Raw genomic sequence first — 144,179 nt, forward strand, 5'->3', positions numbered from 1 at the left:
TACTCAAAAACTTGTCAGGATTCCCGTTCAAGGCTCTTGAGAAATCCTTCCCACGCCAAGAGCATCTACAGTTGTAAGGGTTCCCTTGTTTGCTCTGTCTTCACAAGGACCAGCGTTTGCACAAGTGCCTGGAAGGTGGTGATAGGTTCATTTCTTCAACTGACTCTAGAAACAGCCTTATGGTAATGGAATTCCTGGAGTTTATAGAAGTCCTGATGCGCCTGAGGGCTTGTCTGTTTTACCAGGGAGCTATTTTGATGACCTGTGTGACTTGGCCCCATCTCTCCTAGTACTTGTAATTGTTAGTGCTGTGTGCTGGTTTTGTTGTTCGTGTGTTTCTTGTTCTATTTGTTTTATTGATTTTCCCATTTATTTTAGTTTTTTGTTCCTACCTATTTGCTATTTTGCCACCTTTTTTTTTTTTTGCAGTTCTTTTTATTTCTTTTTTCTCCCATTTTTAGTCGATAGTGTGGTTAGTTTGATCGATGTCAATGTAGTTTTACAGATTGTGTTTTATATCTGTGTGGTTTTCCTGTTTGTTGTTTTCAGTTTTGGTTAGATATCCCTTAGTTTTGCTATTCCACATCCTTAGTGTAGTTAGATTAAATAACAATGTGTCTTAGTTAACTGAGCAGCTAGTTTCCTTGTTTTTTTTTTTTTTTTTTCTTAGCATAATTAGGGTTTTGGGTTAGTTACTGTTTGTTGATCCCTTACGGAGAGCAGTTGAGAGACAGAATAGTTACGGAACTCCTGATGGAAGGCCTGGAGGACTTCTTGGACAATGCCAGCTCCCCGCCTCAGCTGGACTCCTTGTCCCTCCTGGACCACGGCAACTTTGGTGTAGTGATACTGGCCGCCAGAGGATGTCCGGGAGGCAGGTGGCTGTGAAGGTGGTCCTGCATGAACAGATCAGCCCCAGCAGCTCGAGGGAGCTGATGCAGGAAGCAGGCATCCGTCACCACCTGCAGCATGGACACATCATCCAGCTGCTGCAGGTGGGCTGCTTGGGTCACCTTCTGTGCCTGGTGATGGAGCTGGCGGAGGGCAGTGACCTGTGCAGTCATGTGATCAGACAGGCTGGCTTGGAGGAGGATGAGGCCCGGGGCCCGCTGGGCCGGCTGCTGTCAGTGGTGGAGTACTGCTACGGGCAGTGTGTGGCACACAGGGATCTCAAGCTGGCCAACAGCCTGTTGGACTCCAGCCTATATGCTAAGCTGGCTGACTTCAGGGTGAGCTGCCAGCTGCCCAAGGAAGAGACGATGTGCAGTTTGTGCGAGAGCCCTGACTACAGTGCCCTAGAGGAGTTCCTGCAGCTGCACTTTGAGCCCTTTGGGAGACATCTGCAGTGTCGGGGTCATCCTCTTCATGATGGTGGCAGCAGAGCTGCTCTTCAATGAGTTGGACCTGGTGGAGCTGAGACACTGCATCCTTCTTGGGCACTATGAGCTACCATGCGAGGTCAGCTGGGCTCTGGAGGAATTCCTGGGTGAGATCAGCTGGGCTCTGGAGTGGCTGCTCACCTGGTAGGCCCATGGCGGCACTGGCCACGGGAGCACTCCTTTTTTGAGCCATGTCCAGAAGAAGACAAGGGACTTTTGATGATCCCTACATAGTTGATTAAGGCTCAAAGGGTCAAGGGCTACAGGAAAGTGGGTGAGACTATTGCTTCCACATTCTCTTTTTTCCTTCCTGTATCTGGGAGAAGGGAAGGGAAGAGACAAAGGGAGAAGCCACACCAACCCTCCCAACCATCCCAGGGTCCCCATTGTGAGGCATGCTTCGAGGGCACTGCTCAAGTGGTTTCAATAATTCAACTGTTCTGAGTTGCTGCTGATCTCACCATTCCAAGCACGATGAAGTCTCTTCAGAACCCACTAGCTGATGCAGTCCACCTTAGCACCTCCGTTGATCCAAATTTTCACTGCCGACAGTTGATCAACTGTTCTGTTCTCTATTGTGGCACCAGGTGTCCTGTGTAGGCTCCAATGTACTGCCATATCCTCCATGTATACCTCCATGTCCACTGCTGTGTCTGAGCCACTGAGGCAGCTCAGCTTTGACACATGGACTCCATGGTCAGACCATGGAACCTGCACTTCTCTTCAGGGTTGGGATTCTGAATCTGGTACTTCGATTGGGGGAATCTCCAAAGAAACTTTGTCTGAAGTGATCTCAGACCAGATTCTTGGTGTGCTTGCCAGTACAGGGTCTGACACAGTCCGTCGCCCCTATCAGCCTATGCATATGCTGATGGTTGCAATTGTTGGGTCAGTTCTGTTTCCAGCCCTGTCTTCTACAAAAACCAATGGGGGTTGGAGTCCATCCCAATTTTGTGCACCACACACTTGGCCACATAAAACAGTGGAAACTACAACCTAATTGGGGAGACTCCCAATAACCCTCACCAGGCCTGCCTCCTGCCCTGATTCCCATGCTTGTCAGTATGTACAGCATACTGGTCTAGTCTGTCCCACAACCCATTCAGCTCTCCTACATGTCAATGGGTATTGAAGCCCAGTTCAACCCAACCAGCTCTACTATCCAGTCCACACACCTGCCAATGGTTGCCACTTTCTGTCTAGCCATGGTTGCCCTAGCCCTGGTTCTCATGCTCACTAGATGGAGTGACAACCCAGGAGGGAGGTGCCCCCTATTTCCCCACTGGGCCCATTCCCACTTCTGGAACATGTACTCTCCAGGTGGTTCTTCAGTTTGGCTTGACAGAATTAGCCTCCCGTGCTATCATCTGCTAGCTGATGCAGTGGCAGAGCTCAACCAGCCCATACCCACTTTGACTTATACTTGCACCAGTAGGAACAGTCAACCCAGTGTGGCTTTTCCCTGGTCCACCTCACAAGAGGCCAACAGGTGTTGTAGCTCTGCCAGTCTGGTCTGCCCCATCCTACCTCACGCTCTCCAGTGGGAATGGTGATCCTGGAGGGGAGCCCTCCACATCCCCTTATCAGCTTTCCTCCTTCCTCCCCACCCCAGGTCTTATATGTGCTCATTGGGCACTGCAGCCCGGTCTGGCATGGTGCACCTAACCTCGGCATTTGCCAGTGGAAGCTGTAGCCTGGCCTGGCCTGCCCGCCCCCCTGCATTTCCAGGTCAGGTTGGTGGGGGCTAGGTGCCAGCCCAGCTGGCATCCAGTCCAAGCCCTCATGTGTACTGGTGTGTGTCGCAACTGAACCCAGCCCAACCCACACTCCATTCTGGTGCTCAGATTAGCTGGTAGGTGATGCGAACGGGCCCTACATGGTTCACCCCCAACCTGTGCCATATGTATGCTACTGGGTACCATTCCCTGGCCTGGTCTGACATGCTCCCTATCGTGGTTCTTGTGCTCACCTGCATGGACTATGTCCTTACAGAGAAGTTTCCCAGGTTCCTCCATCAGAACCTCTCCCAATGCCAGATCTTGCACACACGGGTGGGTCTATGGGCCAGCTATACTCATTCCACCTCCTGACCTAGTAGGAACAATGACCTTTCCTGACTGTCCTTCAACCCCTTTCCGGTTATTATTTTTGGGAGTTACAGTCCAGTCTAGCCTGGTCCGCACACAAGTACAGCTCACATATGGCTCAGCATGGGCAAAAACCTAACCTAGTCCATCCTACAGTTACCCTGGTCCTCACGAGCACCAGTGGGTCCTGGGGTCTAGCCCAGTCTGGTGCACTCAGCCCCAGTCCACACTTGTGCCAATGTATGCTGCAGCCATGTCCAGACCAGAGTGAGGCTCCCATTTCAGCCCCTTACTTACCAATGGGAGCCACAACCCAACCAGGGAGTCCCCTTAGCTCCCCAACCAGGTATGTTCCCAGCTATAGATCTTGCATGTAGCAGTGGTTGCTCTGAACTAGCATGGCCTAGTCCCTCACTTGCCATGAACTTTGCCTTTGGATGCTGTAATCTGGCCTGACCCAGCCTACCCCAAGACCCACCACTCGCTGGTGGGCGCTGGAACCTGGCCTTGCTCTGTCTGTTCCCATTCTAGTCTCATGCAATCTGGTAGGGGTGACAGCCTAGCAGAGCTTGACCTGTGCTCCAGCCTGGTTTCTGCTCTTGTCAGTGAAGTAAGGTTGGCTTGGCCCTGCCTGACCCAACATCCTCCAAAACCAACCCACACATTAGCCAACAGTTGTAGTTACCCTACTCAGACTACCCAACACCCAGGCCTGGAACACGTGTTCACCAGCAGGAGCTGTGACCCCAATAGGGGAGCTTCCCAGGTTCCCCCACTTGGCCCACTGCCTGATCCAGATCTCACATGTTCCAGCAGGTGCTAGGCCCTTGCCTGGCATAGCCTGCTCCTCCATCTTTGCCTTTGTATGAACTAGAGAGATATTGTGGCCCGACCTGCTTCACACCCTGTTTTAGGATGCACATGCATGTGCTACTGCCTGGACCTGCCCAGCCTGTTTTGAGCCCCAGCACCTGTGATTGTCGGTGGGTTCCATGGTCACCCCTAGCTTAGCCCTTCGCTACCCCAACTCTTAAGCTAACCAGCAGGACTCGTATTTGCAGAAGGTTGGACCCACTTATCCCCTGCAGACTCTTCCCCAGGGCCTTGTTCTCTCATGGACTGGTTAGTTTCATGACCCTGCCTAACGTGACCCTTCCCCTGTTCCGACACTCAATTAGGTACTCTGATCTAGTCGTGCCATACAGGCCCTCAGCCATAGCTTTCGTTTGGACTGGCATGAGGCAGTTAGTGATGATCTGCATTAACAGCCATCCCAAGACTCCCATGTGGGCTGGTGAATCAGTCTGACCCAAACAGATCTTATGGACTCTCCCCTCCAAACCACCAAGTCTCATTCCCCACGCTTACCTGCAAATTCCATGACCCCATCACTGGGAGTCACACAGGATTCATTCCTCACCTACACACACATTGGCCTTATCCATGGATGTCCCCAGGCAGCAATTACATACCCCACAAACCCTAGAAGGTCAGAAGGTGGAGCCTAGCATCACCGGGTATGCTGCCCATCCAGAATCCAGGACTTGATTGAGTTCAACCTGGCTAGGCTTCTGAGGGTCCCTTCACCCAAGCCCCCTGACTGAACACCCCCTAGGCTCCTCCCACCACAAAGTGGTGGTGGCAGGGCAGAACCAAGAACCTAACTCAGTTCCTGAGATTGCCTCATGGTGTACTTACCCTGCAGGAGAAATCTGTCAGGCCTGGGCTGGCCCAGGACTCACTCACCACATGGCAGCAATGGCTGTGGCCAGAGTCCCAAGCATTGAGTCTGACCTGGTTCAGGTGCCCCCATAGCTGCCATGCTGCTGAGGGCTCTCTTCACCCAAGCCCACAGCCAAACACCTAAAGATTCTAACCTGTGCCTGGAATTCGTCCTTTGTGATGTATGAGTCTTTGTGTGCATCTTGGCAACAGTCGCACAAGTCGATCATCATGCCTCCCATGTCGTGCCTCTCATGGTAAGAATACTGCTGCCCCATGTCATGGTTATGGATATTTCACAATGGCTTATCCAATAGCAAAAGAAAACAGAGGGGTGGTTCTGAAAGGCTGGGGATGGGGAGAGAAGAGAGAAGAGAAGAAAGGAGGGTCGGAGGAAAGGGAGGAGGTGGGGAGAATAAGATAGTGAATGAGAGAATGAGGGAGGAAGAAAAAGCGGGAAAGCAGAGGGAAAGAGTGAGGAAGATAATGGAGGATGATGGAATGGGGGAAGGAGGGAGAGCAGGGTGGAGAGGAAAGAAGGAAAGGGTGAAGGAGGAAAGTGTTAAGGAAGGAAGGAGAGGGAAGAAGAGGGAAGCAGGAGAGGAAGAAGCAGGAGGAAGGAGGAAAGAAGGAGACGGGGAGGGCAGAGGAAGGGGAAGAGATGGAGGGAGAGGCTCAGAGTGTGTGCAGTTGCACCGACACTGAAAGGATGCATCTGAGAATCCCAGCACAGCAGGGAGACCCCAGCCCACAGTTACGTGTGCTACAGTAGGGCTCAGTGTGTCCGTGTCCTGCATTGACAACAGAGAACACTACCACTGCCCCAAGAGCCATGGACACTCACAGTGTGGGCGACATGCCAGGTGTGGACTCAAACAGCTCCAGGTGAGAGCAGGGCAGGAAGGCCCGTTGTGGCTTGAGTCAGCAGAGGACAGGGTGGGCCTGACGCTCTGCCTGGTGTTCAGGTGCACAGGACCCCTGTTTGCTCCATGGCCCTCCAAGCCACTTGTGCAAAGCACTAGTGAGCAGTGAGCACAGGTCACCTGAGGGGTCCACTCCAGCCTCAGCTGGGCAGTCTGTGGGGATGGGGCCTTGCCCACCTACGTTCATCATCTATGTTTCTGGGGGAGGGGACATGGCACTTAGTGAATGACTCTTTCTTCCAATTTTGACCATAAAATGGATGCTCCTAAAAGATGTCCACAGTTCCTTTATTGTTCTGAATCCTTCCGGGCATGGATCTGTGGGAATTCAGGCTCTAGATTGACTAGGCAGCTATGTCATCCTTGGGGGTGCTTCTGAGAAGTTATACAGTGACTGCTGAGGGTTATCATGGTTACCCTCAGCAGTGACAAATGATGCACAGTGATCCTGAAGGGATGAGGCTACGAGCCCCGTGCAGGGCAGACATGGTACATGTCCTGCTGACACGTTGGTTTCTTGGATGCTCTAGTGAGAAGGCACAGCAAGAACACAGGTCTTGCTGGTGTTGTGCACCTGCCCCAAGTCCACAGCGCAGTGACAGAGTTGGCAGTCACAGAGGTACCTGGATGGAGTTTGCAGAAGCCATGTGTCACTTGAGTTTGATCGGACATGCCCAATGTGCTGGAACTTTCCTGGTTGATGTTTATGTATTCTGGAAGCTGTTACATGGACAGTCCACCTGGGAGGTTTGGCCAGGTCCAGGCCTTCAGCTTGTCTACATCCTGGGAGTTAGATGGGAGACTGATGGAAAAAGTCACCTGAGGGGGTTGGTGGCCATGGACAGCAGGGGTCTTTGCCAAGTCAGGCTCTGGGACTCGAGTTACCAAGCATTTCCCTGGGAGCCAGTGAAGCTTGAATTTGGGAAGTGTGTCAGAGGCTACCTCTCTGGAAGCCTTTTCTGTGCAGTGATCAAAAGTGGTTATGGCCAGGTATGGCCCTGATGAAGATAAGATTGTCCTGCACCCCACAGCAGGATGGGGGAAGCACGAACCAGACTGAGGCCAGGGTGGTTGTCTTGCTGCGTCCACATGGTGCCCACTGTGGATTATCTTCATGTCCAGCAGCTCCATGCGGGCTCCCAGCATCGATGTGCTTCAAATTCATGTCTGGCCACATCCCCTTCAAGGCAGGACACAGTTCCTCCTCTGACATCTGCGACCTGTCCTCACCTGGCCCCCGCAGACTCTCCCTCTACACATTGAGCCCTGGATTTGCCACAAATCCTGGGCCAGCTCTGGCCCTTGTCTGTGCTTTTGCTCTCTGGGCACCCATGGGCCAGGTTCACCAAGCCAGGGGCTGGGATGCCATCTGGGGTTCCTGTGCTGAATGTCAGGGACCCTAGGATGTGAACCCTGGCCTGCTGCTTCTCAGAGTGAACCTCTTAGGGAGCTGGAATTGAGAGCAGGGCCAGAGCTGGAACCAGGCACCCTGGGTGGCAGGTGCATCCCATGTGGGATCTGAATACCCATTCCTAACTCCTGCACCTCTCTGTCTTGAACTATGTCTGAAAGTTTCCCAGGAATACACTGATTTTCCATTTTTGAATCAAATACTGCATGTTATATGTTACAAAGCCAGTAATAGCACACAGAAATTTTACATCAAGCCTTTTTTCAAAAATCATTCTGGCCTGAAGCATCCAAAAAAGAAAAAAGCAAGTTGTGTATACATGAATTATAATTTGAGGTTAGATTGCAAGTCCACATTAATTACGTAGACATAGATACAAAAAACATTCCTGCTGACTGAATGGTGTATTTGTCTAATCTTGAAAAATCAAAAATTTGGAAATATTTTCTTCAATTTATTTATGTGAGAGACAGGGGATGAGAGAGAGAGAGAGAGAGTGTGTGTGGTGTTTTTTATAGTTACTTGGATCAAGAAGACAGTCTCAGAATAGCTCAGCATTGTGGAAACTTTATCCTAAAAAGGTTTCATTGACTCATGTAGGGCTGATATCATGACTTATTGGGTTCTGCTGCTACCTCTGACATTGGCACCCAATATTGGCACTGGTTCGTATTTTAGGTTTTCCATTTCCAGTCCAGCTCCCTATTGATGTACTTGGGAAACAGAAAAATGTTCCGTGTCCTGGGGCTCTTATTTCTCACATGGGAGACCCAGATGACAGTTCCTGGCTCCTGGTTCCCTCTTGTCCAGCCCTGCTTGCTGTGACCACTTGAACAGTGCATCAATGGACTTCTAGAACAAGTCTCTGCCCTTCTCATATTCCACTTCTGTTTCCATCTATCCTTCTCAGTAACTGGCTTTTCAAAAAAAATCTTAAAAAAATCCAAATGAGTTAATTAATTAATAAAAAAGCATAGGAATTCTTTTTTAAAAAAGATTTATTCATTTTTTATTACAACCAGATATACACAGAGAGGAGAGACAGAGAGGAAGATCTTCCATCCGATGACTCACTCCCCAAGTGAGCCGCAACGGGCCGATGCGCGCCGATCCGATGCCGGGAACCAGGAACCTCTTCCGGGTCTCCCACGCGGGTGCAGTGTCCCAATGCATTGGGCCGTCCTCGACTGCTTTCCCAGGCCACAAGCAGGGAGCTGGATGGGAAGTGGAGCTGCCGGGATTAGAACCGGCACCCATATGGGATGCCGGGGCGTTCAAGGCAAGGACTTTGGCCGCTAGGCCACGCCGCCAGGCCCAGGAATTCTTTTAAATCAAATTTGTCAGTAAAAGCAGCTTGTTTCTAAGGTAACATGGGATTCTAACCAGAGTTAATTGTATAGCTTCCTGCTTGACAAAAACGTTAAGAACATACATTGGAGAAATTTTAGTTCCTTCCAGAAGTGCTGCTGGAAGAAGTAGATTGTCACACTCAGAGGAATGAAACTGGACCCATCCATCTCATGATTTACAAAATTAAACTCAAAATGGATGAAAGAGTCATGTACATCCTGAAACTATAAGAATGTCATGGGCACACAGCCGTAGCTTGTTGGCTAAAGTCCGCGCTTTGCATGTGCCGGGATCCCATATGGGTACCAGTTAGTGTCCTAGTGGCCCTGCATCCCATCCAGCTACCTGCCTGTGGCCTGGGAATGCAGTCGAGGATGGCCCAAGGCTCTGGGACCCTGCACCTGTGTGGGAGACCCGGAAGAGGCTCCTGGCTTCGGATGGACTCAGCTCCAGCAGTTGCGGCTCACTTGGGGAAGATCTTCCTCTCTGTCTCTCCTCCTCTCTGTATGCCCACCTTTCCAATAAAAATAAATAATACATCTTTTAAAAAGCAAATTAAAAAAAGAAAATGAGATTATATTAAAGTAAGATACTCTTAGGTTAGGAGGTGATAGAGAGAGGAAAAAGAGAGAGGGAAAGAGAGAGAGAGAGAGAGTGTGTGACTGAGAGAGATTTAGTTCAGGCAAAGGGTTTTATCAAACAGAGGAGAGTGACAGACTGTTCCCTGGCAGGAGACTGCACAAAACCACTTCCACATGACAGGTGACCAAGCCAGGAAAACGGCGGCCCAGGGAATTCAGCACTGGGCTTTTATACATCTTAGGTGCAGGGGATGAGGAAGGTGGCAGCTCCTCGGTTTGCACTTGTGTGTCCCCTGTAATGAAGGCACTCATCCTGAGTGGTTCCGGCAGGGCATCCCAGATATTCCTGAGATAACATCAGGATGACCCGCTGCAGATTCACTCCTCTCTGCTGCAGGCCAGCATCTTGTCCTGCCAACCTAGCAGAGCACTCTAAGCAACCTAGGAATAGTCAAAACAGTGAGGAGGCAGATCATCTAACGCAAGGAAATATTTTAAAACTACATGTAAGGAAAAGGGTCAATATCAAGGACATGGAAGAAACTCAACAATGCAATAGCAAAAGGCAATAATATAATTTTAGAACTGTTAATACAACCAAATAAACATATCTCAGAAGAAGACTTAAAGACAGCTGGCAGGTATATGAGAAAATGCACAAACCGATAGTCATGAAGGAGAGGAACATCAAAACCACAGCAAACATCATGTCTCTCCACTTAGAATGGCTGTATGCAAAAGACAAGAGGTGAGAGTGCGGCGAGGATGTGGAGAAAGGGAACCTCTACAGACGGCTTTGGAGAATGTGCATCAGTACAGTCCTTATAGAAAATAGTATGAGGAAACAATGATCCAAAGGTTCATCTGGAAGCACAAAAAACCACGAATAGCTAGAACCATCCTGAAGAACAGGAAGTTAGCAGGGGGAATCACAGTTCCGGACCTCTGGACATACTATAGGGCAGTGGTTATCAAAACAGCCTGGTACTGGCACAAAGATAGAGAGGAAGATCAATGGAGCAGAATAGAAACACCAGAAGGAAACCCACACAGATACAGCCAAATAATCTTTGACAAAAAGACAAACGACAATCCAGGCAAATGGGAAGGTCTGTTCAATAAATGCTGTTGGGACAACTGGTTGATAGCCTGCAGAAACAAAAAAATAGATCCACATCTCTCACCATACACTAAGATCAGATCTAAATGGATAACAGATCTAAACCTACATCCAGAAACCTTCAAACTTTTGGAAGAAAATGTTGGAAACACACTGGAACACTTAGGGGTAGGCCCTCACTTCCTAAAAAAGACTCCAAATGCAGTAGAAATCGAGTCCAAAATAAACAATTGGGACCTCATCAAACTAAGAAGCTTCTGTACAGCTAGAGAAACAATCAACAAAGTAAAAAGGCAACCCACAGAATGGGAGAAGATCTTCGCACACGACAAAGGTGATAGAGGGCTGATCTCCAGAATATACAAAGAGCTACAAAACAACCAAAATGTCAAAACAAACAAGCCACTCAAGAAATGGGCACGGGAAATGGGCAAACACTTCACAAAGGAACAAACCCAAATGGCAAATAAACATATGAAAAAATGCTCAAGTTCCCTGGCAATAAGGGAAATCCAAATTAAAACATCAATGAGGTACCACCTAACGCCAGTAAGACTGGCCCACATGAATAAAAGCACCAACAACACTGGTTGGCGAGGTTGCGGGGAAAAGGGAACCCTACTCCACTGCTGGTGGGGCTGCAGGCTGGTACAGCCTCTATGGAAATCAGTATGGAGAATATTCAAACAACTCAAATTAAACATACCGTATGATCCAGCAATAGCACTCCTAGGAATATATCCAGAACACTTGTTTTATGAGAAACCAACATGCACTCCTATGCTCATAGCAGCACAATCAGTAATTGCAAAAACATGGAAGCAACCAAAATGCCCATCAACAGAGGATTGGATAAGAAAGCTATGGTTCATCTACTCCATGGAATACTACTCAGCTATTAAAAAAAACAAAATGCAGTTCTTTGTGGCCAAATGGGCCAAACTGGAAACCATAATGCTAAGGGAAATGAGCCAATCCCCAAAGGTTAAATACCACATGTTTGCCTTAATTTAAGATGATATGATGTTATGTATAACATGTTATGTTTTGAATGTTATATGTTGTGTATAAACTAAAATTGAATTATAGGTGAGGTGGTCACAGAAGGTGACTGGGAACTCGCATTTACTTTTAACATATTGGTTACTCATTACTATGTCAATTAATTCCATAATGATGTAAATTTTTGCTGATGGTATGTTGGAGCTTTCAATTGACTGGGATGATACTCTGCTGGCTCTGTCTTCAGATCAGAGAGGGTATACCTAAGAAGCCGTTGAACTTGACTGGACAATAAGATGCTGGACTCTATGTTTGGTATAAGCTTGCAATGGGGGAATCTCAACTGAACTTGAGCTGTGGTTATGCAACAAGGTGGAGGAATCCACCATGGTGGGAGGGTTTGGGGAGGGGTGGGGAGAACCCAAGTATCTATGTAACTGTGTCACATAATACAATGTAATTACTGAAGTTAAATAATAAAAAAAAAAATGTTAGCATTAAATATTTTAAATTGGATAACACTGATATGTCAATAAACTGACAAATTCTATATAACAAATGCTATAATTATTAATGTAATGATGTATCAGCAAACTCTGTAACTACAATTCATTATATGACTAAGTATAAATTATATATTAATCCTTTATGATATCCCTCATTAATTACCTAAGTTAGATGAAATGCAAATAAAACTGTGTCTTCCTGAAAAAAAAAAAAAAGAAAAAAAAAGAAAATAGCATGAGGGTTCCTCAAATAATGAAAAGCACACTGTATAAACCAGAGATTGACTGATGGGCATACAGCAAAGGAAATATGGTTATATACACCTTGTGTGTACCATTCAAACCTGAAAGGGGATAAAATCTTGTCCTTCGTATCACAATCAATAGAACTGCCACACATTACATTGCATGACATAATCACACACAGAAAGACAAATACCACGTGATCTCACTTACATGTGGAATCTGTGAAAAGCTGCACCTCCTAGAAGCTGACAGTAGAGTGGTGACTACTAGAGGTTAGTGCTAATACGGGGAGGTGGGGAGAGGCTTGTCCACAGGTTCAAAGTTACAGCTGGCTAGCAGATAGATCTCCTGCACGGAACAGTGAGTACCATAGTGACAATATATTATACACTCGCAACTTAGGATGGGTATATCAAATGAATCCTAATTACAAGTCAAGAAATGCCTGTATTAGACATGATGAACACTGGACTGAGAAGTACAAGTAGAATCTAGTCTGGATCTATTTTATTGAATTAATGAAACTAATGTATCACAGCTTATGTTTTGTAATTTTTTTTTTATTGTAGTTGATGATGTGATCTGTATGCAGACATTGACCTAGGCATAGATAGCAGTAGCCAAAAATAATTTTTATAGTTTAAAAAATAAGATTCTCGGGCCCGGCGCCATGGCCTAGCAGCTGAAGTCCTCACCTTGAATGCCCCGGGATCCCATAAGGGTGCCAGTTCTAATCCCAGCAGCTCCGCTTCCCATCCAGCTCCCTGCTTGTGGCCTGGGAAAGCAGTCGAGGACAGCCCAAAGCCTTGGGACCCTGAACCCGTGTGGGAGACCTGGAGGAAGCTCCTGGCTCCTGGCTTTGGATTGGCGCAGCACCAGCCATTGCAGTCACTTGGGGAGTGAGTCGTCGGATGGAAGATCTTTTCTCTGTCTCTCCTCTCTGTATATATGACTTTGTAATGAAAATAAAATAAATCTATGTAACTGTGTCACATAATACAATGTAATTAATGAAGTTAAATAATAATTAAAAAAAAGAATTTCTAACTAGAGACAGAAAAAAAAAATAAGATTCTCAAAATTATAAAATAAAGACATGTCAATAGTGTTGGTTAACTAATTAATGAGGGAACTAGCAAGGTGTTAAGATCAGTTTATAGCAGATTTTGAGGAAAATCTATACATTGTATTCTGCCATTTGGCCTTTCAGATGGTGGTATTTCAGAAGCACATAATTTATTTGATCTCTTAACTATAGGGCGTTTCATGTCAGGACGAAAAATTACCTTGTGTCTCACGCACATATGATCCAGATGTCATTATTCTGGACTTTAAGGTTTGGAGTGATTCCATGTTGATTTTTTTAAGGGGGGACATTGGGATGGAATGAATATATTTTATGCATGAGGAGTATATGAATTTTGGAGGGCATTGGTGGAATTCTATGGTCTGAAAAATAGCTTTCCCCCAGATTTATTTTTTGAAACCTAGTCGCAAAGATGATGGTGTTAGGATGTGGGGTATTTGGGAATCGATTTGGCCTTTGGAACTTTGGTGTCAAGAATGGGATCAGTACTCTCACGAAAGAGGCCTCAAACAGCTTCCCTGTCCCTTTCGCAGGAAGTTACAGTTTCATGAGCCAGAAAGCAGTCCCTTACCAGACATTATGCGTGTTGGCACACTGACTGGACTCCTCAACCACTTGCAGCTTGGGATCTACTATTTGTCAAGGATCAGTTGAAGATTTATCATGCTATTTGTGGTCCACACAAAATTATCAACTTAAACATTACCTGCTGTGAAGGTTGAATTGCAAATTTCTCCTGCAATTGTATTGGCAGACAATTTCATAGGGTTTATACAGCTGGTTAGCAGTCCAACTTCAAGGCATGCAATTCTGTTGAAAGTTCCTCACCTAAAGTAGCTTGTTTCAACATACTGAACATGCGTAGATGCTGGGAATCTATTAATAATACTTGGTAGCTCTCGCATCAGAGCTAGAAGTGAACGTGACTAATAACATAACACTGGAAAAATGACTTTCCCCCTCTAATGCACTGTGGTTTGAGGCCACCTCTTACTTCGCTGTTATTTTTCCTAACTGCCAACATGCTCCACAAATTTACACCCATTTCTTCCACTATCCAGTGCAGACTTCTTATACTGGGTGAAACGGGGCATGAAAGAGTCTAGACTTGTGCAGGTGCACTACAATGCTGTTGGGCCAGCCTATTATTTCTAGTTCAGATAACGAGTAAGATTTTCTAAAGATTTATTTATTTTTATTGGAAAAGTAGATTTACATAGAAGAAGAAACAAAGAGAAACATTTTCCATCCACTGATTCACTCCTGCAAATGGCTGTAATGGCCGAAGCTGAGCTGACCCAAAGTAAGGAGCCAGGAGCTCCCTTGGGGTCTCCTATGTGGGTGCAGGGTCTCAAAGACATGAGCCATCCTTCACTGCTTTTTTAGGCCATAAGCAGGGAGCTGGATGGGAAGTGGAAAAGCCAGGAAACAAATTGGTGCCCACATGGAATCCTGGTGCCAGCAAAGGGGGGATTAGCTATTGAGCCATCATGCTGGGCCCAGTGTGCAAGAATGGATCCTGTATGTCTTACACAGTGAACATTATGATTATTGTTTCCCTGGCCACTTGTAAATGGTGTGAGAATATCAAAGGAGAAAACAGTACTTGAACCGTTTTTGACATAGTGCCTTAAAGTGGATGCTCTTGTTATTATTTTAAGGATTTATTTATGTATTTGAAAAAACAGAATTACACAGAAGAGCTGCAGATGCAAAAAGGGAGGGAAAGTGAGGGAGGGAGGGAGGAAAGAAGGGAGGGGGATAAGGGGAGAGTGAGAGAGAAAAACCTTGTGTCCACTAGTTCTCTCCTCAAATCCTTCCAATGGTCAGGGCTGGGCTTAGCTGAATCCAGGAACCAGGAACTTCATCTGAGTCTCTCACATGAGTGCAGGAACCCAAGGACTTGGGCCATCTTCCACTGATTTCCCAGGAACCTTAACAGGGAGGTGGATCAGAAGAGGGGCTGGCAGGACTCACATTATGGGATGCTGGCGTCGAAGGCGGTGTCTTCGCCTGTGAAAACAGTTGCAAACCCTTGGCTCTTGCTGGTGAAAACAGTAATCCATTACCTGTACTTGTCTGTGCTTTGATATTTATCATCTTTGAAGTCTCACATTACCATGTCAAGAAACTCGAATGGCCAAGCTGGAGCCTTCAGCTATTTTTCATAATCTGAGGCTGGAGTTAAGGACATTTTCCTCTGAATGAGTTTGGTTGAGTGTCCCCTGCAACACTCAGCCTCAAGGAGGGGGTATTGAACTTCTATATGTTACTTTTCATGTATATTACTGTTCTTGACCAGCTGGCTTGTATCTGTGAGCAGACAGAAGGCACAGAGTAGGACAAAGTGAGCTATTTCTTCTTTTCCTTTTAGCTTATTTCTCTTAATTTTTGGGGGGTTGTAAGCAACAGAAGCAAAAGTTAAACAAAATAATAATTAGTATACTGTAAGAATATGGGATAGTCTTTCTATCTGTAAGGTAAACTTGAAAGCTATGGGGAAAGTCTGAGTCCAGGATCAACACAGTTTTGGCAGGCTTGCAGTACTGGCAGGGCGTTAAGAGTACAAGGGGTGGGGATGGATCCTTTCTTGCAAATACAATACGAGGAAAGTGAAAGTAACGTGTTTAAGCGGAGTTCTCAGCTCTGTGACACGAGGCAGATAATTTCACTTCTCAGTGTTTCTTTCCATCTTGCTAGCCGAGAAACATTAGCAGTTGAGCAAAGTGGAAGAGGGGAGGATGATTATTGAACTTGGAGCGATTTGTTCTGCAAATACAGTATGGGTATCCATTCCTTGGGATCTAGAAGATCGTTGTGATGCTCAGTAACATCCCTGGCTTGGTTTAAAGGCAATTGAAAGAATCTCAGTGCAACGCAGTCTGGCACTTCACAATGCTACCTGCAGAAAATACATGTGGGCGCTGCCCTGGAAACGTACAGGATCATGGCTTCTGTGTTTCCTGTCTACGCTTGTGTCAGATTCCGTTCTCCTCCACTTAAAGTGGCTTGCACATTTCTGAAGAAGTACTAGCAAAACAAGTACTCTTCTGGTGCCCGTTTGTGGTGATGTGAGATAAGTAAGAGTGACACAGGGATCCCAGATGGATGCTGGTTCCAGTTCCGGCTGCTCCACTTGGATCCAGCTCCCTAATTATGGCCTGAGAAAGCAATGGAGAGTTGCTCAAGTCTGGGGCTCCTGCACTCCTGTGGTCGACCTGGAGGAAGCTCCTGGCTCCTGGCATCAGAACAGCTCAGCTCTGACCATTTGGAGAGTGAGCTGGTGGATGGAAGACATCTCTCTGTAGTTACCTTTCAAATAAAAATAAATCAATACAGTGACATGGAGAGCGAGATCTTTCAGACGCTGGCTCAAACCCCCAAATGATCCCAAGAAATAAATGAAATGTTTTTAAAATGTACTATTTTTATTTATAATATTGATTTCTTGATAATCAAATACTTGCACATGACAGACCATTTTTGATTACCACCACCCTATAGTATATCTTGAGAGTGCTTGCCATTCTTCTCTGTGTCTATACCAGTAAGGTGTAGAGATGGAGCTGGACCAGTGGGAGAGTCACTGGCCTTGTGGAGCTGAGTTCTGGCTTCTCCCCCACCGTCTGTCCCTTCTCCATTTCTTTCAGCCAACAGTGAAGATATCCTTGGTCTTAGGATTCATGGCTGCTTTAAGGGATCCAATCAGTCTTGAGCATCTCTCACGGGTATGTGAGCGCAATTGGTAGGTGCTATGTCACTTTTTAAAAAGGATTTATTTATTTTTATTGGAAAGTCAGATATACAGAGAGGAGGAGAGACAGAGAGGAAGATCTTCCATCTGATGATACACTCCCCAAGTGAGTGCAATGGCCGGTGCTGCGCCAATCCGAAGCTATGTCACTTTTAGCAGCACTGTACTTTCAGAACATTTTTAGATAACTGTGAAATTGTATATAATTGAATTTTGGTACAGAGTTAATCTCTAGAAATACTATTGTAATAAAATAAGGGAAATCATTGGGGGGCAAGGGGACCTGGGAAAGGGAGGAAGGGGAAGTCCTAGAGCCTTTGTAAATGTTATCATAAATTTAAAAAAATTGACCCTAACAAAAATATCCTTCCATCCTGTTCAGTTTTCACCAGTTCTTCAAGTACGTTTGTGTTCAGCCCTATCCAGTTTTCATCAGCTCTACATGTGTGTGTGTGTTTGACTATCTCTTTATGGATTGCATCCCTCATTTCATAATATGATGCCAGAAAATGGCACGTAAGAAGATATTTAAGGGAAAGAAAGTAGTAATAATGAGATGTACGCTTCTTAAGTGAATTAGAGAGATGGACACCAGTGTGTCTATCTGAATACTACCTGAATACCAGATTTGTAACGTGACTCAGCAATTCCACTCCTTGAAATGGAAAAGAACTTCAAAAATTCACGTGAAGTGAAATTCAACCAAAAGTATAAGACACATAAATTTTGTCAGCACAAGCTGCACCAAACTCAACACATGTTGAAAATGATATTACCAGCTATGAAGCTCTCTCCTAAACAACTGAGACACATAGGGATTCAGCCATATCCACGTAGCTGAATTTCAATGATTAACTCAAGAAAGTGGGTGGCCATTTAAAGATGTTTTAAGGGGTAGGTGTTTGGCACAGCAGTTAAGATGCTGTGTCCTGTCCCCTTTCAGTGTGTCCCATTCCCAATGCCATCATTCTTCTAAGATGCATGTGGAGGGGCCAGAAGATGATAGCGTCAGTAGCTGGGTCCCTGTCACTCATGTAGAGGACACAGGTCGCACCCAGGCCCGTTGTTTTGGCCTTGCCTTGCTCCAGATGTTATGCACATTTAGGACTGAGCCAGAGATCTGTCTCTGATTCTCTCTTTCTTCCCCTACAACTGCCTTTTAAATTCAATGAACACACATCTTTGTTATTTTTTTTAAAGTTTTTTTTATTGGAAAGGCAGATATACAGTGAGAAGGAGAGAAAGAGAGGGAGATCTTCTGTCTGATGCTTCACTCTCCAAGAGGCCACAATGGCTGGAGCTGAGCCCATCCGAAGCCAGGAGCCAGGAGCTTCCTCCAGGTCTCCCACACGAGTGCAGGGTCCCAAAACTTTGGGCTTTCCTCAGCTGCACTGCCGGCCACAAGCAGGGAGCTGGATGGGAAGTGGGGCCACAGGGATTAGAACCGGCACCCATGTGGGATCCTGGCATGTTCAAGGTGAAGACTTTAACCATTACAGTATCATGCCAGGCCCAGTTGTTAGTTTTTATATAAAAAAAAAATGGTTGCTCACCGATTGTAGTTTCTCTCCAGTTCATGCAAATTGAGCTCTCATCATTCACCAATCACTATTTTTGGTTTCTTACCTACATCCTAGTTTCAGCAGAGGCCTCTGCTCAGTTTAGCTGTGATTCTTTGCATGTGTCAACCATAGCAGTTTCTGGAGGAGTGTTTTTCTCATGGCCTCCATTCTCTGACGGATCAAGAAAGAGTTGTTGATTTTCAGTGTGTTCAGCTTTTTCTTTTGTTACAAGGCTGGGAGTGTTCACCACCACCTATTTGATCCGCAAACTGGAAGTCATTTAGATCTCTCTTTTTTTTTTTTGTAATAATGGAAATTTGACATTGCTTCCCTTGCAGATAAATCTCTCATTATCCTTTCCTGAATGAGAAAGAAGAGACATACTCAGACAGTCTTCACCTTTTTAAAAGCAGGGCACCACAATTCCCTCAGGAACTACTTATCCTAAAGCTGTAGCTGCTGTTGTCACTGAGCAGCTGTGAGGTTGCTTTCCATGTTCTGTCCTGTAAGCTTTGATGTCATGCCCGTCTTCTCTGGAACGACCTCATATGGCAAGTGAGTGATCCAACTGATTCCTTGCTCATAGTTGAGGTGACAAGTGACTTGTCTCACAACAAGGATAAATCTTCCTGTCTCTCTCCTGTGCTCATATGATCCTGGACTATCATTCCTTACATGCAAAACACATCTTTAGCAGTAAAATGTCATTCAGTAAAAGCATTCAGTTTTTCTGCTTAGCAGCCTATATTACCTGTGCCTGAACAAATTTTTCTCACAGATTCTGAGATGCCCTGTTAGGTCGCGTACAAAGGCTGCTTTCTGACACCTGATCTACAGAGCCCAGAGGGGAGAAACAACATAAAGGAATAAGGCTTGAAGACTAAATACTGGGACCTATTTTTGCAATGAAGTCAGAGACCATAAGATGAAGGGCTCACAAAAGGGACAAATGTACATGGGGTTGACCCCACCATCTGGCTAGCTGATGCAGAAGGGGACATAGGGATCATTGGTTGGGGAGGGTAGCTAAGAAGCTAACATAAAAGTTGACATACACAGAGATTGTGAGGTTGTTTATTGAGGTTAAGAGGAAGGGGGCAAATGCAGGCAGGCAGAAGTGTCTATGGGTATGACCCCACTGTAAGATGCTGCTTGCAGGATAGAAGAGATGCCTACAGCAGGTTCTGTGTGGTGAGATCCGAACTCCAGCGTAAAGAAAGGCCAGAGAGGCTGACAAGGAAGACAGGTATCTACTGGCATGACCTAAAAGTAGGATGGGTGAAAATGGAGGGGCCGGGCAGGTACAGAAGAAGCCTGGGAAGGCAGATGCGTCTGTGGTAGATGTTTCATGTGGCATGAAGCCCACAGGTGTCTCTAGGCTGCTCCTCCACTTCCTTCATGTCCTGTGTTGGCATAGCAGCAGTTCCTGCAGTGGGCATGGATAGAGCAAGGAAAGACTGCACCTCGCTGTATTCCTTGAAGATTGCAATGTGATTTTGCTGCACTGGAGCTCTGAAAGCCATTCCCAGTCCAGTTCTTTCCTAGCGATCCCATTATCTGGTGCCAACATATGTTCAGTATAGTAACTGGGTTGCAGAATATCTTGGTCAGTTTTGTCTGATGGAAAGACTTGCAAAGAATCCAGAAATGAATACAGGGTACTCATGGTGATGATTTGGTAGACCAACGGTGCTGCAGAAAGATCCTTTCAGGATGATCTTCCCATCAGCCTAAGAATGTGGGCAGGTGCACAGCCTCAACCCATCAAAGCAGTTCTGCAGGAAGAATGAGTGGGATTTACATAGATTAGCCTTTCTGGTCAACCATAAGCTCTGGGGCTTGTGGCATGCATGAGCATCATGGCTCCAGAGAGGCAGTGATGTGCACTGGAATGCTTCTAGTGATCACTCATCTCAGGGCCTTCATCTTTTGCTGAATTCCTCAAAACATTACTGTATGTCATCATGTCGAAACATGACTTAGGGGGGTGGAGCACAGAATGGTTAAGTATGCAGAGTGTCCTGACTGGGTATACAGAGCATGTGAGTGAGCTGCAGGTGTGCCTATGCCAGGAATGGCACATGTAAAAGATGCCCGAGGGTGGAGATGGATGCACAAATGCCATGAAAGGAAGTAGTGTCAGCATAAGCTACAGGTCTCCCTTGGATCCTTACATCTTGCCTATCTTCTCTTGTATTCGGCAATCCAAAGACCCCTTCACCTCTTGGCCAGTACCCAGAGCCGTTATGCTGCTGTGTAGGACCAGGTTCCTTGCATCGGAGAATTGTTGGGAAGCAGATGCCTGGAGGTCAGAGCCACTCAAAAGAACAATTATCAAACCAACAAAAAAATAGGGCTGAGGTGTGCATACACACTGTGCCCTGCCCAGCAGCAGAAGCAGGCATCCAAGGTGTTAGGGGAAGTCAAGTTCTTTCCTTGTGTGGCCCTAATCCTCCACATTTCAAAGCCTGTGTTGGGAGTCCCTTCTGAATAACAATGATTTGGATCATTTCTATTCTGGCCCCAGATTCAGCTCTGCCACATCTACCTCTCCACACCTCCGAATGGACTGCAGCTCTGCTTGTTTTGACTCTCCTCCAAGTGCCATACGAACCAGCTTCCCTACAGTGATCTTATTGATGCTTCGCTCCAGGCCACCAATTGTATGTTATGAATCTCAGAACACTGTCAGCAAGCCCATCAGCAGACATGACTCCCCAACAAGGGTCATGCCATGAACACCCTTTCTCCCTGGCTTTCAGCTGGCTCCATTCAGAGCCTCTTGTCCACTTCCTAGTGCCCTCCATTGCCCTCCTTTCCAGTGGCAGTTCACCAAGAGCCTTTCCATTCTCAAGGCTTGGGACGTCCCGCCAACCTTGAAATTTCCCAATATCCTTGTAACCACCACTAAATTCATACTGAAAGTCAATGGCTACACCACCAGATAGAGTACATATATTGGGAACCTTGATAACCTTACCCATAGCCTCTGTCCACTCAGTCCTGGCCATCCTGGCACATGCAGGCACTGGGTGTATGTTGCCTGCCATGGGCAGCCAGGTCAGAACCTGTCCTCATTTTCTTGCCATCCCACTCTGTTCCTCCCTGGAACATCCAGTGACTGGCTCTCTGGCTCTATCGTTTTTACAGACACACCTAGAACTGCAAAGTATCCTACAGCACACATTTTACAGCACTGATCAGCAGTTGGACACCTGATTCAAGCCTCCCTAAGGTTGAAAGTTTCAGTAGCAGATTGGAGGGGGACCCTGGAGATCACTTTGTGATGTGTGGAAACCTGTCTGCGCATGTGGGATAGTCATTGGCATTTGCACCAGCGCAGAATCTTGTCTCTACCAAAACACTGTTCTCAGATCTCACTTCATTTTCCCAAGTGTCATAAAAAGGTTTCAAAGGCTGAGACAGGGGAAGATGGGGCTCAGGGGTCAGGATGGGGGAGGAGTGGGCATGGAGGAATTGCTATGTTCCTGGAGGCCAGGCCAACCAATGCATGTTCTGACAGGTGTTGAAACTTTAGGTGTGGTGGGGGAGTTGGCGCGGAGGGGCGTGTGTGATGAAAGCTTTCACTGGAGCTTACTGGTTCATGGAATCTTGAGCAAGTTCTCCACTGTGAATGGCAGCCTGAGGAGGGCCAGAGCTTGTTTGGATGGGCCTGGGGCTGAGCTGTGCTTGTACCTGTGCAGAGGGCACTGGGTCTGCAGCATCCTCAGATACATTTCAGGTAAGGGTTTGCATTGTCCCTCTTGGTCTCCGTGGGGTCTTCTCCCCATTCTCACAGGGGATGCAGATAATAGATCTCACTGCTGGAAGAGGCTGCAAAGATGTGCATCTTGTGTTGCCTGGTGCTTGTGCACTGCTCTCCAACTTCCATCAGCTAGGATGTAGGGCACAGATCCATGCACACTGTGAGGTCATCTAACCCCTGATGCTGTCTTCTGCAACCTCACAGCAGTGACTGGAAAGCTGGCCTGTAACACCTGTTAGGTTTCCCACCTTAAAGCCAGATACATTTTTGATCAGGATACATGGCTGGGTCAGTTTAAACAAAAGCACATAGGCCCCAAGGATTGATGGCATCACAAAGCAGCCACACCTGAACTTTCTTGGGTTTTGCCCTGCTTGGGCCCTTTGGCTGCCGTATGCTACACTGTATTTCCCCATTCACATGTGTCCAAACAAGATTGAAAATTACACATGGAAAGTCACCCAGGGGTGAAAACAGATAGGCCTTCAGCCAGGTGTAAGCAGACTGGAGACTGGCTAGAGAGATTTTACTATTTTACCGGATCCTGTGCCAATGTTCAAATTCATGTGGAATAATAGAATACAGGTCTTTTTTTATTTTTCAGGATTTATTTTTTTTGGAAAGGAAGAACGATAGAGAGAATAGTAGAGTGTGAAAGAGATCTTTCATCTGCTGGTGCACTCTCCAAATAGCCACAATGGCTGGAGCTGGGTGAAACCAACATGAAGTTGCAGGAGGTTCATCTGGTCTCCACATGGGTTGGGGGACCCAAGGCCTTAGATAATCCTCTGGTGTTTTCTCTGGCCATGAACAGGCAGCAGCTAGGATTCCAACTGGCTCCCATATGGGATGCTGGCAAAGCAGATGGCTTTATCGACTGTGTCAGAGCATGGACAGAGCATGGACAAGACCTAAAAGACAGACCTTTGTGCTCTCGCACCCCTCAATAATAGTGAAAGTAAGAACGGGCTTTTATGTTCCCTGGCATGGCCTAATTACTTTTCTACCCCCAAATTAACATTGCTTAACTTTGAAAACTGGATTCCTTGCAGTCAACACTATGCCATCTGGCCAGAGGTGCCCAGACCATCATATAATATGGTTGTCAGAACAGTTTACAAAAAAAAAAAAAAAAAAAAAAAAAAAACCAACAACCTCCAACTTAATTGTAATCTAATTTGCATGCTAAATAACACTCTTTCTATCATCCAACTTTAAAAATTATGCCGTTCCTTTCACAGAAAATCAGAACAAATTGTTCCCCTTTTTTTCCTACTCTCTTGAATCCATGAGCTCAACCCCAGCATACTGAAAACTGATTTTCGGTCTCAGCTTTGGATTTCTCTTTTGCCAGTAAGAAGCTTGGGCACTCATGCTTGGCTTTGATTTCAGCCCTGCGTGAAGCAGGGTATCTCTCCAAAGGAGGAGAATTAGTGACGCTGCCGAAGGGGGTGAGGTAAGAATCCAAAGCATGGACAGAGATGGCAAGCCAGGATTTATTCACGGGGCAGCACACACTGTGACATGAGTGTAGGAAAACTTCATGGGTTGGCTGCTGCCAGCCAGGTCAAGGAGGTTAAGAATGATACCCTAACTGCACGCACCAAATGGAGTAGAGGTAGGAACATATCGTGGTGACTTGCACATGCTGTGGTCAATGAAGGTGCTGTGCCAAGTCCGCAGCCCTGGGTATCTGCTTGTAGGACGGTGGGGTTATTTCAAAGAGTTTGCTGATTGTCTTTCAGCTCATTTGCTCACTAACTCACTGCATAGTCCCCTAGTCCCCATTAATATGTTTTTAGATAGGCTGTGGGCAGTGTCACATTCATCTCAATCTTCCTTCTGTAGTTGGTAATAAAAATGGGATGAGTATTTTTAGCTTCCAAGTCTTTCCGTTCATTCACTTTTTAAAAAAAAAAATAGAATTAGAAAGTGGAATTAGCATCCTCTCCCCCCACCCAGGGTTCCTAACTGCTACTCTGCTCTCCAAATCTCCATGTGGTCACGGTCAGGAGCCAAGAGCCCAGTCCAGGTCACCCATGTTTGAGCCACCACTCCCACCAATAACCCCTTCCAGGTCTTGAACCACCATTTACTGTGTTCCATGCATACACAGGAGGACAACTGGGCCCAAACGAAGGCCCTTGTATTCCAACCAGCATCTCAACTTCTCAAAAGTAGCTACATTAGATGGGCATATTGTTATCCTAAAATAAGGATCCCAGTGTAAGGAAGAAGGAGATATGTGAGGTGCAAGCATCCAGAATCACTCCTATCACTCTGTTGTAGATCCTGTTTCTGCATATGAAAATTTCTCTACAGTGCAGTGTGAATGTGTCCATGGAGCCCTTATGGGAGGTACCATGATGGAAAATTAAAATCTGGTAGTAGATGGACATAAAAAATTTACACAGAAAAGTGTGGGACATGGTGTGCTCAGGGTGGTGACAATGCTGGGCAGCTCCTCAGCTTTGGTGTCCCCGGCCATGGCTGAACTCTGCCAGAACGCTCAAGACCTTTCGGGAGGCCTCCAAGCTGCTGCTCACCTATGCTGATAACATGCTCAGTGCAGCACAACCCCAAGGGGGATCTGACACTGTCACACTCATGCTCAAACCCTCACCTGTGCCCTCACCCTTACCCACACCTGTGTCCAAACCCTTGCCCTAACCCTCACCCACATCATGGGTATCCAGACCCAAACCCACCCACCCTAAATCCAAGGCAGTCAGCTTCCCAATTGCTCAAGTTGCTGCAACTGGACACAGAGACATGCTATGTGAAATTAGTGCCATTGGCAATGTGCAGCAGCTACAGAGGTTGCCTGGGAGCATTCATCTCCTGGGACTTGTTGAAAATGGAGAAGGAGAAGGAGAAGCCTTGAGGAAGAAAAAGTGATCCTCCAAAATAATTTTTTTGAGTTCTGATTTCTTAAAGAATTCCCAAGATCCGCACGCTCTGTGGGCTCCAGGAATCCTTCCTAAGTGTCTTGAGGACTCTCTGGAGGCTTGTCCAGGCAGTACTGCTCTCTGGGTGGGCCTGGTCCGTGAGGGAGCTCCTGAAGCAGTGGAGGAGCCTTTTGGGGCTATGGGGTAGACTCTGTCCAGGTCCTGATGCAGCTGGGCAGAGCTGTGTGATTTTGGCTTTGTGACTGATCAGTCTACTACCATGTACCACTGCTGAGAATTTTCATGATGTTTGAAATAGTTGCACATTTCAACTACAACTTCCTTACACTAAAAATGGATCTGCCTGCTTGGGGCAGACACCATTGAATGGGGAGTTTTAATAGGAGGCAGGTTGTATCATGATCTGCTCCAATCAGCAGTCAGAAGCTGATGGGAACTCAGCAGCTTTATCTGCTGTTCAACAAAGCCACATGAAAACACCCATGTCTCCCCAGTTGTCCCTGTCAACTGCTCAGTACAGGGTTGGCGAGTTCAAAAGACCACACACATTCATTGTATGCCATGTTTTGAGGTGATATGGAAAGGCTACATGGGCGGCGGCTGTCCACCAGCCACCTATCATCTCAACTGGGGTAGATAAGAATGTGTAGATTCTGGATAGGGCTGGAGGATAGAGGACAGAAGTCTCTGGTGTCACAACAAAGCTTCTGTTCAGAAACCCTGCAACGGATTACTTCAGACTGGAGGCTGTGCCAGAGATGCACGCTTCGCTAAGCTCCTCCACAATCCACCTGTAGAACATCTCTATCCCTGCTACAACTTTGGAGTAGAAATATTTCTGAAATGGACTGAGGGAAGCTCTTAGATCAGGAGTCTGGGGCATGATCCAGGGGACTCAGGTGTTCAGAGATCTCTGTTCACAGTGCACAACCACATCACCCATTTTGGATCCATCACGGCTTAGTGTATGACTGAGCAAATATCGAATCCTCCACATTTTAGTGCCCTTGACTCAAGGCCGTCAACCTGCTCTGCCCAGTTCCCATGGGAATGTGGAAACCCCAAGAGGGGCAAACAGATGCGGATTCATGCAAAGACAGAAAGTCCCTTCCCATCCTGTGTGATTCTCCAAGTGCCCTCTGGAGCAGCCAGCACACCTGGCTTACTCTTACACTATGTACGTAGTCAGTGCTGTGACTTCAGGAAGCTCCAGTTACTTTCCTTCAAGGTCTGTGTCCTTGTTTGTATGGAAGCTGCCTAACACATATTGATATTTTCCCCTTATCCCACAGGAGGGATAAAGACAGAAGAGAAAGAAGAGGAACTTAGTTCACTTTCACAAATCAAATTGCTTCTATGTGAGACTGATTCCTCAGCACTGTACCTAGCTGCCTTTCTGTGTGGGCACTCTGAATAGAGCAATCAGCCTGTCAGCAACATGTGCTAGGATTCCCTCTGTACAGTCCGCCACCCAGCTGGGTCCCCTCTGTGCACACCACCACCCAGCCGGATGCCCTCTGTGCACCCCACCACTCAGCCAGATCCACTCTGTGCACCCCACCACCCAGCTGGATCCCCTCTGTATACTCCACTGCCCAGCTAACAGTGACTCAACAACAGAAGCAGGACCTGAGATTACATTACAGACAACTCTACTTGTTCTTCTGACAACAACATTCCAAGAGTTGCCTTTGTTTCAAATTCAATGTATTTCCCAGGAGCATGATTCACAGATAGGAAAAGAAATAGGCACAAAGAAAGTGATCAGCTCAAGCAAACTTAGTGCCAGTGTATAGCAGGGCATTTCCATCAGTAGACCCCAGGAAGAGCCACAAATACCACCCTGCTTGCACTGCCACACAAGACTCTGTGACCACAGAAACTGCTAAATTTTTAGCAAGAGATGCAGTTGGCATACAAGGGCTCAGGCGTTGCAGGGAGAAGGCATGAGCAGAAAGGCGCACACTTCTAGTTGAGGTAGCCACATCCATTTCTTAGCCAAGATGTCATTTAGTTGTTCAAATTCCTAATCAGTGAGACTCTGAGGGCTTGTGGACTCCACTGAACCACACTAGCACCAGCCCCACAGGCCACTGTCATCCAGCTCTGGTCAGTTGAAACTGAAGACTCTTCTGAGCTCAACTGTCACAAAGGCAGTTGGTTTGGAATGTCCTGGGTTGTGACTGTTGGGAGTTGAGCCATACACTAGTCCCTTGTAATGGTCTCCTGATAACAAGCAAGTGAGTGGATTCAGTCAATGTGCTCTGGGGAGATGGACACTGATGTGACCCCACAACATTTCTGGTGGGGGTAGAGAGTGCACTTTACATGAGAGATTGAGAAGTACATGCAAGAACTAAGTCAGCATTTGGAGCCAGGTACCCCTTCAAAGTACATTAGCGGTGTCTATAAGGCCACCTTATCTTTGGGGAGGAGGTTGTATTTTGGAAATTTGTAGAAGAGTCCTCCATTCCTTCATACAATCTAGTGGTCTTGGTTGTTCTGGAGTCTGCATGGCCGGGGATCCAACCATAGTCCAACTCTGACATTCAGTATTCATCAGTGATGTGACTGGCAAACCAGTGATCTCAGTGTCTTGAAATCATAACACAGAGACATTGCTCCTACTCTTTTTTACCGTAAATCTCTAGTGATAGCAGACTGCTCTGAGCATTCAAGTATAGCTCCCATGCCAGTAAGGAAGAGGAAGCCCTTAGATCCATCACCTTCTAGGACCCTCTGCTCAACTAAATAGTGTTTATGAAAAATCATTTTTTCTCCAGGCTTTGACTCCTGAGTTTTAATTAGCAGGTCCTGTTGCCATGTCCACAGCACAGGGCAGGGCATTCCCAAGTACACATGACTTTGTTGTCAGTTTTTCAGCAAGCAGCGGCAATGACCTCACTCAGTGTGCTATGCTCACTTAATGTAGCAGTCATTTTCAGGCAATCAGATAGCTGTGGTATAACACACGTGCACTCAATGGACAGAGGTTTCCAAGTCCTATGACTCACATGGGTCTACCTGGCATCTGGCAGCAAAGAGATCAAAATTTGACCATGGTTTAGTAATTATTTTTGCCAAGAAGATGCCAATAGCCATCTTCAGTGAACAAATTCCTCAGAACTTGCCACAGGGATATGAACAAGAGATCACTTAGCTGTCCCTCTGTACGCTGAGGACATTGGCCCAGGACCCAACTGATATGGTCTAGCAGGCACAAGTCTGAAAGCTGCACTCCCAGCCTCCCCCACCTCCCCGCAACCTTGTAGAATTTTTCACCCACCCATGTGTCGGTTAGTGCATACCCATCATTACCTGGGACTTGGAGGGGGTGGGGCTGCGTGGTTACTGGCCACTCCCCTCTCAGGCCCTATAAAAGCTGAGGAGGAGCTTAACTTTTGGCCCTTTTGGGGTTGCTTTGGCACTTGGGCTTAGTCTCTTCATTTCCCCAGTCCTCAAACTCTCTTGTTTCCTTCAGGAAGACTTTAAGAACACAAGGTAGCAATCTCTTTCCCTTAAGAACAAAAGGTAGCCATTTCTCTCTCCCTTATCCCTTTTCTTTCTGACTCACTATCCAATTTAGTTTGTATTCCTCACCCTCTGAATAAACTTTATTACTTGTTTAAGCTGTGTTTAAAATGCTGTTTAAGTAAAAGGCAAGAACCTAGGAAATAAGTATTTGGCTCAAAACATAGACCATAGCACAATCCTTTGCCATAGATAATAAAGCTCTACATCTGCTCAAGTCTCTTATATAAAACTGGTTAGCCTTTACAAACCTCCTCCATATACCTTACATTATCTGCATTATGATGATTCCTAAGGTAGCATATGTACAGTGAAAAACTTGCTGGACTATATTGTTTAGGGAACAGTGGCCAGAAAAAGAAATCTGCATGGGTTTACTATTTTTCTACGAATATTTTCCATCTCAAAATGTTACGATCAGATGGAGAACTACTAGAAGTGGTTGATTCAACCAAATAAACTGGCATAGGCAAGGATCTTAGGGAAGGAAAGTGAGTTCCCTGGCCCACAGTCACTCACACAGAGTGGGCTCTGTCTAAAGACCAAGGTTAACCCTCCAACATCCTTCCACACAATCTACTCCATGGGAGTGACTGTGGGAACTAAGTTATTAGGGTAATTTGGGAATGATTGTGATTTATTCAGAGCTCCATAGTGAAAGACAAGTTATAAATGTATCTTCTTATTCCTCCACTTTTTTTTCCTGCTCAGATACAGTTCTTATTTTATGGATTCCAGTTTTACAGTGTACAACTCAAACATTTTGAGTGTGTTCAGATTGTCCAATGTAATCCAGTATTTCTTACCGTGAACCTTCTCTCCACCTGCCATGACTTGGTATCCTGAGGCCTGCTCTGATTTCAGTCTCTGTGGACTGTTTTGTTTTCCTGGACATTCCATAGAAATAGAGCCATACGCTATTTCATTTCTTTTGTGTGTTGGACTTCTTTCAGAAAACTATATGTAGAGCTCATCCATATTGTAGCGTGTGTCAACTCTGTATCTTGATTTAGATTTGTTTTTATCCTAAAGGCAGAACTATACAGAGACAGAGAGAGGGGCCTTCCATCTGCTAGTTCCCTCACCAAATGACCTCAATAGCTGGAGCTGAATCTATCCGAAGCCAGGAGCCATGAGCTTCTTCTGGGTCGCCTGGTCTCCCATGTCAGTACAGGGGCCAGAGGACTTGAGCCATCCTCTGTTGCTTTCCCAATCCATGGGCAGGGAGATGGATGGCAAGCAAAGTGACTGGGATACAAATCAGTGTCCACATCACAGGGAAAGGCTTAGCCTATTATGCCATGGTTCCTAGGGCGCACATTTTTTTTGTTTGTTTTTAGGATTTATTTTATTTGAGAGATGAAAGCAGAAGAGAGATGGATACTTCTATGCACTGGTCCACTATCCAGTTGATGGCAACGTCCAGGGCTGAGCCAGCTTGAAGCTAGGTTGAACTTTGGTTGGAGCCAGGTACTTCATCTAGTTTTCCCACGCAGGTGTCAGGGACCCACACATTCATACCATCCTCTCCTGCTTTTCCTATATCATTATCAGAGAGTTGGATCAGCAGAGGAACATCAGGGCCTCACAATGGCATCCATATGCAATGCCAATAAGAAAGTTTCACTCATTACGCCACAGCACCAGATCCAAAGCTTTGCCTATTTATGGCAGAATAATATCCAGTGAGTGTGTGAATGTAACATACTATTTTTTCCTTTATCTCTTTCACTGTGAACAATTCACCCATATACACTCATGCTCAGGTATCTGTATGAATGAATGATTCCTATTTCTTCTAAGTATATACCAAGAAGCAAAACTGCTGGACCACACAGTATCTCTTTTTACCTTTTTGCAAAAGGGGAAAATTCTGTCTGATCAGATTTGTACAAGTGGTGTGTAACATTTTCAATTTCTCAACGTAACGGCAGATGGATATAACGTTTTTGTTATATCCAGGATCCAGGAGCCTCCTCTGGGTCTCCCGTGTGGGTTCTGGGTCCCAAGGCTTTGGGCCGTCCTCGACTGTTTTCCCAGGCCACAAGCAGGGAGCTGGATGGGAAGTGGGGCTGCTGGGATTAGAACTGGCACTTTTATGTGATCCAGCTGCATGCAAGGTTAGGATTTTGGCCTGTAGGCTACTGCACCTGGCCCTTTCTTGCATTTTTAAAATAAGAATATGTTCATTTTAAAGGTAGAGTTACAGAAGGAGGCAGAAACAGAGAGAAGGAACTTCCATCTGCTGATTGAATCCCCAAATGGCTGCACTAGCTAAGTCTGAGCCATGCTAAAACCAGGAACTTGTAACTCCATTGAGTAAGCATACTCTGCTGTCCCAGGCACATTGTCACGGGACTGGACAGGAAGTGGAATAGTCTTGACTCAAACAAAATGCTTATGTGGATACTGATTTTGCAAGCAGTGACTTAAGCAGCTGTGCCACGTGTGGGTCCAAACTTCTTGCAGTTTTTAAAATTGAGTGATACAAGGCAGCATGAAAGAGAGCTCCTATCTGCTGGTTTTCTTATGGAATACATGCCAAGGCGACACAGGGCTGAAGTCGATTGCAGGAAAATCAATTGAGATTTCCAGTTTGGGTGGCAGGATCCCAACTGCTTGAGCCATCACTGCTGCTTTCATGGGTACAATTAGCAGGAACCGGCAACCAGGAGTTAGAGAAGTGAATCAGACATTCCAATTTGGGACATGGATGTCCTAGCCAGCAGGTTGATGGCTCAGCAAATACCCATCCTTGAATATCATGTGTAACATGTTAAAAAAAATTGGGGAGAGTTTTTAAAATTCGTGTATTTTTGTTTTCCCTCTCCCTCTCTGAAAATTATGGAGATCCTTTACAAATATGTGATATGCCTCATTTTGTCCCCCTGGCCTGCTAGTCTGTTTCTAAATGACTATTCATCAGATTATTAATCCTAATTGACCAGTAGGCAAGTGTTCTGTTTGTTCCTTGTCTATTCCAACCCCACTCTCAGCAGCTCTCTTATGGGGTGAGTTATGTTCTAGCCTCAGCCCTCAGTACCTGTATGTGACTTGATTTAGAAATAGGGTTTTTGCAGATAGTCAAAGAAGATAAGATCCTCACACACCAGGATGGGTGGGCCCCAGTCCGCTTGCTTTCACTTTTTTACTGGTAGGGGTTCACACAAAATAAGGCTCTGGAAGGACAGAGGCAGAGACTGGAGCAAAGTGGCTGCAACATGAGAAACCCAAGGACTTCCTCAAGCTGCCAGAAGCTGGCAGGTGGCTAAGTGAGTCTTTTAGATAGAGCAGGAGCAGCTGGCACTTGATGTCAGACTGTGCCTTCCAGAGCTGTGGGGAAAACCCCAAGTGTTTTGCTTTGAAGCCTTTCAGACTGTGTAGTACTTACAGGGTCCTTTGGAACAGACTGGTTCATCCAGTGGGTTTTCAGTTGTTCTCTTTTTAATTCCACAAGCTGTTACTAGGTTCTGTTTTTTTTTTTAAAGATTTATTGATTTTTATTGCAAAGTCAGCTATACAGAGAGGAGGAGAGACAGACAAGAAGATCTTCGGTTCGATGATTCACTCCCCAGGTGACCACAACGGCCGGAGTTGAGCTGATCCGAAACCAGGAGCTAGGAGCTCCTCCAGGTCTCCCACGCTGGTGAAGTGTTCCAAGGCTTTGGGCCATCCCTGACTGCCTTCCCAGGCCACAAACTAGGAGCTGGATGGGCAGTAGGGCTGCTGGAATTAGAACCGGTGCCTTTTGGGATTCCAGCATGTTCAAGGTGAGGACTTTAGCTGCTAGGCCACAATGCATATAATTTTTCATTTCTGTTGCTTTCTATTTGGCTGAACATAATTTTTAGGCTTCCAATTCTTTAAATGTAGTTTCCTAATTTGCATATATTTTGAGAACCTAAGGTCTTCGCCTGGTCTGGAATTCTTCAGGGACATTTACCTGGCTGCTGCTCTCTGTGTGAATCAGCCTGGGAGGGAACACCTGAAGAACGTCTCCAGGGTTGGTGATCTTGCTTTGGAGAAGTCACTGGCCAGCAAGCTGTGACCACAGGTGTGAAATGTCTGCCAGATGCTCCCTAAGGCTGATTGTCTAAGGTTTTCAGTAGGGAGTGGGCATTGGGTGTTGTGTTCTAGTCCATGTGTCTACACTACTATCCCATAAATAATCATTCTTGGTATGAGTAATTGTGTTTCTGAGAACAGCTCAGGCACCAGGAACCTTTCTTATCAGAAAGATACATTTTCTAGATACCAAGAGATACGTCAGAGCTTTCCAAAGCTCCTATAGACACTTCAGGACCCGGATATCCATGCATGCTTTTGTTGCTTGACTAGGAGATGTTACCAACAACTTCAAGTGTCCACAAAGTTGAATAGTTGCCTGTGATTATTTCTGACGCTTGTACAAGGGACAGTTGTAATTTTTCCTTGGACAAGCTCAAGGTCAGGCCAGATGCAGCCTAGCAAGATACAGCTCTAGGGAGAACCAGCAGACACTTGGAAGATGATCCTCCTCTGGGAATAAGGTTTTTGGGGAGTTTGAGCTGATTTGCCTCCTTGGCTGACAAATTGCTGGTTTTCTCCGTGAGCTTGTGTTGCAATTGTCTGTGTTCCTGTGGAGCCATAGAGCCTCAGGTCTACAAAGCAGAGGGAAACTGACCCCACACACTCTTTCCTGAGACTCAACTTTTCCTTCTTTCTCTCTTTTCCCTTTTCTTTTCTTTTCTTTTTCTAGGATATTTTCTTGGAAATATCCTAGAGCCATGATTGAATGTGTTCAGAAGTTTGTGATAGCCACAATTCAGTATAAATAGTATCATAATTATAAGTTCTCTGTTCATATCGTGAGCTCATATATGACACTCAATCTTAGGATGGAAGAGATTTTTTTAACAGAATTTTCTTTTTTTGCAGAGATTTATTTATTTTTATTAGTCAGATCTCCACACAGAATGAGAGACAGAGAGAAAGATCGTCTGTCCACTGGTTCACTCCCTAAGTGGCTGCAATGGCCGCAGCTAAGCTGTTCCGAAGCCAAGAGCCTGAAGCTTCCTCTGGGTCTCCTATGAGGGTGTAGGTCCCAAGGTCTGGGGTCATCCTACACTGCTCTTCCAGGCCACAAGCAGGGAGCTAGAAGGGAAGTGGAGCAGCTGGGACACCAACTGGCAACTGCATGGGATCAGGGTGCAGTCAAGGTGATGACATCAGCCTTTAACTGTCATGCTGCATCTTTTATTTATTTTGAAAGATTTACTTATTTTTATTGCAAAGTCATATATATAGAGAGGAAGATCTTTTGTCCATTGATTCCCTCCCAAAGCAGCTGCAATGGCCAGAGCTGAGACATTTCGAAGCCAGGAGCCCGAAGCCTCTTCCAGGTCTCCCACAAGGGTGCAGGAACTCAAGGCTTTGGGGGTATCCTCTATTGCTTTCCCAGGCCACAAGCATGGAGCTGGATGGGAAGTGGGGCTATCAGGGTTAGAACTGGTGCCCGTATGGGATCCCGGGGCACATTCAAGGTGAGGACATTTGCCTCTAGGCTACTGTGCTGGGCTCCACACTGCATCTTAATCCCTGGCTTCTCTACACCTTACAAGGTTAAGTTTGCGTATTGGCTAGAAACTGATGTATGTCTTCCTCCCACGTGGAACCAATTAAGACTGTTACATGCACAAGTTGTGACAGAGCTGAGACATCCATTTGTACTTTACTGTGCTTGTTTAAAATATCCTCTCAGAGAAAGTTAGAACTGAGTTACGTAATATCAGATACTTTTTATCCGTGCACTCTTTGTCAAATAATATGTTTGACAAAGAATGTAATTTTGGGGAAGCAAGCTAGAAATATTCTGAGATTCCTACATAGTCCATAATAATTTAACCCACTGAAAATCCATATTGGATATTTAATAATTTTTGTGACATCTCTCAAGTCCCCTGTATAGAAGTAATGAACTCACAGATAATTTTTGTTATTAACCATAGACTACAATAAAAATGTGTGATGGGATTTGTGTCTGTGTTGTGTGTGGAGGAGACAGGGGGCGGTCTTAATGCTGTGCTCATGGATGGACACATGAGCCTCCAAATACACTGTGTGGCTTTGGAGTGACTCCCTGCCCGCCCTGAACTATGTTTTCATACCTATGTGAATCCTTTAGTTTTCTAGGTTTGCTACTTCCTGTAGCAAATCATGCACTGCATAGGATTTGGAGTCCATTTTGCTTGTAAAGCATTTTTGAACTACTTCCATGATACATACAACAATGATTTTCAATATTGCGTAGTCCTCCACTCTAGACACACCACACTTGATTTTGTTTATCTTTTTCTGGATACTTGAGGGTTTTTTTTGTTTGTTTTTATATATTTATTTGAAAATCAGTAACAAAAGGAGTGTGAGAGAGAAGTAAAGAGATTATCTATTTGCTAGTTCATTCTCCAATTGGCTGCAACAGCTAAGGCTAGGCCAGGTCAAAACCAGGAGGCTGGAAACCATCCTGGCCTCCCACATGAGTGGCGGAGGTCCAAGTACTTGCATAGCCATCCACTGCTTTGTCAGGTGGATTAGCAGTGAGCTGCATCGGAAGAGTAGCTGGCAACAAGGGGCAATTGCTCCATCGCGCCACAATATTGTCCCTATATTTTATGTCTTAGGAATATTTGTGCAAAGCATCACATAAAACCATTTGGGAAATATGTTTTATTTCTCTTGGGAAAATCCCTAGGGATGGAATTTCTTGATCAAATAGCAGAAATATTTCCAGTTTTCAGAAACTGAAGAATTTTTTTCTTACAATTTTAGCAATTCTTGAGATTTTGCCACATTCATTCCATATGTAGACATGAAAAATATACATTCCTTTTTCTTAAAAAGAGTGAAATTAATATTAGAGAAATGGTATGTTGTCATTAATATGTCTAGGTGAAGACAATACAAATACATGCCAAATATTGTGACATTCACACAACCTTTAGGCTCTGTATATCAGTTTCCATAACAAAAGAGAAAATGTGGGATTAACCTGCCTTATTTCATTTCACATGATGATCCTGTGATTGGATAACAATGCAGCGTGTCCCCAGTCCTGCATCTCTTCTCCTTTTCTTTCAACCCAACAATGCTCAGTCTTTGATCGTCTTCCTTGCTTTCTCAAAGGAGTCTATCAGCCTTGGGCATCTCTTGAGAGTGCATGAGTACAGCAGCTAGATGCTGGGTCCAGAACTGTAGTTTCCAGAACTGTATTTACTCTAGTTTCCAGAACTGTATTTACTCTTAGTTTGAAGAAATACTGCAGAGTGTGATTATGTGAAAATTGACCCAAATAGATGTTCACCCTTGTGCAGATTTTTCATCAGCTTTAAAAGTGTGTGTGTGGTGTGTGTGTATGTGTGTGTGTGTGTGTGTGTTGCTCTGCACAGGAATGGGGAACCTTTTTTTCTGCCAAGAGCCACTTGAGTAATTATTACATCATTCATGGGCCACAAAACATTATCAAGCTAAAATTTAGCTACCTTCTTACAGAATGTTGAGTTGTGTGCGTTTACCTTATCAGAGTCGGACAAAATGATTTTGCTTTTCATGGCCCACAGGCCAGTTGTTCTTTACTCCTGCTCTGTGAAATCCGTTCATCAGTCTAACACAATGCTAGTAAAAACTGATGCATATACAGCATGCTGCACTGACAGGATACTGAAAACATATTGGAAACACATGTGCTCATGATGGGCACACATCACGTATGTCTCTGTATAAAGCAGACAGATAGCATTTGAATAATAAACCAGAATGTGACGTAGCAACTCTACTCCTAGTGATCTGAAGAATATTCGAAACTCCATGGAAGTGGAATAAAACGGTAATGATAAAACATATGATCCTTTCAATAGGCTGCATCCAGCGGAAGACAAAGTGATAAATACCAGCTTTTGGCCCTTTTCTAAACAACCGAGGATCCCGAGAACTCAACTCCATTCATGCAGTCTATAGGTAAGGTAGGCACTCTAAAGATACTTTGGGGAGTGTTGGTGTTGTGTCACAGTGGTTTAAACCACTCCTCCTGAGGCTGCCATCTCAGCTCAGAAAGATGACTCTTGAGTGCTGGATACTAAGCACCTCACCCAGCTAATCCTGGAAAAACAGTACATGAGGATTCAAATATTGTGTCACTGAAAAATCCACGTGGGAGAGCAAGCTAGAATTCTTTGCTCCTGGATTAAGCCTTACTCACCCTTGCCTGATGCAGCCATTTTAGGAGTGCATGGCTAAACAAAAACATCCCTCCCTATCTCTGTCTTTAGTTTAGAAAGATAACTGAAGGGGCAGATACTGGTACAGAAGCTGACAGGATGAGGCTTTGGACATGGGCACACTTCTCAGAAACCCAGATGCTAATCTGAGCTCCATTTCTGATAAAGTTTCTAACATACATCATAGGAAACAGCAGGCTAGAGTGTGAGGAATTGCATTCCTGTTATCTCAAGGGAGACTCAGCTTGAGTCCCTGGTTCCTGACTACCCTGACCTACTGCTGCCACCTGACACTAGCCTGGCCTACCCCTGACTTCTGATTCTAGTCTGTCCTACCCTGACTTCTGACTCTTACCTGGCCTACTCATGACTCCTGTTTCCTGACTCTAGCCTTGACTACACCTGCCTTTTGATTTGACTGGGCTACCCCATACTCCTGACCTATACCCCATATTCTAACCTGGCTTATGCCTGACCCCTCGCTCTTGAACACTAGCCTGGCTAATCCCTGCCTCCTGATTCTAGCTGGCCAATCCCTGCCTGGAGTTTCTACCCTGGTCTATCCTTTATTTCTGACTCTAGGCTGGCCTACCCTTGGCTCCTGACCCTAGCCTGACCTTTGCCTGGTGCCTGGTTCCTGACACTAGCCTAGTCAAACCCCACCTCCTGACTCTAGCCTGACCTACCCCTGACTCCTGGCTGCTGACTCTAGCCTGGCCTACCTCTGGCTTCTGCAGACATTTGCGGATTGGATCAACAAATGGGAGATCTCAGTCTATAACACTTTAGTACAATATATAAATTGAATTTAAGGGGATGTGCAGTAGCTTCGAAATGGAGACTATCATATCTAGTAACATGTCATTTAACTTTTGTAAATTTCTATTTTTCTTTCTATTGTTGATTTTGTATCATGACTTTTCATTTAAGGGGATGTACAGTAGCTGTGAAATGGAGACTAACATCCAGATGTGAGGATGCAGTGTGGTATGCATTTCTGTTTCCAGGCAAAGATGGACTTACAATGAAACTGTTTACTATATCTTGACAATAGGATGCTGGACTCTCTGCCATTGTCCATGCCCGCAATGATGGACATATGACTGAGTATGAAGAACTATATGTTAGTAATGATATAGAGGAACTAGGTGGGGGGAGGGAATTGGGGAGGGGATAAGGGAATATGGAGCTGTATCATAAAATGATAGCAATAACACTAAAATGTATATTTAAAAAAGTCAGAGTGAAGCATGCACATTCTGTATAAGATGCACAGATTACTGAATAAAAGGCTTTCATGCTGTTGACCTTGAAAAAAAAAGATTATTAAAAGCCATAGAGTCCTCTACGGTGTTACGTTATGATTTTTAATTTCTTACGCACTGTCTATGTTTAGTGAAAGCAATGGCAGAAGCAGTGCATACCGTTGGAGAAGGATTCTCTGTTAGAGATTTACAGTTATTTCCTTTGCTTAAACTCCTTTCCTTGACTCTTCACGCTAAATGATCTCAAAACGATCTCATTTCAGATGAATGTTATCCTTCCTTGGCCCTCCTCCTCATCGAGCATCCAGACGCCTTGAACCTCTGCTACCATGGCCTTGCTGCCTGCCTGGGCCACTTCTGCATCGTCGTAGTCATCACTCTGACTTTACTTTCCATTAGGAAAAAAATTTTATTTTTAAGAGAAATGCTTCAGTATTGCAACTTCCCTTCTTGAGACTTTACAGGAAAGATCTGTCAATGTCTGTAGCTAGCTGGGGTGCAACATGTTTGGCACTCAGTGAGTATAACATTTGCTCCACTGTAATTTTCCAAGTCAGAATTGGGTAAGCTAAGTAGGAGTCATATGTCCATGGTGTTGGCTTTTGTTTTTGTTGTAAATCTCCAGTCCTCTTCCATAACAGAATAAATAAAAAAAACTTTGTTTCTCTCTCTTCTTAAAAAGATTATTTATTTATTTATTTATTTATTTATTTATTTATTTATTTTGGAAAGGCAGATTTACAGGGAGAACAGAGAAGTGTGACTGGTAAATTAATGTTCATTTTCTACCACTTCCTGCTGGAATCACAGGAACATTTTTCTCCGATCATCCTGGGAAAATGACAAGGTTACTGGAGGTGAAGTTCTTGCAAGCATGTCGGTTACAGGAGAACACTCTTGCTTAGGGGGCCCTTGGCACAGTGGTCATATTTCTGATTGAAATGCCCACCTCCCTACCAGAGTGCCTGGTGAGAATCGCAGTTCCTCTACTTGCCATTAGACTTTCTGTTGTGGCACACCTGGGAGGCTGCAGGTGCTGGCTCAAGAACAAGTCCCTACTGGCCACATAGAGGATGCACACTGAATCCTAAGCTCCACTCTTCACCTCTGGTTAACCTTTGCTGCTGCAAGATCTGGGGAATGAACCAGAGGAAGGACATTCTTCCTTTATTCTTTTTTTGTTTTTAAAGATTTATTCATTTTATTACAGCCAGATATACACAGAGGAGGAGAGACAGAGAGGAAGATCTTCCGTCCGATGATTCACTCCCCAAGTGAGCCGCAACGGGCCGATGCGCGCCGATCCGAAGCCAGGAACCTGGAACCTCTTCCAGGTCTCCCACGCGGGTGCAGTGTCCCAATGCATTGGGCCGTCCTCAACTGCTTTCCCAGGCCATAAGCAGGGAGCTGGATGGGAAGTGGAGCTGCCGGGATTAGAACTGGCGCCCATATGGGATCCCGGGGCGTTCAAGGCGAGGACTTTGGCCGCTAGGCCACGCCGCCAGGCCCTCTTCCTTTATTCTTATGTGTCTCTTCCATTCCAGTCTGTCTCTCTCTTATGTAAAATGAAAATTAAAAAATTCAAAATTGCAAGCTCATAACTAAAACAGCAGCAACAACAAAATATCCCCTTTCAGAGTTTTTTCATTATTGAGCTGTTGGTGGTGAGCTTCCAGCAATTCACAGATTTTGGCTTGAATTTTCCCACCCACATTGTATCTCCAGCAGAAGCTTCTCAGTTAAGGCTTTGATTTTCTACATCTACTTATCATGCCAATGTTAGTGTTTTTCCTCACAAGCTGTTTTCTGACTCATCACAGAAGAGTTTCTGAGCCCTCTGATGTAGCCTGGTGGCTAAAGTCCTCACAGTGCATGCGTCGGGATGCCACGTGGGCACTTATTCGTATCACAGCTGCTCCAGTGTCCATTCAACTCCCTGCTTGTGGCCTGCAAAGACAGTCAAACACGGCCCAAAGCCTTGGGACCCTGCACCCTTGTTGGAGACCCAGAAGAAGCTCCTGGCCTTGTCTTTGGATCGGCTCAGCTCCGGCCACTGTGGCCACTTGGGAAGTGAACCAGTGGATGGAAGATCTTTCTGTCTGTCTCTCCTTTTCTCTCTAAGTCTGTCTTACCAATGAAAACAAATAAACCTTTATATAAAAAAAGAATTATTGATGTCTTTTCGATTTTGCCTCCTCCCTTGTCATAAGCTTAGCAGTGCTAACCACCATGTTTTATGTACATTGGTTCACAAACTGGAAATTAATGTCATTTTTCTAAGATTTATTAAGCTAGAAGCTTCCTCCAGGTCTCCCACACGGGTGCAGGACCCCAAGGGCTTTGGGCCATCCTCGACTGCTTTCCCAGGTCACAAGCAGGGAGCTGGATGGGAAGTGGAGCTGCCGGGATTAGAACCGGTGCCCATATGGGATCCCAGCATGTTCAAGGCAAGGACTTAGACTGCTAGGCCACAGTGCCGGGCCCAGTGTCATTTATTTTTATAATGGTAAATCTACCTATAAATATTACCTATAAATAGTCTTACCAACCATTTTCCTGAAAAAAAATGGAGATGTATTGTGGAGGTCTGCTCCTTTTGCCAAGTAGGGCACACTGTGGTGTAGAGTAAAGCTGCCATCCTGTGGTTCGTGCATCCTACATGAGTGCCTTTCAAAACCCAGCTGCTCCACTCCTGATCCGGCTCCCTGATGAAGAGCCTTGGAAAGCAGCACAAGATGGCCCAAATGCTTGGGTCCCTGCACACATGTGGGAAACCCAGAAGTGCCTGTCTTCTGGCTTCAGCCTGGCCCAACCCTGGCCACTGTGGTCATTTGGGAAGACAGGGGGCCACAGTAAATTACAATCCAAAGAAGTGAGGGCATACCCACGAATTAGTCTTGAGTGGTAGTGCAGGGTGGGAAGGCAGATGAAGAATACTCAGTGGAACTAGCAGGGGGCCACGAGAGGAGAGAAGAGGCAAGGAAGAGGATTTTTGGCATCACCCCTTGCACATGCATTTTGCCTGCTCCTCTGCTCTCTCTGCCTGGCTGTTGCTGGGCACTGGATTTGTACCAGACACTAGGGCAGTGCCCACAGCAGCCAGCAGCTTGCGGAGAAATCTGCTGGCTGCTGTGGTTATGAGAGGCTTACACTGCACAGACTAACATGCTTTTGATACCAGTGGCATTGTGTCTGCCCAGATCTGCCCCTGGTGTCTCTGTTAGCTGCTGTTAGCGATGGTGCCAACACATTGCTGGGTTTGTTATCTGAGCTACAGGATGTCTTCATTGGTTTGTTGTGATTGTAAGGCCTACAGATGGATGTTAATGCTGTCAGGTTGGAATGTATGACCATGCTTTGGTAGAGAATTCTCTGGTCTTGGGAAAAATCTTGGGGTACTTTCACGATGACTTGCCTATTGTTTAGAATTATGGGTTGGTGCCAAGACTAGATACCAAAGGAACCCTGTAGGCATCTGGGCTCTTCTAACTGGTCTTCATCATACCCCTACAAATAAGGTAAGTAGTGAGGGGAAAAAGTTTGTCCAAGGAATTGCTGTAAAAGCAACAGGATCAAGTGGAACGCTCCTAGAGACAGCCAAGATGGGAGCCATTAGTAAACTTTGGAAATGAGCTTGGCCAAAGGCAAGTCATAAATGGAGCAGAGTAGACTGTGCTGCGAACATGCTGACGAGGGCACACTCAGGACCCGTGCTAAGAAAACATCATGTCAAAGGTTACTGGAGCAGAGACATATACACAAATGGAATTGAGGAAGCCTTGCTTCTTTCTGTTCTGCTGAGGGTGCTTAATTTTAGCATGACACGTTTCTTGCCATACAATGGTTCCTTTTCTTCTTTGCCAGGGCTCAGAGCTGTCAGGGACCCATACAGGACCTGGTTCCTGCTCAGAAACTGGGGAACTGCTGGGGAGTAGGGCTCCTGGCTGGGCTTTGGGATCACCCTGTGTGTCTTCCCACCCTCACCCTGTGCTGGAATCCCTGAGATGAGAAGTGCAGGTAGTTCGCTGAGCCTGCTGGATTGGCCACCGAGGTGCGGAGTGCACTGAGAGGCTCACCAGCATTTGCCCATTTGCCTTTATTCCATTCCTCCTGGGGCAATCTTACTCACACTCCTTCTAGAACTTGTTATGACTCTTGTGGCTGCTCTCTTTGTGTATCCGAGGTCCTGGGGGCATCCAGTTTTTCTTGGGGGGTTTGTCCTTGTTTTCCAGCTTTTCTGGGATTTATTCCATAGATCCCTATCCTTGCAAGCCTATGTAGCGTTCTTTCCAGTCCAATAAGATATTTTAATTATCATAAAATCAATAAATTAAGTAAGAATGTGTTTTAAAATTTTTATTTTTCATGACACAATTTCATAGATTCAGGGATTTCCCCTTCCTCCCTCCCCATCACCCCTCTCCCCTACTGCTTTCCCCTATATTATAGCAGTAGTACAGTCCTTCAGCAGCAGTTACAAGTCCATTATTCTATTGAAGTGTATCATGACATTGTAGGTATAGGTGATTGTAGAAAGTCTGGCACCCTGTTATCAACATATATTTAACGGTTTAATTAGGAATCCATCTTTTATTTAGGAGTAGAGAGGCATAGTGCAATATATCTTCATCTTTCGATGTGATAGTCTCCGTTATGCAACTCCTCTAGATGTATATGCATATATACATGTTTACATGTCTATCTATTAACCTTGCATTTTGCATCAGATTGCCTTATATCAGAGAGAATGTATGGCATTTGTCCTTTCATTAAGTACGATGTTCATACATGGCTACATGTCCTGATATGTCACCCTGAACATCACAGACACTCCTAATTACTATGTGTCCATTGAAAGGAAAGTATTGTATCTGAAATAAAATTTATCCCTCCAGTAAAAGTTACCAAATTTGTGTTAGCATTTTTTTAAAGTTGCATAAAAAATAGAAGCTCTGTATGATGAGAGCAAAATAAAAATTTAAATGAATTAAAAAACATGTTTGGCCGTGATGTAGCATTATACTGGAGACACTAGCCAATGGGACTACACATGGGATTCAGAGAAGCATAGGGCAAGAGGACAAGGCGAAGAGTAGCTAAGTAGCCTGCCTCCCTTCCCTGGTGTTCCAGGTCCCAGTTCTCCCTGCTTCCAGCTCCCTCAGTCTTGTGGCTTTTGTAGATACCCAGCTCCAAACTAGTGCCACACTCACCTAGTCCGGATGAGCCAAGAACCAGTTCTGTTTCAGGACTTGTGGAAAACATTGGTGGTGCTGAAAGTTTCATAGAAAGTGTAGGTGCGGATGAAAAATGGGCCAGGAGCCAGAAGGTAGCCAACAGCAGCAGCATGAGCAAATATGGGAAAGCTACCGACAGCCCCAGGCTCATCCGGAACAGGCTTAGCTGCAGCATCTGGCAGGACTGGAGAACTGAGGGGCAGTGGAGCAGGGCAGGGAAAGAGAGAGCTTGGACCAGGGCAGGGAGAGTGCACAGACACTCACTAACAGATAGATTAGACTAAGAAGGGAGACCCAGTAAGTTTCAGAAGATGAGATAGAGTGCAAGCAGTGGGAGACAGAAGTAGATGGAGATAGACTTAATCCCTACAGGCCTCTTTGCCTGGGTGACTGGCAGCTGAAAGCAGAGATACCAATTCAGGATATGGATCTTTGGCAGAGGAACTGGGTACAAAAGTGGTTTTTGGGCAACATGTTCACAAGTAATCCAGCTCTCTACAGCTATGGAACAAGAGGAAAAAGCATGAACATGAGGTCAGGTGCCAAGTGGCAAGACCGAATTGAATCTGGTCTTAGAACATCTCCCAGGCTCCACAGCAAGTGTGGGCTGGGAGCATGTGAGGAACACAGAGGCTCAGAGACAGGAACTCTGGTCCTTCCCTCCTCCTCCACACCCCCCGCCTGGCAGGAGTTCAAGTGCTGCTCAGGGTTTGTCTGGAGACCAGGCTTCTAGGAACAGGAACAAAGCATCCAGACTTGCAGGGCTTACTTGGGGGTTGGATTCTGGAGATAAAATCTTCCAGTTGGAAGAGCACACTTGGATGGTGGCCCAGCGTAAAGATTAATGGTCAGCAGAGGGAGGGAGGGAAGGAGGCTTCAAGTGCAATGCTAGGAGTAGTTGTGCACATATAGGATCAAAGGCAGGGGCTGTACACGGTATTGTCTTTCAAACCTGTCTTGCTCTAAGCATGAGCAGTATTCCCAGGGCTCAATGTTCCCATCTGGAAAGTGGGGTCCTGGGTGAGGGCTTCAAAGGGGAGCAGAGGTGGAGTGCATAGAATAGGGAGCACAAAATGGGGAGAAGAATAAAGGGGGGACTGCTGCTACTCTAAGTTGCTTTTCATGTGCCCATTCTATACCCTATGCAAAAGACTGCAGAGCAAGACCTACCGTGTGTGGAGAACTCTCCATAAAGTCCTCATCCACTGGATGAAGCACATCTATGCTGTGTCAGATGCTTTCCAGGAAGTTTCCTGTATGCAGGGTATTCTGCAACGTGCAGGCTGTATGCTGAGTGTTCTAACCTGTGCCTTCTGCATGCTGAGAACTATTCATAAAGTGGGCCTTCTCTATGCTACCTTCCAGGCACTTTGGATAAAGCCCATCTACTCCTGCCCAAGGTAGCATTTCCTGGATACCACTGACTCCATGGACTCCCTGTGGAAATACTATGTGCCTGGGATGGATAGACAGCCTTAATCAGGACGATTGACCTCCGCCAACAGCCTTAGTTCATCTTCTGCTGCTAGTAACTCAATTGCATAGACTTGGTAAGTTATAAATAAAGGAGGCTTATTTGGGCTGGTGATAATGGTCTAAGGTTGAAGTGCTCACATCTGGCGATGGTCCTCCTACTATGAGAATATAGGAGAGACAGAAAATGACATGCGAAGAAGAGGGAGTGTGTGGGTGATGGTTCTGATCTCTCTTTCTTTGCTTAGAAGTCACCAGTTTTCTCTGAATTGATGACCTCTTCCACTGCTACTCACATCCCAAAGTCTGCATCTTCAAATATCTGAGTCATTTCATCCCTTCTAGTACCTCATCAGAGGAAATTTTGGATAGAGACAGGCATACCATAGTTACAGCATATCATTGGATCTGTTTCCAGTTCTTTGTATTAAGCATTTTTTCCTTGTTTTGGATGAGCCATCAGGCTAGAAGAATGCTGAGGTAATTGTCCTAGAGTCAGAGAGCAGGTGGAGGCAGATGTAAACCCAGGTGGAGGCAGATGTAAACCCAGAGAACAAGTCTCATGCTTGTGTGTTTGATCAGGCAGCCACACTCATTCTCGCCTCTAGGTTGGTTTTACAGGACCACTGCCTCTGTAATTATGCAGTGATGCATATAAGATGCAGTGTGTGGAGTGAGGGCATGGTTATGTCATCGCGGGACTTCCTCGCACATCATCATGAGCCCCCTTTTGCAGAAGAATAACTGATCCCTTGGAAGAGAGAAGCGTCATGTTTCAACCTCTGATCAGCCCTGATTAGGTCAGTTTGATAGAACGGATGACGGGAAACACTATCAGGAAGAAAGAGAAGCTTGTAGTTATGAGCTGCAAGCCTCAGTTATTCAAAGTACAATGCACAAACCCGCTCATTGCTATCATCAGAGACTTGAAGGACCAGAAATTTTCCACCTGGAAACCTGTATGCAGACCACAAGGAATGTGTATATATCCATCTGACTTAGAGACACCTTGCTTTAGCATTCCAAAACCCAGGCTCCCATGGATGCTAGAGAGACTCCTGGCTTTTACAATTCTCTTCCAGTCATTAAGAAGGAGAAATCTCCACATCTCCCGGGACTGCCACACCACAATACGTTTGCTGAGCATGTCCTCTGCACAAGCAGTCATGTCTAAGGGACCTGCAGTTGGCATTAACCTTGGCACCCCCTATTCTTGCATGGGTGTCTTTTGGCACTGGAGAATGGAAATAATTGCTAATGATCAGGGCAACCAAACCACCACAAGCTATGTTGACTTTACTGATGTGGAATGACTGATCAGTGATGCCACACAAGTTCAAGTTGCAGTGAAACCCACCAACATGTTTTTGATGCCAAATGACTGATTGGACATAGACTCAATGATGCTGTTGTCCACTCTGACCCAAAGCACTGGCCTTCCATGGTGGCAGAAGATGCTGGCAGGCCCGGTGCTTGGTCTCCACCATCTGCGCATCCATGTGCGGCTCTGGGAGCGATGTCGGGCGGCCTCCTCAAGGCGCTGTGCAGCGACTCCTACGTGGAGCTGAGCCAGTACCGGGACCAGCACTTCCGGGGTGATAATGAAGAACAAGAAAAATTACTGAAGAAAAGCTGTGCACTATATGTTGGGAATCTTTCCTTTTATACAACTGAAGAACAAATCTATGAACTTTTCAGTAAAAGTGGTGACATAAACAAAATTATTATGGGTCTGGATAAAGTGAAGGAGACAGCATGTGGATTTTGTTTTGTGGAATATTATTCAAGAGCAGATGCAGAAAATGCCATGCGGTACATCAACGGGACTCGTCTGGATGACCGGATCATTCGCACAGACTGGGATGCAGGCTTTAAAGAGGGCAGGCAGTACAGACGCGGACGCTCTGGGGGCCAGGTACGAGATGAGTATCGGCAGGACTATGATGCTGGGAGAGGAGGATATGGAAAACTGGCACAAAACCAGTGAGCAGTAAGAGCCCCATCAGTGAGAAACTCTTGCGTGCTGAAGAATGCTACCTAAGGTCTGCGAGTCGGCTGGTGTTGGGAAACTTCCATCAGTGTCTGCGCAGCTTCAAGCCCCTTGGCGTCCCTCTGAAAATTATTGAAGGACAATCCTGAAGAATACCTTTAATTTGTCTTCAAATCTTGACCATATGTCAGGTTACCAGAACGATTTTCTGTTAACCAGGTCAGAAACTGTGTTCCTTAGCAAGAGAGTTAATCTTTAATGTTGATTAATCTGTCAGCCAAAACACCACACTTTTAGGTAGACTGGAAAATTAAAGTGTTGGTTTTATTATGTTTCCATCAAAGCAGGTTCACTATTCATGTTGGGGCCTAGAATGATTGCCTTTTATTGTTAAGTCTGCATGTTTAATAAATGAATTAAAAAAAAAAGATGCTGGCAGGCCCAAGGACCAAGTAGAATACAAGGGCGAGACAAAATGTTTCTACTTTGGGAAGGTATCCTCCATGGTTCTGACCAAGATGAAGGAAATTGCAGAAGTCCAGCTTGGTAAGACTGTGGTCACAGTGCCAGTGTACTTCAATGACTCAAGCAACCAAAAAAGCTGGATGCATTGCCAGCCCGCAAGAGTTCTTAGGATTTTCAACGAGCCAGCTGGTACTGCTCTTGTTTATGACCTGGACAAAAAAGGTTGGGTCAAAAAGAAATGTGCTGATATTTGAGCTAGGAAATGGCACTTTGGTTGTGTCTATCCTCATTGAAGATGGGGTCTTTGAGGTCAAGTCCACAGCTGGAGACACCCATTTAGATGGAGAAGACTTTGACAGCCAAATGGTCAACCATTTTATCACCGAGTTCAAGCGCAAGCATGAACATTATTTGTGATAGGGCAGCCGATATGCAGGCACACAAACTGCTGTGAGGAGTCAGTACAAAACACACAAACCTGCGCCGTGATTAGACACTCTACGTTTAATAAACAGCTATTCAGCAGCTGTGGCAAAACTGAGAGGAACCGCATGAGAAAAGACACGTCAAAACTGAAGTCAAGATGGTGGAAAGGCAATGTTACAATGGGTTTATCTGCATGACCTGGGGGCCCAAATTTACTTGCCTGTAAACTTAAACCCCATCCCAGGGCTCTGTTGTCTGTGGAATAAAATCTGTGCTTGGGCCTCAGAATCACCCACCCTCTGTGGGGAGACCCCCTGCCCAGTCAGGCCATCAGAGTCTGTGTTATAGACACCAGCACTTCCTGGACTACCCAGATTGCGCTGTGGGTCCCCACAGTCAACCAGCAGCACCTGTTGACTCTATTCCAGGCTCAGGCACAGATGGGATTCTGCAAAAGAGCACAGCTGGGTCCCAGTCAGGCCACTATGGGTCACTTTAGTGCTGGACCCATGTTTAATGGCTCTACCCGAAGCCACAGGCCACCCTCAGCGCGCAAGATCAATTCCGGCTTTCTGCGGGGTTCAGCATCACTGTCAGGCAGCACTCGGAAGTGCAGTAGGGTGAGCGCCAGCACCACCTTCATCTCTGCCATAGCGAATGCTTGTCCGATGCAGTTCCTGTGGGCAGGGTGACACTGGGTTTGGACTGGGTCCTGGGCCCCCTCTTGCCCTGGGAAGGGATCGTGTTGGGACTCACATGTGTGCTTACACATTCCTAGAATCTGACCCAAACTTCAGATTCAGTGCAGACATGAAGATACAGAAGTGACTCCCACCCATTTCCCTAGAATCTTGCTCATATCACCAAGTCCTGTTAAGCTTCTTGCACTGCCATCACCACCCACATCCCATCAGCATCTCAGATACCCATCTCTCTTACCTGGGGCCTGCCGAGAAGGGAATAAAAGCCAGGGGTGACCTCTTCTGAGGGTTTTCTGGGTCAAAGCGGAAGGGATTGTAGACCTAAGGCAGAGGAGGGCAGGGCTGTTGGATGTGGTCTCCTGGCACACCCAGTCAACCCAGAAGTTTCTTGTGGGTTCAGTGGAAGGCAGAGCCTGATTTTCTGGACCACAGCCCCACTGCTTCAGCAGGTTCCAAAGTTGGGGAATGGGGCAAGGGCAGCACCTCGGGGTCTGGCCAGACTGCAGGGTTGTGATGAATCCCGAAGATACTGATGACACAGCTGTTTCCTGTCAGGGAAGAGGGGATAGTCAGGAAGCAGTCCCTGCTGCTTCCTGCACTCCGCCCTGCCCAGAAACCACTCCCCGTCCTGGCTTTGGGCACCTCTGGGGATGACGCGTCCGTCATGAAGTGTCACATCCTGAGCACAGCAGCGGGAGATGATCGTGACTGGAGGATGAAGTCGCAGGCTTTCCTTGAGGCACATGGTGAGGAAGGTCATCTGGGCCAAGTCGTCCCTAAAGAAGCTCTTGAACCATCACCCAAGGGGCACAAGCAAAGACTGCTACCCCACCTGCTGCAGCCCGCGGAAACCCTTGCCCCACCTCCTGCTGACTTCCACCCGTGTAACAGAACAGTGTAGAGAAAGACCCAATAGTGAAGCACTAAAAAATTCAAGTTGCAAAAAGTACCGGAAGGAAATGTGACCTGATATTTTCAGGAGCATTCCTCAGTAAAACAAAGACAGAGGATGTCCTTAGAAGTGTAACATATTTGCATGAAACAAAGTGTAAAATTTGGGTCTGGCTCTACATTAGAGAACTGTAAAATCTAATATACTTTTAATACCCTACGTTATTCCGTAATGGGGCGGGAGAGCAGAGAAATCTTACATCACCCTAGAAGGTGTGAGGAAGACGTGAAATACAACCTACCAGTATCATAACTGGTAACTCATAGACAACAGACTCGAATTAGCATTGTAGTTAAACTACAAAGACATATAGGGGGAATCAAGAGCGATCCTGACAACCTCTTAACAGGAGGTCATATGCACAGAGCAGGGGGGCACCCCAGAGCGGAGTAGGAGGACAGGAGGAGGCTTATATCCCAACCCTGAAGACTTCCGGATCCTCACCAAGGACTATCAGTACGAGCACCAAGGACTACATCCTAACTGCCAAGGAGACCACGGGGAATTGGAGTGCCTTCAGAGGCTGAGAACTCTGAAGTCATCCACTCCCACTTGGATCTATCACATGGGATGGAAGAAGTCCAAATCCTTCCTCGCAGGATCCAAGGGCATCAGAACAACTGCCAAGAGCCCTGAGCAGTCTGCAGAAACAGAAAAACAGTAAACTTCCTTCGGGACTAGGGAGGAGAGCTTTCTCTGGTCCTCGCTTGGTTCCAACTTTGGGTCCCCACCCTCTCTGGCAATGACCATCAGGATTGCTCTGGAAAACCCTCAAAACAAACATATAACCAACCAACCAACCAAACAAACAAAAAATCTGGAATAGATAGAGAACAACAACGAAAGCTTAGAATCAGACAGGAAACGGTCAGCATGGACTCACGTATACCTTACTAGGTGGGACACAAAGATTAGTTACTCCTCACTAGTGTACTGAAGATTTCTCTGCACACCCCTCCTAAAACAGTTCTGCACCTAAACTGTTGACATACGTCTTGTTAGAGTTATAAGCCAGTCCAGACTACCCGAAAAAAAGCCAGGTTCAGCAAAATTATGCTTCAATGCTATAAAATGCTAAATACTACAATGAAAATAGACACGAGACAGCTGAATAGTAATCTATAGCCATTTTAAGGTGTACAGAACCAGATCGTATATAAGCTAAAATTGAAATGTCAATGAAGAAGTCACAGGATGTGGTTAAGAACTTGCACTTTTTGGGCACGGGAAATGGGCAGACACTTCACAAAGGAACAAACCCAAATGGCAAATAAACATATGAAAAAATGCTCAAGTTCCCTGGCAATAAGGGAAATCCAAATTAAAACATCAATGAGGTACCACCTAACGCCAGTAAGACTGGCCCACATGAATAAAAGCACCAACAACACTTGTTGGCGAGGTTGTGGGGAAAAGGGAACCCTACTCCACTGCTGGTGGGGCTGCAGGCTGGTACAGCCTCTATGGAAATCAGTATGGAGAATATTCAAACAACTGAAAATCAACATACCATATGATCCAGCAATAGCACTCCTAGGAATATATCCAGAACACTTGTTTTATGAGAAACCAACATGCACTCCTATGTTCATAGCAGCACAATCAGTAATTGCAAAAACATGGAAGCAGCCAAAATGCCCATCAACAGAGGATTGGATAAGAAAGCTATGGTTCATCTACTCCATGGAATACTACTCAGCTATTAAAAAAAAACCAAAATGCAGTTCTTTGTGGCCAAATGGGCCAAACTGGAAACCATAATGCTAAGGGAAATGAGCCAATCCCCAAAGGTTAAATACCACATGTTTGCCTTAATTTAAGATGATATGATGTTATGTATAACATGTTATGTTATGTATGTTATATGTTGTGTATAAACTAAAATTGAAATGTCAATGAGGTGGTCACAGAAGGTGGTTAAGAACTCGCATTTACTTTTAACCTATTGGTTACTCATTACTATTTCAGTTAATTCCATAATGATGTAAATTTTTGCTGATGGTATGTTGGAGCTTTTAATTGACTGGGATGATACTCTGCTGGCTCTGTCTTCAGACCAGAGAGGGTATACCTAAGAAGCTGTTGAACTTGACTGGACAATAAGATGCTGGACTCTATGTTTGGTATAAGCTTGCAATGGGGGAATCTCAACTGAACTTGAACTGTGGTTATGCAACAAGGTGGAGGAATCCACCATGATGGGATAGTTTCGGGAGGGGTGGGGAGAACCCAAATACCTATGAAACTGTGTCACATAATACAATGTAATTAATGAATTAAAAATAATAAATAATGAAAAAAGTAAAAAAAAACAAAAACAAAACAAAAAAAGAACTTGCATTTTTTAACATATTGGTTACTCAATACTATATCAACTAATTCCATAATGTTATAAATTGTTGCTGATGTTACATTGGGGTTTTTAATTGATCGGGATGATACACTGCTGGCTTTACCTTCAGACCACAAATGCTTTCCCCAAGAAGCCGTTGAATTTATCTGGACAATAAGATGCTGGACTCTATGGTTGGCATATGCTTGCAATGAAACAATCTCAACTGAACTTGAACTGTGGTAATGCAACAAGGTGGAGGAATCCACCATGGGGGGAGGATTTGGAAAAGGGTGGGGGGAATCCCAGTACCTATAAAACTGTGTCACATAATGCAAAATAATTAATAATAATAAAAAATTGGGTCTGGCTCAGTAACCTAGCAGCTAAAATCCTCGCCTTGAATACTCCAGGATCCCATATGGACGCCAATTCTAGTCCCAGCAGCCCTGATTCCCATCCAGCTCCCTGCTTGTGGCCTGGGAAAGCAGCAGAGGACGACCCAAAGCCTTGGGACCCTGCACCCATGTGGAAGACCCAGAAGTTCCTGGTTCCTAGCTTGGATCAGCTCAGCTCCGGTCATTGTGGTCACTTGAGGAGCGAATCATCAGATGGAAGATCTTCCTCTCTGTCTCTCCTCCTCTCTATATCTGACTTTGTAAAAAAAAATTGTTTATAGTAAGTTAAGAAAAGCTGGGGAAGAAATCTTCACAAAGAGAGGGAGAATCAAGATGGTGGAATAGGGAAGCATTTTTTTTTTTTTTAAAGATTTTATTGTTATTAGAAAGCCGGATATACAGAGAGGAGGAGAGACAGAGAGGAAGATCTGCCATCATTAATTCACTCCCCAAGTGAGCCGCAACGGGCTGGTGCGCGCCAATCCAATGCTGGGCACCAGGAACCTCTTCCAGGTCTCCCACGCGGGTGCAGGGTCCCAGTGCATTGGGCTGTCCTAGACTGCTTTCCCAGGCCACAAGCAGGGAGCTGGATGGGAAGTGGAGCTGCTGGGATCAGAACCGGTGGGAAGCATGTTTAAACAGACGGAGAAATATTAGCCAGTGTGAAGCAGAGAGGGCACATTCCAGGAAATAGAAGAAGACAGAACAACAGCAGAAAGGTACGTGGAGACTGACAGACACAGGAAGGCAGTGAAAACAACAGTGTGGTGTTGCAGTGACTGATACTCCAGTGGCATTTAGTGAACCATTCAGTGTACCGTAATCTGAACCTTTCGGCAGCTGGAACTCCACGAGCAACAAAATATTTCTAAAATTCAGGTCCTCAAGCTCCGCCCCCCCCCCCCCCCCCCCGCTCCATATGGGATCCTGGTGCGTGCAAGTCGAGCACTTTAGCCACCAGATGATTGTACCGGGCCCCTGTTCTCCCAATCATGAAAGGTGAAACTACAAAGTTGAAAGAATAAGTGTGAGCCGAGCACTGTAGCCTAGCGGTTTAACTCCTCCTCTAGCACACATCACGATCCCATGTGGGCACTGGTTCTAATCCCAGCAGCCCCGCTTCCCATCCAGCTCCCTGCTTGTGGCCTGGGAAAGCAGTCAAGGACGGCCCAAAGTGTTGGGACCCTGCACCCGTGTGGGAGATCTGGAAGAGGTTCTGGGTTTCTGGCTTCGGATCATCTTAGCTCCAGCCATTGCAGCCACTTGGGGAGTGAATCAATGATGGCAGATCTTCCTCTCTGTCTCTCCTCCTCTCTGTATATGTCACCTTAAAGTAAAAAAAAAAATCTTAAAAAAAAAGAAAGAATATGGCAAAAGACTCATGGTCATGGTCACATCTTGGGGAATAGGAATTCTTAAAACTCAAAATTGTTGACAGGAATACTGAAAAAAATAACCAACAAAATAACATAGATGAGCATATAAACTAGATCACATGAGCTACTAAAGGGCATCTACAATGATTATACTATGATCTAGAGGAGTACCTTGAGTGTACAAGGAGTTTCTGCAAATCAAGAGACTGATAACACAGGTCAAAATAGCAAAGTGTATTATCTAGGTTTTCACCGAGGTTCTGGCAGAAGAGATTTTTTAAAAGTCTGAAAATGTTATCAGAAAAATAAAGCTGTCTAGCGATGACCCTTGATTTCTATCCAGGCACACCTAACAAAGTGAGTGATGCTAAGGGTTGTGCAAGATGTGGGAGATGGAAAGACCTAAGAGGCATCTCGTGGGGATGTGTGCAAGCGTAGGATTCTGTAAGGCAACAGCCAGCTGCACATGGTCCAAGAAAAATAGCATCTCTCTATGACTCAGCAAACCTACTCCCAGGTGTTGATACTAATCTGTTAGAGATTCTCAAGATGAAAAACCTGAATGGTGTAAATTCCATTGTGGTGGACATGAGGATACAGCCTGGTTTCCAGCACTAAAGGCTTCAAGAGGGCCAGGCTCCATAGGCATCGCATGCAGTGCACTAAAGAAACTAGAACGTGGGTGGATGATAAAAGTATGGTACACTTCAGGCAAAGCTAACAGACTTCAAGCCTGTGCTGTAACATTCTGGAAACTGAAACTAGCAGTTCAACTCCAAATAGGCTCAGCCTGCATAGGACAAGGTTGGTAGAAGTGTGCTGCAAAGGGGATTGAGATAAACGGAAATAGATAAGCATAGCATAGCGTGGGGAGATGATGCCCAGGAGCCATGCATTTAGGAGCATGGTTAACTCATCTTTGGCACTCAAGGTCCAGCATTAAAGCTTCCAAGAGTACTTTTCAAACTAGCTAACCTGAGCTCAGATGGAATAGTAAGAATGCAAACAAAAAAGTCTGTGAAAGTAAAATAGCAGAAAGAGACCCATTTTTTTCAAAAGTAAATTAGGCCCACACTCTGTCCTTGGCTTTCAGTCCCTGGTTCATGTCCTCATATTTGTCTCTGTTGCCACAGAAAAATATTTCTAAAATTCAGGTCCTGAAGCACCCTTCCATAGCTCCCCATTTCCCTCCTGTGTTAGTCACTGGTCTCCCTTCAAGGAGTTCATTGCTGGAGCAGACACTTGACAGGTAGAGGTGATTCGAGTAACACACAAGTGCTTGGGCTCAATTGTAGACTCTGCCTCCTGGCTCTAGCTTCCTGTTGACACAGCTTAGGAGACGGCAGGTGACTGTTTTAGTAATTTAGTCACGCAGCCTGTGTGGGAGATCTGGATTGAGTTCCCACATCTGGATGTAGCCTTGTTCAGCTCTGGCTATTGAGGACATCTGGGAAGTGACCCGTGGGTGGGAGAAGTTTCCTTAACTTCCTCAGCTTAATCTCTCTCTCTCTTCTCCCTCCCCAACATGCATACCCCTCTCTCCAACAGAACAAATAACTAGCTGTCAAGCCACAAGGGGTCAGGTTAGTTGTCAGTCTCCTGCTGTTGGGCAGAACTGCTGCTGTGACATTCTAACATGGTTTCCAGAGCCACAGAAATGTCCTGGACTAGTGCCTTCCTCGTGGAGACCCTCTGTGTCCTCCTCACACTGCATTTCACAAAGATTTGGACTCAGTTACTGTCCCTTACCATCCAAACACACCAGGCTATCTCATGCCTGCCTTCATGTTGACGTTTATCCAGCTGTCTTAATCACAAACACAGATGCCCACTGGCAAGGTGGTCAGTTTGTGGTCACTGTCTCACCATTTGTCCTTGTCTCCCTTTACGGATGCCCACATTTTACCTATGGAGGAACTGGACACTGAGAGGGGGTGGTGGGCAGGCTGTGAGGATGTGGGCTTGGAAGACACGGATGACCTCTATGCACTCAGACCTTTGTGAATCTTGGAATCAACACAAAGTGGGGATTAAAGAAAGGGGCAGTTTGGGATATGAGGGGAGGTGGAACTCTGGACAGAACAGCAGGGTGTGGGGTACCTGTCCATTTACTGAATCTGCACTGGCTGGCACCTGTTCTACACATGCTGTCCTGGATTCTCCAAGCAACTTTGCACAGCAGCAGCTTCCCCAAATTTACAGAAAGGAAATGTAGCTTGGGAAGGGAATTTTATCTTATTGATATCACCCAGAAAGTCAGTGGGGACATTAAAATGTAGACTTTCAGATTTATCTGTCCCCAAACCTGCATCCTCATCATTGCTGATCAGGCTTGGTGTCAAGCCATGCTCCTGGGATGCACTTGTATTCCACTAGCAATAATTGGCAGAATCAACTGAAAGATGTCCCCTCTTCCCTACCTAGGGAGCAAGGGCAATCCCAGGAGGTCAGGAATGGGCCAGGGATACCAGCACTTACCACTCAATCGCCTCAGGATCCCGGTCCCTCAGGAGTTCTCTCACTTCCTGCCGGCAGCGTTCCTGGTATTCTGGGTGCCTGGCAAGGTTGTACAGGGCCCAGGAGAGACCACTGGCTGTGGTGTCATGACCTGAGGGACAGTCAGGCACATGTGAGGTTCAAGACACCAGAGATTGGACTGGGTGGATACGTTGAGACCCTTGACAAGGATGAGGACTAGGAGAGGGAGTAGTGTGGTCCAGGCTTCACCCATCATGTCCCTGGAGCACAGAGAGTCCTTCCCTCACTACAGTTCATACTTGTTCTCACCTGCAAACATGAAGGTGTCAGCCTCTGCCCTTATATCATCATCTGACAACTGCTTTCCATCTTCACCCTGGAGATGAAGTCAGACACCCACATCACAGAAACTCTGTCAGCACTGTTTATACCCTGGGTCAATTGCTTACGATCTGTCATTTAAGCAAGATTTCTACGGTATCATCTCTGCATCCTACCCCACTCATGTTACCCTGGTCTCCTGCCTCTTCTTTGGAAGTCCCAGGCAGCCTTTCACAGTCTAAACACTGATCTCCAATGCATCCCCACTTCCTCAGTGCCTCAGAGGATACTGGCCCCCCAGTATCCTCTCAACCAGGACTAGTCAAGCTTTATGATCACCAGATTCAAAGATCCACGTTGTCTCTTCAGTATGAATCCAAGAGATGCCTACCTTGCTCAGCAGAAGAATATCAATGAAGTCCAATGTCTTGGCCTTGGTCTTGGCCTTAAGGAAGTTATCAACACCCTGGCTAGCGAGAGTGCGGCGGCGTTCTTGGATGACAGCATCTGTGAAGCTGTGCACCAGGTCACAGGACTTGCGGAAGCGCTGCCCATCAGGAGTGAGGTAGTACAAGAAGTCCATGTGCATTAAGATCTGCTGGTCTCGCTTCATAACAAGAGCACTGAGATCCAAGATGGTAGATATATATTCACTGGGATTCCTATAGAGCCAGCCAGAGACAGGAAGCAAGGAGTTGATGCATGTGAACCTCCCAAAGTACCTCCAAGCCAGAATCCCAGGGTCACGCTGCATCCAGATAAGGCAGTTTCCAAGCACACTTCTTTTTCCCTCCCTCCATGAGCTGCCTCATGTCCAAGCACTTCAGGACACCACTTGGCATCAAGCCTATCTTTTGTCTGATCCTCAACATCTGGTCCTTCCTATAATTTTTCCCAAATCTGATCTCTTTTCTGCACCAAGTTCAGCACTCCTCCTCTCCCTTGCATCCCATGTACCAAGCTCATCCCTGAGTAGGACTTTTGCCTGCCAAAAACATCTCCCACACCTTCTGAAACTATCAGGACAAAGGATCACACTCTTTCGCCTAGCTTTCCATTGTTGTTAGGGTTAAGCCACTGCGTATCTCTCTAAACTCAGTTCCAGGGTGTCTCCTTATTGCTTGTTGGCACATTGCTCACTGGATGACAGCGTCTGTGAGACTATCCACCAGGGAGGACCACATGTCCCCTCATCTGTGTCCTATGATTCAGTGACCACATCTGACACAACTGCTTTAGGAAAGCTCTTTATTGATGGTTCGCTTCCCTCCATCTACTCCCTTGGATCCGCAGCCCAAGTTCCCAGACCCTGGACAAGGACTCACTCCTGACAATTGCTGTCGAAGCTGAAGACACATTTCTGAATACTGTCCAAGGTCATAAGGCTGATGTGCTCAAACATGTCCAGACAGGCGCTGCCCTCTGAGGCCAGCTTCTTCCACTTAGCCTGGCCAGAGAAGAAGACAGAGCCAGGGGTGTGTTCTGGATTCCCTGGCCCCTCCTAACTACACCAAAATGGATTCCCACATGCTTAGACTGACTTTCTAGTCACTCAAACCGAGTGAGGCCTAGATTTGGGCAAACGTAGAAGGTGCCTCTTTTGAGAGAGAGTACCCAAGCCTGAAAAGAGGAGCCAAATGACCACCTCTGCCTCTTATGCGCCTTTGGTCAGCTCATTGCCTTGCCCCTGGGTTCCAGCTGTCAAGTCTTCACTAATATGTTGACCCACTTGTGTGCTAGATATACCAGGTCTCAACATCTGTTCCACCACTCCTGGCTCTGTGAATGTGGACAAGGGTCCTCACAGCTCTGGCCTTCAGTCTCAACATCTACAATGGTGCAAAAACTACTTTTATCTCACAATGTTGTGAAAATTGCATGAGGCAGCATGCATGGAATTGCATGAAATTTCTGGTACCTACTAAGTGCTCAGTGTTAGGTGTAAGAATTCAGTTCATTATTACTAACTCTCCTCCCGGTGTTCTCAGACTTTGCAGCTCTATGTGGAGATTGCTTCTGTTTGTTGAATGTGAACTAGACTTGCATTTTGCTTTGATCATTGCGACACAATGGAAATGATGCTATGCTCATTCTGAAACTAAGAATCAAGAAATACTGGGTTGTTCTGTTCATTGCTTGGAATCTGGTGTCTGTCATGCTGGCCAAACAAAAATCAGCCTCCAGCAGGATGAAGAACAGTTGAACATACTGGGGGCCTCAAAGGCCATTGAGCTGAAAGTGGTGTGTGGTTTGGAAGGACCTATCAGTGTTCATCAATGTAAAGTTTAAAAGGCTTCTGTAGGAGAAACTAACAGCTAACACCTGAGTATGCTTGGGATATGACCCTATGACATCATCTTGACCACTCTTTAAGTTGGGAATTGCTTTTCTTACTTCACATACAAAGACATCAAGGCTCAGAGAGCAAAATCCATAGCTCTGGGCTCAGAGAGCAAAACCCATGGCTCTGGAGCTACTTTGCAAACCCAGAGGCCCTGATCAGATCTGTGAAGGCTACTACCCTTTTCTCACACCCTGGACCATGGACCCAAGAGACTCACATGCATAATATTTGTGCTGTTGTTGAATATTTTCATATAGGGCTTCAGGATTTCAAAGTGGAAGGCGGGTGTCAGCATGCGACGGTGGCTGTTCCACTTGTCCCCTGTGCTCAGCAACAGCCCATCTCCTAGGGCAGCCAGAGAAAGTGGGAAAAGGGTAACACCTTCCCCTGGCCCACATACGTATCTCCAGTCCCACTCACCTGCAGCTACTCACCCAGCCACAGCTTTAAGAATCCGTAGAATTCCATATCCTTAGGTACAACTACAGCTGGAGTGAAAAAGGGCCAATAGGTACCATGAGAGGGGAGGAGCTCAGAGCGGGGACAGACTCAAGTCAGGGGTCTGCACTTCCCCTCTCCAAGCTGAGGACAGAAGCACCAGGCAGGAATGGAATGAAAGGATAGCTGGGCAGGTAACAGCAGCACAGTAGAGCAAGGCCTACCCTGATGTAGCATAACACCCTAGACTAAAAGGGAACCTGGCAGCCAGATAGAATGGAGACCAGCCAAGAATCACTTTCTATCTTGGTGACAGAGCCACAGACCATGTTGGATATTGTCTGGTGTCCTGCCCAGTTTGTGTAGGGGTGGAAGAGGACAGAGGTCATGACAAATGTCAGTCTGCCATGAGATTTTCTAGGAGAGATTCCCAAAAGAAGACAATGAATACGTGATGGGAAACTATCAGAAAAAGCAAGAATTGTTTCACCAGAGGTGGATGTCACAAAAAGATCTGCCCATGTCTTCCAGTAGCCACAGCTCACCCCATTGCTCTAGGTCTAGCATAAGGCAGGGTTGATGCCATCATAAGCTATGGAAACCCACTACACCAACCTGCACTGAAACATTTTTTTTTCCATCATAGCAGATATGTATCCTGCAACTCCTCTGAGAGCGTCCAACCAGCCTGACATGGACAGCACTTTTCTAAACTGCCACAGCCTGCCCACTTCTGGCCCAGTCCTGCACACACCAGGTCTTGGCCTTTCTCCTGATGCATCCCAGCCACACTGGGCTTCCTCCTGAAACAAGCCTAGATTTGGACTATAGGAACTTCAGAAGCTAGGTCAGGGTAAGGGCAGACGACAGAGGAAGTAGGAGAAAATGAGTGGGAGATTAGTGAATGCATGAAAGAAACAGGCAGATGGCTCAGAGAAAAGAGGGAACTGTGGCCAGGGAATAGCAGGGGACGCACAGCAGCTCGGGTGAAGTTCCACCTAGTACCTGGAGCATTCAGGACAGACCGGACAACGTCAGGGTGCCACAGAATAATGACAGGGTCGATGGGGCCCATCCAGGTCAGGAAGGCTTGGGGGAAGATGGTCACCATCCGAGTCACTTCTCTCAAGCCCTGCTCCGTGGGCGTGATCTGCAAATTACACATCGATTGTCACCTCCTGGGATAAGTGAACTCAGGAATTCTAGAGTCAACTAGATCATGCTAAGGGATGGCCAGAGAGCTGGTAAGACATAACTTGCAGATGTATCTGTGAGGCTGCTCCCAGAAGAGATGACCATGCCCTGCTGAAGGTGGTCATTCAGGCTTCTGAGGGACCAAGTGGAACAACAAGGTAGCCTAAGAGTGAATTCACTCTCTGTTCTGGGAATGGCACATCAGGATCCCAATTTCTTGAGCCTTCTGGATCTGCGAGATACACCAACTTAGCTTTTGGGAACAGATTGAATTACAGAACTGGATTCACAGGTCACCAGCCTGCAGAATTCATGCAACTTCTCAGCCCTCACTTTTCAATATATAGATATAGAAATGGAGGTAGGTGTCTGATAGATGATATATGGTATAGGGAAGTATATGGATGGACAAATACAAATACAGATGATGACAGATGGATCTGTGGATGATGTTTGTTCTGTGCATCAGAGATTCAATCCACTGTTTATCAAAAGCATTTGAAAAATAAACTACAATCTATGCTGGACATGTACAATCTTTCTTCTCATGATTCTATTATGCCTACAATAGGACTACTTACATATCTCATATTCTGTATTGCATGGTGTAGTCATCTAGCTATTTAGAGTATATGTATGTACACTATTTGTAAGCATTGTACTAGTTTATTAGAGCGACTCAAGCATCCATGGATTTGGATAAGGATGGGGTGGATTATGGATTAATGCCCAACAGATAATGTGTGGGTATTTATCTGTCTATGCTATTAACTCTCTTTGGAGGGCCCTAAAGCACCTGTAATAGAAGCTACAGCAGAACGCTGGCAGGCTGCAGAGGCAACACATTCTCTGGACACAGCACTGAAAGGCACATCTTTATTGTGTGTGAATGGAGGCAATCTGCTTCTTCTCCTTCTGTGGTTATAAAGACCATCTAAAAGGCATAAGAGCACATCCCTGGGCTAGGGGATAGCCCTTCTGTGTGCCACAGTGGCCCAGTTTTTCTCAGGAGTGGACCTTCTGATCCTCAGAGTGTCCAAGCCTAGGGGCACCCAGAAGGGCATCTTCATGGAAAGGGTGGTGGGGACAGCAGTGCGGTCTCAGGCATTTTCCCTATGGCCCATTTCACGTATTGTCTTTCCCACAGAAAAGACCCACACACTGGAAAGCCGAGATGACCCCTGCCTGGTCATCGGGACTGTGCCTCCCACCTATAGGCACGTTCTGCATGCTCTGTGATGATTGCATCCCACAAGTCTTCCCTCTAAACCTCTGCAAATGTCCATCCATCAGGCCATTTACAAAAGAAGCAACTGCAGCCACATGCCCCAAAAGGGAGAGCAGGTTTAAATCAGAGCAGGCCTGGAATGTCTCTTCAGTGAGAGGACTGTGGCCTGCTTTCATACAAGTCAAACAACAAGGGTCCCTGGTACTTGTAACGGATGCAAGGAAGATCGGAGGAAGGTGTCCGGGGAGGGGAGGTGGTGGGAGTCACCCACACCTCTCTCATGTTTGTGGGTGTCAGGGCAGGGTTGGAGAGAGAGAGAGCAATCACAGACCATCTTTGTGGGAATGAAGGCAGACAGCAGCAGTCACATTAAATGGGCCAGTGGGGGAGTAGGGCCTAAACGCTCCTCAGGAGGGCCTCAGTTCCCCAGCAAAGAAAGCTGGGGGCCTAACTGTCTGTAGTCCAGTCTCGGAGTCCCTTAGAAGCACATTAAAAACAAAAGCAGACACACAGGAAAGGAAGACAGGGAAGATGAGGGTGGGAAGACAAAGAGGAAGTTGCTAAGCCTCCTGTCTCACTTCCCTGCTGTCTTGGACCCCAGCTCTCCCTAAATCAGCTCTCTGAGCCCCATTCCTGGCTCCTGATGGAGCCCATTCACCCAGATGCCTCATACTCACCTGGCCCAGGTGACCCAAGAACCAGTTCCTTTTGGGGGGTTGTGGGAAACACTGGAGGCGTTGAGAGTTTTTATGGAAAGCATAGATCCAGTTGAGGATACGGGTCAGGAGCCAGGAGATAGCCATCAGCAGCAAGAGCAGCCATGGCGAGGGTGCCCCTAGCCAGGACAGACTCAGCTGCATCCTCCTTCAGGGCAGGTGATTTCTTGAGACCTGGAAAAGAGGCAAGAAATCTCACGGTTCATGAGCAGCAATGAGCAGGAGCAAGGAGATTGTTAGGGGCAGGGTAAGGGAGGAGAGATCCAGGGTCATCCGAGGAAAAATGATGATGAGAGAAAGATAGAGCGCCCAGACAGAACAAACAGGCCACTGACCTCCAGCAAGCTGACACCCTCCCATTTCCTGGGCCAACTGCTCTCTGGAGCTGCCCCAGCTTTGGGCTGCAGCCCTTCCCATGCAGGTCCATTCCCCCAACAGTCCTACCACTCCTCAATTTCACACCTCTGTTGAGAGCAGTGCGTTAATAAAAATTTCTTCTCACTTCTCAGGGTGTCTTTGTCTAGTCCCCTAAACTAGGAAAGGCTGTGGGGCTGGGCTGGGCTGGGCTGGGCTGGGCTGGACTGGGCTGGCCTGGGGCAACCAATCGCCACTGGTCTTGCTGCCTCCTCCCATACCGGGCATCTAGCCAAGATGTGGGGGCAGAGACAGAAATGGTTGCAGAGGAGCCAACTCAAGGGACACGCTGCCCAGCACCATATCCTCAAGGCCTGATTGGAGTGAAGATCGTGCTGAGCCACAGTTTGACAGGCACCCTTGGCCTTCTGTAATGAAAGCACAACAGCAAAAAGTACGAAGGTGAGGGCAGCTGCCAAGCGGTAGGACCAGGAGGAGCCTGGTCTCAGAACATCTCCCAGGTTACTCAGCAACTGGGGGCCAGGAGGACGTCAGGCAGCATGCATCAGAACACACTTAAAAGGCTCAGAAGCCCCAGCCCTTTCTGTCCCTTTCCACTCACTCCCTTCTCTTCCCCATTCAGTCTGGCAAGAGTTCAAGTGTAGTTTCCAGGCAGCACAGAGCACAGCTGGAGAAATAAAACATTCAGCTTCGCAAGGCTTATCTTGGTCACGTTCAGAACACAAGGGCTCCTGTTGGCAAAACAAATCTGCAGGCTGGCTCAGCAGAGGTCAAAGGTCAGAGGGGGGAGGGTAGTGTGGGGGATAGGGCTGTGCGTGGCTGTGCACGTGCAGGGCCCAGGCAGGAGCTGAATGCAGTGTTGTCATTCAAGCCCATCTCGCTCTGACCATGGGCAGTATTCCCAAGGCTCAGTGTTTCCATCTGTAAAATGGGATGCTGGATGAGGCCTTCAAATGGGGACAGGGGTGGAGTGTTTGGAGTGGAAACCACAAAAGAGGGAGAGGAAAGGGGGAGAGGCCGCCACTCTTTTTTGATTTGTTTTCATGGTAATGTTAATTTTTGATGATGTTTGCATGGTTGAGAGGGACGCATGCCCATGTGAATCACCAATTACAATGGGAAAGGTCAAGGAATGAAGAGAGTAGATGAGAAACTGCTTCCAATCTTCGTTTCTATTCTTCCTGTTTCTGGGGGAGGAGGAGGGAGATGGGGGAGGGCCACCCCCAGCAGCCTAACCACACCAGTACCTGAGGGTGTAGGGTGACTACTCAGTGTCATTGTAGGGTTCTCCATGTAGAGCATGTTTGCAGATACTGCTTAAGTGGTTTAGATAATTCTAAGGTGTTCATTTCATTGCTCCAAGGTTGAGGAAATCCCCCTGAAGTCCATTTGGCTGACATAGTCCGTTCAGAGTGTGAGCACACCCAGATACCTGCTCCCAAACCTCACCCAGGAGTGTCGTTCATTTTGTTCCGCCCTCCACAGTTTCAGATGTCCTCTGCAGGCCTCAATGATCATGTCCCCTTGTGCATCTTGGCATGACATCCATCACACAGGTTTCAGAAACCTAGGAAGTCCAGTTTTGAAAGATGCACTCCATAATCAGATCATAGATTCTGTGAGTTTTCCAGTGGTTGGAGTTTTGAGTCCAGTGGTCCAGTTCAGGGAGTTCCCAAAGAAACTTCACCTGAGGTGACCCCTGACCTGACTCCTGTGTGTGCCAGCCAGTGTGGGATCCAGCTCAGTCCATCACCTGCATCAGCCTACACACACTGGTGGTTGCAGTTGCCCAGTCAGTTCTGTCCCCCGCCCCATCTCATACACAAACCAAAGGATGATGTGGCTCAGCCCAACTCTGCCTACCACACACTCAACTGTCATGCACACCAGAGGAATTGCTGTCCAGCTGAAGTGACTGCAAATAACCTCCACCAGGCCCACACCCAGTCCTGTGCCTGCACATGCCAGTATGTGCAGCAGACTGATTCAGCCCTTCTCGCATCCCACTTCACTCTCATGCACATTAATGGGTACTGCTCAGCCAGACCAACTGCACTGTCCAGCTTATACTTACATTGGTGGCTGCTATTGCCTGTCCAGCCATGCCCACCCCAGCTCTGGCTCTCATGTTCACCAGTGGGAGCTGTAGCCCATCAGAAGAGTGCCTGTAGTTTCCCCACTAGGTCAACTCCCAGCCCTGGATCTTGTACTTTCCAGGTGGTACTGTGATCCAGCTTGACAGATCTGTGCACAGTCCTGGCACTTGCCAGCAGATGCTGCAACAAAACCCAGCCAACTTGTACCTACTCTGGCATATGCATGCATTATAGTCATTATATAGATATAGTCATTTAGCCCAGCCAGGCTCTCCTCCTAACCCAGCTCACATGCAGGCCAACAGATGTTGAAGTTCTACCCAGCCCAGATTGCCCCAAGTCCCAGATTTCATGCTCACAAAGGGAAGCAGAGGTCTAGCAGGGGTACACCGGCAGCCCCCCTATTCTTGCCCCCCAGTGCATGTGCTGGTGGGTGCTGCAGCCCAGTCTGGCACGGCCTTTCTCACCTTGGCATTTGTTGGAGGGTGCTGCAGCCTGGCCCAGCCCAAATTGTCCCCAGTTTTAGCTCATGCTGGCAGGTGCTGCAGTCTAGTCCAGCCTAGTGCCCCAGTCCAAGCACTAACGTGAACTGGCTGGTGATGCCACCTAACCCAGCCTGTCCCACACCCCATCCTGGTTCTCAAATCTGCCACTGGGTGCTATGAAATGGGCCAGCCTGGCCCTCTCCCAGACCTGACCCACATGCATGTACACCAGTGGTTACTGTAACATGACCTGGTCTGAGCTGCTCTCAGCCCCAGTTCTTGTGTTCACCAGCAGGGACTACATCCTGACAGGAGTTCCCCCAAGTTCCTCTATCAGATCACCTCCCGGTGGCAGATCTAGTGTATACCAGTGGGTTCTTGGCCCAACCTGACTTGGCCCACCTCCTGTCCTGGCAGGTACAATGGCCCACACCATTCTGACTCTCTGTTGGATTGCTGCAGCACAGCCCTGATTGGTCCACTCACTGACACAGCTCTAGTGTGGTTCAGCGAATTTGGAGATCTAGCCCAGCCTGTCCGACACTCTCTCTGATGCTTGTGAGCACCACCTGGGGCTGGAGTCTGGCGTACTCTAGATCCAGTCCACACCCATTCCAAGGAATGCTGAAGCCATGTCCAGCCCAATTTGTGCCCCATTCAGGCTCTCATGCTCACCAGTGGGAACTGCAATCCAGCTGGGGCAGCCCTTTAGCTCCCTGACCAGGTCCCTTCCCAGCCATAGATCTTGTGTGTGCTGGTGGTGGTTGCTCCAAACCAGCCTGGCATTGCCCAATATCTGTCTTGGCCTTTGCCATCAGATGTTGCAGCTTGGAATGACCCAGCCCACCCCCATTTCCAACTCTTGCTGTTGGGTGCTACAATCTAGCCCTGACCAGCCTGTCCGTATCCCTGGCTTTCTTGCATATTGGTAGGTGTGATAGCCTAGCCTAACTTGGCATGATCTAAACCCCATCCTAGCTTCTGTGCAAGCCAGTGTGTTGCACTTCGGCCCAGCCCTGCTCAGTTTGGATACCTGGGGCCAACTCACACAGCTGCTGATGTGTAGCAGCCTACCCAGCCTGGCTCACACCCATCTCTGGTTCATATCCTCATCAGCAGGAGCTACAACCCACCAGGGCAGTTCCCCAAGTTCCCCCCCACCAGGCCCATTCCTAGACCTGGATCTCACTTGTGCCAGTAGATGCTAGACCCTTAACCCGGCCTAGTCCATCTCTTACTCTTGGCTTTGTGTTGTTGGATGTTGCAGCATGGCTTGTACCAAACTCAAGTTTTGGTTGTGCCTGTGGCTGCTGAAGCCTGAACCAGCCCAACCTGTTCCCAACTCCAGTTTGCATGAGTGTCAATGAGTTCCATGGTCATGCTTAGTTTGGATTATCACTATCCCCGGCTATTGGGCAAACCAGCAGATATTGCAGTCTCGCAGGGGTGAGCACACGTATCCCCCACAGAACCTAGTCTGAGACCTGATTCTTTCATGTGCTGGTCAGTGTCATGGCCCAACCTAATTATACCCCCACCCCCGTTCCGACACTCATTGGCAGATACTGTGGTCTAAGCCCTGCCAGTTAGACTCATAGCCCCAGCTTTTATGTATGCCAGTGGGTGATGGTCAGAGGTGGTTGATGCTAACTAGCCCAGCTCAGGTCTTCTTTGTGGATGGGTACACTAGTCTGACTCAGGAAGGTCCAGCTTCTCTCCTCCAAGCCACTTGGTCTCAGCCACCTCACCTGCAACTACAGTGGCCTTGTCAGTGGAAGACCCTCAGAAGTCATTCGACACCTGCAACACATTCTCTCAGTGGTCCTCCCTTCCGTACATTGCCATATCCCCTGTGCAATACACAGTCCTCGTGCCTGTGAGCACATGGATTTCCCAGCCTAGTCTTCCAGAGCTATGTCTTCTGGTGGGGTGGCCTGTAGCTCTGCCCATGTACCAGGGACCTAAGCTCCTATGTGCATCCCCAGACCTGGCCCTCTGGCATGCTTGGCTAGGATCTTACCCCTCTTCCTGCATGGGACCCAAGCACATGTGAAAGTCCCCAGACCCAGCACACCACACCAACATGGGACCTTTCCCTCCCTTCTTTCCACCTATCCAATGGACCAAAACACATGTGTAAGTCCCCAGGCCCACTGTGACAGCCCCTGGCTTGAGTCCTCAGGCTCCAAAGCCTGCAGAAGAGAACAAACCCATAGGTGGCTCTGGTCTAGCTCCATGGGTTGAAACGCTGCCACCCTCCTGAGTTGCTTGCTGTGTGCCAGTTCTGTAAATTGTGTGTGCAAAGGGTCTACGTACATTCTGTATCCTTACTACCTGATACTCTTCATGAAGTTTGCCCATTGTGTGCTGGGTGTGCTCCACAGTGTGTACATACTGTGTACTGTATGCTGAGTACTCTTAGTAAAGCATACCTACTGTGTGCTTTCTACCAAGTATGCCTTCTGCGCAACACGTACTATTCATAAATGCCACAGTGTGCTTACTGGTTCCCTCCATAAACTGTACCTCCTGCATTTCATAATTCTTAAAGTGTGCTTTATATGTGCTTTACATAAATCTTGTCTGCTATGTACCATGTACTCTGTAGTGCCTGGTACTCAACATAAAGCATGTGAACTGTGTGGTGCCTATACTTTATAATGTGTGCCCACTATGTTCAGCTTGCTGCACATGCATGTTCCTACTGTGTACCAGACGCTCTCTATTAAAGGAGCTTGATTTATGTTAAATGCTCATCTGTGTCTCAATGTCCAAGGCTTCCTGTCCCACTTTGCTCTGCTCCCTGGATGGGAGGAGTATCTGGGTTTCAGGTAGACACACCCAGATGATGCCAATCAGAAGATGAAGGGTGCCATTTGACACAACAGCAACCCGAGACTCAGTGGGACAAAGTCCCTAGCTGAGGAAACGACTTTCAGAGAAACCCAAGTCTGTCAGAAATTAAAGTCCAAATCTTTCTCTACCACACTGCAGGAACATTGATATTGATGGGAGCTCAGAATGCAGAAGGATGCAAAGATTTATTGAGGCTCTGTATCACCACTTATATCATCCTCCCAACCCAGGATGTTTTTAAGCTTAGCCAGTGTGTCTCAATTACTCCAGTTTCTCTGTAGTGGTGTCAGATGAAGGATAGCTTTGAGGATGGGTTCTCCTGTAAGTAAAACTGCTGATAGGATGTGTGGGAAACAGTCCTCCTGTAGAGGTAGGATATCCCAGAGACCCCAAACCTCCTTTCACTCCTCTGTTATGTATTTCCTGGTTAACCATGAGGTGCGACAGCAGGTTTAATATCGTCACACACAATACTCACAATCTTCTTCCACACTGTGGGGACAAAGTTGAACTGCTGGCAAATCCAGGATCCCACGGCCACACTTGGAGTACAGGTGCCCTAAACAGACAGAAGAAAAAGCCTACAATGGCTGAAGAATCTGAGCTTCCTGTGATCCTGCTGTGTGCCTGGCATGGGCAGACAGTCTCAAACAGGGAGGCTAGTCATCCCAAACGTTGCCCAGCTGTCATCGTCCAACTCTTGTGGGCTAATAACACAACAGTAAGGACATAGTAAGTAATGAAAAGAAGATGCTTATTTGGTCTGATGGTCCCAAACCCAGGCTGAGGTCCTGCCCTGGTGATGTTATTCCTACTGACAAAACGCAGTAGAGGCACAGGGTGCCATGTGATGAGAGAGGGAGCATGGATGTTGGCTATGATTCACCTCACTCAGCTGAAAATGTCACATTTCAACCCACAGGGTTCTGTCCTGATGACCTCATCTAATCCTAGTTAACCACAAAGTCTTCATCTAACACTTGAGCATCCCAAGGCTCCTTGTGCGTACCTCATCAGGGCATCATTCAAATGAGAACAGTCAACTAGTGATTCGATCGTCAGGCAGTAAAGGAGGAAATTCAGAGTGACACACCACAGAGTGAACAAGGGCAATTATTCAGACACAGTGATGAAGGAAGGACTGTCCCTCCAAGGGTGTTTGCTCCTTGGAGCAAAACCTGAAATGCATGAGGGAGAGGGGTAGGTCATGTTACTTCTCACCAGGCCTGAGAGTAACAGAAAAAAAAAAAAAAAAAAAAAAAACAGCATCAGATGGGACAAAGGACAGTCTGGAAGGAAAGCATGCCTCATCCTAATCCTCTCCCCAGACATGTTGAGACATCAAAGGCAGAGAGGTCTTCACTCAGGGTCTCGGCTTTCTGAGCTGAAGTTCCATGTGTGATGATGAAACTTTCCTCTCTATTCAAGCTGGAAATGGTTTCTGTATGTTTGGGTCAGCCATGCAACCATTTGAGCAAAGTGCCACCAGTGCTATGCCTACGAAGCAGGGGAGCTGGTATCTTCACAGAGGAGGATGGATGTAAAAAGGTTTGAGGATAAAAGCTCCAAGAAAATATCCAAAAAAATCCAGAGGAGTCTAACTACTTTTTGTCAGCCCTTCCTTATGAGATTTACTTAGTGTGATCATTTTGAATGATCAACCTGATCATCTCCTAGACCCCTGTTCCAAAAGACGACCTGGGACAGGATCCTCTGAGAATGAACTTTTGGGAGGACAAAGCAGGTTTCTCAAGCAAAGTCAAGGGATTGGATTCCAGGAAAACACCATTCTAGAGGACTGGAAGGCTAAACATAAGAAGAGAGAATTTTGCTTGTTGTCCAGAGATGTTTTAACCAGATGGCAAGGGTTCCTCCTGCAGAGAAGGGCTGGTGTCCTGGGAGTCAGCTCTGATCCAGCAGAGCGAACAATAGTAGGGTTCTTTGAGCATCATCCAATCCATGCTCCAGTAAAATAATGAGGGGTCAAGTTTTGGGCCCAGTGGTTAAGCCAATATTTGGTAAGCAGGTACCACATATTGGAATGCAAAGGTTTGAGTCCTGGTTCTACTTCCAATTCTAGCTTCTGGCTAAAGCATGGCAGGAGATGGCTTTCAGGTGGCAGGAGATGGCTTAAGTATTTCAGTGCTTAAGTTCCCTGATCCAGCTTGAATTATTATATAGCTTTTACATTAAACCCAGGAGTGAGGTGGCTGTGTGAGATGGCAAATCTATTTCAGATCTCTGAGAACTCAACATACTCTCTTCCACCATGGCCGTACTAGTTCACGTTCCCACCAATAATCTTTAAAAATTGAAATAAAAATTAATAATGAGATCATAGATACTAGGAGGTGGTAACTGCATCAGTTGGTGCAGGGAATGCTGCGTTTGAATGTTGTTTGCTGTTTCTAAAACATGAGGTGGGGTTGACTCCCCATTGTAAATTATGATAAGATAGAAATCTACCTGATTATGGTGTCCACAGATACCTTCTGGTAGGTGACTAGAGTTAGATAAGGTCTCATGATTATGTCCTCATGGCTTTGTAAGACAGGAGAAACTAGAGGACATAAACTCACATGTCTTCTGCGGCTTGTTTTGTGCATCTGTCATCTCAGCATCACTATAACTGCCAAAGATAAGATCATTAGAAAGGAGAGGTAGCACCATTTTCATAGCAGTCAATGAAACCAAAGCATTCCAAAACAGGGGCTGAGTGAAGAGAGGATTCCATGGCTGCCAAGCAGCAGAGAGGCCAAACCCAGCTCAGTTTTCGTAACCAAAGCTCTAGCAAGAATTACCTGTTGAAACCAGGCCCAAAACAATCCATGGACAGGCCCCTTTCCCTAGAAATCATAAAATAGATCTAGCATCCACTTCCTAGTACCACAAGCATATGACTTTGGAATGTAAATACCTTCATGAATCCAACTCAAGTCTGTTCAGATCACAACATCATGTGGTACCTTGCTTCCACTGAGGATTCTTCCAATAAGAAAGTCCTCATTAGCACGGCATGTTAGCCTAGTGGCTAAAGTTCTCACCTGCATGTGCTGGGATCCCCTATGGGCTCCGGTTTGAATCCTGGCACCACCACTTCCCATCCAGCTCCCTGCTTGCAGCCTGAGAAAGCAATCAAGGATGGCCCAAAGCCTTGGGCCCCTGCACCCGTGTGGGAGACCTGGAAGAGGCTGCGGGCTCCTGGCTTTGGATCAGCCCAGCTCTGGCCATTGTGGCAGCATGGGGAGTGAATCATCAGACAGAAGATCCTCCTCTCTGTCTTTCCTCCTCTCTGTATGTCTGAATTTCCAATAAAAATAAATAAATCTTTTAAAAGAATAAAAAGGAACTCATCATTAGATGCGGACACACAGTGTTACTGCTGTAAGAGTTCCGAGTCAAATGATCCTCTTTATAACTTACCCAGTATATGCTATTGGGCTATTAGCAATAGACAGTGAATTAAAACAGAGCCTGGCATCTGTCCTCTGTGCTCCTCTCTCAGGTACAGACACGTCCTCTGATGTCCAGAGCCCTGCCACCTGAGGCTGGTAACCCCTCTTTGCTATTTCTGAGCCCCAACATGCTGCAATATCCCATATTAATGACAGCTTTCCTGGTCCAGATAACACCCTTGGAAATGTCCCTTCTAAACTCCCACATTTAGCCCATCTGAGTTTCCTGCCAAGACACACAGGCCCATTTCTCACAGGGGCAGGACTTAACAAATCAGGTTTGCAGTATCAGCATTTGCAAAGGTACAGGGAACTCTGAGAAATTAAACTGAAAAATCGGAATGGAAAAAGAAATGAAAAAAAAGAGCTATTCTTGCTTAAATGTTTCTTTTGTTTTAAAATGTTAATACAGAATATTTCTCTGCACACTCCTCCTAAAACTGTTCTGCACCTAAACTGTTGACAAATATCTTGTTAGAGTTATAAGCCAGTCTTAGACCACCCAGAAAAAAAGCCAGGATCAACAAAATTATGCTTCAATGCTATAAAATGTTAAATACTAAATGAAAATAGACATGAGACAGCTGAATAGTAATTTATAGCCATTTTAAGGTGTATAGAACCCGATTGTATATAAACTAAAAGTGAAATGTCAATGAAGAAGTCACAGGATGTGGTTACTCAAAAAAAAAAAAAAAAGAAAAGAAAAGAAAAGAAAAAACAAACCATCAAACAAACAAAAAAAATTAAATGTTAATATAAAGTGAACACATTTCCCATACTTCACAATACAAGTTTAGTGGGATCAGTGAAGATCCTCACCCGACCCTTTTTTCTGCTTGAATTCCGCACCTACATTCCTATTTCTTTATTTTCTAAATTTTACAATGGCATGTTTCATTGCAATTCACATTCACAGGCTTACCACTCCATTAAAGATATCAAAAAACAGCAAGCAGGAACCAAGATGGCGGCATAGAGTACAGACACATTTGATAAGGCAGAGAATCTTTAGGCAGGGAGAAGTACAACAAGTAGATTACAGGGGATAAGTAGGGCTCAGGCAGTAAGCAGGGGGTACCAGGAACTCCCCTGGACACAGGGAAGCTGCGGAAACGAGACAGCAGTGTTGTAGTGGATCGAAGAACCCACCAGCAGTCGGCAAGCAGCAACTCAGACCCCAGTGATCCGGTCTCCCACGATCCAGGCTCCGGTGATCCAGGCTCCAGCAATCTGTTTACAGCGCCAGCCAAACATCCAGCAGTAGTCTCCACACAGACGTTGTGACCTCCAGGTGAGAGCCTGGGTCCGTGTGAAGAGCTAGGAAAGCGAGTGTGGTCCGGGAGCAGACAGACAAGCTGAGAGACTGGGACCAGCTGCAGGCAGAGAGAGTCAGGGACTCAGGGCGCCATCTTGTGTGGAGAGGCAGAACGCGGAATTGACAGAGCAACACACAGGCCCCTTTCTGGCTGTTCATATGGAACTGATCCAAGGGTGGAGGGGAGCACCAGCTTTGCTCCCTGCAGGGTCTGTGTGGTCCCTGGAACTGAAAGCCAGCAGCTGCAGTTCTCCACCTGGTGCCATATCAGGTGGCAGGGCAGCAAGTGTGGACTCCAAGTGGAGATCCAGAGTGGGCGTGTTGCTGGTTAATTGCGCGGAGCTGAGCCCACGGCAACAGCCTTGCAGCCTGTGGGGTCTGTGTGGTCCCTGGAGCTGATAGCAACAGCCTCTGGATCTTTACTGGTGCCCCATACAGGCGCCATCTTGGACACTGAGGCAAGTGCTCCAAACACTGATAAACTGCAAGAGGAGGAGTGGCAAACTGAGCATGCGCTAATTCAGCAACTCTCAGATAACAGTGTCACGGGACCAGACACTGTTACACTGAAGGGAGGTCAGCTGAATCGCCCTAGGACTGAACTGGGGACAAAAATGCCTCCATCTTAGAGCACTGCACAGGCTCCACAGAAAAAAAAACAGCCCCGAAAAGGCACGCCTCCAACTCCACCCAAAATAACCCCAGGAGGTACTTAGACTTATTGGCCAGCAGGGAGCGACAAGCTCAGTGCTGCTCACAAAATCAGTGCCTTGGACGAAGCAATTATTCAGGTCAGCTGTGTTCGCCAAATCCAGGACACTGATTGAACACAAAAAGCAACTTATAGACTTGTAGGTAATACACCATAGAGATGATTTCGTCAACCAGATTGGCAACTACAAAAGGTAAAAGACAAGACAAAAGCACTATGAATGTTACTGAAGTCTCTCCAGCAAAGAAGCAAAAGCTTCGCCCACTCCCAGAGTTAACTGAGGAAGACATTGAGAAAGTGGGGGACAAAGAACTCAGAAAACTCATTGCAAAGCTGCTGGTCAACAATGAGATGTACAAACAAGAGTTCAAAGAAGAAATAGCAGTAATACATCAAATTAAGGCTGATATATCAGAAATGAAGAACAGTAGAGCAAATTAAAAATACAGTGGAGAGTCTCAACAACAGAATGAATGAGGCAGAAGAAAGAATTTCAGAATTAGAAGATAGTTCCTGTCACCATGAAGAAACAAGCAAAAAGCTGGAAGCAGAGCTAGGTCAAGCTTAAAAAAGTATCCAAGAATTAAAAGATATAATTAAAATGTCTAACATAAGAGTTATGGGAGTTCCAGAAGGTGCAGAAAGAGAAGCTGGGATTAGAGGTGTATTCAGTGAAATAATACAGGAAAACTTCCCTAATCTGAGCAAAGAATTAGAAAGTAATATACAGGAGGGCTACAGAACTCCCAACAGAGTTGACGAAAAATGAACTTCATCACGACACATGATAATCAAGCTCTCTTCAGTTGGACAAAAAGAAAAAATCCTTGAATGTGCACGAGAAAAAAATCAAGTGTCATATAGGGGAACCCCAATCAAACTCACAGCTGACCTTTCAGAGGAAACACTACAGGCCAGAAGAGACTGGAGTGACATATTCCAGATTCTAAAAGAGAAAAATTTTCAACCCAGAATAACTTACCCTGCAAAGCTCTCCTTTGTCTTTGAAAATGAAATAAAATTCTTCCACAATAAAGAAAAACTTCAAGATTTTGTCTCATCTAAACTTGCCCTACAAATGATACTCAAGGATGTTCCCATGAAAGAAAAAAGAAATAGCAACCACCAGAAACAAAGGCAAATGTGGAGAACATCCCACTAAAAGGCTAACAGAAGACCCAATCATAGAACAACACATCGCCAAAATGACAGGACCAAACTGCCCCTTATCCATAATTATGCTGAATGTAAATGGCTTAAACTCATCAGTCAAATGCCATAGATTGGAGGATTGGATCAAAAAACAAAACCCAACTATCTGCTGCTTACAGGAGACACATCTCACCAACAAAGATCAGAAAAAAATTGAAAGTAAAAGGATAGGAAAAGATATTTCAAGCAAATGGTAAGGAAAGACGTGCAGGTGCAGCTATTCTTATATCAGATGACATAGACTTTGATGTGAAGAGCATCAAAAGAGACGAAGAAGGATACCACATAATGATCAAAGGAAGCCTCCAGCAGGAAGAGATCAGCATAATAAATGTTTACGCTACAAATGCCAAAGCATCTAGCCATGTGAAACAAGTATTAACGGGCTTAAAATGCAAAATAGACTCCAATACGATCATAGTGGGAGACCTTAATACCCCATTAACACAAATGGACAGATCAAAAAACCAGAAACTCAGCAAAGAAACGATAGAACTCACCCAAACTCTAGAGCAAATGGACTTAGTTGACATCTATCGAACCTTTCATCCTACAGACAGAGAATACACCTTTTTTTCATCAGTACATGGAACTTTCTCCAGAATTGATCATGTTATAGGCCATAAAACAAGCCTCAGCAAATTTAAAAAAAGTGGAAATCATACCATGCATCTTCTCAGACCACCAAGGAGTAAAGCTTGAGATCAAGAACTCAAAACACCAAGGAAGACTTACAAACATGGAGGCTGAATAATATGTTACTAAATGAGCAATGGGTTAGAGAGGAAATCAAAGGGGAAATTAAAAAATTGTTTGAAATGAATGAAGGCATCAACACAAATTATCAAAACTTATGGGACACAATCAAGGCGGTGCTGAGAGGAAAGTTCATTTCAATCAGTGCTTATGTCAAGAAACAAGAAAAGCACCAAGTAAATCAGTTAACCTTACAGTTGAAGGAACTAGAAACACAACAACAAAGCAATCCCAAGATTAGTAGGAAAAAAGAAATCATCAAAGTAAGGGAGGAAATAAATGAAATAGAGACCAAGAGGACTATACACAAGATCAATCAATCAAAGAGCTGGTTCTTTGAGAAAATCAACAAAATAGACTCCCCACTAGCTCGACTAATTAAAAAAAGGAGGGAGAAAATGCACATCAATAGTATTAGAGATGAGAAAGGAGATATAACAACAGATACCTCAGAAATACAAAGAATCATCAGGAACTATTACAAACAACTATATGTGAACAAATCAGAAAACCTAGAGGAGATGGATAGATTTTTGAACACATACAATCCACCAAAATTGAGTCAAGAAGCAATTAACAATCTAAACAGCCCAATAGATGCAGAGAAGGCATTTGAATAAATCCAGCACCACTTCATGTTAAAAACCCTAAATAAGATAGGCATAGAAGGAACATTCTATAACACAATCAAAGCAATTTACGACAAACCCAATGCCAGTATCATACTAAATGGGGAAAGATTGGAAGCCTTCCCACTAAAATCTGGAACTAGACAGGGATGTCCACTCTCACCGCTACTCTTCAATATAGTTTTGGAAGTCCTTGCCAGAGCTATTAGGCAAGAAAAAGCAATTAAAGGAATACAAATTGGAAATGAGGAATTAAAATTATCGCTATTCGCAGATGATATGATTCTCTACATAGGAGAACCAAAAGACTCAGTTAAGAGACTATTGGAACTCATAAGAGACTTTTGGCAGAGTAGCAAGATACAAAATTAATGTGCGTGGAGCAGGGGGCACTCCAGAGTGGAGCAGGTGGTAAGGAGGAAGCTTGGATCCCAACCACGAAGACTCCCAGACCTGCACCACAAACTATTAATATGAGCAACAAGGACTATATCCCAACTGCCAAGGAGGCCACAGGGAATTGGATGCCCTCCGAGGCCGAGTACTCTGAGGTCACCCACCCCTAACCGGAGCTCCCGCAGGGGATGGAAGAAGTCCAAACACTACCACGCAGAAACCAACGTCATCGGAAAGACAACCAGAAGCCCTGAGCGGTCCGCAGAAACAGAAGAACAATAAACGTCCCTCGGGACCAGGGAGGAGAGGTTTCTCTGGACCGAGCCTGGCTCCACCTCTGGACCCCCACCCTCCCTTGCAATGACCATCAGGATCGCTCAGAAAACCCCTCACAGCAAACAAACAATCATACAAACTAAAAAAAACCTAAAATAAATAGAAAAACAACAAAAAGTAGAGCTTGAAATCCGACAGGAAAGAGCTGGCATGGATTGGCTAATGCCTCGCTGGGTAGGACACAAAGATTAGTCACTCCTTACCATGGTTTTGGGGACTTTCCTGCACCCCCCCCCCAAAAAAAATGTTCTGCACCTTAACTGCTGACAAATGTCTTGTTAGAGTTACAAGCCAGTCTAGATTATCCTAAAATCTGCCAAGATCAGCAAAATTATACTTCAACACAACAAATGGCTAAATACTAAAATGAAATAGACACGAGACAGCTGAATGGTACCTTATAGCCATTTTAAGGTATATAGCAGCTGGTCCTGTATATGAACTAAAATTGAAATGTCAATGAGCTAATCATAGGTTGTGGTTAAGAACTTGCTTCTTTTTTTTTTGTTTGTTTGTTTTTGTTTTGTTTTTTTTTAACATACTGGTTACGCAAAACCTTGTCAATTCCATAATGTTACAAATTGCTGTTAATGTTATATTGAGACTCTTAATTGACTGGGATGATATTCTACCAGCTCTGACTTTGGACCAGAAATGGTCTCCCCAACAAACTGTTCAACCCATCTGGACAATGAGTAGCTGGACTCTATGCTGGGTATATGTTTGCAAGGAAAGAATCTTGATGGAATTTGAACTGTAATACTGCATCAATGTGGAGGAATCCACCAGGGGGGAGGGGTGTGGGGAGGGGTGGGGGGATTCCCAGGGCATATGAAACTGTCACATAATGCATAATAATTAATAAAAAAATTTAAAAAAAAAATTAATGTGCGTGGAGCAGGGGTCACTCCAGAGTGGAGCAGGTGGTAAGGAGGAAGCTTGGATCCCAACCACGAAGACTCCCAGACCTGCACCACAAACTATTAATATGAGCAACAAGGACTATATCCCAACTGCCAAGGAGGCCACAGGGAATTGGATGCCCTCCGAGGCCAAGTACTCTGAGGTCACCCACCCCCAACCAGAGCTTCCGCAAGGGATGGAAGAAGTCCAAACACTACCGCGCAGAAACCAACGTCATCGGAAAAACAACCAGAAGCCCTGAGCGGTCCGCAGAAACAAAAGAACAATAAATGTCCTTTGGGACCAGGGAGGAGAGGTTTCTCTGGACCGAGCCTGGCTCCACCTCTGGACCCCGCCCTCCCTCACACTGACCATCGGGATTGCTCCGAAAACCCCTCACAGCAAACAATCATACAAACTAAAAAAAACAAAACAAAAAAACCCCTAAAATAAATAGACAAACAACAGAAAGTAGAGCTTGGAATCTGACAGGAAAGAGCTGGCGTGGATTGGCTCATGCCTCGCTGGGTGGAACACAAAGATTAGTTACTCCTCACCATGGTGTTGAGGATTTTCCTGCACACCCCCCCCCAAAAAAAAATGTTCTGCACCTTAAATGTTGACAAAAATCTTGTTAGAGTTACAAGCCAGTCTAGATTATCCTAAAATCTGTCAAGATCAGCAAAATTATACTTCAACACAACAAATGGCTAAATACTAAAATGAAATAGACACGAGACAGCTGAATGGTACCTTATAGCCATTTTAAGGTATATAGCAGTCGGTCCTGAATATAAACTAAAATTGAAATATCAATGAAATAATCATAGGCTGTGGTTAGGACTTGCTTTCCTTTACCTTTTTTTTTTTTTTTTAACATACTGGTTACTCAAAACCATGTCAATTCCATAATATTGCAAATTGCTGTTGATGTTATATTGGGACTCTTAATTGACTGGGATGATATTCTACCAGCTCTAACTTCAGACCACAAATGGTCTCCCCAAGAAACTGTTCAACCCATCTGGACAATAAGTAGCTGGACTCTATGCTTGGTATATGTTTGCAAGGAAAGAATCTTGATTGAATTTGAACTGTAATACTGCATCAAGGTGGAGGAATCCACCGGGGGGGGGAGGGGTGTGGGGAGGGGTGGGGGGATTCCCAGAGCCTATGAAACTGTCACATAATGCAAAATAATTGATAATAAAAAAAGAGACTATTGGAACTCATAAGAGACTTTGGCAGAGTAGCAGGATACAAAATTAATGAACACAAATTGATGGCACTAGTGTACACCAATAATCCCACTGCTGAGAAAGAGATTGTAAGTACAGTTCCCTTTAAAATAGAGGAAAGGAATCTTAAATACCTAGGAATTAAGCTAACTATAGATATGAAAGACATCTATGATGAAAACTATAAATCATTTAAAAAAGAAATAGAAGAAGACCTTGAAAAATGGAAAACCTTACCATGTTCTTGGATTGGCAGGATCAACATTGTCAAAATGGCCCTGTTACCAAAAGCAATATACAGATTCAACGCAATCCCAATCAAAATCCCAGCAACATTCTTCTCAGAAATAGAAAAGATGACACAGAAGTTCATCTGGAATCACAAAAGACCACAAATAGCTAAAGCTGTCCTGAAAAATAGAAATCAAATTGGAAGAACCACAGTTCCAGACCTCAAGACATACTACAGAGCAGTGGTTATCAAAACACTCTGGTACTGGTACAGAAACAGAGAAGAAGATCAGTGGAACAGAATAGAAACACCAGAAGGGAATCCACACATGTATAGTCAACTAATCTTTGACAAGAAAACGGAAAACAATCCAGGTAAAAAACCTGGTCTATTCAACAAATGCTGTTGGGACAACTGGATAGCAGCTTGCAGAATAAAGAAGCAAGACCCGCACCTGTCGCACTACACAAAAATCAGCTCTAACTGGCTCAAGAACCTAAATCTACACCCAGAAACCATCAAACTATTAAAGGAAAACATAGGAAACACACTCCAAGATATAGGAACAGGGAAGGACTTCTTAGAAAATACGACTGAAGCAAAGGCAATCAAATCCAAAATGAACAAATGGGACTACATCAAACTAAAAAGCTTCTGTACAGCAAAGGAAACAATTAACAAAGTGAAGAAGCAACCAACAGAATGGGAGAAAATTTTTGTATTCTACACGAGTGATAGGGGACTAATATCCAGAATCTACAAAGAGCTTCAGAATTCTAGGGACAATAAAAAAAAACCCAACCCTGTAGCAAAATGGGCAAAAGAAATGAACAGACATTTCTCAAAAGAACAGGTTCAAATGGCTAACAGACATATGAAAAGATGCTCAGGCTCTCTAGCCATCAGAGAGATACAAATGCAAACCACCTTGAGGTACCACCTAACTCCAGTGAGACTGGCCTACATTCAGAACTTGAAAAACAACACCTGCTGGCATGGATGTGGGGAGAAAGGCACCCTTCTTCACTGCTGGTGGGAGTGTAGGCTAGTACAACCAGTGGAAAATTGCAAATAAACCTGCCATATGACCCAGCAATCCTGCTGTTAGGAATATACCCAAAAGGAGTGAAATCTGCATATGAGAAGGGAATCTGTAATCCTGTATTTACAGCAGCACAATCTACAATAGCAAAGTCGTGGAAACAAAACAGATGTGCATCCAAGGAAGAGTGGTTAAAGAAACTGTGGTGCATCTACTCTATGGATTATTATTCAGCTATTAAGAAGAATGATATTGTTCTATTTACAACCAGGTGGTCCCAACTAGAAGCCATTATGCTCAGTGAAACGAGTCAACCACAAAAGAACAAATACCATATATTCTCTCTCATATAAGGAGGCCAACATGGAAAGTGTAACTCAAACAGTCCAATCTATACTGTTTTTTTTTCCCCCCTTCGGTGATTGTTTGCTCTTTTGGCTGTATCTCATAGGTTTTGATGCTTTTATGTCAGTTTGTTTGCTTCCAAATAATCTCTATTCTCTAGTAGAATACATCAAGTGCTCATGAAGTATACGATGACATCACCTTTCCCAAAAGACCTCTGTGTTTCCTTTTAGTTAAGCATGCATTGCGTACTCAGTGGCACATTATTTTAGCAGGGTGCTAAAATTTGTTGTTGATGTTATTGTTGTTGTTGTTATTGTGATCAATGTGGCTGTTATGAAATGATGCCAATCCAAAAAACAGTAATATTATCTCAACCCCAAATATCCTGTATCTCATGCAATAAGATATTGTGAAGTAACCAATGATATGAGGCAGATTGCTTATGATCTACATCAAAAAATTGTAAAACCTAACGTACTTGTAAGGCCCCATGATACTTGGAAATGGGGAGGGAGAGCAGAGAAATCTTACATCACCCTAGAAGGTGTGAGGAAGATGGGAAATATAACCTATCAGGATCCTAACTGGTAACTCATAGACAGCAGACTCGAATTAGCATTAGACAATAGCAAAACTACAAAGGCAAATGGGGGAGTCAGGAGTAATCCTAACAACCTCTTAACAGGAGGTCATGCGCATAGAGCAGGGAGGGGTTCCTAGAGTGGAGCAGGCGGACAGGAGGAGGCTTTTATCCCAACCTTGAAGACTCCTAGATCCTCACCAAGGACTATCAGTATGAGCACCAAGCACTACATCCCCACTGCCAAGGAGACCACGGAGAAATGGAGTGCCTTCGGAGACTAAGAACTCTGAGGTGACCCACCCCCATCTGAATCTACCACAAGGGATGGAAGAAGCCCAAATCCTGCTTTGCAGGATCCAAGGTCATTGGAGCGACAGCCAGGATCCCTGAGCGGTCCACAGAAACAGAAGAACAATAAACTTCCTTCGGGACTAGGGAGAGGAGCTTTCTCTGGTCCTTGCCTGCTTCCAATTTTGGGTCCCCATCCCCTCTCATAATAACCAACAGGAGCGCTCCAGAAACGCCTCAAAACAAACAAACAAACAAACAAAACTAGAATAGATAGACAGAGAACAACAAGGAAATCTTAGGAACAGACAGGAAACGGCCTGCGGGGATGCACTTATAACTCACTGGGTGGGACAAAAAGATTAGTTACTCCTAACTGGGGTATGGAAGATTTCTCTGCACACCCCTCCTAAACATGCTCACCTCAACTGTTGACATATATCCTGTTAGAATTATAGAGTTAGACCACCCAAAAAACAGCCAGGTTCAACGAAAACATGCTTCGATGCTATAAACTGCAAATACTAAAATTAAAATAGGCATGAGACAGCTGAATAACAATCTAAGCCATTTTAAGGTGTATAGAACATGGTTGAATATAAACCAAAATTGAAATGTCAATGAAGAAGTCACAGGTTGTGGTTGAGAACCTGCATTTTCCTATTAACATACTGGTTAATCAATACCATGTCAATTAATGCCACAATGTGTAAATGGTTGGAAATATTATGTTGGGGCTTTTAATTGATTGGGATGATACTCTGCCGGCTCTACCTTCAGACCAGAGATGGACTCACCAAGAAACCATTGAACTTACCAGGACAATAAGATGCTGGACTTTATGCTTGGTAAATTCCTCCAATGAATGAATGTCAACTGAATTTTGAACTATGGAAATGCAACAAGGTGGAGCAATCCGCCGGGGGGGAGGGTGTAGGGAGGGGTGGGGGAAATCTCAGTGCATAAAAAATGTATCACATAATGCAATGTAATAAATTTTTGAAAAAATGAAATGCAATAAAAATGTGTTTAAAAAAATGAACATAGGGATGCATGTTGGTTTCTCGTGCAGCAGGTGTTTTGGATATATTCCTAGAAGTGCTCTTGCTGGGTCATATGTTATGCAGATTTTCAGTTGTTTGAATGTTCTCCATACTAACAATGTTAGGTATATATCCAATGATGGCTTCTGGAAGGCCTAGAATTCTGATATTTGTATTTTCTGTACAATTTTGTTTGCTCTGTTCAAGTTTTCTTCCAACTGCTTGATGCATTGCATGCTTTCATTTCGGTTGTCTTCCATTTGTGAAATTCTGTCTTCTGCACTATTCATTTAGTTAGTCAGGATTTAATCACTTTTCATTGTCTCATAAGAGTTTCAAAATCATTTTTTTTTTTTTTTGTATTTGCTGTCTGGTAGTTCATCAATATGTTCATCTTTCATCTCTGAGATTGTGCTGGTCTTTTGGTCATTTTGGGGGGAAGCACTGGCTCCTTTGTCTGACTGATTTCTTTTCCTGTTTCCTCTCCCCATGCCTGTGTGTTGTCTTGTCGCCTTGTAGAATTGGTCTCTCATGTATTGTTGGGGCTTTTCTGGGGCAGGTGTGGCTGATCAATGTCCTGGGAGTTACTAAGGTAAAGGTGCTCACGTTGTAACCCTCTTAGTGGGTGGATGTGAGAATGTTTTGTTTCTTTTTTTCTTTGTTTACTTATTCAAATTAGGTGTCAGTTGTAGCCAGTGGAAATATTCTTCTAGCCCTCTTGTCCACTTGTCTTCTAGCCCACTGGTCCTCTTGTCCGCTGCCGCCACGTTGTGGGTGATTGGAATTCTTGCTCTCCTTGGTTACGCTCTGGGGAACAAGTTTTGTAACTGCAGCCTGTCCCTCTTGCCAGCCGTAGGGCCCCTTTCCTCACTCCCGCAGCTCTGCGAGCCAGGGGAACCTCTATCCTGTCGCTGTTGGGTCTCCCTTTTGTGTGGTTCCTGTGACCCGCGGAGTGGCGCAGGTATGGGATCCTTTGGGTGTGGGAGGATTTCAATCCCTAGGTTCTCCAGATACCATTGTTTCACTCTGCCGGGCCCTCTCGGCCAATGGTGCTCACTCCTCAAATGGGTTGCCCAGCTCCACACCTGCCACTCTCTCCTCAGTCCAGCCTCCTTTTGCCCATGCTTTGCCCAGGGGTCTTTTTGCCTTTCTCCCTTGTTGTGGGCAGGCGTCCTGGGGGTTTTCCCCGTATCAGTGACTCACCAAATTTTGCTGGAGTCTCTGCTTACCCTGGGTGGAGACCGTCTTCACCCTGCAGCTTTTCTCCTCCAAACCACTTGGTCTCAGACCTCTCATTTACCTATAAATTCAGTAATCTGGTCAGCCACTTTTTAAAAAGAGAGAAAAAGGAAGAATCAGCAATTATGCTGGAATACGGGTGAGTTAATGCAAGTTTGGTCCAGAATGCTATTGGCTGCTTTTCCCCCAACAGGATAAAACTTGCCTTGGTCCAGCATAAGCTATACAGTTGTCAGCCCTGAGCCAGAGTTGATTTTAAAAAAAAAAAAAATTTATTTATTTTTATTGGACAGGCAGACATACAGAGAGCAGGAGAGACAGAGAGGAAGATCTTCCGTACAATCCTTAAGTTCCCAAGTGCCACATCGACTGGAGCTGAGTCAATCAGAAGCCAGAAGCTAGGAACCTCTTCTGGGTCTCTCACGTGGGGGCAGGGTCCCAAGGCCTTGGGCCATCTTCCACTGTTTTCTCAGGCCACAAGCAGGGAGTTAGATGGGAAGCAAGGCTGCCGGGATTAGAACTGGAAGGCATATGGGATCCTGGTGCATTCAAGGTGAGGACTTTAGCTGCTAGGCTATTGCACCAGTCCCAGAGCTGATTTTTATGCAAAGTATAAGGTGGGCGTCTTGTTTCACACTTTACAAACACTGATGTAAAATACAGAATATATTTGTTTATAACACTCTACAGAATGCAATATATACAAAATAGGATTATAACAGACATATAATTCAGTTTTACATGCTGGTAAAATTTAATGTATTAATATACATGATTAATTAATAACAATGATTCCAAGACTTAGAGATATATCAATTGAATCCAACCCAAAAGTAGAGAGAATTCAACATGAGTATAAAAATAAGTACTGACAGAATTTAACTATTTATATGATATCTCGACAAAATATATTTTAATCCAGATACATAATTTAGCATATTTTTATGACAACCAATTTACAAATTCATATAAGATATCAATAAAGTATCAGTATAATTATATATCCATAAACATGGGAATAATTCAGTGACAGACAGCCATATATAGAAATTAAGCGTATACAATATACTACAGTATAAAATTAAAGTTTAATTTATAAATGTACATTATTCACTTTATTTTTCATTAGTATTTTATTTTGATAATCTTTACATAGTTGATTAGGGTACAAAGGGTCAAGTGGTACAGAGAAAGTGGGAAAGACCATTGTTTACACTTTCTCTCTCTCTTGTTTTTTCTGTATCTGGGGAAAGTGGAGAGATAAAGGGAGAAACCCTAACTAGCCTCCCACCCATCCCAGGGTCCCCGATGTTGGGTATGCTTCAAGGGCACTGTTCTGAATTGTTGCCAGTCTCACCATCTCAAACATGGTGAACTATCTCCAGAATTCATTGGCTGACATAGTCCAATTTAGAGTCTCCGTTTACGCAGATATTCATTGCCAACATATGGCTGGTGTAATTGATTGATTAGTTCTGTCCTCCATCTTCTGTTGTGGTACCAGGTGTCCTCTGCAGGTTCTGATGGACTGCCATATCCTCTGCGTGGATATGCTGTCCACTGCTCTGTCTGAGACTCTGAGGAGCCTAAGCTTTGACACATGCGCTCCATGTTCAGACCATGGAACCTGCAATTCTCTTCACGGCTGTGGTTCTGTGGTCAGCACTTCACTTAGCGGGATCCCCAAAGAAACTTAATCTGAGGTGATCCCAGTCATAAATATTTGTGTGTTCATGCCAGTACAGGGTCCGGCACAGTCCATTGCTGTAGCAATTGCTGCATCAGTTCAGTTTCCAACCCTGTCGTCTAAACAAACTAATGGTTGTTGCAGTCCAGCCTGATCCTTCCAACTATACACTCGGCACTTACACAAACTAGTCAGAGCTGCAGCCTTGCTAAAGCAACCCACAATAACTCCCACTAGTTCCACACACTGTCCTGGTTCCCATGCTTGCCAGTATGTATAGCAGACTCGTTTAGTCTGTCCTGCATCTTATTCAGCTCTCATACATGTCAGTGGGCACTGAGGCCTAATTCAACCCAACCAGTCCCACTATCCAACCCACACATGATGGTGGGTGCTACTCTCTGTGTAGCCACCACTGTCCCAGTTCTAGTTTTCATGCTCTCCAGTAGGAGTGGAAACACAAAAGGGAGTTGCCCACTATTTCCCTGCTGGGTCCACTCCTACTCCCAGATCATACATTCTCCAGGTGGCTCTGCAGTTTATGTTGGCAGAATTAGCACCCAGTGCCAACATCTGTCAGTTGATGCTGCGGCAAAGCTCAACAAACCGTCACCCACTCTGATTATGCTTGTACCAGTAGGAACAGTCAGCCCAGCCTGGATTTTCCCTGATAGAGTTCACATGAGGCCCATAGGTGTTGTAGCCCTGTGCAGTCTGGGGTCTGCCCCCATTCCAGTTCCTGCTCTCCAGTGGGAGTGGTGGTCTAGCAAGAGAGTCCGACACATTCTCCTACCAAATCTCTCCCCTTATGCTCCTGGTTTTGATATGTGCTTGCTTGGGTGCAGTGACCCAGTGTAGCATGACTTGCCTCACCTCGGCGTTTGTAATTGAGTGCTCTAGCCTGACCTGGCCTGGCACACCTGCCAATTGCAGCTCATGCTGGTGGGGTTACAGTCTAGCCTACCTCAGCCAACACCTAGTCCCAGCCATAATGTATACTGGTATGTGTTGCAACTGTACCTGGCCCAATCTACACTCCATTATGGTGTTCGGCTTCACCAGTGGAGGAGGTGAACTGCTTTAGCCTGGTCTGCCCCAAACTTGTGCCAATTATATCCCAGTGGTACCATTCCCTTGCCTGGTCTGGGTATCTCCTTATCGTGGTTCTTGTGCTCACCTGCAGGGACTGTGTCCTGATGGTGGACTTTCCCAATGTCCTCCATCAGAACATCTCCCAGTGTCAGATCTTGCACAAACCAGTGGGTCCATGGGCCAGTCCTACTTACTCCAATTCCTGTCCTGGCAGGAACAGTGGCCTTGCCTCACTGGCCTTCAACTCATTCTGGTTCTTACTGTTGGAGGTTTCAGCCCAGCCAAGTTGATTCACATGCAGACACAGCTCATGGTTCAGTTGGGACATAGACCTAGCCTAACCTATCCTAAAGCTACTCTGGTCCTCCAGAGCTTCAGTTGGTGCTGGGCTCTAGCTCAGTTTGTATGCCCAGCCCCAGTCCATGCTTGTGCCAAGGAACACTGCACCCATATCCAAAACAGAATTAATTTTGCCTCTGGCTCCTGTACTCACCAGTTGAAAGCACGACAACACAGCTGGAGCTTACGACAAATGAGGATGTTGACAGACATGTAATGGTCAGTCACATCTCTTTTAAGAGGGATTCATGATGAAAAGGCAGAAGACTGGCTCTGACTGATGGGGACAAACTGCCCTGAGAACATTCAGGAACCTGTTTCTCCAGGGCTATCTGTATGAAATCCCAAAAGCAAATGGGATGGTACATGGTGGCATCATTCTGATCCAAAGCCAGAGACCTCTAATCTTTCCATATTCAGAAACTTCTGGGAAGTTAGGGAAAACTATAGCAGGTTTTGGAAGGTTCTGTTAAATTCTGGAAAGCTTCATTAAGTTCTGTAATGATAAGAATGCTTTTCAAATATTTTAGGAGGAAAATTCTGAAAGGTTCTGGAAATTTCTGGAAGTTCCATATTGTTCTGAAAAGTGATGAACAATTCTAGGAGGTTCTGAAGGGTCCTGGATGTTCAGGAACAATTGGGAAGTCCATGGAAAAGAGTGCCTCCTCAGACACATCCATCCCACATTGTTTCCCTCAAGCCTCTGTACCACATGTGGTTTAAGATCTAACAAATGGGATTCGTCTGTGGTGTGGAAGAATTCAGATGAATCATCCATGTCAGCCAAAGCAGAGCATAAAGGTCACTTTGATTCACTGTGCAGCACATGAAGTCAAGCACCATCAAAACATCAAGCATTGATCAGATGGGACAGCCATCACCCCTGGTGAGCCAGTGTCTGCAATTGTTTCTGGATTGATCCACAGCAGATCCTTGGTCTGATGTGGTCACAACATCGTTCACGAGGAAGTCAGTGTGGAGCTGGCAAGGGGGAGGTTGTGGACCCAAGGGGCAAATCAAGACACAGAAAACAATAAGACTTCCACAATGTTCTGAGAGAGAAAGACTCTTTCCAACTGTTCTACAAAACAGAGAATTATTTAGAAAGTTCTGAAATACAGAGATTGTTAAAGCACGAGTGGGAAGAGAATGAGTACTTTCCCAGAATGTTCTTTCAGAAAGTCACAAAATGTTGTGGAAATGGAGAAATTTTGGGAATGTCCCACTAGGCTGAAATACGGCAGTGGGGGCTTCATGAGAGTCGTGACCCTGAGAATACCTGAAGTCACACATGTACAACTCCCACATTTTTCTCCATGGTGCCCACTGTGACTTATGACCAGGACCTTTCCCCTTACCCCACGGTGATGCCCAGAAGCCAAAGGTCAAATATTTGCACACAGGGGAAGGGCAGTGCTGGTCCATCTCTCAGGGTTGCTTGGCGATGGTCAACCAGGATGTTTTCAGAAGATTAACCCATCCCTACATGATTGGCAAGCATTGTGGTCCAACCAGGATGTTTGTGGAGGCTCAGCCACACCCCACGTCATGGGTGGGTGCTGGCATAAAAGGGGGCCGCCTGTCTCATCAACCTGAGTCTCAACAATGGTGATGAAGAAGATGACAACCACCAAGGCTGTGCTGCTCTCCCTCGCCCTCGTGCTGGCCGCAGTTCGGGCAGACGTGAACCCGGCAGAGGTGATCCCTGGCCCTAGGGCTGCTGGAGTGACCATGCTTTCCCATGTGTGATGGGCAGGACTGCAGTGGTCTTTGTGGACATTTTGTGGATTGGCAGGCAAGATGCAGGGCTGGCGGGCAGGAGGACAAAGGGATGAGTGCATTTGGTTCCCCTGCAGGTGACTGGCTCCTGGGCCACCCGGGCTGTGGCCTCAGGTCCCCTGTTCAACAGCTATGAGGAAGGATATCGGCGACCAAACGTCTGGTCCGCCGACTGCGCTGGGGAAGGCTGCTACAACTTCACCATGAATCTCTACCTCAGGTGGGCATGCTCCCTTGGGCCCACTTGGAGATTCTGGGAGCTTTGAAGGGGTACAGAAATATCACCTGAAGGGCAGAGTGGTGAGAGGTTCTGCCAAGGTTGCCAGGTAAATGTTAGTGATGGATGTGCTGGAGGTTGGTTTGCCTCATTATCACAGCGATTTCCGTGGTTGATGTGTTGGAGGGAGGATACCAGCTTAGTCACACAGAGATCTGGATGACTGACTCCTTCTTCCATATCCCACCCCTGTAGTGAGGCTGGAACATGCAACCGTTACACATTCAATGGCCAGAAGGGGGCAGATGGCAACTACAGGAGTGACCGTGAGTGACACTGTACCCCAGGCTCAGGTCGGGTTCCGGCGTTAGGGTGGGCAGCCCCCCTGTAACCCTGCCCCCCAACCACTGGAATTGGTCACGGTCTGCATCCTTCACAGCCTCTGAGGAGAACTACCTCCGCTTCCTGGTGCAGGAGCCTGGCTTCATGGTCTTATACAACCACAACGTGGATGACAATGGGAATGACACCCACATGACCATGGCCCTGAGTGAGTCAAGATACCACCTTATCTGCGTCTTCATGCACCCCACTCACATATGCAAATCTGGAATCTGTGTATTCAGAACTCTCATTTGCATATGCAGCCCCCGATTCACATATTCATTAGCACGGCCATGGTTTTCATTTGCATACTACAAACTCTTGATTTGACCATTCTTTCCGCTTGTTTGAAATCCATCCCACTCACACGTGTTTTCATGAACCTCATGTACATATTCATAGTCTTGTGCCCATAGCCAAGGTGCTCATTTACATATTTAGAATATTTGGTTGGCATATTCATGATAGAGCATCACCAGTGCAATTTAACCCTCTATGGCTGAGAAAGGTTAGAATTTGTGGGACCTGCAAAGCAACTAGTGGGTCCCCAGTAGCCTGTCATGGTTGAGGTCTGACTTACATGTTCTCTCTGCACTCCATGCAGCCCAGGGTGGCCAGCTAAGTGAGACACAGATTGCGTCATATGAAGATGCCACGGAAGCCGCTGGTATTCCCCCATTTAACATCCAGTATGTGACATTATATGGTAGGTGCCTTGACCAAGCCTTCCCGAACAGGGTCAGGTGGGTTCAGTGGCAGGGCTGATGTGGCACACATGTCTTCCCTGCAGACACTTGCCCATACTGATCACATGGACAAATATTGGTGAGCTGACACTGATGTGGGGCTGGGGCAGGTCAGTCCAGATAGGGTGAGTGGAGCTGCCTAAAGAGGCCTTGGAGTTTGGACACAAGACACATGTGAGCTGAGCAGCAGGTGCTGGCTGTAGGATCAAGAAGTCCTTTCTAAAAAGTTTACGAGTGTAATGAATTCCACAAGTGATAGACAACTTTTCTAGAAGGTTCCAGGAAACACTATCTAGTATTTTTCTGAAGCTGTTTGTGCTGTGAATGATAGGCACTCCTTTCATTATCTCCTCAACTGAGACACCTGCTGCCCAAAACTTCTGGAGCTTTGGGCAAAAATCTGTCCCTGATTTTCCAGGAAATCCTGTCATCACATTTCTAATTTTTCTTCTGACTCTTGGATGTTCCCACAGATGGCAGCAACTACAAAACCCTGACCATTTGGTGTCCCGTTCCTGTGCCCCATGATCTCCTTGCCCCCTTTGAAGCAATAAAATTGTTCCCTGTGTAAATCTGTGTCCATGTCTCAGATTCATTGGTGTCCCAGCTAGTGTAGACAGACTTGACTATACCATGGGTAAGGAGGTAAGATAATCAGAAAGAGAGAATCCAGGAAAGAAGTCGTACTTTCTGGTGAAAGAAGCTAGAAACCAGGAAAAAATTCCCACATGTTCCTCTCTCACTCATACACACACACACACACACACACACACACACACATGCACACAACACACACACACACACACACACACACACTGTCACCAGTTGAACCATCCTCATCTATTTTGCTTGATAGTACAACGCAGGGCCCTCAGCACCTGCTGGAAAAATTTAGTTCCACTGGAAAACTCCCAATTTGCCTCCATCTCATGTCTGTGTCTACACAATTTATATCATTATTGTTACTTTCTGACAAGGTCTCTGAGTTTGTGAGCATCACGCATGATTCTCTTTTTGCTCAGGTGTCATGGGAGATGGTAACATCCACAGGACAAGGAGTGACACCTCCTAGGTATCCATAGTGTATAGGATGGCTGCTGTCAGTCCAGGTTTCTGATTTTCCTAGGAGATTCAGAAAATACAATAAAACCCTCAAAATCTGTTGGAGGAATCCTGTAGGATTTGTCTGCATGATTTGTACCTGTTTTAAAACTTTCTAGCACTATCTGCAACCATAATGATTTTTCCAAAGTATTCTAGAACTTACTGGACCATTTATTGTGGGAATGTTCTGAAATTTCCCTTGTGGTTCTTGTTTTCAAGAACCTTCTAGAATTTTCTGGAACCTTTTAGCAGGGTGACCTTCCAGAGTATTCTTGATGGTTTGCCTTTTGTCTGTACCAGCCTGACTCCTTCAGCATTGTATGTGGTTGCTGAGTGGATGGGGATGGACTGCAGAAGCTTTTGGACATTCTGTACTCTTCAAGACTATTACTTGTATTGTGGAATATCTGAGGGACAGAGTGCATACAGGTCCAACCAGCACCTCCTGGAAGTGTGGAAGGTGTGCAGGGCAGGCCCAGGTGGAGTCTTCCTGGCCATCACAGGTATCACGCATGAGGTGCTCTAGGGTAGCAGAGTGGGTTTGTAACTTCAGTTGTGAAGCATGGTATGTATTGTGTAGTCATCAGATGTGATGGGACGATGCCTATGTTGTTTTGATAGGCTGGTCATCATTGCTATGGGCGTTGTTTCCAAGGATGGGCTGTCACTGCTGCGTTTGCCACAAGCACACATCATTCTTGTAGCAGGGGGCAAAAAAGACTCAGTTGTTGACAGTGAGGAGCAAGGCAACAACATGGATGTTGATTACAAACTTGGCCACTCGGTTGAGGTATGTGGTGATGATGGCATCGGCAGTGTGCAGCTATGGCATCTGATGGCATCCTGTGGCTAGTTGGGCAAGGCTTGTGGTGTGGCTTGATGCGTGATATGGGTACGGTTAAGAGAGTACTCTACTGGGTAGGATGCATTTGGCTGAATCTCCTGCCAACAAGGCCAATGCACTTGCAGGTAATTATGGGGACTGAATCCAGGCGGTTTTAATGAGAAAAAAACATAAAATATTTATGGATCAGATCAATGCACTTGCCCACATGGGACACCTGAGCTGTACTTGTTAGTCTTGACTAACAATTAATGGCACACAAAAAACCTAGGGTTGGGTAATCAGCCTGTCAGAGCTACAACACAGTACTGGCCAGAGTGTCAAAGCAGGGGTAGGAACCTGTTAGGTTGGGCAATGACAATTACTGTTCAGAAAATAACTGTCTCTGGGCATAGATTCTCTGAGGGAATCTGTGGATTTACTCCTTAGGAGGTGCAATACTCACCTGTTTCCTTGAGAATTGGAGGGAATGTTAGGAATGATCATAGAACTCACCAGCACATATTGGAACTGGTGTTAGGAACAAGTCAGGATGGTACAGGCTGTAGCACCTGCACATGCACTCAGGAATTTGATCTAGGGTGGGCTGAGATGCAACATCCACCAACACACACAAAGGCTGAGACTGCGAGATGGGGGATGGGATGGTGTTGAACTATGCCAGCTATGGCCATAGCAACTGGAAGTCTGCCTGATAGGAAAACTTGAGATATCCCCTTGAAGGCTGTTGCATGTGAATCAGTGCTGTGTATGGGTCAGCCTGGGAAAAACTGCTGCATTTGTTGGCAGGTGAGTGAGCTATGTCAATGGATAAACCAAGCAAGGCCAAGTCTAACCATGCACACATTGGCAGTAACATGAGTCAGGAGAGGGAATGGGGCATGCCAGACTAGGCTAAAAACACTTTCTGGTTTGAGTGAAAGGCAAAGGATGGTGGAAAACTTGGCAGGACCAGGCTGAAGTGCCCACCATTAAAGTTGAGACAGGGGGTGGGCCAGACCAGGCCAGGCTACATCATCCAATTGCAAAGGCCAAGATGAGAGGATGGGCTATACCAGGCTGGATTAGAGCAATTACAGTCAGATAAAATATGTCACTGGGACAGGCCTAATTTGGGAGCTAAGGGAACTCCCAGGCTGCATGATTATTCCTATTGATAAATGTGAGAGCCAGAATGGGTGTGGCAAACTGGGCTGGACATGCAGCATCCCAGAGCATGGGTGTGAATTGCATCTGGGATATGCCAGATTGGGCCAAGCTCCAGCATTCACTGGCAATTGTGAGAGCCTGAGAGGATGTTGGATAGTATGGGCTATGTCTCAGCTTTCCCTGAACCACCTGAGAGCTGGGATTGGGAACAGGCTAAGCAGTGCTGGTGTCTAACACCCTAATGCAAGAGCCAAATGTGTGTGGGCCATGACACCTACCATGGCAATGCCATGACACCTACCAGGAGAGGAGGTGGGCCAAGTTGGGCTGGGACAAAAACCCACTACTGTGCATAAGAAATTTAATTTGGACATCACCCTGAGAGAGAACCTTGTTGAACTCATGTCTCAGGGCAATGTCCTTGATGGTGAGCACAGGAAGTAAGGCTGGGAGCAGCTCAAACAAAGGCCAAGCTATAGCGCATGCCTGCATGTATGTGGTTCAGGTCTGGCAGTAGACTGTGCTTAGCCAATTAATAACATTGACTGGCAGATTTGAGAACCAGAACATGTTGCAGGACAGGCTGGGCCTCAATATCCATCAGTTCACATTAGGGCTGGGGCTGGAGGCCCACTGGGTTGGTCTAGGTTGCAGCACCCACCAGCATGAGCTGGAATGAAGGCAGGCCGAGACAAATTGGGCTTCAACATCTATCAGCAAATGCTGCAAGGAGACAGGCCATTCCAAGCTGGGCCACAACACCTGCCAGCACTGGCTAGATCTTGGGTGGATGGGTAGAGGGTTGAGCCTGGGAAGGTGGTTGTGGAATCTTCCCAGCTGGGCCACTGCTCTGCTCCCATTGGTAGGCATGGGAGTTGAGATTTGGAACATACCAACCTGGGCAGGGCTATAAAGTCCATTGTCATGGGCCATTCCTCACCAGCTTGTCTCTAGTGGTCCTTGGGGCCGAAGGCCACTGTCTGCCTCACCCTCGCTGACCTTGGGGCCTGCTGGCAGGTGTAAACCCTGAGAACTGGTGCCTAAACAGGGACCCCAGAACTTCAAGACGCAAGTCCTCAGGACTTTAGAACAGGGACATCACAACTTCAAACCTTCAGGACTTCAGGACATTAGGTCAAATTGGGTGAGGCCACAGTCTCAGCTTGTGGGCTGAGATTTTGGGCCCTACTCAGTGGGCATTTGAGATTTTATACCTAATCAGTGGGCTCCGGGTTTTCCGCCCTAATCAGTGGGCTTTGAGTTTGTGCTTAACCAGTAGGCTCTGAGTTTGCACCTTAACCAGTAGGCTTTGATTTTTTTGCCCCAATTTGTGGGTTCAGACTTTACCCAGAGGTGGGCAACCCCAATTTGTGCTCTTGAGATTTTTATCCTTTGGTTTGGTTTCTGTGTGAGAGGATGTTTGCCTTTTTGTGTATCTCGTAGGGCGGGTATTTTTTGCTTGTTTGTGGCCATGAGGCATAGGATTTCCAGAGTCTTGGAATCAGAAGTGCAGAGTCAAGCCACCCATTTTGAATTTGTTTTTTTAAAAACATTATTATTATTATTATTATTATTATTATTATTATTATTGATACAGTTCCATAGGCTCTTGGTATTTCCCTTTTCCCAGCTCCAATTCACCCCGCCCCACCTAGTTCCTCTATATCATTACTAAAGTATATTTCTTCATGCATAGTCATACGTCCATCATTGTGGGCATGGACAATGGCAGAGAGTTCAGCATCCTATTGTCAAGATACAGTAAACAGTTTCATTGTAAGTCCATCTTTGGAAGTAGAAATGCATACTGCATTGTATCCTCACACTAGGAAAGTTAGGATGTACAGTAGCTGTGAAGTGGAGACTACCATTTTGAATCTGAATGGGAGGAAGGTGAAACCCCACCCATTGGAAGCTGGGCTGAATGTTTTGCTCTGATAACAATTCTTGGGATGCTGATTTTTTTTTTTTTTTTACCTAGTTGATTAGGGTACAAAGGACCAAGGGCTACAGGGTGAAAGTGGGTAATACCATTATTTCCACACTAATGTTATCATTTTTCCCTGTATCTGGGGTCAGTGGAGAAACAAAGGGAAAAGCCCCACCCAGCCTCCCAACCATCCCATATCCCCAATGGGAGGCGCACTGTGATGGTCCTGCTCAATCAGTCTTGATAGTTCATCAGTTTTGGGTTGCTGCCAGTTTCTCAGTCCCAATTGCAATGAAATCTATTCAGAGTCCACTGGCTGACAGTCTCTTGATGGTTGGGGTTTTAAGATCAGCAGTTCAGTTGGAGGGATCTCCAAAGAAACTTCATCTGAGATGATCCCAGGCTTGATTCTTTTGCGCGAGTTTGCTAGTACACAGTCCAACACCGTCCGTCACACCAATCAGCTTATGCACATGCTGGTCGTTGGGATTTCTGGGTTCATTCTGTTTCCAGCCCTGTCTTCCTAATGAACCAACAGGTGTTGTAGTCCAGCTCGATCCTGCCCACTTCATACTCGGTCCTCACGCAAACCAGTTGGAGCTGCAGCCTAGTTGGGGCGACTCCCCATAATCACCCACCAGTTCTGCCCCCTACGCTGGTTCCCATGCTTGCCAGTATGCATCCCGGGCTTTTCCAGTCTGTCCCACATCCCATTTAGCTCTTGCACATGTCATTAAAGCCCAGCTCAACCCAACCAACCTACTATCGAGCCCACACACCTACTGGCAGGTGCCCTTCTGTCCAGCCACCCCTGCTCCTGTCCTGGTGTTCGTGCTGTCCAGTGAGAGTGGTAGCCCCGAGGGAGGTGCCCACTATTTCCCTTCTAGGCCACACCCACTCCCAGATTATGCACTCTCCAGGTAGTGCTGGCATTTAACTTGACAGAATTAGCTCCAAGTGCCAGCCTCTGCCAGCTAGTGCTACGGCTATCCCAACCAACCCTCACCCACTCTAGTTTTTGCTTGCACCAGTCGGAACAGTCAGCCCACCGTGGCCCTTCCCTTATCTAGCTCACATGAGGCCCACAGGTGTTATAGCCCTGCCTAGTCTGATCTGTCCCCATCCCGACTCACGCTTTCCAATGGAAGTAGTTGTCCAGCAGGGGAGCCCACTTTCTCCTGTTGGCTTTGCCTCCTCCCCCTGATTATCACATGTGCTGTTTGGGCGCTGCAACCACATCTGGTACTGCTCATCTCACCTTGGCATTCCTTAATGTGTACTAGTATGTGTCGCAACTGAACCTGGCTCGACCCACACTCTGTTCTGGCACTCGGACTCACCAGCGGTTGATGTGAACAGGTTCAGCCTGGTCTGCCCCCAATCCATGCCATGTGTATACCAGTAGAATAATGTCCATAGCCTGTTCTGGGCTGTTTCCTATTGTGTTTCTTGCGCTTACCTGCAGGGATTGTGTCCTGCCAGAGGAGTTGCCCTGTCTCCTCCATCAGAAACTCTCCCAGTGCCAGATTTCGTGCATACCAATGGGTCCATGAGCCAGCCCTGCTCAGTTCACCTCCTGTCCTAGCAGGAACAGTGGCATTTCCTGACTGTTCTTCAACCCAATCTGGTTCTTACTCTAAAGTGTTTCAACCTAGCCAAGGCTCTTTCATACCCCTGTATAGCTCACACATGGTTCAGTAAAGGCTGAGACCTAGCCTAGTCTGTCACACATTTCCCCTGGTCCTGCCGAGCACCAGATGGTGTTGGAGTCCAGCCTGGCTTGGTGCTTGCATTCCCAGTCCACACTTGTGCCAAGCAAGATTACAATCGTATCCTGATCAGAACACAGCCCCAATTCCAGACCATGCGCTCATTGGTGGGAAACTCAACCCAGCTAGAGTATCCCCTTAGCTGCCCAACCAAGCCTATTCCCAGCCTTAGATCATGTGAAGGCCAGTGGTTGCTCTGCTTCAACTTGGCAGAGCCCCTCGCTTGTCCTGACCCCTTAGATGCTATGGCTTAGCATCCCTGTCTCACACAGATCAGTAGGTGCAAGGACCTACTTGGCATGACCTGTGCTCCAACCTGATTTCTGTTGTTTCTTGTGAGTTAAGGTTTGTTCAGCCCTGCCCATTCTGTCCCCTTTCAGTGGCAGCCCGGCCCACCCCACATCTTGTTAAAGGATGCACATTCAGGTGCTGCTGCCTTGACCTACCCTGACTGTTGTGGGTTCCTACACCCGTGAGTGATGGCAGGTAGCATGGTCACACCTAGCTTAGCCCACTGCAACCCCAGCTTGTGAGCTAACCAGGGGGACTTTTATTTCCACAGGGTTGGACCCACACAACCCCATAGAGTCTACCCCCAGAGACCAAGTTCTCTCACGTGCTGGATAGAGTCTTGACCCTGCCAAATGTGACCACTCCACCACTTCACCACACAGTTGGCTAACGGTACCCAACACTGCCAAAGAGGCCACCATCAATAGCATTGGTGTGGGCTGGTGTGTGACGATAAGTCATGTTCTATGTTAACGGCCCATCTCTGTATTCCTAATTGGGCAGGTGAATCTGTTTAACCCAAATTGTCTTCTGGATATTTCCCTCCAAACCACCAGGTCTCAGTCCCCATGCATGCCTAAAACTTCAATGGCCCTGTCATTGTGAATCACCCAAAATTCATTTCTCACCTACACTAAAACTGGCCTTAATCATTGGTGTCCCCGGGCAGCAAACATATCTTTTTTTTATTAATTATTTTGCATTATGTGACAGTTTCATAGACTCTGGGAATCCCCCCACCAGTCCCCACCAAACACCCCCCTGGTGGATTCCTCCACATTGATGCAGTATTACAGTTCAAATTCAATCAAGAATCTTTCCTTGGAAACATATACCAAACATAGAGTCCAGCTACTTATTGTCCAGATGGGTTGAACAGTTTCTTGGGGAGACCATTTCTGGTCTGAAGTTAGAGCTGGTAGAATATCATCACAGTCAATTAAGAGTCCCAATATAACATCAGCAGCAATTTGCAATATTATGGAATTGACATGGTTTTGAGTAACCAGTATGTTAAAAAAAAAAAAGAAAGTTCTTAACCACAGCCTATGATTAGCTCATTGATATTTCAATTTTAGTTTTTATACACGACCGGCTACTATATACCTTGAAAAGGCTATAAGGTACCATTCAGCTGTTTTGTGTCTATTTCATTTTAGTATTTAGTCGTTTGTTATGTTGAAGTATAATTTTGTTGATCTTGGCAGATTTTAGGATAATCTAGACTGGCTTGTAACTCTAACAAGATTTTTGTCGACAATTAAGGTGCAGAACATTTTTTTTGGGGGGAGGTGTGCAGGAAAATCCTCAACAACATAGTGAGGAGTGACTAATCTTTGTGTCCCACCCAGCGAGGCATGAGCCAATCCACACCAGCTCTTTCCTGTCAGATTTCAAGCTCTACTTTCTGTTGTTTGTCGATTTATTTTAGGATTTTGTTTGTATGATTGTTTGTTTACTGTGAAGGGTTTTCGGAGCAATCCCAATGGTCATTGCGAGGGAGGGTGGGGGTCCAGAGGTGGAGCCAGGCTCAGACCAGAGAAAGCTCTCCTCCCTGGTCCCGAAGGATGTTTATTGTTCTTCTGTGTCTGCGGACCGCTCAGGGCTTCTGGTTGTCTTTCCGATGACGTTGGTTTCTGCGTGGTAGTGTTTGGACTTCTTCCATCCCTTGCGGAAGCTCCAGTTGGGGGTGGGTGACCTCAGAGTACTTGGCCTCGGAGGGCATCCAATTCCCTGTGGCCTCCTTGGCAGTTGGGATATAGTCCTTGTTGCTCGCATGAATAGTTTGTGGTGAAGGTCTGGGAGTCTTCATGGTTGGGATCCAAGCTTCCTCCTTACCACCTGCTCCACTCTGGAGTGACCCCTGCTCCATGCACATTAATTTTGTATCCTGTTAAGAGGTTGTCCGGATCGCACCTGATTCCCCCTCATGCATTGGTGTAATGGTTTTATTGTTGTTTAGTGCCGCTTTGAGTCTGTTGTCCATGAATTACCAGATTTGATCTTGATAGGCTATATTGTACTTTTTTTCTCTCACTCTTTTTATGGTCCTGAAAGATTTCCTGCACTCACTCCCCATTACAGGTTAACATAGCATATTGAAGGTATAGTAGGTTTTACAATTTTTCGATGCAGATCTTTTTTTTATTTTTTATATTTTTATTAATATTTAGTATTAAGTGACAGTTTCATAGGCTCTGGGAATCTCCCCACCCCTTCCCCTCCCCTCCCCCCTGGTGGATTCCTCCACCTTGATGCAGCATTACAGTTCAAATTTAATCAAGATTCTTTCCTTGCAAACATATACTAAGCATGGAGTCCAGCTACTTATTGTCCATATGTGTTGAACAGTTTCTTGGGGAGACCATTTCTGGTCCGAAGTCAGAGCTGGTAGAATATCATCACAGTCAATTAAGAGTCCCAATATAACATCAACAGCAATTTGCAATATTATGGAATTGACATGGTTTTGAGTAACCAGTATGTTAAAAACAAAAACAAAAACAAAAACAAAAACAAAAACAAAAAAACAAAAAACAAGTCCTAACCACAACCTATGATTAGCTCATTGACATCTCAATTTTAGTTTATATACAGGACCAGACCGGCTGTTATATACCTTGAAAAGGCTATAGGGTACCATTCAGCTGTCTCGTGTCTATTTCATTTTAGTATTTAGCCATTTGTTGTGTTGAAGTATAATTTTGTTGATCTTGGCAGATTTTGGGATAATCTAGACTGGCTTGTAACTCTAACAAGATATTTGTCGACAATTAAGGTGCAGAACATTTTTTTGGGGGGGGAGGTGTGCAGGAAAATCCTCAACACCATGGTGAGGAGTGACTAATCTTTGTGTCCCACCCAGCAAGGCATGAGCCAATCCACACCAGCTCTTTCCTGTCAGATTTCAAGCTCTACTTTCTGTTGTTTGTCTATTTATTTTAGGGTTTTTTTTTTTTTTAGTTTGTATGATTGTTTGTTGTGAGGGGTTTTCGGAGCAATCCCAATGGTCACTGCGAGGGAGGGCAGGGGTCCAGAGGTGGAGCCAGGCTCGGACCAGAGGAAGCTCTCCTCCCTGGTCCCGAAGGACATTTATTGTTCTTCTGTGTCTGTGGACCGCTCAGGGCTTCTGGTTGTCTTTCCGATGACGTTGGTTTCTGCGTGGTAGTGTTTGGACTTCTTCCATCCCTTGCGGAAGCTCCGGTTGGGGGTGGGTGACCTCAGAGTACTCAGACTTCAATTCCCTGTGGCCTCCTTGGCAGTTGGGGTATTCCTTGTTGCTCGTATTAGTAGTTTGTGGTGAAGGTCTGGGAGTCTTCGTGGTTGGGATCCAAGCTTCCTCCTTACCACCTGCTCCACTCTGGAGTTTCCCCCTGCTCCATGCACATTAATTTTGTATCCTGTTAAGAGGTTGTCCGGATCGCACCTGATTCCCCCTCTTGCATTGGTATAGTAGTTTTATTGTTGTTTAGTGCCGCTTTGAGTCTGTTGTCTATGAATTACCAGATTTGATCTTGATAGGCTATATTGTACTTTTTTTCTCTCACTCTTTTTATGGTCCTGAAAGATTTCCCTGCACTCACTCCCCATTACCGGTTAACATAGCGTATTGAGGGTATAGTAGGTTTTACAGTTTTACGATGCAGATCTTAAGTATTCTGACATTAATTGTTGGTTTATAGATTATATCGCGTTATCTTATTGCATTGGATACAGGTTGTTAGAGATTGCACTAATATTACAATATACAGGTACTATCTTTCAAGTTGTCATCTTTTCATCTCAGATTAAGGCGAACATGTGGTATTTAACCTTTTGGGATTGGTTCATTTCTCTTAGCATGATGGATTCCAGTCGGGCCTATTTGTCCACAAAGAACTGCATTTCCTTTTTTTTAATAGCTGAGTAGTATTCCATAGAGCAGATGAACCATAGCTTTCTTATCCAGTCTTCTATTGATGGGCATTTTCGTTGCCCTCAGGTTTTTTCGATTGTAGATAGTGCTGCTATGAACATAGGCGTGCATGTTGGTTTCTTGTGAAGGAGATGTTTTGGATATAGCCCTAGGAGTGCTATTGCTGGATCATATGGTATGCTGATTTTCAATTGTTTGAGTATTCGCCAAACTGATTCCCATAGAGGCTGTACAATTCTGCAGTCCCACCAGCAGTGGAGAAGGGTACTTTTGAAGAATGTTCTTGGAGCTGATGGGAACCCGACTCAACTCCCTAATTAAATAGATGCTGTGTTTCCCCTCAATCGGTCGGACTGGGACCACAACACGCCTGCCGGTAGGGAGTGTCTCCGTCTTTACCGCCAGACTCTGTTAGCGGGTCTCAAAGGCGCCGGAAGGCGACCCACCAATTTGGCCAAGGTAAGGACAGTAGTACAGGGGGCAGAGGAGACCCCTGCAGGATTTTTAGAAAGGCTAATAGAGGCGTAATAGAAAGGTTAAGAAAGTTGCAAGAGGAGAGGGAGGACAAGAGAGAGAAAAGGCGTAACAGAAAGGTTAATAAAGTTGCAAGGGGAGAAGGAGGACGAGAGAGAGAGAGAAAAGGCGTAATAGAAAGGTTAAGAAAGTTGCAAGGGGAGAGGGAAGACGAGAGAGAGAAAAGGCGTAATCAGGAGTTAAGTTGAATCCTGGCCACCGTAGTGCATGGTAGACCAGAAACAGGAAGGCAGATCAGCAACCAGGGAGATGAAAGGCACCCCGGTTGAGCCAAGATCAGTGTGCTTACTGCAAAGAAAAAGGACATTGGGCCCGAGAATGTCCCAAGAACTCACAGAACCCCAAGAAGATGACCTCCGTGCTGGCCCTTGGAACTTTAACCGTGGGGGGACAGCCAGTCACCTTCCTGATAGATACGGAAGCACAGCACTCCATGTTGATTAACATGAGAGGACCTCTCTGATCAACCCATGCTAGATGCTGAGGTAACGTAGTTCATCGATGGGGGTAGTTATGTGGTGGATGGAAAGCGACGGGCAGGGGCCGCAGTGGTGGACAATGAAAAGACTATTTGGTCAAGTGCCCTGGCACCGGGCACTTTGGCTCAGCAGGCAGAACTGATAGCCCTAACCCAGGCCCTGAAGCTGGCAGAAGGGAAAAAAGGCTAATACACTGGTAGCCGCTATGCCTTTGCTACTGCGCATGTACATAGAGAAAAAATACCGGAGGAGAGGACTACTGACATGGGGGGGGGGGGGGGAAGAGATAAAGAACAAAGATGAGATTAAAGGACTCTTACAAGCATTGTTTTGCCCCAAGATCCAATAACAGAGGGGAACCAATTGGCAGTCGAGGCAGCTAAAAAGGCAGCTGAAGAGACTCAGATTTTAGTCGCTGTAGAGACCATTGTTCACAAGGACTTGGAAGTGCAGAGATAAGGTCGCTCTGCCTCTTAAAAATTCAATGGAAATAATAAAGCATCTACATCAACTTACACATTTGAGTCGCAGAAAAGAGCTTGCCTTACTAACTAAAGGAGAGTGCCCCTTCCACATTCCCCATCCGCCTGGTTTAGTCCAAGAGACTGTAGATCTTTGCAAACCGTACACACAGGTAAATGCAGGGAGACTCAAGCTCCCCCCCTCCTCCCGGTGAGAACACGGGGTCATCGTCCAGGAATGTGTTGAGAAGTAGACTTCACTGAAGTCCATCCAGGTATGTACGGTTATGAGTATCTTCTCGTTTTTGTGGACACCTTCTCTGGGTGGACGGAAGCGTACCCCACCAAGAAAGAAATAGCACAGGTGGTGGTAAAGAAGATCTTGGAAGAAATATTCCCTCAGTTTGGACTGCCACAGGTACTTGGGCCTGACAACGGGCCGGCCTTTGTCTCCCAGATAAGTCAGATGATGGCCAGGGTTTTGGGGATTGATTGGAAATTGCATTGTGCCTATAGACCCCAGAGTTCAGGACAGGTAAAAAGAATGAATAGAAGCTTAAAAGAGACCTTGACCAAATTAGCTTTGGAGACTGGCGCTAAGGACTGGGTGCAGCTCCTACCTATGGCACTTTTTAGGGCCAGAAACACGCTGGCCCATCATGGACTCACTCCCTTTGAAATTTTGTATGGGAGCCCGTCTCCTGAGGCTTCCTTGTGTAGCCTTGACCCGGTTTTGTATCCTAACCCTCCCGCTTTACAGACTCATCTCCAGGCTCTCCGTGTGGTGTGAGATCATATCTGGAAGCCCCTTGCGGAGGTCTATCGAGACAAGGAAGTGCCGTCCTGCCCACATCCCTTCAAGGAAGGTGACCTCGTGTATGTGAGGAGACATCAGTCCAAGACCGTCCTTCTCACCACTCCCACCGCCCTGAAAGTGGACAGCATTTTCGCCTGGATTCATGCGTCGCATGTAAAGAGGGCACCGTCCCGGGATCCAACTGACTCCCCCACCGCTTGGAGCCTGGAAAGTGCAACGCTCCCCGAATCCACTTAAGCTAAGACTTTTAAAAGTTTAGACTTTGTTTTAATATGATGCCTGCTATTATTGTACAAATAGTTTTTTTATCCTGTGATACTTTTAGTGATTTTAAATGATAGGACTCAGGCAGGGCTTGATAATCCCCAGACGGCACACATTCTTCTTCAGAAATACCAACCTTGTGGGTGTGCAGGAGGCAGGAGGAATGGGATAGTTCCGGATGGGTTATCACCAACATATAAACAAGACTGCGGGAGTGAGATAGCCTACCTTCCCATTCACAGGGATGGTGTGGAGAACGGCCAGTGGATTTGTGTTCCAAAACCTAGGATGAGTTCCCTGGGGCCCAATGAGGAATGCCCTCGAGAATGCAACCAAACTGCTTATAGCTCTGTACATTCTGCATGCTACTCTAGTTGAAGCTTTTGTAAACTGGGACCCAGACAGCTGCTTTATGTGGCCATTACTGGAGAATGGAAAGGGTCTTTCGGAAGTGAGTTATCACCTTTTGTGCAAATTTTATGGCTGTCTCCACACCCTTATGGCCGGCATGGAACGGTCTTTTACCATACCTGTTACCTCTTCTAGGCCCCCTCACCGGACTATTAATAGTGATATCGGTCGGCCCCTGTATTTTTAATCGGCTACAACAGTTTGTTCGGGACCGACTTTCAGTCACGCAAGCTTTAGTATTAACTCAACATTATGAAGCTTTAAAGCAACAGGAAGAGCCATACCCAATGCCTTAGTAAATTTTAAGATTAAAATTCACAAGAAGAAAATGGGGGAATGAAAGAGAAAAGTAGGGTTAATGCTTTTTCTGCTTCTGTATCCTGCTTGGCGAGATCAGATAAGGGGTAGGGGAATGGCCATGCAGGGCCTGACAATGGGAAGAAGGCCTAAGTTTCTATCTCTTGTTAAGTAAATTCCTTAGTCCGAGGAAATGAGGCTGGAGGGCCCTGAGCTGCCACCAAAATAAGGTCATAAAATTTGTACCAAACCCAGCAGGTGTGCTGAGCTCGCAGTATAAAATGTCTGTACCCCTGGACATCGGGGCTCTCACTCTGTCATAGGAGTGGGGCCCATCCGCGAATGTCAATAAAATTCCTCTTGCTATTGCAGCCTCTGACCTGGTTATTGGGAGCTTTCGGGCGGCGACTCCTGGGGCCCACAGCTGTTAAACCCCCGCGGTAGATGAACAAGAGTAGATGAACCACAGCTTTCTTATTCAGTCTTCTATTGATGGGCATGTTTGCCGCTTCCAGGTTTTTGCGATTGTAGATTGTGCTGCTATGAACATAGGCGTGCATGTTGGTTTCTTGTGTAGGAGATGTTTTGGATATAGCCCTAGGAGTGCTATTGCTGGATCATATGGTATGTTGATTTTTAGTTGTTTGAGTATTCGCCAAACTGATTCCCATAGAGGCTGCACAAGTCTGCAGTCCCACCAGCAGTGGAGAAGGGTTCCCTTTTCCCCACAGCCTCGCCAGCAAGTGTTGGTGGTAGTATGTATGTGTGCCATCCTTACTGGAGTTAGGTGGTACCTCATTGTTGTCTTCATTTGGATTTCCCTTATTGCCAAGGAACTTGAGCATTTTTTCATATGCTTGTTTGCCATTTGGGTTTGTTCTTCTGTGAAATGTCTGCCCATTTCCCGTGCCCATTTCTTGAGCAGTTTGTTTGTTCTGGTGTTTTGGTTTCTCTGGAGATCTTTGTATATTCTGGAGATCAGCCCTCTATCTCCTATGTAGTGTGCAAAGATCTTCTCCCATTCTGTAGGTTGTTTTTTTACTTTGTTGATTGTTTCTCTAGCTGTACAGAAGCTTCTTAGTTTGATGAGGTCCCAATTGTTTATTTTGGTCTCGATTTCTACTTGCTTATGGAGTCCTTTTTAGGAAGTCAGGGCCTACTCCTAAGTCTTGCAGTGTGTTTCCAACATTTTCTTCCAAAAGTTTGAAGGTTTCTGGATGTAGGTTTAGGTCTTTTATCTATTTAGATTTGATCTTAGTGTATGGTGAGAGATGTGGGTCTATCTTTTTGTTTCTGCAGGCTATCAACCAGTTGTCCCAACAGCATTTATTGAACAGACCTTTCCATTTGCTTGGGTTGTTTTCTGTCTTTTTGTCAAAGATTAATTGACTGTATCTGTGTGGGTTTCCATCTGTTGTTTCTATTCTGTTCCACTGATCTTCCTCTCTCTCTTTGTGCCAGTACCAGGCTGTTTTGATGACCACTGCCCTATAGTATGTCCATAGATCCGGTACTGTGATTCCCCCTGTTAAGTGCCTGTTCTTCAGAATGGTTCTGGCTATTCGTATTTTTTTGTGTTTCCAGATGAATCTGTGTATCAGTTTTTACAGTTCAATGAAGAATGCTGTGGGTAATTTGATTGGGATTGCATTGAATGTATATATTGCTTTTGGTAGTATAGACATTTTGATGATATTAATTTTGTTTATCCAGGAGCATGGGATGTTGTTCCATCTTTTGAGGTCTTGTTCTATTTGCTTTTTGAGTGTTTTGTAATTTTCTTCATAAAGGTCTTCTACGCTTTTGGTTAAATTTATTCCCAGATATTTCATGCTTTTCTCTGTTATTTTGAATGGTAGCTTGTTGGTTAGATCTTCTTCCATCTTGCGGCCGTTTGCCAGATATCTATTTTTTATTGGTTTATTTCCTTCTAGCTGAAAGGAAAAGACAGGCAGTCTTTCTCTCTTTCTCTCCTTCTGTATTTCTCTTACATGCACACACACACACACACACACACACAAGCTAACATGTCCCCCATCCACAGTTTCCCTCCACCCTTATTCCCAAGTGGCTCAAGTAACCAGAACTGGACTGAGATGAAACCAGGAACCTAGTATTTCATCTGTGTTTCCCATGAGAATGATACGGATCCACGTTGTTATATACTGCCTCCAAGGGTACGTCAGCAAGAAGAGAGATTGGGAACAGCAGCTTGAACCTGAACTGACATTCTCATATTGGATATAAGTATCCCCTCCAACAGAGCTGCTTAACCAACTGTGTTCAAATCTGCAAACCAATATATATATATTTTTTATAAAAATTTATTTATTTATTAAAGGCATATTAGATTTTCTAGTTTTTTGACTTAGTTCTTCTGGGGGTTCCATCTTCTCCAGGGACAGTACTGCATTTGAGGTGGTTGTTGCACCTCTAGGATCAGAGAGGTCAGAGGGAAACCCACAGTTTTTCAGGAGAATCCCTCAGAAAAGTCTAGATATAAGAACATAAAATATCTAAATGACTGGTATCCTGGAACACCTTTGTCACAGTTTATTGGTGTTCCAGGATACCAGTCATTTAGATATTTTACCTACACAAGAGTTTGTAAGGTTTTATCTGAGAATGTAGAAAAAGTATTTATCAGCAGGACTATTAAAATCTCCCTGAGATCAATTTTAAAAATTATGTGTTATCATATGCAGTCCATTTCTCATTGATTATTGATTCATAGGTTACATCACAATAGCTTATTGCGGATGGTACAGACAGTTTGAGGGTGTGATAGTATTACAATTTATAGGTACTATTTTTAGGTTTGACATCATTTTATCTTATATTAAGGCAAACATGTGATATCTGACCTTTTGAGATTGGCACATTTCCCTTAGCATCATAGTTGCCAGTTGGGGCCATTTGGCCACTAAGAAATGCATTTTTAAGTTGCTTTTATTTATTTCTTTTTTAATAGCTGAGTAGTATTCTATAGAGTAGATAAATCATAGTTTCCTTATCCAGTCATCTGTTGATGGGCATTTAGGTTGCTTCCAAGATTTTGCTATTATTGATTGTGTTGTTATGAAGATAGGGATGGGCGGAGAAACAAAATGGCGGCATAGAGTACAGACACGTTTGATAAGGCAGAGAATCTTTAGGCAGGGAGAAGTACAATAAGTAGATTACAGGGGATAAGTAGGGCTCAGGCAGTAAGCAGGGGGTACCAGGAACTCCCCTGGACACAGGGAAGCTGCGGAAACGAGACAGCAGTGTTGTAGTGGATCGAAGAACCCACCAGCAGTCGGCAAGCAGCAACTCAGACCCCAGTGATCCGGTCTCCCACGATCCAGGCTCCGGTGATCCAGGCTCCAGCAATCTGTTTACAGCGCCAGCCAAACATCCAGCAGTAGTCTCCACACAGACGTTGTGACCTCCAGGTGAGAGCCTGGGTCCGTGTGAAGAGCTAGGAAAGCGAGTGTGGTCCGGGAGCAGACAGACAAGCTGAGAGACTGGGACCAGCTGCAGGCAGAGAGAGTCAGGGACTCAGGGTGCCATCTTGTGTGGAGAGGCAGAACGCGGAATTGACAGAGCAACACACAGGCCCCTTTCTGGCTGTTCATATGGAACTGATCCAAGGGTGGAGGGGAGCACCAGCTTTGCTCCCTGCAGGGTCTGTGTGGTCCCTGGAACTGAAAGCCAGCAGCTGCAGTTCTCCACCTGGTGCCATATCAGGTGGCAGGGCAGCAAGTGTGGACTCCAAGTGGAGATCCAGAGTGGGCGTGTTGCTGGTTAATTGCGCGGAGCTGAGCCCACGGCAACAGCCTTGCAGCCTGTGGGGTCTGTGTGGTCCCTGGAGCTGACAGCAACAGCCTCTGGATCTTTACTGGTGCCCCATACAGGCGCCATCTTGGACACTGAGGCAAGTGCTCCAAACACTGAAAAACTGCAAGAGGAGTGGCAAACTGCGCATGCGCTAATTCAGCAACTCTCAGATAACAGTGTCACGGGACCAGACACTGTTACACTGAAGGGAGGTCAGCTGAATCGCCCTAGGACTGACCTGGGGACAGAAATACCTCCATCTTAGAGCACTGCATAGGTTCCACCGAAAAAAAACAGCCTCGAAAAGACACGCCTCCAACTCCACCCAAAATAACCCCAGGAGGTACTTAGACTTATTGGCCAGCAGGGAGCGACAAGCTCAGTGCTGCTCACAAAATCAGTGCCATGGACGAAGCAATTATTCAGAACAGCCGTGTTCGCTAAATCCAGGGCACTGATTGAACATAAAAAGCAACTTATAGACCTGTAGGTAATACACCATAGACATGACTTCGTCAACCAGATTGGCAACTACAAAAGGTAAAAGACAAGACAAAAGCACTATGAATGTTACTGAAGTCTCTCCAGCAAAGAAGCAAAAGCTTCGCCCACTCCCAGAGTTAACTGAGGAAGACATTGAGAAAGTGGGGGACAAAGAACTCAGAAAACTCATTGCAAAGCTGCTGGTCAACAATGAGATGTACAAACAAGAGTTCAAAGAAGAAATAGCAGTAATACATCAAATTAAGGCTGATATATCAGAAATGAAGAACAGTAGAGCAAATTAAAAATACAGTGGAGAGTCTCAACAACAGAATGAATGAGGCAGAAGAAAGAATTTCAGAATTAGAAGATAGTTCCTGTCACCATGAAGAAACAAGCAAAAAGCTGGAAGCAGAGCTAGGTCAAGCTTAAAAAAGTATCCAAGAATTAAAAGATATAATTAAAATGTCTAACATAAGAGTTATGGGAGTTCCAGAAGGTGCAGAAAGAGAAGCTGGGATTAGAGGTGTATTCAGTGAAATAATACAGGAAAACTTCCCTAATCTGAGCAAAGAATTAGAAAGTAATATACAGGAGGGCTACAGAACTCCCAACAGAGTTGACGAAAAATGAACTTCATCACGACACATGATAATCAAGCTCTCTTCAGTTGGACAAAAAGAAAAAATCCTTGAATGTGCACGAGAAAAAAATCAAGTGTCATATAGGGGAACCCCAATCAAACTCACAGCTGACCTTTCAGAGGAAACACTACAGGCCAGAAGAGACTGGAGTGACATATTCCAGATTCTTTTTTTTTTTTTTTAGGCTATAAGATTTTTTATTTCAATAATAGATACTTTTAAAATAAGCACAGTTCATGAGAACTTTATTAGTATTGTAGTCTTTTTTTTATTAAATTTATTCTTTAATTACATTGTGTTGTAATTACATAGAATCTGGGATTCTCCCTCTCCACACTCCCCCCATGGTGGGTTCCTCCACCCTGCTACATAACCATAGTTCAAGTTTAGTTGAAATTCCCTCCCTGCAAGTATTTGCCAAGCATAGAGTCCAGCATCCCATAGTCCAGACAAGTCCAACTACTTATTGGGAAGACCCTCTCTGGTCTGAGGGCAGAGTCAGCAGAGTATCTTCCCGGTCAAATAAAAGCGCTAATATACCAACTGCAACAATTAACATCGTTATGGAATTAATTGACATGGTCTTGAGCAGTCTACATGTTAAAAATAAATGCGATTTCTTAACCACTTTCTGTGACCCCCCATTCACAGTTCAATTTTAGTTAATATACTGCAAATGACATAATATCCATAACATAACATGATATGCTTAACATCATATCATATTAAGTTAAGGCAAACATGTGGTATCTAACCTTTTGGGATTGGTTCATTTCCCTTAGCATTATGGTTTCCAGGTTGGCCCATTTGGCCACAAAGAACTGCATTTTGTTTTTTTCAATAGCCAGATTCTAAAAGAGAAAAATTTTCAACCCAGAATAACTTACGCTGCAAAGCTCTCCTTTGTCTTTGAAAATGAAATAAAATTCTTCCACAATAAAGAAAAACTTCAAGATTTTGTCTCATCTAAACCTGCCCTACAAATGATACTCAAGGATGTTCCCATGAAAGAAAAAAGAAATAGCAACCACCAGAAACAAAGGCAAATGTGGAGAACATCCCACTAAAAGGCTAACAGAAGACCCAATCATAGAACAACACATCGCCAAAATGACAGGACCAAACTGCCCCTTATCCATAATTACGCTGAATGTAAATGGCTTAAACTCATCAGTCAAATGCCATAGATTGGAGGATTGGATCAAAAAACAAAACCCAACTATCTGCTGCTTACAGGACACACATCTCACCAACAAAGATCAGAAAAAAATTGAAAGTAAAAGGATAGGAAAAGATATTTCAAGCAAATGGTAAGGAAAGACGTGCAGGTGCAGCCATTCTTATATCAGATGACATAGACTTTGATGTGAAGAGCATCAAAAGAGACGAAGAAGGATACCACATAATGATCAAAGGAAGCCTCCAGCAGGAAGAGATCAGCATAATAAATGTTTACGCTACAAATGCCAAAGCATCTAGCCATGTGAAACAAATATTAACGGGCTTAAAATGCAAAATAGACTCCAATACGATCATAGTGGGAGACCTTAATACCCCATTAACACAAATGGACAGATCAAAAAACCAGAAACTCAGCAAAGAAACGATAGAACTCACCCAAACTCTAGAGCAAATGGACTTAGTTGACATCTATCGAACCTTTCATCCTACAGACAGAGAATACACCTTTTTTTCATCAGTACATGGAACTTTCTCCAGAATTGATCATGTTATAGGCCATAAAACAAGCCTCAGCAAATTTAAAAAAAGTGGAAATCATACCATGCATCTTCTCAGACCACCAAGGAGTAAAGCTTGAGATCAAGAACTCAAAACACCAAGGAAGACTTACAAACATGGAGGCTGAATAATATGTTACTAAATGAGCAATGGGTTAGAGAGGAAATCAAAGGGGAAATTAAAAAATTGTTTGAAATGAATGAAGGCATCAACACAAATTATCAAAACTTATGGGACACAATCAAGGCGGTGCTGAGAGGAAAGTTCATTTCAATCAGTGCTTATGTCAAGAAACAAGAAAAGCACCAAGTAAATCAGTTAACCTTACAGTTGAAGGAACTAGAAACACAACAACAAAGCAATCCCAAGATTAGTACGAAAAAAGAAATCATCAAAGTAAGGGAGGAAATAAATGAAATAGAGACCAAGAGGACTATACACAAGATCAATCAAAGAGCTGGTTCTTTGAGAAAATCAACAAAATAGACTCCCCACTAGCTCGACTAATTAAAAAAAGGAGGGAGAAAATGCACATCAATAGTATTAGAGATGAGAAAGGAGATATAACAACAGATACCTCAGAAATACAAAGAATCATCAGGAACTATTACAAACAACTATATGTGAACAAATCAGAAAACCTAGAGGAGATGGATAGATTTTTGAACACATACAATCCACCAAAATTGAGTCAAGAAGCAATTAACAATCTAAACAGCCCAATAGATGCAGAGAAGGCATTTGAATAAATTCAGCACCACTTCATGTTAAAAACCCTAAATAAGATAGGCATAGAAGGAACATTCTATAACACAATCAGAGCAATTTACGACAAACCCAATGCCAGTATCATACTAAATGGGGAAAGATTGGAAGCCTTCCCACTAAAATCTGGAACTAGACAGGGATGTCCACTCTCACCGCTACTCTTCAATATAGTTTTGGAAGTCCTTGCCAGAGCTATTAGGCAAGAAAAAGCAATTAAAGGAATACAAATTGGAAATGAGGAATTAAAATTATCGCTATTCGCAGATGATATGATTCTCTACATAGGAGAACCAAAAGACTCAGTAAAGAGACTATTGGAACTCATAAGAGACTTTTGGCAGAGTAGCAGGATACAAAATTAATGTGCGTGGAGCAGGGGGGCACTCCAGAGTGGAGCAGGTGGTAAGGAGGAAGCTTGGATCCCAACCATGAAGACTCCCAGACCTGCACCACAAACTATTAATATGAGCAACAAGGACTATATCCCAACTGCCAAGGAGGCCACAGGGAATTGGATGCCCTCCGAGGCCAAGTACTCTGAGGTCACCCACCCCCAACCGGAGCTTCCGCAAGGGATGGAAGAAGTCCAAACACTACCACGCAGAAACCAACGTCATCGGAAAAACAACCAGAAGCCCTGAGCGGTCCGCAGAAACAAAAGAACAATAAATGTCCTTTGGGACCAGGGAGGAGAGGTTTCTCTGGTCCGAGCCTGGCTCCACCTCTGGACCCCCGCCCTCCCTCACACTGACCATCGGGATTGCTCCGAAAACCCCTCACAGCAAACAAACAATCATACAAACTAAAAAAAAAAAAAAAAAAAAAACCTAAAATAAATAGACAAACAACAGAAAGTAGAGCTTGAAATCTGACAGGAAGGCCCTGGGGGAGCGGCCCAACCAGGCCGGACCCGAGAACGAGGACTCAGCATGCCAAGACCACCGCTGCAAGGCAGTGAGGGGGTCCCTGGCTATTTCCCAGGCCCAAGTGCTACCGCTTCCCCCACCCCCAGGGTAAGCCCGCCAGGTGGGAACCTCCAGACCCGGGCTAGAGGGCTAGCTCCACCCCTCGGCCATAGGCTAGAGGTGGGGCGAGTGGGGCGAGTGGGGGAGGGACTGGAACCTTGGCTGACCTAGAGGCGGCTGGCCGCCCCCCAGGGCTCAGGGCGGCCCTGGGGGAGCGGCCCAACCAGGCCGGACCCGAGAACGAGGACTCAGCATGCCAAGACCACCGCCGCAAGGCAGTGAGGGGGATCCCTGGCTTTGGGCGGCCAGTGCACCAAATGATGCCAGGCTCTGCCTGCTGGCCGCCCGGCGGCGAGCTATGGAGTTTTATGATCAGAAAAAGCTGCCCAGGGACATTCTTGAATAAGGACAGCCTTTGTGTCGGTCAGAGATGAATTTCTGGTGATTCCCAGCAATAGTAAACATAAACGCTAGGGCAAGAGTGGGACTGAGACATGAAGGTTTGAACGAGATTACCCATAAGAACTATTAGAAGCAGATTGAATTACCAACCAAACCAAGACCCAGAAGCTCGAGTGTCCTAGTAGGGAAATAATGGACATCTTCCTCCTAGGTAACTACCCCTCTGATGAACATGAAACCAAGATAGGGATGGGAATTCTAAATGAAGCTCATATGCCAGTATTTATCTGGGATGGGTAGAGGGCTGGTCAGGTCGAGTTTGGCTTCAAAATGCATCAACAATTTCCGGAGTTTAATGAGAGGCTGGACAGACTGAACAAGACTGCGGTAATGTTTTTATGTCAGTCTGATTGCTCCCAAACAATCTCTTTTCACTAAAATTCATCACGTGCTCATGAAGCAGACGATGGCATCATTTTTCTCAAAAGACTTCTGTGTTTCCTTTTAATTAAGCATGTATAGGTTACTCAGAGGCGCATTATTTTACTAGGGTGCTATACTCTGTTGTTGATGTTGTTGTGGTGGTGGTAATTGATGTGGCTGTCATGAAATGAAGTCAATCCAGAAAACAGTAATATTGTTTCAACCCCAAACAGCCTGTGTCTCATGCAATAGGACTTTGTGAGGTGGCCAATGAACCAACAATCGATATGAGTCAGATTGCTTATGATCTGCATCAAGAATTGTAAGATCTAATAAATTTGTAAGGCCCTATGATACTTGGAAATGGGAGGGAGGGCAGAGAGATCTTACATCACCCCAGTAGGTTTGAGGAAGACGGGGGAAGTATAACCCATCAGGATCATAACAGGTAACTCATAGACAGCAGACTGGAGTCAGCATTAGACAATAGCAAAACTACAAAGACCTGTGGAGGGAATCAGGAGCAATCCTAACAACCTCTTAACAGGAGGTCATACGCATAGAGCAGGAGGGGACCCCACAGTGGAGCAGGGGGACAGGAGGAGGCTTTTATCCCAACCCTCAGGACTCCCAAAGCCTCACCAAGGACTATCAGTACGACCACCGAGGACTGCATCCCTACTGCCAAGGAGACTACGGGGGAAAAGGAGTGCCTTCAGAGGCCAAGAACTCTGAGGTCACCCACTCCCATTTGGATCTACAATGTGGGATGGAAGAAGCCCAATTCCTCCTATGAAGGATCCAGGGTCATCGGAACGACAACCAGGATCCCTGAGCGGTCCGCAGAAACAGAAGAACAGTAAACTTCCGTCGGAACTAGGGAGAGGAGCTTTCTCTGGCCCTTGCCTGCTTCCAACTTTGGGTCCCCACCCTCTTTTGTAAGGACCATCAGGATTGCTCCAGAAACCCCTCACAACAAACAAACATGAACAAACAAATTAGAATAGATAGACAGAGAACAACTAGGAAAGCTTAGAAACAGACAGGAAGCGGCCAGCTGGGATGCACTTATAACTCACTGGGTGGTACACAAAGATCAGTTAACCCTCTCTGGGGTGTTGAGGATTTCTCTGCACACCCCTCCCAAAACCGTTCACCTAAACTGTTGACATTTGTCCTGTTAAAGTTATAGAGTTAGACTACCCGAAAAACAACCAGGTTCAGCAAAATCATGCTTCAATGCTATAAAATGCTAAATACTAACATTGAAATAGACAAGAGACAGCTGAATAGCAATATATAGCCATTCTAAGGTATATAGAACATGGTTTAATATAAACCAAAATTGAAATGTCCATGAGGAAGTCACAGGTTGTGGCCGAGAACATGCGTTTCTCTAGTAACATTGATTAATCAATACCATGTCAATTAATGCCATAATGTTGTAAATGGTTGTAAATATTATGTTGGGTTTTTTACTTGATTGGGATGATACTCTGCCGGCTCTACCTTCAGACCAGAGATGGTCTCACCAAGAAAACTTACCAAGACAATAAGATGCTGGACTTTATGATTGGTCAAAACCTCCAATGAAAGAATGTCAACTGAATTTGAACTATGGAAATGCAACAAGGTGGAGTAATCCACCGTGGGGGTGGAGGGAGGGTTTGGGGAGGGGTGGGGGGAATTCCAGTGCATAAAAACAAATGTGTCACATTATGCAATGAAATTAATAATAATAAAAAATTGCACAAAAAAAAAAAAGAAATCTGACAGGAAAGAGCTGGCGTGGATTGGCTCATGCCTCGCTGGGTGGAACACAAAGATTAGTCACTCCTCACCATAGTGTTGAGGATTTTCCTGCACACCCCCTTCCAAAAAAAATGGTCTGCACCTTAAATGTCGACAAAAATCTTGTTAGAGTTACAAGCCAGTCTAGATTATCCCAAAATCTGCCAAGATCAACAGAATTATACTTCAACACAACAAATGGCTAAATACTAAAATGAAATAGACACGAGACAGCTGAATGGTACCTTATAACCTTTTCAAGGTATATAGCAGTCGGTCCTGAATATAAACTAAAATTGAAATATCAATGAAATAATCATAGGCTGTGGTTAGGACTTGCTTTCCTTTACCTTTTTTTTTTGTTTTAACATACTGGTTACTCAAAACCATGTCAATTCCATAATATTGCAAATTGCTGTTGATGTTATATTGGGACTCTTAATTGACTGGGATGATATTCTACCAGCTCTAACTTCAGACCACAAATGGTCTCCCCAAGAAACTGTTTAACACATCTGGACAATAAGTAGCTGGACTCTATGCTTGGTATATGTTTGCAAGGAAAGAGTCTTGATTGAATTTGAACTGTAATACTGCATCAAGGTGGAGGAATCCACCGGGGGGAGTGGTGTGGGGACTGGTGGGGGGATTCCCAGAGCCTATGAAACTGTCACATAATGCAAAATAATTAATAATAAAAAAGAGACTATTGGAACTCATAAGAGACTTTGGCAGAGTAGCAGGATACAAAATTAATGAACACAAATCGATAGCACTAGTGTACACCAATAATCCCACTGCTGAGAAAGAGATTGTAAGTACAGTTCCCTTTGAAATAGAGGAAAGGAATCTTAAATACCTAGGAATTAAGCTAACTATAGATATGAAAGACATCTATGATGAAAACTATAAACCATTTAAAAAAGAAATAGAAGAAGACCTTGAAAAATGGAAAACCTTATCATGTTCTTGGATTGGCAGGATCAACATTGTCAAAATGGCCCTGTTACCAAAAGCAATATACAGATTCAACGCAATCCCAATCAAAATCCCAGCAACATTCTTCTCAGAAATAGAAAAGATGACACAGAAGTTCATCTGGAATCACAAAAGACCACAAATAGCTAAAGCTGTCCTGAAAAATAGAAATCAAATTGGAAGAACCACAGTTCCAGACCTCAAGACATACTACAGAGCAGTGGTTATCAAAACACTCTGGTACTGGTACAGAAACAGAGAAGAAGATCAGTGGAACAGAATAGAAACACCAGAAGGGAATCCACACATGTATAGTCAACTAATCTTTGACAAGAAAACGGAAAACAATCCAGGTAAAAAACCTGGTCTATTCAACAAATGCTGTTGGGACAACTGGATAGCAGCTTGCAGAATAAAGAAGCAAGACCCGCACCTGTCGCACTACACAAAAATCAGCTCTAACTGGCTCAAGAACCTAAATCTACACCCAGAAAACATCAAACTATTAAAGGAAAACATAGGAAACACACTCCAAGATATAGGAACAGGGAAAGACTTCTTAGAAAATACGACTGAAGCAAAGGCAATCAAATCCAAAATGAACAAATGGGACTACATCAAACTAAAAAGCTTCTGTACAGCAAAGGAAACAATTATCAAAGTGAAGAAGCAACCAACAGAATGGGAGAAAATTTTTGTATTCTACACGAGTGATAGGGGACTAATATCCAGAATCTACAAAAGAGCTTCAGAAACCCAGGGACAGTAAAAAAAACCCAACCCTGTAGCAAAATGGGCAAAAGAAATGAACAGACATTTCTCAAAAGAACAGGTTCAAATGGCTAACAGACATATGAAAAGATGCTCAGGCTCTCTAGCCATCAGAGAGATACAAATGCAAACCACCTTGAGGTACCACCTAACTCCAGTGAGACTGGCCTACATTCAGAACTTGAAAAACAACACCTGCTGGCATGGATGTGGGGAGAAAGGCACCCTTCTTCACTGCTGGTGGGAGTGTAGGCTAGTACAACCAGTGGAAATCAGTATGGAGAGTGGTTGGAAAATTGCAAATAAACCTGCCATATGACCCAGCAATCCTGCTGTTAGGAATATACCCAAAAGGAGTGAAATCTGCATATGAGAAGGGAATCTGTAATCCTGTATTTACAGCAGCACAATCTACAATAGCAAAGTCGTGGAAACAAAACAGATGTGCATCCAAGGAAGAGTGGTTAAAGAAACTGTGGTGCATCTACTCTATGGATTATTATTCAGCTATTAAGAAGAATGATATTGTTCTATTTACAACCAGGTGGTCCCAACTAGAAGCCATTATGCTCAGTGAAACGAGTCAACCACAAAAGAACAAATACCATATATTCTCTCTCATATAAGGAGGCCAACATGGAAAGTGTAACTCCAACAGTCCAATCTATACTGTTTTTTTTTTCCCCCTTCGGTGATTGTTTGCTCTTTTGGCTGTATCTCATAGGTTTTGATGCTTTTATGTCAGTTTGTTTGCTTCCAAATAATCTCTATTCTCTAGTAGAATACATCAAGTGCTCATGAAGTATACGATGACATCACCTTTCCCAAAAGACCTCTGTGTTTCCTTTTAGTTAAGCATGCATTGCGTACTCAGTGGCACATTATTTTAGCAGGGTGCTAAAATTTGTTGTTGATGTTATTGTTGTTGTTGTTATTGTGATCAATGTGGCTGTTATGAAATGATGCCAATCCGAAAAACAGTAATATTATCTCAACCCCAAATATCCTGTATCTCATGCAATAAGATATTGTGAAGTAACCAATGATATGAGGCAGATTGCTTATGATCTACATCAAAAAATTGTAAAACCTAACGTACTTGTAAGGCCCCATGATACTTGGAAATGGGGAGGGAGAGCAGAGAAATCTTACATCACCCTAGAAGGTATGAGGAAGACAGGAAATATAACCTATCAGGATCCTAACTGGTAACTCATAGACAACAGACTCGAATTAGCATTAGACAATAGCAAAGCTACAAAGGCAAATGGGGGAATCAGGAGTAATCCTAACAACCTCTTAATAGGAGGTCATGCGCATAGAGCAGGGAGGGGTTCCCAGAGTCGAGCAGGCGGACAGGAGGAGGCTTTTATCCCAACCCTGAAGACTCCTAGATCCTCACCAAGGACTATCAGTATGAGCACCAAGCACTACATCCCCACTGCCAAGGAGACCACAGAGAAATGGAGTGCCTTCGGAGACCAAGTACTCTGAGGTCACCCACCCCCATTTGGATCCACCACAAGGGACGGAAGAAGCCCAATCCTGCTTTGCAGGATCCAAGGTCATTGGAGCGACAGCCAGGATCCCTGAGCGGTCCACAGAAACAGAAGAACAATAAACTTCCTTCGGGACTAGGGAGAGGAGCTTTCTCTGGTCCTTGCCTGCTTCCAATTTTGGGTCCCCATCCCCTCTCATAATGACCATTAGTAGCGCTCCAGAAACGCCTCAAAACAAACAAACAAACAAAACTAGAATAGATAGAGAACAACAAGGAAATCTTAGGAACAGACAGGAAACGGCCTGCGGGGATGCACTTATAACTCACTGGGTGGGACAAAAAGATTAGTTACTCCTCGCTGGGGTATGGAAGATTTCTCAGCACACCCCTCCTAAACATGCTCACCTCAACTGTTGACATATATCCTGTTAGAATTATAGAGTTAGACCACCCAAAAAACAGCCAGGTTCAACGAAAACATGCTTCGATGCTATAAACTGCAAATACTAAAATTAAAATAGGCATGAGACAGCTGAATGACAATCTAAGCCATTTTAAGGTGTATAGAACATGGTTGAATATAAACCAAAATTGAAATGTCAATGAAGAAGTCACAGGTTGTGGTTGAGAACCTGCATTTTCCTATTAACATACTGGTTAATCAATACCATGTCAATTAATGCCACAATGTGTAAATGGTTGGAAATATTATGTTGGGGCTTTTAATTGATTGGGATGATACTCTGCCGGCTCTACCTTCAGACCAGAGATGGACTCACCAAGAAACCATTGAACTTACCAGGACAATAAGATGCTGGACTTTATGCTTGGTAAATACCTCCAATGAATGAATGTCAACTGAATTTTGAACTATGGAAATGCAACAAGGTGGAGCAATCCGCCATGGGGGAGGGTGTAGGGAGGGGTGGGGGAAATCTCAGTGCATAAAAAATGTATCACATAATGCAATGTAATAAATTTTTGAAAAAATGAAATGCAATAAAAATGTGTTTAAAAAAATGAACATAGGGATGCATGTTGGTTTCTCGTGCAGCAGGTGTTTTGGATATATTCCTAGAAGTGCTCTTGCTGGGTCATATGGTATGCAAATTTTCAGTTGTTTGAATGTTCTCCATACTAACAATGTTAGGTATATATCCAATGATGGCTTCTGGAAGGCCTAGAATTCTGATATTTGACTTTCTGTTACGTCGGTCATCCCTTGTACAGTTTTGTTTGCTCTGTTCAAGTTTTCTTCCAACTGCTTGATGCATTGCATGCTTTCATTTCGGTTGTCTTCCATTTGTGAAATTCTGTCTTCTGCACTATTCATTTAGTTAGTCAGGATTTAATCGCTTTTCATTGTCTCATAAGAGTTTCAAAATCATTTTTTTTTTTTTTTGTATTTGCTGTCTGGTAGTTCATCAATATGTTCATCTTTCATCTCTGAGATTGTGCTGGTCTCTTGGTCATTTTGGGGGGAAGCACTGGCTCCTTTGTCTGACTGATTTCTTTTCCTGTTTCCTCTCCCCATGCCTGTGTGTTGTCTTGTCGCCTTGTAGAATTGGTCTCTCATGTATTGCTGGGGCTTTTCTGGGGCAGGTGTGGCTGATCAATGTCCTGGGAGTTACTAAGGTAAAGGTGCTCACGTTGTAACCCTCTTAGTGGGTGGATGTGAGAATGTTTTGTTTCTTTTTTTCTTTGTTTACTTATTCAAATTAGGTGTCAGTTGTAGCCAGTGGAAATATTCTTCTAGCCCTCTTGTCCACTTGTCTTCTAGCCCACTGGTCCTCTTGTCCGCTGCCGCCACGTTGTGGGTGATTGGAATTCTTGCTCTCCTTGGTTACGCTCTGGGGAACAAGTTTTGTAACTGCAGCCTGTCCCTCTTGCCAGCCGTAGGGCCCCTTTCCTCACTCCCGCAGCTCTGCGAGCCAGGGGAACCTCTATCCTGTCGCTGTTGGGTCTCCCTTTTGTGTGGTTCCTGTGACCCGCGGAGTGGCGCAGGTATGGGATCCTTTGGGTGTGGGAGGATTTCAATCCCTAGGTTCTCCGGATACCATTGTTTCACTCTGCCGGGCCCTCTCGGCCAATGGTACTCACTCCTCAAATGGGTTGCCCAGCTCCACACCTGCCACTCTCTCCTCAGTCCAGCCTCCTTTTGCCCATGCTTTGTCCAGGGGTCTTTTTGCCTTTCTCCCTTGTTGTGGGCAGGCGTCCTGGGGGTTTTCCCCGTATCAGTGACTCACCAAATTTTGCTGGAGTCTCTGCTTACCCTGGGTGGAGACCGTCTTCACCCTGCAGCTTTTCTCCTCCAAACCACTTGGTCTCAGACCTCTCATTTACCTATAAATTCAGTAATCTGGTCAGCCACTTTTTAAAAAGAGAGAAAAAGGAAGAATCAGCAATTATGCTGGAATACTGGTGAGTTAATGCAAGTTTGGTCCAGAATGCTATTGGCTGCTTTTCCCCCAACAGGATAAAACTTGCCTTGGTCCAGCATAAGCTATACAGTTGTCAGCCCTGAGCCAGAGTTGATTTAAAAAAAAAAAAACATTTATTTATTTTTATTGGACAGGCAGACATACAGAGAGCAGGAGAGACAGAGAGGAAGATCTTCCGTACAATCCTTAAGTTCCCAAGTGCCACATCGACTGGAGCTGAGTCAATCAGAAGCCAGAAGCTAGGAACCTCTTCTGGGTCTCTCACGTGGGGGCAGGGTCCCAAGGCCTTGGGCCATCTTCCACTGTTTTCTCAGGCCACAAGCAGGGAGTTAGATGGGAAGCAAGGCTGCCGGGATTAGAACTGGAAGGCATATGGGATCCTGGTGCATTCAAGGTGAGGACTTTAGCTGCTAGGCTATTACACCAGTCCCAGAGCTGATTTTTATGCAAAGTATAAGGTGGGCGTCTTGTTTCACACTTTACAAACACTGATGTAAAATACGGAATATATTTGTTTATAACACTCTACAGAATGCAATATATACAAAATAGGATTATAACAGACATATAATTCAGTTTTACATGCTGGTAAAATTTAATGTATTAATATACATGATTAATTAATAACAATGATTCCAAGACTTAGAGATATATCAATTGAATCCAATCCAAAAGTAGAGAGAATTCAACATGAGTATAAAAATAAGTACTGACAGAATTTAACTATTTATACGATATCTCGACAAAATATATTTTAATCCAGATACATAATTTAGTATATTTTTATGACAACCAATGTACAAATTCATATAAGATATCAATAAAGTATCAGTATAATTATATATCTATAAAAATGGGAATAATTCAGTGACAGACAGCCATATATAGAAATTAAGCGTATACAATATACTACAGTATAAAATTAAAGTTTAATTTATAAATGTACATTATTCACTTTATTTTTCATTAGTATTTTATTTTGATAATCTTTACATAGTTGATTAGGGTACAAAGGGTCAAGTGGTACAGAGAAAGTGGGAAAGACCATTGTTTACATTTTCTCCCTCTCTTGTTTTTTCTGTATCTGGGGAAAGTGGAGAGATAAAGGGAGAAACCCTAACTAGCCTCTCACTCATCCCAGGGTCCCCGATGTTGGGTATGCTTCAAGGGCACTGTTCTGAATTGTTGCCAGTCTCACCATCTCAAACACGGTGAAATATCTCCAGAATTCATTGGCTGACATAGTCCAATTTAGAGTCTCCGTTTATGCAGATATTCATTGCCAACATATGGCTGGTGTAATTGATTGATTAGTTCTGTCCTCCATCTTCTGTTGTGGTACCAGGTGTCCTCTGCAGGTTCTGATGGACTGCCATATCCTCTGCGTGGATATGCTGTCCACTGCTCTGTCTGAGACTCTGAGGAGCCTAAGCTTTGACACATGCGCTCCATGTTCAGACCATGGAACCTGCAATTCTCTTCACGGCTGTGGTTCTGTGGTCAGCACTTCACTTAGCAGGATCCCCAAAGAAACTTAATCTGAGGTGATCCCAGTCATAAATATTTGTGTGTTCATGCCAGTACAGGGTCCGGCACAGTCCATTGCTGTAGCAATTGCTGCATCAGTTCAGTTTCCAACCCTGTCGTCTAAACAAACCAATGGTTGTTGCAGTCCAGCCTGATCCTTCCAACTATACACTCGGCACTTACACAAACTAGTCAGAGCTGCAGCCTTGCTAAAGCAACCCACAATAACTCCCACTAGTTCCACACACTGTCCTGGTTCCCATGCTTGCCAGTATGTACAGCAGACTCGTTTAGTCTGTCCTGCATCTTATTCAGCTCTCATACATGTCAATGGGCACTGAGGCCTAATTCAACGCAACCAGCCCCACTATCCAACCCACACATGATGGTGGGTGCTACTCTCTGTGTAGCCACCACTGTCCCAGTTCTAGTTTTCATGCTCTCCAGTAGGAGTGGAAACACAAAAGGGAGTTGCCCACTATTTCCCTGCTGGGTCCACTCCTACTCCCAGATCATACATTCTCCAGGTGGCTCTGCAGTTTATGTTGGCAGAATTAGCACCCAGTGCCAACATCTGTCAGTTGATGCTGCGGCAAAGCTCAACAAACCGTCACCCACTCTGATTATGCTTGTACCAGTAGGAACAGTTAGCCCAGCCTGGATTTTCCCTGATAGAGTTCACATGAGGCCCATAGGTGTTGTAGCCCTGTGCAGTCTGGGGTCTGCCCCCATTCCAGTTCCTGCTCTCCAGTGGGAGTGGTGGTCTAGCAAGAAAGTCCGACACATTCTCCTACCAAATCTCTCCCCTTATGCTCCTGGTTTTGATATGTGCTTGCTTGGGTGCAGTGACCCAGTGTAGCATGACTTGCCTCACCTCGGCGTTTGTAATTGAGTGCTCTAGCCTGACCTGGCCTGGCACACCTGCCAATTGCAGCTCATGCTGGTGGGGTTACAGTCTAGCCTACCTCAGCCAACACCTAGTCCCAGCCATAATGTATACTGGTATGTGTTGCAACTGTACCTGGCCCAATCTACACTCCATTATGGTGTTCGGCTTCACCAGTGGAGGAGGTGAACTGCTTTAGCCTGGTCTGCCCCAAACTTGTGCCAATTATATCCCAGTGGTACCATTCCCTTGCCTGGTCTGGGTATCTCCTTATCGTGGTTCTTGTGCTCACCTGCAGGGACTGTGTCCTGATGGTGGACTTTCCCAATGTCCTCCATCAGAACATCTCCCAGTGTCAGATCTTGCACAAACTGGTGGGCCCATGGGCCAGTCTTACTTACTCCAATTCCTGTCCTGGCAGGAACAGTGGCCTTGCCTCACTGGCCTTCAACTCATTCTGGTTCTTACTATTGGAGGTTTCAGCCCAGCCAAGTTGATCCACATGCAGACACAGCTCATGGTTCAGTCGGGACATAGACCTAGCCTAACCTATCCTAAAGCTACTCTGGTCCTCCAGAGCTTCAGTTGGTGCTGGGCTCTAGCTCAGTTTGTATGCCCAGCCCCAGTCCATGCTTGTGCCAAGGAACACTGCAGCCATATCCAAAACAGAATTAATTTTGCCTCTGGCTCCTGCACTCACCAGTTGAAAGCACGACAACACAGCTGGAGCTTACGACAAATGAGGATGTTGACAGACATGTAATGGACAGTCACATCTCTTTTAAGAGGGATTCATGATGAAAAGGCAGAAGACTGGCTCTGACTGATGGGGACAAACTGCCCTGAGAACATTCAGGAACCTGTTTCTCCAGGGCTATCTGTATGAAATCCCAAAAGCAAATGGGATGGTACATGGTGGCATCTTTCTGATCCAAAGCCAGAGACCTCTAATCTTTCCATATTCAGAAACTTCTGGGAAGTTAGGGAAAACTATAGCAGGTTTTGGAAGGTTCTGTTAAATTCTGGAAAGCTTTATTAAGTTCTGTAATGATAAGAATGCTTTTCAAATATTTTAGGAGGAAAATTCTGAAAGGTTCTGGAAATTTCTGGAAGTTCCATATTGTTCTGAAAAGTGATGAACGATTCTAGGAGGTTCTGAAGGGTCCTGGATGTTCAGGAACAATTGGGAAGTCCATGGAAAAGAGTGCCTCCTCAGACACATCCATCCCACGTTGTTGCCCTTAAGCCTCTGTACCACATGTGGTTTAAGATCTAACAAATGGGATTCGTCTGTGGTGTGGAAGAATTCAGATGAATCACCCATGTCAGCCAAAGCAGAGCATAAAGGTCACTTTGATTCACTGTGCAGCACATGAAGTCAAGCACCATCAAAACATCAAGCATTGATCAGATGGGACAGCCATCACCCCTGGTGAGCCAGTGTCTGCAATTGTTTCTGGATTGATCCACAGCAGATCCTTGGTCTGATGTGGTCACAACATCGTTCACGAGGAAGTCAGTGTGGAGCTGGCAAGGGGGAGGTTGTGGACCCAAGGGGCAAATCAAGACACAGAAAACAACAAGACTTCCACAATGTTCTGAGAGAGAAAGACTCTTTCCAAATGTTCTACAAAACAGAGAATTATTTAGAAAGTTCTGAAATACAGAGACTGTTAAAGCATGAGTGGGAAGAGAATGAGTACTTTCCCAGAATGTTCTTTCAGAAAGTCGCAAAATGTTGTGGAAATGGAGAAATTTTGGGAATGTCCCACTAGGCTGAAATACGGCAGTGGGGGCTTCATGAGAGTCGTGACCCTGAGAATACCTGAAGTCACACATGTACAACTCCCACATTTTTCTCCATGGTGCCCACTGTGACCCTATGACCACGACCTTTCCCCTTATCCCACGGTGATGCCCAGAAGCCAAAGGTCAAATATTTGCACACAGGGGGAGGGCAGTGCTGGTCCATCTCTCAGGGTTGCTTGGCGATGGTCAACCAGGATGTTTTCAGAAGATTAACCCATCCCTACATGATTGGCAAGCATTGTGGTCCAACCAGGATGTTTGTGGAGGCTCAGCCACACCCCACGTCATGGGTGGGTGCTGGCATAAAAGGGGGCCGCTGTCTCATCAACCTGAGTCTCAACAATGGTGATGAAGAAGATGACAACCACCAAGGCTGTGCTGCTCTCCCTCGCCCTCGTGCTGGCCGCAGTTCGAGCAGATGTGAACCCGGCAGAGGTGATCCCTGGCCCTAGGGATGCTGGAGTGACAGTGCTTTCCCATGTGTGATGGGCAGGACTTCCGTGGTCTTTGTGGACATTTTGTGGATTGGCAGGCAAGATGCAGGGCTGGCGGGCAGGAGGACAAAGGGATGAGTGCATTTGGTTCCCCTGCAGGTGACTGGCTCCTGGGCCACCCGGGCTGTGGCCTCAGGTCCCCTGTACAACAGGTATGAGGAAGGATATCGGCGACCATACGTCTGGTTCGCCAACTGCGCTGGGAAAGGCTGCTACAACTTCACCATGGAGCTCTACCTCAGGTGGGCATGCTCCCTTGGGCCCACTTGGAGATTCTGGGAGCTTTGAAGGGGTACAGAAATATCACCTGAAGGGCAGAGTGGTGAGAGGTTCTGCCAAGGTTGCCAGGTAAATGTTAGTGATGGATGTGCTGGAGGTTGGTTTGCCTCATTATCACAGCGATTTCCGTGGTTGATGTGCTGGAGGGAGGATACCAGCTTAGTCACACAGAGATCTGGGTGACTGACTCCTTCTTCCATATCCCACCCCTGTAGTGAGGCTGGAGCATGCAACAGTTACAGATTCAATGGCCAGAAGGGAGCAGACGGCAACTACAGGAGTGACCGTGAGTGACACTGTACCCCAGGCTCAGGTCGGGTTCCGGCGTTAGAGTGGGCAGCCCCCCTGTAACCCTGCCCCCCAACCACTGGAATTGGTCACGGTCTGCATCCTTCACAGCCTCTGAGGAGAACTACCTCCGCTTCCTGGTGCAGGAGCCTGGCTTCATGGTCTTATACAACCACAACGTGGATGACAATGGGAATGACACCCACATGACCATGGCCCTGAGTGAGTCAAGATACCACCTTATCTGCGTCTTCATACACCCCACTCACATATGCAAATCTGGAATCTGTGTATTCAGAACTCTCATTTGCATATGCAGCCCCCGATTCACATATTCATTAGCACGGCCATGGTTTTCATTTGCATACTACAAACTCTTGATTTGACCATTCTTTCCGCTTGTTTGAAATCCATCCCACTCACACGTGTTTTCATGAACCTCATGTACATATTCATAGTCTTGTGCCCATAGCCAAGGTGCTCATTTACATATTTAGAATATTTGGTTGGCATATTCATGATAGAGCATCACCAGTGCAATTTAACCCTCTATGGCTGAGAAAGGTTAGAATTTGTGGGACCTGCAAAGCAACTAGTGGGTCCCCAGTAGCCTGTCACGGTTGAGGTCTGACTTACATGTTCTCTCTGCACTCCATGCAGCCCAGGGTGGCCAGCTAAGTGAGACACAGATTGCGTCATATGAAGATGCCACGGAAGCCGCTGGTATTCCCCCATTTAACATCCAGTATGTGACATTATATGGTAGGTGCCTTGACCAAGCCTTCCCGAACAGGGTCAGGTGGGTTCAGTGGCAGGGCTGATGTGGCACACATGTCTTCCCTGCAGACACTTGCCCATACTGATCACATGGACAAATATTGGTGAGCTGACACTGATGTGGGGCTGGGGCAGGTCAGTCCAGATAGGGTGAGTGGAGCTGCCTAAAGAGGCCTTGGAGTTTGGACACAAGACACATGTGAGCTGAGCAGCAGGTGTTGGCTGTAGGATCAAGAAGTCCTTTCTAAAAAGTTTACGAGTGTAATGAATTCCACAAGTGATAGACAACTTTTCTAGAAGGTTCCAGGAAACACTATCTAGTATTTTTCTGAAGCTGTTTGTGCTGTGAATGATAGGCACTCCTTTCATTATCTCCTCAACTGAGACACCTGCTGCCCAAAACTTCTGGAGCTTTGGGCAAAAATCTGTCCCTGATTTTCCAGGAAATCCTGTCATCACATTTCTAATTTTTCTTCTGACTCTTGGATGTTCCCACAGATGGCAGCAACTACAAAACCCTGACCATTTTGTGTCCCGTTCCTGTGCCCCATGATCTCGTTGCCCCCTTTGAAGCAATAAAATTGTTCCCTGTGTAAATCTGTGTCCATGTCTCAGATTCATTGGTGTCCCAGCTAGTGTAGACAGACTTGACTATACCATGGGTAAGGAGGTAAGATAATCAGAAAGAGAGAATCCAGGAAAGAAGTCGTACTTTCTGGTGAAAGAAGCTAGAAACCAGGAAAAAATTCCCACATGTTCCTCTCTCACTCATACACACACACACACACACACACACATGCACACAACACACACACACACACACACACACACACACACACACACTGTCACCAGTTGAACCATCCTCAGCTATTTTGCTTGATAGTACAACGCAGGGCCCTCAGCACCTGCTGGAAAAATTTAGTTCCACTGGAAAACTCCCAATTTGCCTCCATCTCATGTCTGTGTCTACACAATTTATATCATTATTGTTACTTTCTGACAAGGTCTCTGAGTTTGTGAGCATCACGCATGATTCTCTTTTTGCTCAGGTGTCATGGGAGATGGTAACATCCACAGGACAAGGAGTGACACCTCCTAGGTATCCATAGTGTATAGGATGGCTGCTGTCAGTCCAGGTTTCTGATTTTCCTAGGAGATTCAGAAAATACAATAAAACCCTCAAAATCTGTTGGAGGAATCCTGTAGGATTTGTCTGCATGATTTGTACCTGTTTTAAAACTTTCTAGCACTATCTGCAACCATAATGATTTTTCCAAAGTATTCTAGAACTTACTGGACCATTTATTGTGGGAATGTTCTGAAATTTCCCTTGTGGTTCTTGTTTTCAAGAACCTTCTAGAATTTTCTGGAACCTTTTAGCAGGGTGACCTTCCAGAGTATTCTTGATGGTTTGCCTTTTGTCTGTACCAACCTGACTCCTTCAGCATTGTATGTGGTTGCTGAGTGGATGGGGATGGACTGCAGAAGCTTTTGGACATTCTGTACTCTTCAAGACTATTACTTGTATTGTGAAATATCTGAGGGACAGAGTGCATACAGGTCCAACCAGCACCTCCTGGAAGTGTGGAAGGTGTGCAGGGCAGGCCCAGGTGGAGTCTTCCTGGCCATCACAGGTATCATGCATGAGGTGCTCTAGGGTAGCAGAGTGGGTTTGTAACGTCAGTTGTGAAGCATGGTATGTATTGTGTAGTCATCAGATGTGATGGGACGATGCCTATGTTGTTTTGATAGGCTGGTCATCATTGCTATGGGCGTTGTTTCCAAGGATGGGCTGTCACTGCTGCGTTTGCCACAAGCACACATCATTCTTGTAGCAGGGGGCAAAAAAGACTCAGTTGTTGACAGTGAGGAGCAAGGCAACAACATGGATGTTGATTACAAACTTGGCCACTCGGTTGAGGTATGTGGTGATGATGGCATCGGCAGTGTGCAGCTATGGCATCTGATGGCATCCTGTGGCTAGTTGGGCAAGGCTTGTGGTGTGGCTTGATGCATGATATGGGTACGGTTAAGAGAGTACTCTACTGGGTAGGATGCATTTGGCTGAATCTCCTGCCAACAAGGCCAATGCACTTGCAGGTAATTATGGGGACTAAATCCAGGCGGTTTGAATGAGAATAAAACATAAAATATTTATGGATCAGATCAATGCACTTGCCCACATGGGACACCTGAGCTGTACTTGTTAGTCTTGACTAACAATTAATGGCACACAAAAAATCTAGGGTTGGGTAATCAGCCTGTCAGGGCTACAACACAGTACTGGCCAGAGTGTCAAAGCAGGGGTAGGAACCTGTTAGGTTGGGCAATGACAATTACTGTTCAGAAAATAACTGTCTCTGGGCATAGATTCTCTGAGGGAATCTGTGGATTTACTCCTTAGGAGGTGCAATACCCACCTGTTTCCTTGAGAGTTGGAGGGAATGTTAGGAATGATCATAGAACTCACCAGCACATATTGGAACTGGTGTTAGGAACAAGTCAGGATGGTACAAGCTGTAGCACCTGCACATGCACTCAGGAATTTGATCTAGGGTGGGCTGAGATGCAACATCCACCAACACACACAAAGGCTGAGACTGCGAGATGGGGGATGGGATGGTGTTGAACTATGCCAGCTATGGCCATAGCAACTGGAAGTCTGCCTGATAGGAAAACTTGAGATATCCCCTTGAAGGCTGTTGCATGTGAATCAGTGCTGTGTATGGGTCAGCCTGGGAAAAACTGCTGCATTTGTTGGCAGGTGAGTGAGCTATGTCAATGGATAAACCAAGCAAGGCCAAGTCTAACCATAGCACACATTGGCAGTAACATGAGTCAGGAGAGGGAATGGGGCATGCCAGACTAGGCTAAAAACACTTTCTGGTTTGAGTGAAAGGCAAAGGATGGTGGAAAACTTGGCAGGACCAGGCTGAAGTGCCCACCATTAAAGTTGAGACAGGGGGTGGGCCAGACCAGGCCAGGCTACATCATCCAATTGCAAAGGCCAAGATGAGAGGATGGGCTATACCAGGCTGGATTAGAGCAACTACAGGCAGATAAAATATGTCACTGGAACAGGCCTAATTTGGGAACTAAGGGAACTCCCAGGCTGCGTGATTATTCCTATTGATAAATGTGAGAGCCAGAATGGGTGTGGCAAACTGGGCTGGACATGCAGCATCCCAGAGCATGGGTGTGAATTGCATTTGGGATATGCCAGATTGGGCCAAGCTCCAGCATTCACTGGCAATTGTGAGAGCCTGAGAGGATGTTGGATAGTATGGGCTATGTCTCAGCTTTCCCTGAACCACCTGAGAGCTGGGATTGGGAACAGGCTAAGCAGTGCTGGTGTCTAACACCCTAACGCAAGAGCCAAATGTGTGTGGGCCATGACACCTACCATGGCAATGCCATGACACCTACCAGGAGAGGAGGTGGGCCAAGTTGGGCTGGGACAAAAACCCACTACTGTGCATAAGAAATTTAATTTGGACATCACCCTGAGAGAGGACCTTGTTGAACTCATGTGTCAGGGCAATGTCCTTGATGGTGAGCACAGGAAGTAAGGCTGGGAGCATCTCAAACAAAGGCCAAGCTATAGCGCATGCCTGCATGTATGTGGTTCAGGTCTGGCAGTAGACTGTGCTTAGCCAATTAATAACACTGACTGGCAGATTTGAGAACCAGAACATGTTGCAGGACAGGCTGGGCCTCAATATCCATCAGTTCACATTAGGGCTGGGGCTGGAGGCCCACTGGGTTGGTCTAGGTTGCAGCACCCACCAGCATGAGCTGGAATGAAGGCAGGCCGAGACAAATTGGGCTTCAACATCTATCAGCAAATGCTGCAAGGAGACAGGCCATTCCAAGCTGGGCCACAACACCTGCCAGCACTGGCTGGATCTTGGGTGGATGGGTAGAGGGTTGAGCCTGGGAAGGTGGTTGTGGAATCTTCCTAGCTGGAGCACTGCTCTGCTCCCATTGGTAGGCATGGGAGTTGAGATTTGGAACATACCAACCTGGGCAGGGCTATAAAGTCCATTGTCATGGGCCATTCCTCACCAGCTTGTCTCTAGTGGTTCTTGGGGCCGAAGGCCACTGTCTGCCTCACCCTCGCTGACCTTGGGGCCTGCTGGCAGGTGTAAACCCTGAGAACTGGTGCCTAAACAGGGACCCCAGAACTTCAAGACGCAAGTCCTCAGGACTTTAGAACAGGGACATCACAACTTCAAACCTTCAGGACTTCAGGACATTAGGTCAAATTGGGTGAGGCCACAGTCTCAGCTTGTGGGCTGAGATTTTGGGCCCTACTCAGTGGGCATTTGAGATTTTATACCTAATCAGTGGGCTCCGGGTTTTCCGCCCTAATCAGTGGGCTTTGAGTTTGTGCTTAACCAGTAGGCTCTGAGTTTGCACCTTAACCAGTAGGCTTTGATTTTTTTGCCCCAATTTGTGGGTTCAGACTTTACCCAGAGGTGGGCAACCCCAATTTGTGCTCTTGAGATTTTTATCCTTTGGTTTGGTTTCTGTGTGAGAGGATGTTTGCCTTTTTGTGTATCTCGTAGGGCGGGTATTTTTTGCTTGTTTGTGGCCATGAGGCATAGGATTTCCAGAGTCTTGGAATCAGAAGTGCAGAGTCAAGCCGCCCATTTTGAATTTGTTTTTTTTTTTTAAACATTATTATTATTATTATTATTATTATTATTATTATTATTGTTATTGATACAGTTCCATAGGCTCTTGGTATTTCCCTTTTCCCAGCTCCAATTCACCCCGCCCCACCTAGTTCCTCTATATCATTACTAAAGTATATTTCTTCATGCATAGTCATACGTCCATCATTGTGGGCATGGACAATGGCAGAGAGTTCAGCATCCTATTGTCAAGATACAGTAAACAGTTTCATTGTAAGTCCATCTTTGGAAGTAGAAATGCATACTGCATTGTATCCTCACACTAGGAAAGTTAGGATGTACAGTAGCTGTGAAGTGGAGACTACCATTTTGAATCTGAATGGGAGGAAGGTGAAACCCCACCCATTGGAAGCTGGGCTGAATGTTTTGCTCTGATAACAATTCTTGGGATGCTGATTTTTTTTTTTTTTACGTAGTTGATTAGGGTACAAAGGACCAAGGGCTACAGGGTGAAAGTGGGTAATACCATTGTTTCCACACTAATGTTATCATTTTTCCCTGTATCTGGGATCAGTGGAGAAACAAAGGGAAAAGCCCCACCCAGCCTCCCAACCATCCCATATCCCCAATGGGAGGCGCGCTGTGATGGTCCTGCTCAATCAGTCTTGATAGTTCATCAGTTTTGGGTTGCTGCCAGTTTCTCAGTCCCAATTGCAATGAAATCTATTCAGAGTCCACTGGCTGACAGTCTCTTGATGGTTGGGGTTTTAAGATCAGCAGTTCAGTTGGAGGGATCTCCAAAGAAACTTCATCTGAGATGATCCCAGGCTTGATTCTTTTGCGCAAGTTTGCTAGTACACAGTCCAACACCGTCCGTCACACCAATCAGCTTATGCACATGCTGGTCTTTGGGATTTCTGGGTTCATTCTGTTTCCAGCCCTGTCTTCCTAATGAACCAACAGGTGTTGTAGTCCAGCTCGATCCTGCCCACTTCATACTCGGTCCTCACGCAAACCAGTTGGAGCTGCAGCCTAGTTGGGGCGACTCCCCATAACCTCCACCAGTTCTGCCCCCTACGCTGGTTCCCATGCTTGCCAGTATGCATCCCGGGCTTTTCCAGTCTGTCCCACATCCCATTTAGCTCTCGCACATGTCATTAAAGCCCAGCTCAACCCAACCAACCTACCATCCAGCCCACACACCTACTGGCAGGTGCCCTTCTGTCCAGCCACCCCTGCTCCTGTCCTGGTGTTCGTGCTGTCCAGTGAGAGTGGTAGCCCCGAGGGAGGTGCCCACTATTTCCCTTCTAGGCCACACCCACTCCCAGATTATGCACTCTCCAGGTAGTGCTGGCATTTAACTTGACAGAATTAGCTCCAAGTGCCAGCCTCTGCCAGCTAGTGCTACGGCTATCCCAACCAACCCTCACCCACTCTAGTTTTTGCTTGCACCAGTCGGAACAGTCAGCCCACCGTGGCCCTTCCCTTATCTAGCTCACATGAGGCCCACAGGTGTTATAGCCCTGCCTAGTCTGATCTGTCCCCATCCCGACTCACGCTTTCCAATGGAAGTAGTTGTCCAGCAGGGGAGCCCACTTTCTCCTGTTGGCTTTGCCTCCTCCCCCTGATTATCACATGTGCTGTTTGGGCGCTGCAACCACATCTGGTACTGCTCATCTCACCTTGGCATTCCTTAATGTGTACTAGTATGTGTCGCAACTGAACCTGGCTCGACCCACACTCTGTTCTGGCACTCGGACTCACCAGCGGTTGATGTGAACAGGTTCAGCCTGGTCTGCCCCCAATCCATGCCATGTGTATACCAGTGGAATAATTTCCATAGCCTGTTCTGGGCTGTTTCCTATTGTGTTTCTTGCGCTTACCTGTAGGGATTGTGTCCTGCCAGAGGAGTTGCCCTGTCTCCTCCATCAGAAACTCTCCCAGTGCCAGATTTCGTGCATACCAATGGGTCCTTGAGCCAGCCCTGCTCAGTTCACCTCCTGTCCTAGCAGGAACAGTGGCATTTCCTGACTGTTCTTCAACCCAATCTGGTTCTTACTCTAAAGTGTTTCAACCTAGCCAAGGCTCTTTCATACCCCTGTATAGTTCACACATGGTTCAGTAAAGGCTGAGACCTAGCCTAGTCTGTCACACATTTCCCCTGGTCCTGCCGAGCACCAGATGGTGTTGGAGTCTGGCCTGGCTTGGTGCTTGCATTCCCAGTCCACACTTGTGCCAAGCGAGATTACAATCGTACCCTGATCAGAACACAGCCCCAATTCCAGACCATGCGCTCATTGGTGGGAAACTCAACCCAGCTAGAGTATCCCCTTAGCTGCCCAACCGAGCCTATTCCCTGCCTTAGATCATGTGAAGGCCAGTGGTTGCTCTGCTTCAACTTGGCAAGGCCCCTCACTTGTCCTGACCTCAGATGCTATGGCTTAGCATCCCTGTCTCACGCAGATCAGTAGGTGCAAGGACCTACTTGGCATGACCTGTGCTCCAACCTGATTTCTGTTGTTTCTTGTGAGTTAAGGTTTATTCAGCCCTGCCCATTCTGTCCCCTTTCAGTGGCAACCCGGCCCACCCCACATCTTATTAAAGGATGCACATTCAGGTGCTGCTGCCTTGACCTACCCTGACTGTTGTGGGTTCCTACACCCGTGAGTGATGGCAGGTAGCATGGTCACACCTAGCTTAGCCCACTGCAACCCCAGCTTGTGAGCTAACAAGGGGGACTTTTATTTCCACAGGGTTGGACCCACACAACCCCATAGAGTCTACCCCCAGAGACCAAGTTCTCTCATGTGCTGGATAGAGTCTTGACCCTGCCATGTGACCACTCCACCACTTCACCACACAGTTGGCTAACGGTACCCAACACTGCCAAAGAGGCCACCATCAATAGCATTGGTGTGGGCTGGTGTGTGACGATAAGTGATGTTCTATGTTAACGGCCCATCTCTGTATTCCTAATTGGGCTGGTGAATCTGTTTAACCCAAATTGTCTTCTGGATATTTCCCTCCAAACCACCAGGTCTCAGTCCCCATGCATGCCTAAAACTTCAATGGCCCTGTCATTGTGAATCACCCAAAATTCACTTCTCACCTACACTAAAACTGGCATTAGTCATTGGTGTCCCCGGGCAGCAAACATATCTTTTTTTTTATTAATTATTTTGCATTATGTGACAGTTTCATAGACTCTGGGAATCCCCCCACCAGTCCCCACACAACTCCCCCCTGGTGGATTCCTCCACATTGATGCAGTATTACAGTTCAAATTCAATCAAGAATCTTTCCTTGGAAATGTATACCAAGCATAGAGTCCAGCTACTTATTGTCCAGATGTGTTAAACAGTTTCTTGGGGAGACCATTTCTGGTCCGAAGTCAGAGCTGGTAGAATATCATCACAGCCAATTAAGAGTCCCAATATAACATCAACAGCAATTTGCAATATTATGCAATTGACATGGTTTTGAGTAACCAGTATGTTAAAAAAAAAAGAAAGTTCTTAACCACAGCCTATGATTAGCTCATTGATTTCTCAATTTTAGTTTATATACACGACCGGCTACTATATACCTTGAAATGGTTATAAGGTACCATTCAGCTGTTTTGTGTCTATTTCATTTTAGTATTTAGTCGTTTGTTGTGTTGAAGTATAATTTTGTTGATCTTGGCAGATTTTAGGATAATCTAGACTGGCATGTAACTCTAACAAGACATTTGTCGACAATTAAGGTGCAGAACATTTTTTTGGGGGGGAGCGGTGTGCAGGAAAATCCTCAACACCATGGTGAGGAGTGACTAATCTTTGTGTCCCACCCAGCGAGGCATGAGCCAATCCACGCCAGCTCTTTCCTGTCAGATTCCACGCTCTACTTTTTGTTTTGTCTGTTTATTTTAGGATTTTTAGTTTGTATGATTGTTTGTTTGCTGTGAGGGGTTTTCGAAGCGATCCCAATGGTCATTGCAAGGGAGGGCAGGGGTCCAGAGGTGGAGCCAGGGTCGGACCAGAGAAAGCTCTCCTTCCTGGTCCCGAACGACATTTATTGTTCTTCTGTGTCTGTGGACCGCTCAGGGCTTCTGGTTGTCTTTCCGATGACGTTGGTTTCTGCGTGGTAGTGTTTGGACTTCTTCCATCCCCTGCGGAAGCTCTGTTTGGGGGTGAGTGACCTCAGAGTACTTGGCCTCGGAGGGCATCCAATTCCCTGTGGCCTCCTTGGCAGTTGGGATATAGTCCTTGTTGCTCGTATTAATAGTTTTTGCTGAAGCTCTGGGAGTCTTCATGGTTGGGATCCAAGCTTCCTCCTTACCACCTGCTCCACTCTGGAGTGACCCCTGCTCCACGCACATTAATTTTGAATCCTGTTAAGAGGTTGTCCGGATCGCACCCGATTCCCCCTCATGCATTGGTATAGTGGTTTTATTGTTGTTTAATGCCGCTTTGAGTCTGTTGTCTATGAATTACCAGATTTGACCTTGATAGGCTACATTGTACTTTTTTTCTCTCACTCTTTTTATGGTGCTGAAAGATTTCCCTGCACTTCCTCCCCATTACCAGTTAACATAGCGTATTGAGGGTATAGTAGGTTTTACAGTTTTTCGATGCAGATCTTTTTTTAAATTTTTTATATTTTTATTAATATTTAGCATTAAGTGACAGTTTCATAGGCTCTGGGAATCCCCCCACCCCTTCCCCTCCCCTCCCCCCTGGTGGATTCCTCCACCTTGATGCAGCATTACAGTTCAAATTCAATCAAGAATCTTTCCTTGGAAACATATACCAAGCATAGAGTCCAGCTACTTATTGTCCAGATTGGTTGAACAGTTTCTTGGGGAGACCATTTCTGGTCCGAAGTCAGAGCTGGTAGAATATCATCACAGCCAATTAAGAGTCCCAATATAACATCAACAGCAATTTGCAATATTATGGAATTGACATGGTTTTGAGTAACCAGTATGTTAAAACAAAAACAAAAACAAAAACAAAAAAACAAAAAACAAGTCCTAACCACAACCTATGATTAGCTCATTGACATCTCAATTTTAGTTTATATACAGGACCAGACCGGCTGTTATATACCTTGAAAAGGCTATAGGGTACCATTCAGCTGCCTCGTGTCTATTTCATTTTAGTATTTAGCCATTTGTTGTGTTGAAGTATAATTTTGTTGATCTTGGCAGATTTTGGGATAATCTAGACTGGCTTGTAACTCTAACAAGATATTTGTCAACATTTAAGGTGCAGAACATTTTTTTGGGGGGGGAGGTGTGCAGGAAAATCCTCAACACCATGGTGAGGAGTGACTAATCTTTGTGTCCCACCCAGCAAGGCATGAGCCAATCCACACCAGCTCTTTCCTGTCAGATTTCAAGCTCTACTTTCTGTTGTTTGTCTATTTATTTTAGGGGGGTTTTTTAGTTTGTATGATTGTTTGTTTGCTGTGAGGGGTTTTCGAAGCGATCCCAATGGTCATTGCGAGGGAGGGCAGGGGTCCAGAGGTAGAGCCAGGCTCGGACCAGAGAAAGCTCTCCTCCCTGGTCCCGAACGACATTTATTGTTCTTCTGTGTCTGTGGACCGCTCAGGGCTTCTGGTTGTCTTTCCGATGACGTTGGTTTCTGCGCGGTAGCATTTGAACTTCTTCCATCCCTTGCGGAAGCTCCGGTTGGGGGTGGGTGACCTCAGAGTACTCAGACTTCAATTCCCTGTGGCCTCCTTGGCAGTTGGGGTATTCCTTGTTGCTCGTATTAGTAGTTTGTGGTGCAGGTCTGGGAGTCTTCATGGTTGGGATCCAAGCTTCCTCCTTACCACCTGCTCCACTCTGGAGTGCCCCCCTGCTCCACGCACATTAATTTTGTATCCTGTTAAGAGGTTGTCAGGATCGCACCCGGTTCCCCCCTCATGCATTGGTATAGTAGTTTTATTGTTGTTTAGTGCCGCTTTGAGTCTGTTGTCATTGAATTACCAGATTTGACCTTGATCTTGATAGGCTATATTGTACTTTTTTTCTCTCACTCTTTTTATGGTGCTGAAAGATTTCCCTGCACTTCCTCCCCATTACCAGTTAACATAGCGTATTGAGGGTATAGTAGGTTTTACAGTTTTTTGATGTAGATCTTAAGTATTCTGACATTAATTGTTGGTTTATAGATTATATCGCGTTATCTTATTGCATTGGATACAGGTTGTTAGAGATTGCACTAATGTTACAATATACAAGTACTATCTTTCAAGTTGTCATCTTTTCATCTCAGATTAAGGCGAACATGTGGTATTTAACCTTTTGGGATTGGTTCATTTCTCTTAGCATGATGGATTCCAGTCGGGCCCATTTGTCCACAAAGAACTGCATTTCCTTTTTTTTAATAGCTGAGTAGTATTCCATAGAGCAGATGAACCATAGCTTTCTTATCCAGTCTTCTATTGATGGGCATTTTGGCTGCTTCCAGGTTTTTGCGATTGTAGATAGTGCTGCTATGAACACAGGCGTGCATGTTGGTTTCTTGTGTAGGAGATCTTTTGGATATATCCCTAGGAGTGCTATTGCTGGATCATATGGTATGCTGATTTTCAGTTGTTTGAGTATTCGCCAAACTGATTCCCATAGAGGCTGTACAAGTCTGCAGTCCCACCAGCAGTGGAGAAGGGTTCCCTTTTCCCCACAGCCTCGCCAGCAAGTGTTGGTGGTATTATGCATGTGTGCCATCCTTACTGGAGTTATGTTGTCTTCATTTGGATTTCCCTTATTGCCAAGGAACTTGAGCATTTTTTCATATGCTTGTTTGCCATTTGGGTTTGTTCTTTTGTGAAAATGTCTGCCCATTTCCCGTGCCCATTTCTTGAGCAGTTTGTTTGTTCTGGTGTTTTGGTTTCTCTGTAGCTCTTTGTATATTCTGGAGATCAGCCCTCTATCTCCTATGTAGTGTGCAAAGATCTTCTCCCATTCTGTAGGTTGTTTTTTTACTTTGTTGATTGTTTCTCTAGCTGTACAGAAGCTTCTTAGTTTGATGAGGTCCCAGTTGTTTATTTTGGTCTCGATTTCTGCTGCTTTTGGATTCTTTTTTAGGAAGTGAGGGCCTACCCCTAAGTGTTGCAGTGTGTTTCCAACATTTTCTTCCAAACGTTTGAAGGTTTCTGGATGTAGGTTTAGGTCTTTTATCCATTTAGATTCTATCTTGGTGTATGGTGAGAGATGTGGGTCTATCTTTTTGTTTCTGCAGGCTATCAACCAGTTATCCCAACAGCATTTATTGAACAGACCTTTCCATTTGCTTGGGTTGTTGTCTGTCTTTTTGTCAAAGATTAATTGACTGTATCTGTGTGGGTTTCCATCTGTTGTTTCTATTCTGTTCCACTGATCTTCCTCTCTCTCTTTGTGCCAGTACCAGGCTGTTTTGATGACCACTGCCCTATAGTATGTCCATAGATCCGGTACTGTGATTCCCCCTGTTAAGTGCCTGTTCTTCAGAGTGGTTCTGGCTATTCGTGGTTTTTTGTGTTTCCAGATGAATCTGTGTATCATTTTTTCCAGTTCGATGAAGAATGCTGTGGGTAATTTGATTGGGATTGCATTGAATGTATATATTGCTTTTGGTAGTATAGACATTTTCATGATATTAATTTTGCCTATCCAGGAGCATGGGATGTTGTTCCATCTTTCGAGGTCTTGTTCTATTTGTTTTTTGAGTGTTTTGTAATTTTCTTCATAAAGGTCATCTATGCTTTTGGTTAAATTTATTCCCAGATATTTCATGCTTTTCTCTGTTATTTTGAATGGCAGCTTGTTGGTTAGATCTTCTTCCATCTTGCGGCCGTTTGTATACACCATGGCTGTTGATTTTCATTTATTTATCTTGTATCCTGCCACTCTGACAAATTCTCGTATGAGTTCTAGGAGTCTTTGTATTGAGTTTTTTGGTTCTTCTATGTAGAGAATCATGTTGTCTGCGAATAGTGAAAGCTTGACTTCTTCATTTCCAATTTGGATTCCTTTGATTTCTTTGTCTTGTCTTATGGCTTCTGCAAGTACCTCTAGGACTCTATTGAATAGCAGTGGTGATAGTGGGCAGCCTTGTCTTGTTCCAGATCTCAGTGGGAAGGGATCCAGTTTTTCTCCATTTAGTATGATGCTGGCCTTGGGTTTTTCATATATTGCTTTGATTATGTTGTGGATTGTTCCTTCTATCCCCACCCTGGTTAGGGTTTTTAAGATGAAGTGGTGTTGAATTTTGTTGAAGGCTTTTTCTGCATCTATTGATACTATTATATGGCTTTTGTTTTTCAGTTTTTGGATGTGATGTATCACATTTATGGATTTCCTTATGTTGAACCATCCCTGCATTCCCTGGATGAAACCTACTTGGTCTGGATGGATGATCTGTCTGATTTTTTTTGTATTCTATTGGCTAGGATTTTGTTGAGAATCTTAGCGTCAACATTCATCAGGGAGATCGGTCTGTAGTTTTCCTTCTCTGTTAATTCTCTATTCGATTTGGGGATTAAGGTGATATTGGCTTCATAGAATGAGTTTGGAAGAGCTGCTTCCTTTTCTATTGTTTTGAAGAGCTTGTAAAGGATTGGGGTTAGCTCTGGTTGGAATGTTTTGTAGAATTCTGTGGTAAAACCATCTGGGCCTGGGCTTTTCTTTGTTGGGAGCTCTTTAATCACTGATTCTATTTCTGATTCGGTAATGGGTTTATTCAGGTCTTGTGTTGCTTCTGGGGTGAGTTTTGGTAAGTGGTGGGAGTCTAAGAATCTTTCCATTTCCAAGTGGTTATCAGATTTGTTGGCGTATAGTTGTTTGTAATAATTTCTAATTATTTCCTTAATGGTAGTAGTGTCTGTTGTTATGTTGCCTTTTTCATCTTTGATGCTGCTAATTCTTGCTTTGTCTTGTTTTTTCTTTGTCAGTTGGGCCAGTGGGGTATCTATTTTGTTTATCCTCTCAAAGAACCAGCTTTTTGATTCATTTATTTTCTGAATGGTTTTTTTAATTTCTTTCTGATTTAGTTCTTGTCTTGTTTTGATAATTTCTTGTTTCTTCTTGTTTGTGGGGTCCTTCTCCTGTTGCTTTTCCAGTTCCTGGAGGTGTGTGCTTAATTCCTGTATTTGTTGCCTTTCTTGGGCTTTGACGTGCACGCTAATTGCAATAAACTTACCACGTAACACTGCTTTGGCGGTGTCCCATAAGTTTTGGACTTTTGTATCTGGGTTTTCGTTGGTCTCCATAAATTTTTTTGATCTCGTCTTTAATTTCTTCTCTAACCCATTGTTCGTTTAGTAGCATATTGTTCAGCCTCCAGGAGTTTACATGTTTCCTGGGACATTTTGAGTTGTTGATTTCCAGTTTCACTCCGTGATGGTCTGAGAAGGTACATGGTATATTCTGATATTTTTGCAGTTAGTTAAACTTGCTTTGTGTCCTATTATGTGGTCTATCCTGGAGAAGGTACTATGCACTGCTGAGAGGATGTGTAGTCTGTGGCCTTAGGATGAAATATTCTATAGATGTCTACTAGGTCCAGTTGTTCTATTGTTTGTGTGAGTTCTGTGGTTTCTCTGTTGAGCTTTTGCTGCGTTGATCTATCTATTGGTGTTAGTGGGGTGTTCAGATCTCCCAGAATTATCGTATGTTCATCTATGTCTCCCTTTAAGTCCAAAAGTAGTTGTTTCACATAGCTGGGTGCATCCGGGCTAGGAGCATATATGTTAAGAATTGCGATTGGTTCTTGTTGGATCCTCCCTTTCAAGAAGATGTAGCGCCCTTCCCTGTCCTTTTTGACGTTCATTACTTTGAAGTCCATATCATCTGATAATAGGACTGCCACGCCAGCCTTTTTTTCTCGTCCATTGGCATGGAATATTTGTTTCCACCCTTTCACTTTTAGTTTCTTGGAGTTTCTTCTGGTTATGTGTGATACTTGCAAGCAGCATATAGTTGGGTCCTGATTTTTAACCCAGTCTGCTAATCTGTGACTTTTGAGTGATGAATTTAAGCCATTTGTGTTGAGGGTTAATATTGAGAAATTATAATTTTGCCATGCCAAATGCCTGTGTTTTTGAGGTTGTTGGTAATTGATTGTCATTTCTGTGGATGGACTTTATTGAGATCTCCCTGATTGCCATCCTTGCTTATGGCTTGCTTCCTTTTTCTCTGGAAGTAGCGCATTTCTAAGGAGATTTTGTAGAGTTGGTTTTGTGTTGGCATATTCTTCTAATTTCTCTTTGCTGTGGAAGTATCTAGTTTTGTTCTCGTATACAAATGAAATCTTTGCTGGGTAGAGTATTCTTGGTTGACAGTTGTTCTCTTTCAGTACTTGAAAGATTTTGTTCCACGCCCTTCTTGCCTGGAGCGTCTGTTCTGAGAAGTCGGCAGTGATTCTGATGGTCCTGCCCTAAATGTAAGCTTATCCTTGGTTCGTGCTAACATTAGGATTCTTTCTTTGTATTCCTTGGAGGGTAGCTTGATTACCATGTGTCTTGGGGAGGATTGTTTTGGTTCAAGTCTGTGGGGAGTGCTCTGGCCTTCCTGAATTTGGATTGGGTTCATGTTCCAGGTATTTTGGAAGTTCTCCTGCATAATTTCCTCAAGTACTGGTTGTATGCCTGTTTCTCTTTCCACTCCTTCTGGGAACCCCATGATTCTGATATTTGACTTCTTGATGTTGTCATTCATCTCCTGGATCATCTTGGTCGCCTTGTGTAGTTGTGACTCTAGTTGGTTAATAATCTGCCTGCTTTCATTCTGGGAATCTTCCAAGTCGGATATCCTGTCTTCTGCTGCTGTAATTCTGTTGGATAAGCTCTCAACTTTGTTTCAAGTCTAGAATCTCGTTTTTGAGTAATTTTGTTTCTGTGATTATGTGGTTTTTGAAATCTTTGAGCTCGTCCCATTGTTTTTCATTGTCTCTGAAGAGTTTTATAATTATTTTTCTGAACTCCTTATCAGAGATGTCTTCAATTTCTTCATCTGTAATCTCTGCAATTGACCAGGCTTTATGGTGACTTTTCGGGGTGGCGCTAGCTTTTTCTACTTTACTAATTCTCTTATCCGCCCCATACTTGTGGCCCAAGGTGTTGCTGCATTCTCACCCTTGACCTCTGTTGCCACCTAGTGGGTGGCCTGAGGTCTTGCTAGCCTAGGTTTTTGTTTTCCTTCTGGACCAGGGAGTTTTTCTTTTTTTGTTTCCCTTCTGGGCTTCAGGTTTCAGCACCTCAGGTTTCGGCGCCTAGGTGCCCGAGTTGCCCAGAATTTAGATTTGCTGTGATCCTGGGGATTTCACCCTCGCTGCCGCAGCTGCTGGCTACCGCACTTCAGGGTCCTAGTGCCCTCCCGGTACTGTGGCATTTTGTTATGGGGGAGTGTGTGCTAGGTAGACGTCCCTGTCTTTGCCTGGGTCCTGCCAAGGTTATTAATATAGCCACCAGTGCTAGAGGTTTCAGCACTCCTGCAGTTTCTAGCCGCCACTGGAGGGGCTTTGTGCAATGATATTCTAAAGTTGCCTGTATATCCTCTGGTTGAAATTCCTGTGAGACTTTCCCATGCTGGGTTCTTAACTCACCCTTTTCAAGCTGACAAGCTGTGCCACTAAGCCGAGCTGCCGAGCGCTGCCTTGGTTTTTTTGTTTTTGTTATTTTTGGTTAATTCTTCAGATTGTGTGGATCTTGTTGATTCTGCAGTGTCCTGGGAGGTTCGCACACTACTTTTAATCATAATTGCTCCTTCTTCTGGCACTTTTTGGCCCTCTCTCTCTCTGCCTTCCCCCTTACATCAACCCTCCATGGTCGGCCATTTTTTCTCTAGCAAACATATCTTAAAAAACCACAGAGTTCACCGCCGGGCAGCCAGCAGGCAAAGCTTGGTGCACTGGCTGCCCTGGGGGAAGATGAGGACTCGTTCACTGCCTTGCGGCAAAGTCTTTGGCGTGAGTCCCCAGCATTGGGTCTGACCTGGCAGGGGAAGCCCCCACAGTCGCCACACTGCAGGGAGTGGCACTTGCCCCCAACCCCAAGGCCCGCACCCCTCCCAAACTCGCCCAGCAGCTAGATCTTATCAGCAGGGAGGAGCGAGGGATTTCAACCCAGTTCCCACACTCCCTCATGGCGGACTTACCCTGAGGGAAGAGCTCTCTTGGGTCCTGGCAGAGGCCGAGGACTCTTTCACTGCCTGCCTTATG

General features: G+C 45.4%; 2 protein-coding genes and 1 long non-coding RNA gene across 5 annotated transcripts; 2 read left to right on the forward strand and 1 right to left on the reverse strand.

Annotated features, from left to right (window-relative positions):
• Positions 1-5,407: 5,407 nt before the first annotated feature.
• On the forward strand, positions 5,408-62,255 carry LOC131482735 (uncharacterized). The gene is made up of 3 exons (XR_009247254.1): positions 5,408-5,445; positions 45,053-45,237; positions 61,723-62,255. It is a non-coding gene; the product is annotated as an uncharacterized LOC131482735 (long non-coding RNA).
• Positions 46,641-47,557, forward strand: LOC131482734 (nuclear cap-binding protein subunit 2-like). Its single transcript, XM_058678054.1, has one exon. It carries the CDS (start codon positions 46,677-46,679, stop codon positions 47,145-47,147), a length of 471 nt encoding a protein of 156 aa, XP_058534037.1. The 5' UTR covers positions 46,641-46,676; the 3' UTR covers positions 47,148-47,557.
• LOC101535685 (cytochrome P450 4F2-like) lies at positions 48,105-67,149 on the reverse strand. 3 transcript variants are annotated; one of them, XM_058678051.1, is made up of 13 exons: positions 67,127-67,149; positions 62,481-62,693; positions 60,387-60,531; positions 59,378-59,431; positions 59,161-59,288; positions 57,925-58,046; positions 56,991-57,261; positions 56,588-56,654; positions 56,279-56,408; positions 49,385-49,518; positions 49,226-49,290; positions 48,981-49,063; positions 48,105-48,718 (listed from the first exon to the last, which is right to left on the reverse strand). In XM_058678051.1, the coding sequence occupies exons 2-13, from the start codon at positions 62,661-62,663 to the stop codon at positions 48,532-48,534; spliced, it is 1,569 nt and encodes a 522-aa protein (XP_058534034.1). In that variant the 5' UTR covers positions 62,664-62,693; positions 67,127-67,149; the 3' UTR covers positions 48,105-48,531. The 3 variants fall into 3 exon arrangements, with proteins under 3 accessions (XP_058534034.1, XP_004582631.2, XP_058534036.1); XM_004582574.4 differs by lacking the exon at positions 67,127-67,149 and adding an exon at positions 62,982-63,083; XM_058678053.1 differs by lacking the exon at positions 67,127-67,149 and adding an exon at positions 62,855-62,979.
• Positions 67,150-144,179: the final 77,030 nt, after the last annotated feature.

Source organism: Ochotona princeps, chromosome 20, assembly GCF_030435755.1.
Source record: "Ochotona princeps isolate mOchPri1 chromosome 20, mOchPri1.hap1, whole genome shotgun sequence".
NCBI classification, from domain to species: domain Eukaryota; kingdom Metazoa; phylum Chordata; class Mammalia; order Lagomorpha; family Ochotonidae; genus Ochotona; species Ochotona princeps.

Bases quoted from the DNA above. Each gene is read 5' to 3' on its own strand.
- LOC131482734 (XM_058678054.1), top strand. From the start codon at position 46,677: ATGTCGGGCGGCCTCCTCAAGGCGCTGTGCAGCGACTCCTACGTGGAG.
- LOC101535685 (XM_058678051.1), bottom strand. From the start codon at position 62,663: ATGCAGCTGAGTCTGTCCTGGCTAGGGGCACCCTCGCCATGGCTGCTC. The intron at 59,289-59,377 runs GTGAGTAGCTGC...TGGCTGCCCTAG, and splicing joins ATTCTTAAAGCTGTGGCTGG to GAGATGGGCTGTTGCTGAGC. The intron at 48,719-48,980 runs GTAAGAGAGATG...CCCTGCCCACAG, and splicing joins CCCTTCTCGGCAGGCCCCAG to GAACTGCATCGGACAAGCAT.